General features: G+C 38.2%; 1 long non-coding RNA gene across 1 annotated transcript; it reads left to right on the forward strand.

Moving 5' to 3' along the window:
* The first annotated feature begins 35661 nt into the window (after window positions 1-35661).
* On the forward strand, window positions 35662-72558 carry LOC129731991 (uncharacterized). Its single transcript, XR_008729134.1, has 4 exons — window positions 35662-35814; window positions 35872-36330; window positions 72212-72332; window positions 72397-72558. It is a non-coding gene; the product is annotated as an uncharacterized LOC129731991 (long non-coding RNA).
* The last annotated feature ends 71621 nt before the right edge of the window (window positions 72559-144179 follow it).

The following is a 144179-nucleotide window of genomic DNA, read 5'->3' on the forward strand; positions in this document are numbered from 1 at the left end:
TTTCTGTTTCCTTCTGTTTCATTATTCATTTTCACTCGATTTAACTGTTTTATTTTTTCATGTTTTCGTTGATATCGCTACATATTTTCCTTATGTTTCTGTTTTTTAGTTCCTGTTTCTTTGTTTAAATATTCAACCTGTTTCATTTAAAGTTTCAACTTGTTTTTTTTTGCTATTGCTACTTATTCTCAGAATGTTTCCGCTTTTGGGTTTCTATGTTAATATTCGTTTTTTGATATTTTTTTTTACACTGAACTTCCACTGAAATTGATATTTAAACTCTTTTTATTTGTCATTTTTTGTTTGTCACAATTCTGTTTCGATATTTTCTTTACTTTTATTCAATTTTTTTTTCATTTTTTTAAGTTCGTATCCTTGAACTTTTATTTATTCTTTACTGAAGATTTTTTTCAGATATGTACAATTTTGTTTGGTTTCCTTCTTGTGTTACTTGCTGTTTTCCTTTTAATATTTTCTCCCATTTGCTCTGATTTCTTTCTATTCCCAAACTAAAACTTTTCCATATTCTCCAATAAGTTTGCTGTCATTTTTGTTGTGCTTATTTTTGTTCAATTTGTTAAACTGTTCCTGATCTGGGCAAAATCATTTCAAATCGCCTGGGAATACGCGAAAATTTAATCGACCATTTTTGATTTGAATTAAACTTTGCACACGTATTTGGCTTAGCAAACTGAGCATTTTTCACAAATGGAGAGATTTTTTACACTCATGAGTTACATTCTAAAAGGGCGTATGCCTTGTGGCATAGGTTTTATTCGAAGCATTGTGGCCCAGAAACCGTTGGTTGTATAGAAAAACTGTCTGAGAATGAGTTGTAGGGAATTAAAAATGCACCATAAAAAAATATACACTGTACAAAAAATTTTTTTTTGACAAAAAAAAATAAAAATAAACATTAAATTTCAATTTAAAAAAAAGAGTTGAATTTTTTTTCATTTTTCGCAATTTTAAAAAAAAGTCCAGGATGGAGAAATGAGAAATATTTTTTTTATGGTAGATTAACTTTTTTATGAAAATTCTAATTTAAACATTTTTCAAAATATTTGTATTCTGATGATTGCAGAGAGTCATTTTGAATCAAAAAGCTCTTGGTAGTAAACATTCTAAAGGCATCGATTTTCGAGTTATTTTGAATTTAAGCTCGAAAAATTATTATTATCTCGGAATTTACACGTTTTTCTTAATTTGTCCATGGTTCTCCAGCAAAAACCATACGTTCATTGGAATGCTTGATCAAAAATATACAATTCATTCTTTGACAACAAAACGATTGGGCGAACGGTTCTCAAGAAAAGAGTTAAATGATCTAAGTGATATAAATATATATAAGAATCAAATATTTATTTTCGAGTTTTATTATCTTAAAAAACATATTTTTTTATGTCATAGATACTTTACAGAACTAGTTTCACCTTATATTTTATATGCATCATAAGTAAATGATTCGTCATCTTCTGAAAACAGCTTCGTTTCTATCTTATTTTCCGAAATCGGAACAAGAGAGTAATACTTTTGTGTGGCAGCAATTATTATCGATTTTTGAAAATATTGCTCCATTCTGTTACTCCTTGTTCAAATTCGTCATATGATACCCAACTAAATGACATTTTTGATGAATTTTTATTACTTTTCTGATTAGACCAATCATACAATTCTTTTGCGCTTGTAAAGGGATGTTCATCGCTTGTAAAGGGATGTTACGTCGGATTTCGGATTTCGTCAGAGAAAGATTTCAAACGTTAATACTGATGTAACCACACGATGGATCACAATAATCAATATGTCGTTGGATTGATAAAATGATGGACAATTTTGTGATTCTTCAGTTATCATTATCATTTCATTGTTAAACAGTGAAAATTTCATAAAAGTTTCAAGGTCGAATTTTCACGAACAATGTTCCAATCACATCCGAACACGCCTGACACAGACTTCATGCATAGACACCAACTGCCTGTTATTGTATACTGTATAGCAGTGGCAAAAAAAATTGACAGAATCTCCCCGTCCCAATAGGTCAAATAATGTTTGCTTCCATGAGCCTAGACTATTTTGATGTCTTGAAGGTGAAGCTTTTTCGGAAAGTTCGTAACCACCTCCACTGTCGGGCAATTTTACGTCCTGCTGTAAGAATGTTATTAATACTGATGTCTTGAAGGGAAACATAGGTAAGGTAAGGTAAATTGAAAGGAAACATGCTGGCACAGGCAACACTACTGCACCTACCAATGTATGAATAGAGCGCTGGTCACTCGTTGTCTATCAGTGCAGAAGAACTCGATATTTATTTGTGTGCAGCCAAGCCAAGTGAAGACTACATTGCCGCTGTCGACGCACAGTGAGGCGTGTTGGGTTAATGCGTAGGTATCGTTTTGCGATCTGGAACATAATCGAATTATCATCTTTTTCTTTTTGTTTCGTATAGTAGCAAATATCAGAATTTAATATGATTATTCGGGTGCCGCAAAAGACGTTGCACCGCCGGGGACAACGAAATTCTGCATGTATCGATGGAGGCAGATAGCAGGGTACATAAATTTGGTGCATTGCACAGATAAAATGCGTTGTTTATTTTAGAACTCTACACTATGTTTTTCTCAGATTAATTAAAAAACTTAACCCTCTAGTGCCCAATGCCGCCTTTTGGCGGGCTTCAGTCAAACCTCTAAAAAGCTTCAATAAATACTTTAAAAGTGTTTATAATGATTCATAGTGATTTTACCGAAGCCCGTCTAGAAATTAATTTGGGCACTAGAGGGTTAATATAGGGTATTTAAAAGACAATAGAAAACCAAAATGCTCCGTATAGATCTTTGAATAGGTAGTTAAACGAGCTGTACTGATGATTATTTTTTGCTAGCTGAATGAATTTAGTTCAATATGACAATCCTAGTTGCAAATTCTTTTCATCTTTATATTAGAGTTCCGACATTTGTACTTGTATTTTTAAATTAATTTTTGCCTTTCTCCTAGAAAGGTATAGCAATCACTGGAAAAACCAAAGGTATAAAAGCGGTCCCAATGGCCAAATGTCATATACCACTCGACCCCTTTCGACGAACTGAGCATTTTCTGTATGTATGTATGTATGTGTGTATGTGTGTGTGTGTGTGTGTGTATGTATGTGCAACTTTTTTTTCTCACTCACTTTTCTCAGAGATGGCTGGACCGATTTTCATAAAATTAATTGCAAATGAAAGGTCTAGATGCGCCATAGGTTGCTATTGAATTTCATTGTAATCGGATTTTTAGTTTAGAGGTTATGTATCAAAATGTAAAAATCACGAAACATCAATATCTCAGAAACCACACAACCGATTTTAATAAAATTGGTTTCAAATGATTGGGCTGTTTCTAGAACTCTTAACTTTTAAATTTCGTTATGATTGAACATATGGTTAAAAAGTTATGTAAAGAAAAGTTATCCTGAGGTTGTTTAAACTCACTCATTTTTCTCAGAGATGGCTGAACCGATTTTCACAAAATTAGTGTCAAATGAAAGGTCTAGTTGCCCCATAGGTTGCTATTGAATTTCATTGCAATCGGATTGTAACTTTGTCCGTTGTTCATGAAAATGTGAAATCACATAATGAAAGTAAACATATTGACTTCCTCCTAACGATCACTGTCTAATTAAAAGGTAGAAAAGTGATCCAAATGGCCGAATGTCATATACTACTCGACTCAGTTAGACGAATCGAGCATTTTCTGCATATAAGCATGTACAGGTATATATGTTTGTGTGTGGGTGTGTACGTGTGTATGTGCACCTTTTTTCGCACTCACTATTCTCAGAGATGGTCTGACCGAACAGATTTCAATGAAATTAATTGCAAATGAAAGGTCTAGTTGCCCTATAAGACCCTATTGAATTTTCTTGTAATCTGATTTCTAGTTTAGAGGTTATGTATCAAAGTGTAAAAATCACGAAACATCAATATCTCAGAAACCACACATCTGATTGGATTAAAATTAGTTTCAAATGAACGGGCTACCTTAAAAACCCTTAACTTTTGAATTTTATGAAGATTGAACATGTGGTTCAGAAGTTATGGAAAGAAACGTGTTCTGGAGACTATTTAATCTCACTCATGTTTCTCAGAGATGGCTGGCCAGATTTTTATAAAATTAGTGTCATATGAAAGGTTTTGTTGCCCCATAAGACCCTAATGATTTTTTTTTTCAAACGGATTATTACTTTGCCTGTTATGTTTAAAAATGTGAAATCCAGCTATGAAAAGAAACATATTCCAAGACAACTTACTTGGACTCACTCATATTTCTCACAGATGGTTGACCCGATTTCCACAGAATTAGTATCAAATAAAAGGTCTACCTACCTCATAACACCCTATTGAATTTTGCAGTAATCGGACTGTAACTTCGTCTGTAATGTATCGAAATGTGAAAATCACGAAACTTCATTATCTTAGAAACTACACAACCGATTTGAACAATATTGATATCAGATGAACGGGCTAGTTAAGGGTTAACTGATGAATTATGATTGAACACGTGGTTTCAAAGTTTGGCTGCCCCATACGTTACCTTTTCATTTGATTGTAATCAAACTTAAGCAAGCGTTATGTTTTAATTTGTAAAACAACGAAAGTCTATTATCTCAAGTATTACACGACTTATTTGAACATAACTAGTGTCATACAAATGAGTCATCTCTCAAACTTACAAATAACAAACTTCATAACAATTTGATATGCTGTTTAAAAGTTTTAGAAAGAAAAGAAATTCAAAGACTATTCAACACTTTACCTGCTTCGATCAATATATATGGCCTCAACATGATTTAAATGTGGTATCGTACTATCTGAACGTTCCCGGCATCGCTCGTGATTAAATTGTTCGAAATTAAGAGTCATTGCTTTTATTTCGCTATTTCTTAAGTACTAACAAATTTCATATTTTATACTTTAATTACAACATCAATATTTTAGAACCCAAAGAGTGGATAAACATTTATTGGATTTAAGCATTCATGTAAATCTATTTTTACAAATAATAAGTTTGAATGAGAAAGGCTGAGTCTGACCGCTAGGTGGATTAATTTAGGTTTTTTTGTTTTGCATTAGCATCAACAAGAAAATATTACTTCACATAACCTTACTTGTAATTGAAAAACACTATGCAAATATCAATTGCTAAGGCTAATGTTGTGCATTACTCTAGCCCTGTTTATTTTTTAAGATAACAGGCATATGACTTTTAAATATGGTATCTTTGTTATTTTTTGGTATCTTGAAATCGATTAAATTTTTGCCTTTCTCCTAGAAAGGTATAGCAATCACTGGAAAAACCAAAGGTATAAAAGTGGTCCCAATGGCCGAATGTCATATACCACTCGACCCCTTTCGACGAACTGAGCATTTTCTGTATGTATGTATGTATGTGTGTATGTGTGTATGTGTGTGTGTATGTGCAACTTTTTTTTTCCACTCACTTTTCTCAGAGATGGCTGGACCGATTTTGATAAAATTAATTGCAAATGAAAGGTCTAGTTGTGTTATAGGTTGCTATTGAATTTCATTGTAATCGGATTTTAAGTTTATAGGTTATGTATCAAAATGTAAAAATCACGAAACATCAATATCTCAGAAACCACATAACCGATTTCAATAAAACTGGTTTCAAATGATTGGGCTGTTTCTAGAACTCTTAACTTTTAAATTTCGTTATGATTGAACATATGGTTAAAAAGTTATGTGAAGAAAAGTAATCCTGAGGTTGTTTAAACTCACTCATTTTTCTCAGAGATGGCTGAATCGATTTTCACAAAATAAGTGTCAAATGAAAAGTCTAGTTGCCCTATAGGTTGCTATCGAATTTCATTGTATTCGGATAGTAACTTTGTCCGTTGTTCATAAAAATGTGAAATCGCATAATAAGAGTAAACATATTGACTTTCTCCTAACGATCACTGGCTAATTAAAAGGTAGAAAAGTGATCCAATTGGTCGAATGCCATATACTACTCGACTCAGTTCGACGAAACCAGCATTTTCTGCACGTGTGCATGTATTGGTGTATATGTTTGTGTGTGGGTGTGTACGTGTTGTGGATATTTTCTAGAAACCGAAAGTTGTAAAATCGGGTTTCAAAGTGAAATATGGAGTTTACTCCCGGCTTTCGAGCCCGGGATAATGTTCCTGAAAAACATTGGTAATGTTTGTCCCTTTAAGGTTGTTTTCCAGAAATCGGAAGCTACTAAGTATCTAGAAATTTAAAATGGCGTCCTAAGTTGATTTCTGGCCTTTGGGTGTACCGCTTCCGCAATTTTCATAATAGATGAAGTCGGCATCTTCGCCATCGAAATACCCGGATTAGGCAAAATTTTTCCATTTTAGGAGTACATCCTAACCAGAAGTAGTCATCTGGATTTTTGCGTGATGTATTCGAAACATATTTATTTCATTATATTTGCATATATATATATATATATATATATATATATATATATATATATATATATATATATATATATATATATATATATATATATATATATATATATATATATATATATATATATATATATATATATATATATATATATATATATATATATATATATATATATATATATATATATATATATATATATATATATATATATATATATATATATATATATATATATATATATATATATATATATATATATATATGTTTTAATGTATGCTCATATATGTATGAATGTTAGGTTTTTAATTTTAATTCAATAATGGTATAGTATTTAATAATGGTAAAGTTGTGCTGAAACCAGCAGAAATTTTCAAGGAGTATTTTTTCTCTTAAATCGTGTAAATCTATTCTAACATATAATAAGTTTGAATGAGAAAGGCTGGGTCTGACCGCTAGGTGGATTAATTCAGGTTTTTCTAATTGATTCTGTATACGGATAAAATGTTTAAATTGACCTAAATTGAATGTTAACATGTTCATAAAATTCTATATCAATTTAAAATTTTTTGTGAATATACATTTTCTACTAAAAACTGTAATTCGTTATCGAAATTTTTTCCATGAGCGGGGAAAAAAAATAATGTGACATCTTTGCCGCTTTGTGCTCGGTGAGTGAGCCATCTTTCACAATATAATAAAATAGATATAGAAGGAAGTTTAATTTCTACTGAATCGTACTCAATTTATTATTTTATAGAAGGTTGCCTTATCGCGTATTAGGGAAAATCGACTGTATAGGAATGAAAGATAATAAGAATAATTAACTTATAAAAGAGAGTGCTGCAAATAAATAATCAAAATACAGACCCCATGAACTATTTTTAGTTCCAAGTCGTTTGAGGTGTCGCTTGATGAACTACGGCTGACGACCTAGATACTTGATATTACCACCCGAGTAGTTGAAAACATAGTACTGCTGTGCCTATATTATCTATACACTATTGTTTAAACACTATATTGCCGGAACATATTCCAGTCATATCTCAGGAACCGTTTTACCCATTCCGGTTATCCGCTCCGGCAACAAAAAGAACCAAAATATCTTTCTTTTGGAGCATGTTGAGATTGAATCATTTTTGGCACATGTGTGCCAAAATCGAACCGTGCCAAAACTAAAACGAACTCAAATTAATCAGAGCTTCAAAAGCAAATATAAAACTATTGTAGTCCTACGTCAACTATGCGGTCGTGTCTTGGATACCACCTTCCTACTAATTTTTTCTATTTTTATATTGTGAGGCAGCTCCAGCAGACATTAATATCGCTTTTTTCAACTCTATTGTTGTTTTCAAAAAACTCCTTAATTTGGCAATGAACACCTGAACCGCAACAGTATCATGATGGAGTACTTCCGATATTATGATGAAGCTGATATTTTTAAGTGTTCCAGATTCTGAATAGTAAACAACGAAGGGATGAATGGTGGCTGGACTATTATTCCAATAACTACACGAATCACAAATTGATAAAGACGTATTAAAATGAACTTGACTGTTCAATATTTTTAATTTTGCAATAACGTTTTCGTTTAATTTGCGTAAGCTTGATGAGCACCGATGATCAAGAAAGGGTTTACAGCATTTGGGCTTGGTGTATTCCATTTTCACTTTATTCATCTTCACAAAATGCAAACTGTTACTAACACATCTGGAGTAGTGCAATCGTATTTATATACGAAAACAGATATTATAGGTAACCCAGTAGTTATTGGTTGCGTACTTTACAAACAGTTATTATTAGTAAACAAGTAGGTAGTGTTGCACGACAAACATATTTTTTTACAAAACATTCGGCAAGGGGGAACGTGTAGGTAGGCTAAGGTTTAGCGCTTGAGTTATTTATCCAATCGTTTTGTTATCAAAGAATGAATTGTATATTTTTAATCAAGCATTCCAATGAACGTATGGTTTTTGCTGGAGAACCATGGACAAATTAAGAAAAACGTGTATTTTCCGAAATAATAATAATTTTCCGAGTTTAAATTCAAAATAACTCGAAAACCGATGCCTTTAGAATGTTTACTACTAAGAGCTTTTTGATTCAAAATTATTTTCTGCATCGTTTAAAATCATCAGAATACAAATATTTTGAAAAATGTTAAAATTAGAATTTTCATAAAAAAATAATCTCAATAAAGAAAATATTTTTCATTTCTCCATCCTGGACTTTTTTTTAAAAGTTGCGTATTAACGTCAAGTTTCTTTAAAAAAAATGAAAAAAAAAATTCAACTTTTATTTTTAAATTGAAATTTGATGTTAATTTTTAATTTTTTTTGGTCAAAAATATTTTTTTTGTACAGTGTATATTTTTTTATGGTGCATTTCCCTACAACTCATTCTCAGACAGTTTTTCTATAGAACCAACGGTTTCTGGGCTACAATGCTTCAAATAAAACCTATGCCAAAAGACATACGCCCTTTTAGAATGTAACTCATGAGTGTAAAAAATCTCTCCACATGTGATGTGAAAATACTCAGTTTGCTAAACCAAATACGTGTGCAAAGTTTCATTCAAATCAAAAATGGTCGATATTCGACCATAGGTCATTTGGCGCGATCTTGCTCATCTGATTTTTTTGAGTCATTTAACATTTGATTCTGCATCGTTTTCTATTTTTTACTGTTCCACACCTATTGTTTTCCTTATTATGTTTATTTATGGTGTATCATCGATACATCGATTCGGTGTCGGAATTAGATTCTCCATTTCTAATACTCGGACTTTGCTGTCATCTTTAGAGTACAAGATAATTTCGGGAGTACGAAGTAGTAAATTTAATCTTGACTCATGATTTTTTCATTTTGTTCCATATTGAGCTGTCGCGTTGTTGTTTTTAATATTTTTTTTAAAATTAATTCCGTTTACCTTTTTGTGTCTTGATTAATTTTTTGTTCAATTTACTCCTTTTACTTCAAGATCTTTGAAGCCCCACGTGATTTTATCTTTGGATTTGCTTTCTCATTTAACTTTCACATTCTTTTCTCAGTTTTTCCCTATTCTTGATTTCATTCGGTTATCGATGTCGTAGTTGTTTAAATATGTTTTTTTTATATATATTATACACCAGATTCTCAGCACTTCTTTTGTTTTGACTTGTTCTCGACCTACCCTACTTTTGCTCATTTTTTTCACTTTTTTAAATGTTTTGATGCCAACACCCTTTTGTTTTTTTTTTTGCAACAATTTTCTATTTTTTGCAGAGTTTTTTTCTATACTTTTTATTGTTTTTTTCTCAGTATCGTCAATTATTCTACCGTATAAGAATTTTTACTGTTTATTTTTTCAACTGTATCCATTGTTTTTTCTCTGTCTGTCTCGATTTTATTTTCCGATCTCACTTGTTGCCTTTTTACCTTTGTTTTATACTATTACCTTTGTTTTATACTAAACAAAGGTTATAAAATCGGTCGAAAAACGCGAAATAGATCCAAAATCCGGAGGGCCGAACCGTATATACCATTCGACTCAGCTCGATGAATTGAGCAATGCCTGTTCGTGTGTATGTGTGTGTGTATGTGTGTGTGTATGTGTGTGTGTGTGTGTATGTTGTCTGTATGTATGTGCCGCAAAATACTAACGCCCTTTCTTACAGAACGCAATATCCGATTTTAATGATTTTATACTCAAACGAAAGCTACTGTGCTCCCCCAGAACGCTACCGAGTGGATTTTTGATTAGTGGCTTAGATTTTGAAATATTGATCAAAGAGTATTTTTTATAAGAGAAATTTAACTTTTAAGGCAAAATTAATGGCACGGAGAGCCATGTGTTGTAATCCAATTTACTCAGATCGACGAATTGAACAATTTATGTATGTTTGTGTATGTGTGCCTATATGTATGTATTTGTAAATATGTTGTTTATAAATGTAGTATATCAAAATCGACCCAAAAAAAAAATAACAAAAAAAAACATTCTTTTTATAGAACGCTCATTCAGATTTTGATGTTCGCATGCTCAAATGAAAACCCCAGAGTACCTTGAAAATCATACTGAGTGTGATCTTTTATTTGTTGCTTGAACTGTAGAATTTTGACCAAAGTATATTTTAGACATGGGATATTTTACTTTCTGGATATTTTTTCTCTCTCACTGCTCTTTCTTCTTCTCTATCCCTCTTTTTTCGTATCGCTATTTATTTTTCAAAGGAAATCAACAATCATGGACAACTTTTCATAATCTTTACACTCTTCGTAGTGCGTCTTAACTGGTGTAAATAAATTACCCTTTAGCTTTTTCTTGAAAATTTGAACCAGATTTTAGAAGAAACTGTATTGCTTACTTAGCTCCTTTTCTCGCTTTCGAAGCTTCCGTTCTCACTTCTTATAAAATATATACTAAATTGTACGTTGAGCCTAGATTTGCGAAGAGTAAGACACATTTATTGCTTTCGGGAGCCAAGCATTGTAATAAAATCTGATACCACAGTGTGCAAATGTAAAACAATTAGCGATGCAGATATTTTGAAAAGCTTTACCGAAGATGTATAGACCAATTTACGTACGAATGTGTTAGTGCTACCCGTTGAGAAAAACACAAATAAATCACTGTTTTGTTTGCAATGCTACGTTCTGAACAGCTGGAAAATTTTTCGGGCGAACACTTATTTTATGTTTTAAATTTGTGACCAAGAATCTAAAGTAGCTGGTGAACTTAATCGGCATAATAAGGAAAAAGTGTTGGAGCAACTCTACATGGTTATACACGTTTACTAGTATGCGCAGGTGAAAAGTCACTTATCTCTATGAATGATACAATATGCTCATGTAAGATATATAATATATATATTGCTTTCTAATTTAAGACTAAGTGCAAACAGAGTATCCATGTTATTCCACGTCTCGTTATCGCAGCAAGATTTAAAAAGTCTTTATTCCGGAAATATAGCATTTCTTGTGTAAAATTGGCCAACAAATCGAATGGTGATGGTTTCATGTTAGGCAGGGCACGAGAAGTGATCTTTTTCGCCCCTTTTTGCGTATTTTAGAAATATAGAACCTTTTCCGTGCCCTGCACAGAATGAAAATATCACCAATCGATTCATTGACCAATTTTACATAAGAAACGCTATATTTCAGGTTGCCAACCCAGCAGCTTCTAATTAGTGAAAATTTGGGTTCATTTTTTCCCAGTGTGCGTCGGTTAAAGAAAGCAATTTTTAAGACTTCGGAGGTTTTTGATGTGTGTCAAAACCATTCTACCTAGTTGACACAAACTGGGCGGCCTCCGATTTGAAGAATCAGTGCCTCAGTTCAAATATAAATAGAACACCCACAATTTCGGTGGAATGGTCCCTCGTCCGGGTTTGCCTGGCCAGCAGCGATGAATCATCATCTCAGAAGGATGTTCCTCGTAAAATCGCCCACCTGCCTGGCAGTTGCTGCAACATATTGCTGCTTTTCTTTGCACAGCAGATCAATCAGATGGAGCGACAAATATTCGAAACGAACCGCATGAAGATGTGACCCCGGCGGGTGGCCTCCAGTGATGGGATTTGCACAAAGAAGCCAATATGTTACAAGAAGGTCGCAAAGTTTCAAAGCAATTTTATTCGATGGAATCTGAGAATTGTGACGGCTCTTTTATGCAACCGAAAAGAAGATAGGCAATACAATTCGATGTAGGTGGCATATGTCTAGTTATCAGCAGCACAATAGAGTTTATTTTTTTAAACGGTTGAAGAATGTTTTGTTCCAGCCAGACAGACAAAATATGAATTAATTTATGAATTGTTAATGAACTTTTTTTCAAAATGATAGATAGTTGCTTTCAAGGACACCAGGAACGGCACACACCTCCAATGCCGGATCTGACGTCGTAGGTCACTGAAGGGTGATAACGGTTGACAAAAAAAGCCAGAGCGAACAATCACAAATTAAAAAGGGTGCATAACATTATCCCACCCGCTAACAACCGCTACAACGCACTGCTGCACTTTGTGGGAAAGCTCAATTCGAATTTTGTAATTGCTTCCAGGTAAATCAACGAACGTAGGACAAAGCTACGGGGCAAACGGAACGCGATTGTGATTGGGTGAGGACTAACGAAATGGGTACACCATAAAACAGAGACAAAAAAAAGTAAAAACTGAATACTATTATCGTTAAAACAATTCAAATAGACCAATCCCATTTGCGTACAATTGATCGTTTGTCTCCGAAATGAGCGGTTGCAACGAGGAAAAGTTTGCTGAATATGCCAATCTGAAAATATATGCCGTGGGTTAACCCACTGCTGGCCATGAGAGGCAGTTATAAAATCAAATTGCAAACGATATCGATAACTCATTCGGGTAACATTTCGATCGCGGTCGCTCAAGAATCTGTTTAATTTTTGGAATTGAAAAAGAAGTCTACATTGTTTGTATTCTGCAACTTGCAATGGCGCACCAAGAGTTCAACCCGGCAGCTCCATCGCGCTCCGGCGATGGCGAAGACCCCCGCGGCAAGATGGATGGTTATTTTTATTACGGCACGTTGTTTTATTTGCGAACTTGGAATGAAACTACCGAAATTTGGTACGTGGTTATGTGGTTTTTAACGATTCGATTGTGGGTATTTTTTATAATGGAAAAACATTTAGTTGAACTGTTGTTTGTTTTTCCTAACTGGGGCTACAGTAGTTGAAGATGGGCACAAGTTTGATGATACGTTTCCAACAATGTGTGATCAACGCACAATCGAGAGATGAGTTTTTACACGTTCGAATTGTTATGACGCGCACATGACATAAAACAAAAGACGAAGGGAATTTACTAGCGCAAAAATGGTCATCCAGGGAAACCTTTGTGGAGCGCATTGTAAATGTGTGTGAAAACTGCTTAGTAAATTTTAAACATAAGGTTATTATGACTCAATAACACAAGCTGTTCTCGATTCGCCACGAATTACAAGATAATAAACTATCAGTTTCGTCAGAGACTCAGTTTTGCCGTAAGTGAACTGCATGAAAAAAATTAATGATTTCACATTTTGTGCATTCTAAGGAACACATATCAGATAGAATATTGACGGGGTTTGATTTTGAAATATTGAATGATACTATTCCCACGCGCATCGCAAAAAACCGATGCTGTACCCTTGCCAGTGGATGAAACAACTTTTTTGGAGATGGTTGTCTTTGTTCAGTCCATTGTTTCGTTTGTTCTTCCTTCTCGAAATAACAAAAGATCTATTCGTTTTAAGAGATTCGCTCTAAAAAGAAGGTTTACTAGGTGTTGTAGAAGTTAAGAATTTCACCCAACAATGTCTGATTTGTACTTTCAGACTTTTCTACCACTCCAAACTCAGTAGATCGATCAAAACCGTCGCCAAATAACCGTTACATCAAACACCTTTGAACCATCTCAAATTCATTGAAATCAAAAGCGATGATAAGATGTGTGTTTATTTTGTGAACATTTCACCGCGCCTTTATAGCCAATGAAAGAACCATTGCCATATACACAAACACACTTGAACCCCGCCACCAGGGAAGGGAAAACTTGAGCCATCCCAACTGACGTTACCGCAGTCATCAGTTGGACTGGAAATTTCGCTACGTGCTGTTTGAGACGAAAACTTTTCCTGGAAATCTCTTTGCCAACGATCATTTAATACACCTGCTCCTGTGTGGAGTGGTGGGCGGTGGATTTGTACCTTACTCGCAACAGTGACGGATGCTGTTGTGTTGCGGCAGCGGCGAACTACTCGAAACATACACAAACACATGCAAACGCATTCAGCGGAGTGGTAAAGCAAATTTGCGTTTTTCATCGGCTTCCGGAGAAATTCAAGCCAGTGCGAGCGATAGAATTGCAAACCTCTTGGCAAAGCACGCGACTGCATTTTGGATCTAGGTTGTTATACGTTTTCATTTTAAAGGGCCTCGTGGGAAAGGCGAAAATATAAAACTTCTCCGGCATCCGTAATTCATCGCGAAAGAACTTGCTCCCCTTTCCTTGGCCAGGACTTGAACTGAGCTTCAAGCTTTACGTTGTCATAGGTGTAGGTATTACGGGGTGTGTTAAAAGTGCGATTCGGAAGATATGGTTGATTTTTGGCGGACGACATCGTTTGCATTTTGCGGCGCGAGAACTTTCAGAATAATTAATGAGTTTCGTGTTTTTTTTTTTGTCGAAAGGCGTCGGTATCTGTGCGAGTTTTAACCCAGTTCCTGCATAATGTATTCATACATATGCGTAGGCACCCACTCATGCTGGCCGCAACAAGAAAACCGCTACAAGAGTATGCAAATATTAGATTAACAACGTGTAAATTTGTGAAATTAAATTAATGCTCTTTGTGGCATCAGGTGCCACTGCGGGAGGGGATTTCTGCAGTAAAAGGTACCCAAAGTCTGCTTACCTATTCATTGAGTTCACAAGATTTAATTCTACCGCTTCTAGTCGTTCATGCAATTATGAGATGATATAGGAAATTGCTCCATAAAGAGTTCTCAGTAGTGGGCACCAATCGGCGTCAATCACTTATTCACAAATTAGTGATACTAACTTTAAATGAGCGAATTGGTTAATTTTTTAACAAAAGAAAGATTTCACCCATTTAAATATTATAAATACCGCTTAGTGCTACGCGTCAAGTCTTTTAAACTGGAAATAGTCTCTCTGGTAAACACGAGAAGCACAATGAGTGTGAGCGTTGTCTTGGTGAAAGAGCACTTTTTTTCGCCATATGTGACCGTATCATCTTGCTATGTCCAACGCGTTTCTCTGAGATGCCTTGTATCTTAGTTATTTCACACAGTTTTACCTTGCGTTCATTAAGTGTAGTTTCATGATATTATCTAATTTATTTTCGACGGAACTGCCTCATCTGTTCTGCGACGAAATCAGATGGAAACAACAATTTATGTTCAGTAACACTAAAGAAACCACTACTCCACTTGAACAGTATTTTTTATTACACCAGGAAGCAGTGCCTATTCAAAACACAATTGCTAGATTGATTCCGGGAAACCAAAAACAGTTTAGAGGATTATTTTATAGTCTCTGTTTTCAATCGAGAAGTATCAGCAAAAAAATATAATCAAATATCATACACAAAGTGAAACGTCCAGAATCAATTCGATTGAATACCAAATATTGCTAACATCTGTCAAATCTGATTCATTTTACAGTTTATTGTTCAACGAATTTATATATATTTCCCATATAAATCAATCAATTGACCAAACACTGTTGGAATTCCTTTTATTATTGCTTTTAGTTTACCGTCCGTCGGTGATTGCCCACACGCATGAAACAATAGCCATTACCCTCAAGCTTCTGCAAATGGAATACCCGGCTCTCGCTCGCCATTCGCTAGAAAACCGATTCCCTTTGATCATTTTGCCAGCAGGCAACCGATTTGTTTCACAATTCAATTGTAATCCTCCTGCTCGCGCAGATCGACCCTACAACGGACCGACCGGTCCCGAACTTTCAATTGACCGTGTGGTAATTGCGAATTGCGAACTTTATTCCATGATCCCCACAAATACCTGTTTCCGTGGCCCAGCCGGCTTTGGTCTCGTTGTCACCCTGGACCATAAATGCCTCCGCAATATTGTCACCAGCAGAACCTCCGACGTAAACACCTAAATTGAATTCTAGCCTTGTTGTATTTCGCATGCTTGCCCGCACCACACAAATACTCAAATTCGCCATTCTGGTGCGTGTTGCGATTGTGCTAGCAATGGGCCGACCATTCCGAACAGACAAACGGGAGTTAATCGATTTGCGGTCACAGTTCAAACAGCTGGAATAATAAACATACGCCCACAGTATGGTGCAGTTCTGAATTGACAGGTAAACAAAACCTCCAAGGTATAACGTTTGAAGCAAGTATCACTGAGCTGAACGGAAACGGGACAACGGAACCCATCAACTTTCCTGTTATCAAATTTTGAATTGTGTGCAGTGAATAGTTTTTTCTATCTTTAACTGTTTAATAGAATAAAAATACAATATCGGAGTCTCATTTAAAAACTATTTTATCCCACAAGGCTATGATGAAAAAACATGCTGCAACACGATTTAGTGAACTGTAATCGGACTTGAATATGTAAGAAACATTATTTAGTCCTATTTCAAGACTTGGTGAACACGGAATGAATTAAAAATGAGTATCGGACTTTTTCGGGCTGTTTTCTGCAACATTCCAATGCAAAAGCCGCCGTAGAAAATCGCTGCTGTTAGTAGTCCGATTACATTAGTTGGAAATACTAATAGGCATTTGGAGGAGTATAAGAATCTGCTTGCTTGCCGGTTAAAAAATATACATACTCATCCGGCAATCCACGTGCTGCAACGATCTCCGACGGGGTAGTGCTTTCTTACTGCCCCTCTCCTTGGCACTAAGCCGAGGGTAGCGAGTGATTGTAAATACACACTAACCGGTGAACAATACACAACAGTAGCGCACGATTGACGGGCCAGCGGAACAACATTCGCTGGTTTTACACAAACAAGCTTTGCTTCTGAAGGACACAACCTGTAAAAACAAAACAGTTAATATACATTCACTTAGCGAACAAAAACAAACGACGCGTAGCTGTCATACCGTAATGGAGCCCAACATAAAATTCAGTACCGGTTTCCGACAGTTAGAGGAAAATCGCGACTTCTCACTTCTTAAGACCAATCCGACGCGAAAATATCCTTCACGAACGTAAAAACGAACGAAAAAAAAAACAAATTTACGTGAACGATATTCAGCGACTGTGGTGAGCAGTTGTCATATTGGGTACACACTTTTATAGCAGTACCCACAATCAGGGTAACTTTTTCACTCATTCGTGAAATTGTAACTACGCAGGTTACAAGATTAACGACTACAGATGAACCACTACAGATGTGAAGTTTTTATAGGCCCTTCGAATTGTTGTTCTGTTTTTGGTTTAACAACTTTTACAAAAAAACGGATAATAGTGCCAAGATTGTTATATGTACACTAAAGTCGCTTTTTACGCGGGGGATACGTGCCGCGTAAAAAAAACGCGTCAATTCCGGAATTAGCGTAAAAAAACCGTGTAAATTCCGGAATCCGCGTAAAAAATCACAGGAGGGTTGTGTGCTAAGCCACGACCGCAAGGTTGAAGTAGAATACTTTTACAAGAAAGCTAACTTGGCTGCTTGCGTGTCAGTCATTTCGAAATCGGATTTGTTTCGTATATACCGCTTGTTAAGCACAGTATCAACAAATCGTAATAAACATCACACTGCTGTGCATTTGCAGCAGCATCAAACTCCAGTTGCATGATATAACTGGAAAAATAGGTGTGGGTAAATTGTTTCCAGTTATACCATTCTACAACGTTCGAAAAATTTTATTTCCTATGGCGTAATAATCATGTACGAAAAATACATCTCATTCATTTCAGTTTATTTTCAGTTCCTACAGATTTTCTCAGTTTCGCAACACAGATATACAAAAACGATTTCTTGTGGACATTATTTCGAGCCGGACCGATAGAGCTCTCATTAAGGCAATTCATTAAGCTATGATATGTATTGTGTCGTTTTGTGCGGCTTGGAAGAAGAAAATGTTCCCGTCCCCGTGTCGTATGGAAGTAAATTGTTGCGTGTTTGATATTGCCGATGGTAGACATGAGTATAAAGGTCGAAATTCTGCTGCGATGTCTAACCATAACCGTCTTCTTCAAGGCGCTACATCCTTGTTAATGAAGTGTTGTGAATTTTCTAAAACAGACTCAGCCTCGTGAGCAGAACGTACCGAAATTTTCTGTTTGAAATCGGATCTGTTTCGTATATACCGCTTGTTATGCACAGTATCAACAAATCGTAATAAACATCACATTGTTGTGCATTTGCCAGCACCAAACCTCAGTTGCAGTTTATTAATAACCATTCACTATGCTCTTCCAAAAACATTTAGTAGCCTTGAAAAAGGCCGATTGCTGCAATTGCAATTTTCATTCAATTATTGCATAAATGCTTCATGGTCAGATATACCCGCTGCAACTGCTACGCTATTCGTAGCCATGCCACAGTTGTGGCCGCTATACGCTGCCATTGGTATCCGCTGTCCCTGCATCAGCTGGTCCAGCTGCTATCGATGCTGAGATCCGCTGCAACTAGTGCGGTATCCATTGCTACTCCACAGCTGTGCTGTGGTCGCTATCCGCCAACGCTGATATCCACTGCTCTGCTACTGCTGCTGCTAAGGGATGACTGCTGTTGTCGCTGTCTAGAACTATTATGAGCGGCTTCGGCTAAAACAGGCTCTTATATAGGCCAAATAGCATATTTTCAATTGGAAGGTATATGATTCTGTCGACCGTGCTTGGGAAACAATCATATGAGGACCAACCAGAGGTCGAATTTTTCGTTTAGACAAGGCTTGACTATTTCCAATAGTACAATAGTTTGAATAATAAAATTACAATTCCCTTCAGTTGGGAAGAATCTTGGAAGATTTTCCAATCTATTGCTGCCAGAACGAAGGAAATCCATCGAATACTAACCGATATATTAGCATTTGAAATTGGACATATTTTTCACTTTTTCCGGTTTTAGATTCTCATTTCACATCCCTATGTAGCCGAACTTCCTGAGAGAAGTATTCTACTTCAAAAATCTGAGAAGTCTTTAACAAATAGCTCTTCAAGGTGGCGTCTTTCCCCAACAAAATCAAGTAGTCAAAAGGTCCAACACAGAATGAAAAATTTTTTTTGCTGTTTGTGGTTAAAATCATACCAAAAAGCGGGAAGTACAAACCGGGTAGCTCCGTTCCGGTCCGGTTCGAAATAAAATCGAGACTCGAAGTTTCCGGTCCTATTTGACTTTTGACCGGATTCTCCCCGATGCGATGTCGAACACTATTCACAAGAAGTTTCAATACGCCTCCCGCGACGCTGATAACTTTTTGACTTCTTTGAAATCTGACAATATATGTTACGGAACAGTAAATTTATCCACCTGATCAAGCCTGATTTTATTTGACGCAGATCTTGCTGCGAAGCCGCTGTCGACTTTAACTGAAACCAACAACCAGCTTTCCCCTATCCGGCAGAATCATGCCAGTTAGGTAAACATAAAAAAACAGGGTCTCATGTTGACATTTCCTCAGAAACTGTTGAACAAATAAAGCGGCAGACATGAAGGAGGATGATTTTCCCGGCGTGAAGCCTAATTTCCCGGTTTTCCCGTATTTTTTTCCCGGTGATTTAAAATTCCCGGCTTTTTCCCGCTTTTCCCGTTTTTCCGGTAAAGTGGCCACCCTGAGTAAATGTATTTATCAAAAATTCAAATAATGATCTTAGCTATAGTATCGATACTTCTGGTATCGATACTTTTTGACCGATATTTTGAGTATCTCGATACTTTTGGTTCTTCGGGTATCGATACTGAAGTATCGATACTCTCCGTCCTATCGCCCAATGCTACTAGAACTATTATGAGCGGCTCCGGCTGAAACAGGCTCTTATATAGGGATGAAAATAGGAATGAATTATTTTTCGTAGGTGGTGGAATGACATAACTTGAAAAATATGTGTGACCTCATTCCGGCCCAGAGCGATCATTTGATAAACTCCACCTCTTTTTTCAGTTTCTAAAGTTTTTCTTCAGTTTCGTAGCACGGATGCACAAAAATGATTTCTTGTCGAGCCGGACCGATAGCACTCTCATTGAAGCAACAAAATAACATGTTTTATGTCGTGTTGCGCAGCTTCGTTGAAGAAAATGTTCCCGTCCCCGTGTCGCATGTAAGCAGATTATTGCGTTCAGTAGACAGTAGATAGTGTATCCAGCGAATAAACACCGATGGTGCTCTCACACACGCAACGGTTTTAACCCGTATCTTATTGCGGTTTGTAACATCAAGCGATTTCGTTTGCTCGCTGTTGCGTGTTGCATCATGTTGCAACTTGGCAGCTGGGAGACGACGAAATTCTGTTTATGATGATTGATTGAATCGACTTCATATTAGCTCTGCATAGTCGAACTAACTGCTTTTGTGAATGCGTTCTAACAGGGCAGTTAATTATTCAATGTCGGTTATGCTGATCGCAGCCTTTGCGCTGCCCCTACAGTGGGGAGTTTACTAAATAAAGTAAAAATTAGACAACTACAACACAATTTGATTGCATCCCGCACAGAATGTCTGCTTGTGTTGATGCCAGAAAATTATTAACCTTAAATTATTTTTTTATTTGCCTTGAAAAAAGCATGTTGCGGTTCAAAATCGGTTGCTGATTGCAACCTTTGAGCTGCCCTAAAATTGGTGGAATTAAGATACACGGACAACATGCACTGTAGAAGCTATTTCACATTCAGTAAATTAGACGGGTGCGACAAATTTGAATTGCTAGGATGCAACACAGAATGCTTGCTTGCGTTGACAAAAATTATTAACTTTCAATGACTTGTTTATTTGCCTTAAAAAAGGCATTTTGATTTCCGAAATTGGATTTCCTGATGGCAATTTTCATGCTGCCCCAACACGGAGGGAATAATGGCTGTCTGGCGACACACGCTGAGAATAACCGCGCTGCTCCTGAGACGTGGTGACCAACCACAGGCTAGTGCTGCTGCTAAGGAAGGACGACTGCTGTTGTCGCTGTACACACGCTGAGAAAAACCGCGCTGCTCCTGAGACGTGGTGACCAACCACAGGGCTAGTGCTGCTGCTAAGGAAGGACGACTGCTGTTGTCGCTGTCTAGAACTATTATGAGCGGCTCCGGCTAAAACAGGCTCTTATATAGGCCAAATAGCATGTTTTCAATTGCAAGGTATATGATCCTGTCGACCGTGCTTGGAAAGCAAGCATATAACGACCAATCAGAGGTCGAATTTTTCGTTTTGACAAGGCTTGACTATTTTCAATAGTACAATAGTGTGAATAATAAAATTACAATGATCTTATTTCGGAAAGAATCTTAGAAGATTTTACAATCTATTGCTGCAAGAACGAAGGAAATCCATCGAATACTAACCGATTTATTAGCATTTGAAATTGGACATATTTTTCACTTTTTTCGGTTTTAGATTTTCATTTCACATCCCTATGTAGCCGAACTTCCTGAGAGAAGTATTCTACTTCAAAAAACGCGTAAATTCCGGAATCCGCGTAAAAAAACCCGCATAAATTCCGGAATCCGAGTGAAAAAAACGCGTACCTTCCGGAATTCGCGTAAAAAAAACCAGCGTTAATTCTGCATTCCGAGTGAAGGGAAACCGAAATCCGTGCAAAAAAATACCGCGTAAATTCAGGAATCCGCGTAAAAAAACGCGTAAATTCCGGAATCTGCGTAAAAACAACCGCGTAAATTCCGGAATCCGCGTAAAAAACCGCATAAAAAGCCACCTTAGTGTAGTTTCATTACTGGGTAATTTCACAAGGGTAGGTAGGCGTGTTTTGCTTAGTTTTTTAATGATTTCGTGGAAATTTGATACCTGACCCGTACATTCTTCGCAAACATCGATTTTATGGCAAGAATATTGGAACAAATACCCTATCAAATGTCTTTTGCCGATGTTTTCTTCTAAAACAACCTGACAAACAAGATGGAAATAATTTTAATACGCATATCTATTCGCATGAACTGGAAGTTTTACATGGGGTTAATTACACGATTAATAATCGACTTCGGACTGGATATAGTCCGGAAAGTCCTTTCCAAAGTTTAGTCCGAGGTCCGATCGGCACGGAATGTTGAAAGGTTTATTTAAAAGCTAGAATCGGAAAGGAGAGTTCTGGAATGGTTATGCTTTTAGAACCTGTAAAATTCGGTTCTGTTTTGACAGTTAAATTCATCAGTATTTAGTTATACATTTATTCCTTCGAAACTATTTGTATTTCGTAAAGTTCAGTAAAACACAAGTGTTGTTTGATATATCCTTATAATTAGTATTATCAGCTAAGTATTACCACAGACAGACGTCCAAGCAAGAACAACATGAGTCGAAAATTCTGTGTAAATTTTAAAAGAGAATTGCGTTATAAATCACTTGTATACTAGCGCCGCCTGGTGACCTTATCGCTACAATACATTTTTTTTCGCTGGTGTACGAGGCTGGGCATCACTGGTAGGGCTATCTGGTTTTGAATTGCTACTACAAAAAACTTTACACAAGTTTGGAACTCAGCTTGGACGTCTGTCTGCGGTATTACTAACTCACATGCTATTCTTGACGTAGAGTTGCGTCTTATTGCAAACTGAAAACATCGAGAGCGTCACGAAAATTGTCCACTCTCAAATGCTTAAAACTCAGTCAGTTTTCAACGGATTTCTTTAGTCCTTAAAGTAATCGATTGGAAGATTAGTTATGCGTCCACCGGAATGCGGAATTTGCGACTTTATGATGCTAACTATTGTTTTATTGAAAAATGTAGAACCTTGTTGAAAGCATGTTTCGACCAATCAGAACTAAAACAATACCTTTTTCCCCATATAACGCTAAAGTATACAAACAATTTGAATTTGTAACTGATTTGTTGTTATTATTATTTATTTATTTGGCATTGCGTCATATTGACATGGCCTGATTTACAAAGTTTCTCCAATTCACTCGGTTATTAGCTGCCGCTCTCCAATCCCTGGGACACCGTGTACTCTCTGCCAGAGCTCCACCTGGTCTTACCATCTTGCCCGCTGCGCCCCTGGTCGTCTTCTTCCTCCGGCATTTTTGCAACATGCCTTGCCCAGCGTATCCGTCCAGCGTTAGCCACCTTCTGACTATGTACTGGGTACACCGTAGAGTTGCGCGAGCTCATGGTTCATTTTTCGCCTCCATATTCCGTTCTCCTGCACGCCGCCAAAGATCGTCCTTAGTACTCGTCGTTCGAAAACTCCGAGCACTCGCAGGTCCTCCTCGAGCATTGTCCACGTTTCATGCCCGTAGAGAACAACCGGTCTTATGAGCGTTTTGTACAGGTTACACTACGTACGGGGCTCAGTTTGTTCGACCGCAATTGCTTGTGGAGCCCATAGTAGGCACGATTTCCGCTGATAATACGCCTCCGGATCTCTCGGCTGGTATCATTGTCCTCAGTAACCAGTGAGCCAAGATAGACAAGTTCATCGACTACCTGGAACTCATCGCCGTCGATCGTAAAGCAACTGCCTAAGTGTTGTCGGTCGGCTTCGGTTCCGTGTATTGTTCTGCCACCGCCGCAGTTGTTCTGCCGACAATGTTCATATCATCAGCCAAGCAATCGAATTAACTGGATTTGTTGAAAATCGTACCCCGCTCGATTCATTACACCCTGTAGCGCAATGTTGAATGACAGGCGAGAGAGACCATCACCCTGTCGAAGCCCCTTGCGAGATTCAAATAGACCCGACAATCCACCCGAAATCCGCACACAGCACTGCGTCCCATCCACCGTAGCCTTTATCTCTAATCAGCTTCCTCGGAAAGCCGTTTTCGTCCATGACCTTCCATAGCTCTTTTCGGTTGATAGTGTCATACGCGACTTTACAGTCGAATAGGTGGTGCATGGGGTTTCTGTATTCACGGTATTTATGCCGTATGGTAAAGATTTGGTCCGTCGTATACCGTCCTTCCACGAAGCCGGCCTGATAACTTCCCACAAATCTGTTGGCTAGGGGTGAGAGGCGATTTATTGTTGTTGTTGTTTCATTCATTCTAGTCCATGAAGACGCGCTCACAGGAAGCTTAACTGTCAGTAGTCATGAATAAAATCTAGCATGCAGAAATTTAGTCTTTTTTGCCTAACTGATTACTGTAGCAAGAGGACGGTCGACTCTTACTGAGAATTGGCTCGAGCCGCAGCCACAGCAGACGAACAAACCGGCGGTTCATCTCACTGTAGCATTGCTGCATATGTCCGGACATGTTAGTAATTTTGGCCGGGTCTGTCACGTCGCGTTTACTTTCAGTCATTTAGTTACTGCTAACAGCTGTGAGTGAGACGGTAGCACGTCTTGATGACTTGCTTGCAGTGTTTGCGGAGCGAAAAGTTACAAAAGAACTTATCCCGTGTCATCGGTAAAGGGCAATCTCAAATTAACACTTCTCTTCAAGGTTTCTAATCAATTAATAAAAAAAGATAGTTGAAACAGAATTATCACCTCAATTTACCGCTTTACACCACAAAGTTGATTGACCACAAATGATATTTCGAATCCAATTGAAGAAAAAAAAATATATTTATTTTAGACAGGCACGTTAACCTGCGGCCATGTCTTATAAACAACCTCTTCAACTATTTTTTAGATTGTAGAAACTGAAGACAGAAGAAACTCGCGAGAATGGCGTTAGAAAATCCTTTTTAAAGATCGTACTGCTTGAACGCATCAAGCCCGAATAGGAGTAATTTAAAAGCTGTGACTTTTTGAAGTAGAATTACGTCCTACGACAATATATATAGGAAATGAGTGCAAATTGAAATATCGAAAACATCGATAGTGTCACGAAAAATGGCCAATTTCAAATACTTATAACTCACTCAGTTTTCAACGATTTTTTTGGTTCAAGGATTGTGCTTTTACGATTGGAACTATTGTACTGTTGAAACATGTTGACAGAAACATATCGATGCAAGATTATCTGTCGTAATCTTCTAAAAAAGAAGAAGTTTGCTTCGAACTTGTCATTTGCGATTACTTTCGAGTGTAACAATGTAACTATTGCAAGAAACACATTGACATAAGATATGTTGTCGTAACTCTTCGTTTTCCTTACAATCGTGTCTTGTTGAAACTTTCTACTTTTATGAATTTCTAAATTTAAATGGCAAAAATAACATTTGATTCCAGTTCAAAACTTGTTTACAGACATCTCTCTTCGTTTCATCATCAGAAAAAAATGTCAACTTGTATTATCAGTAACGTGAAAACAGTTTTGACAGTTGAATTTCGAATAAATTGTGTAGTCTTAGTTTTTTACTTGTGTTGTTTCCTAGTATTCCCTATTTTGACTGATAAAGTTAGTGAAATGTTGATTTCGATATCGAACTGGAACTGGGACGGTTGTCGGTATTGAATTTTTTAATGTCAAATGTTTTAAAAATGCAAAAATTTCAAGATCTGATCTGCCGGTACCTGGATAACTGTCCCATAATGAAAAACAACATGTTGAGAAAACGGCAATTCAATATTATCCGTAAGTTTTCTGATTTCCAGCTATTTTAAACAATTACATCCAAAACCAATGACCTGAACAGATTCATGGCAGCACAAGTTTAACGTTGAGAACAAAAAAACATGGGTAGAATTAGTTTTACGTTATATAACTTGAAAAAAAAAAAAAACAATATGGGATAAAATATGCGGGTAAATTTCAAAAGTACTCGCATATTTTGCCAGTGTTGAGAAGTCACCATTTGTGATTGGACACACATACTCATCATTTACTAATATTTAGCATAAATACTTAAGCTACTAACAAATCCCCCCCTTAAATAAATATAAAAAAAAAACTCGCATATTTTGTCCCATGACATATAATTTCAACCAGCAACCGGCAATATCACCGGCAACGTAGATTGTACTACAGAAAAACAATATTAGTCTAGTTGGTTGAATGACAGACTTCTATATACCTAAAATTATCCGATATACACTAATCTGGAGCAAAATTATATGCTAGCAGTTCGTACTACTATACAGTGGGACTGTAATGCGGGTACTTTCAATATGGGACAAACACAACTTGGTATATTTTCAATGTTTTCCATACAAAAGTATCAATTTTGTATTTTTTTTCCGAAAATATGATAACAATTAAGTCGATTCCCGATGATAACTCAAAAGTGACAAAAATGAATATGGGACAATTATTCAGGTACCGGCAGCTGATGTTATCCGAAAAATCGAAGAATTTGACTTCTTGGGCTTTTTTTGAGGAAATTTTTGGGCTGGAAAACTCTCCGTTAGCCCAGCTCAGGAATTTCTAAGTCCCAGGAAGTCGTTTTATCAGGATAACACCAGATCCCGACATTTCATGCATTTTCAAGACATTTGGCATTGAAAAATTCGATAACGACAACCGCCCCAGAGAAACTATGTGACATTTGGTGGTCCATTTTTTTTTGAAACCGCGGAGCTTTGCAAAAGCGAGCAGTACACTTCAGGTGAACGCGGAACATTTCGCGGGACGTTTTTCTGCGCGGGACATTTTGTTAAAACGCGGGACTGTCCCGCGAAATGCGTGACGTCTGGTCATTTTACTGAAAACCCATTGGATGTGAAAAAAAAAACAGCGAATTGCTTGAATTTTATTTTTGAAAAATATTATTATTCACCTTCGAGTCTGGTATAGTACACAGTTAGAGAAAAGTGCCAAAGTTTATGTCATAAAGAATTGCCTTCATCGCTTATGATAAAAAATTTCGTAATATTTCAAGCAAATTCAAATGTTATTGCACGTAATTTTCGAACAAAATTGTGGTTTACGTCAGAAGTAAATAAAATTTAAATGTAAAAATAGTGTACGTGACGTGTAATCTTAATAATTTTTTTTACTGCGTATATTTTTGTGAATAGAATGAGTGTTTTAACAAAATCAAACTGAAAGCAGCAGCCAATAGTTGCTTAACTGCAAGATATGCCCTTGTGAAAATATGCCAGGAAATAGATAAAAATAACAGGAGGATTGTACGCAAAGCCACGACCACAAGGTTGGCGTGTAACTACATAAGGTTGTTCAGATGCCAAGCAGAGTTCCGACAGGGACCGTCTATCCTATTACCCAATAATAAAATTATTTTAGCCGAAAACCGACACCGACGCAGCCGTTGCTGCTACCACTACCGTTGTTAAATTATGAATGACATATAATTAATGAACGAAAAAATAAGAACTTTTCAAATTATGTTTTCAATTTGTCCTCAAAAGGACAATACTTTGTTAATATCAGATATGATGTATCTCGGTGCTATCTACGACAATGGGAATCAGGTATTTCTGATAACACATTGCAGTGCTGTTTTTAGACTGAAAATTTACCGGGCGACAGATTTTGATTGCCAACATCCCCGTTTGTATGTTGCCAAAATACAATTTTCACCGGAGGAAGTGCTGGTCAATGCACAGCATCAGGCTGTCGCTACCGCACAAAGGCAGCTATTTACTAGAGGAAGTAGTGGCGCTGCACCTACCACTGGCGCTGCTCTCATTACCGCTGTTGGTATCCGCTGCAGCTACTTCTGATACCCGCTGCAACTTAGTTAGGACCGTCCTTATGGCCAACCACTAGCAAAATGATTGGTTTGAACATGAACAAGTTTTTTCTATAGTCCAAAGAGTGCATTAATGGTTGTAAGGAGGATCCTGGTAAGGCCTATAAATTCGTGATAATGCGCCAGACGACCAAAATCATCTGGATCCACTTCTCAAAAGTCCCGATTATTTCAAAACTCATCGACCCCAATTCGCAAAGCAGGAATGTGTTTAATAAAAATGTCCGGATGTACTTACAGCATGTCTCGATGCTACAGGTTACCTGGAGCGAGACAACAGTTCTTCTGTTGCGTCAGAGGTTTTTATTTGCTTAGGCTAGAATTCACTAATAAAATTTACTTTTATGGTTCACTAACTTTATTTTTAGAAATTTCTGACTTTTCTTAATTTCCTTTGATTTCCGTTTGTAAAAATTCTTGATGTGGGTTTCATACTATAGTTATTTTCGTTTACTGATCAGTGAAACCAACCTTTTTCCAGATTTCCAGAGGCACGCTCGTTTCATGGTTTACCTACTAGGTATATAATTCTGTGAACCGTGCTTGGGAAAGCAGACATTAATCTGCGTTTCAACAAGACAACAACAAGTTATAATAAAATTTCAGCTTCCTGCATTCAGGCGGATGCATAGATAATTTTCCAACAGACTTATTAGCATTTGCAATTGGATAATTTTTCCAGTTTCCATTTTAAATTTTCATTTTATACCCCTATATATCACCAAACTTCCTGAGAGACGTAGTTCTACATCCAAAGAGACATAAATCATCCACACTAAAAAAGCGATATACTTTCTTCCACGGAAATGTACCAATCAATATTAGTTCCGAATTTGTAGAACATTGGGATAACAGTAAAATTAGGATAAAAGAGCTGTTGCGTAAAAAACACATTTTAAGGAGGTTCTTCATCTCTATACCCTATAACTTCAAGAGATAGAATTTTTCGGTCTTCTACAAACCAGCTTAAAATAATTCTGCAATGTTTTCAAAGTAGGTTATCAATTTTATCAAAAAATGAAAAGTTCAACTTTTTCTTTTAGCACTGAAAGTTTTACCAAAGTATTTACAAAATAAATGAACTTTCTCGAAGATATCAATCATGCGTAACGTCACAAATACCGATGTTCCATTATTTTGATTTCGTCCTACTGGGCAGCGTCAAAAGTTCTTATAATATATATTCCGGTTTCTATCTATGTCAATGTATTCATTGTACAAATCTTGTGTTATGCATTCCACACATTTTCTATGCGAAATCAGAGAAAATCTGTGAAAATCTGTATCGCCAATGTTTTTGGAATAACCTTGTTTCAAAAAAGTCTAATTCCAACTTGATAGATTTTCCCCGGCGCTTCAAAAAGCCCGCATAACCCTTCAAGCCCAAGTTTACACAATTGTGTAGGTATAAGGTTACGTACAATAAAACTTTAATCGAATAATCGTTATATAAATAAAAATAATTCTTATATACCGATAAAACGAAGCTCAAAGAGAGCGAGAGCCGTTGATTACACTGGTCGACAAAATGAGTAAAAGTCCATTCCAAAAACTCGAACCGGTAAAAAGAAATGAAAGATTATAGCTATACAATCATTATTATGAATTGTGGTGCCCCTGGCCTAAAATACTGAAACGCGTCAACTTACGTGAGAGTGTCGTATAAAAATTGCTCGCCGGGTTCGTCATTTTAACGTTGTGTTTACAAGAAAACTCATTTAAGTTTCCGGAAAAAAACGGTAATGGCTAGGGGCACCAAAATTCACAGGAATGGTTGAACAGATATAATCTTCATTTTTTCCGGTTTGAGCTTCTGGAGTGCACCTGTGTTGACCAGTGTTATTCTTCTATTTTAACAGACAATCGATAAAAGTTACCTTGCGCGCATACCAGAAAATTGATGTTATAACAGCAACGAAGAGCCTCTTCCATGATGGTGTTAAATTGGTTAGTACATTATTCGTTGCAGTTGAATTTAAAGAATTATTTCTCATAACATTCATCTGATACATTTGCAAGAAAATCGTAAATGGTTTGAAAACCGAGTTCCTAAGATTGGATGAGGTTTCTAATTTTTTTCTAATGTGAAAAGCGCCTCACTTGTTTTAGATTGTTCGTAAAGTTTAATTTTATGCTTAGGACGTTCGACAATCGCATGATCTGATAATTATACTTTGAATTATAAATAAATAAACAGAAAAAATGCAATGTTCGAGCATTTATTGTTATCACAATCGCCTGTTATTCACTAAAAAAGTCATGAAAACGAACTGATAGATTTTTTTTCATAATCAAATTATTGATATCATATTAACTTCTTGAATATGAAAAAAATGGTTTGTTCGTTTGGTAATTTTTTTTTGGATAGATTTAATAAAAAAATCACTCGTTCCTATACAAACGCTGCTTGCGTCTGAAAAAAGAAAATGATTTATTGCTCACGAGTAGTGTCACAAAAACTTTTGCCTGACAGACTTATCTGCTCCGAAACAACAATACCGCTTATGGCGAATAAGCTCAGGCATCAGCGCAGAATCTGACAAACCAGTTAGACTACAAAGTAACATCCGAAGTGATTTCCCTATTTCACACCACGCAGGTACTGGTTGCGGTTCAATTTAGCATCCTGTCCAATTGCGACTACCTGCTCCAGAAACGGACTAAGCGTTCGCTTTAGTCGCACAGTTGCCAGCCGCGAATCAGAGCACACCAAAGTGTCTTGAGTAGAAGTGCCCGAAACCGTAACCAATTGCAAAGTGGTGTATCTAATTCAAGATGCCGCTTCGAGAGTTGCTCTTCGAAATAGAATACCAGAGGCACAGCCAGAGGTCCGATCTTGTCTGGTACGGCGCGCCGCTTCGAGCCAACAAAAGCCTGGAACAGGTTCCTTGTGCGGCTGGGCCGTGTCGTAACGTGGGACCAGGACCGATCGCAAAACCCGTAACATTGGAGCCCCAGCAGAGACAACCATTTTTGTTCAATTGTCGGAATCCAATTAAATTAATAATGAACCGATTCCGCTGACGGTGGTGAAGGCAATAAGCTGGGTGCCGGGAACGATGGCATATCGCAGCCGCAGCGAAAAAGCAAGATGTGCGGGAAGAACACTGCTGCTCTGTGAGAAGATTAATTTGGCCGGCTAGCCGACCTTTACATGGGAGCAACACATGTACCGGGAGCGGACGGACCGCGCGTCCTGCTGTGATTCTACAATGGCGGTAGAATTTTAATCAGATAAGCAGGGGGAACAAAAAAACGAAACAGAACAAGATCGAAACTCAGCCTTCTTAAGGAACGTATTAAGAGCGAAAAGCGTTACCGATTGCCAAGATAGCCGAAACACGAAACTGGATGGAATGCCGTCATCCGGGGGGATTCAGTGGGGCTGGAAAGATAGAGTTGTTGGTGTCACAATTGGAGTTAGTGGGCGGCGTCTTGTTGAAGTTGCTGTGTCGTGATGACTGTGGAAATGATAGAGCAAATCAGAAAATAATTACCGGATTGGTATTCTAATTATTAATATAAATGAAAAATAAAATACAGCGAATTTCTTTCAACCAATACATATAAAGTAACTTCTTAGTTTTAATCAAAATCAATTCAGTGTTTATTTTGATTTTACTATTGTAAAAACAAATTCTTTGTTTAGTGTATGTTTTGATTCAGTCATCTGCAAAGTATTTTTTTATGTTCGAATATAAAAGTTTTACATGTTTTCTTAGTGTTTTAATAATTATGCCGAATCTAGTTTTAGCTACCTTTCTATTATTCTGCATTCCGTGACATGGACTTTCCGTATAATTTAATTAGTTTGTAGTCATTTTAAAGTTGTTTTCAACACTTTAATTAAAAATCAAGTCAAAACTTGCTCTGAGACTGGAGATAACATTCTCTATGCTTGTACCGATAGTGTAATGATGCATGACATTATGCCTACATAACACAACCGAAACTTGTATCGTTTGGCAAATGGCAAATCATTTCCCGCACAATAGGTTAACTGCTTCCAAAAGAGTTTAGATTTTATCTGCCGCAGTGATAAACCGTTAAGTCGTGAAAGGTTTTTTTTTCTAGCGAAAAGGCAGCCTTCTCGCTAGGAGATGAAAAATAAGAAACCATCGCTTTTTCATTCCTAATAGCGAGATCTTCCTCCATTAAACTTTAGTTACATCAAAGGCACAGCAGGGAAAACGGATCGAACCCGCCTGGACGGCTCGGCTGTCTGCTGCGGTGATCGTGTTTCTTCGCAGCATCATCTGAGTGTGACTCGAACCTGTATCGCACCAGTCGACACGGTGGGGTTACCAGTTTAGGACATGTTTTGTTATTCTTATGAAATTTAGTTAATGGTTCGGTTATGTTTTTTTATGCAGGGCTATGTCTAACTTTTCGGGTTTTTCATTTTAACAGAGAGTCACAAAAATCATAGTTAAAAATTCAGGATGGATTGTTTTGTTCTCGCCCAACATTTAACATCGGGTCGCCCCACCGAGTATCTCGATGCCACAGGTCTTCTGCTGCTGCACCGTTTGTCACCACCTCTCCGGGGGCTACATGAACAATTACGTTCAATTTGCCGTACTCCCTTCCGGGCAATGTTGGTATGAAAATGAGACTTGAGCGCAGTAAGAATTGCAATAAAAAAAAACAATTTCGTTTCTGGTATGTCTTTCTTCGCTCCAGGTCAGTATGCTTCTCGCGCATATTAGATACGACCATTCCTTCCGCTTACTGCACTCCAATCTCTGCTACATGAGCAACGTTTTTCCTGTCTAGTCTCTGCGTGGTTCCAACATGGAATGGAAGATGTTCCGTTCAAGTTCAACCCAGCAATAGTCGCTGGGAAAACATGACACCCTTTAAACTGGCGATAAAAGCTTCATTTTTCGCTTCATCGGATCTCTATTGCTGCTGGCAACGAAGACATGCCTTCTGTTGCTTGCACTTATCCTAGGCTGCGAATCTACTTTCGTTTCGAGTGATTTTTCGTTTATTTTTGTTTACAGTGCACATTTTTAGATGCTTTACATTCTTTTGTTGTTTAGAATAAGAGGTAGCAAATGTTGCTGATGACTTTTTTTGCAACGATCATTGTTACTTTAGACACTTTGTATCGTAGAATAAACCATATTCAAAATATGTTATGAAAAAATTAAAAAGACGCTATTCAAAAGCGCTGTTTGTTAGTTGAATTGTGTATAACTAGCTAACCCTCCCAGCTGGTCTCGAAGCTGTTGCTAGGGTTTGCAATATTCCCGGGAATTGATTTCCCGGAAAACGGGAATGAGAAATCTTATTTCCCGGGAATTCCCGGGATCCGGGAATGGAAAAAATTTCTTAGCAAAAAGAGATTTCAAATAAACTTTATTGATAAAAGGTAACAACAAATTTTATTATCAATTCGCATGCAAAACAAATTAAAAAAATGGAACATAACAGAACATATTCAAAGTTAAACATAAATAATTCGCTGTCAATTTTTGATGGTTTTTATGTCGACGAACAATCATTTCAGATCCGCTGACAATTTTCCGTTAAGCCAAAATAATGTAATTTTCTTCTGTAAAACTTTACTCAAGTCCGCTGAATCACCGCTGGTTTATAAATACTTCCGAATCACCGATTCCAGCACCTGCTACATTTCATTAGAGACTGGAGTCTCCGATACTTTCAGTTTGTTGAAGAGAAAGCTGAGTGTTAGGCAGGCATTAGACGAGGCAAATATTTGCTATATTTGGTACGGACTTTTTTGGGCAACACTTTTATTCGGGCTATTATATGTGCCATACTATTACACTATAGCAAATATTTGCTCAAAATTCGAATTGCTTAAACGGTAGCAACGGTAGCCTAATTGTTCATTTTTTAATGTCTGTTTCATTTGGATGGGACCCCCTTGCGCCTTCCAGAGTAAAGCTTGATATCTTCGTTAAAAAAACTTGAGATTTCATTCTGCAGCAAATTTATTGACCTTTAAAGCAAAAATCATTCGTCTGAGTTTCGGATGAACTAAAGCTCTTTTCGTTTTATACCGCCCATCATCTTCTGCACAACTCGATCTGCCATTTTCTTCCACCATCTATGTAAATCAGGTGGTGTTTTTAATTTTTCGATCGCTTTGCCACTTTTCCTCAATTTCCTCGTGATTATCGTCCAACATTTTTCAATTGGACAAAAATCTGGGCAATAGCTTGATTTGATAGATTTTCGATGATATCAATTCCATTCTCCAATCCATGACTTCCTGGCTGTAGTGACAGCTGGCCTAGTCAGGCCAGAATTTCACCGGACCGTGATGTGATCTCCTGCCATACCATCAGCATCCGAGCGAACCTGTCAGTAAACACGAATTTAAACCACCTGGCGACTTCACCCTTGCGCTTGGACATACACGGTGACAAAAAAGTCCGGTCACACTTTTTGGGGTCGCCTGTAGCCTACACGCTGCATCTCTCTGGTGCCATCTATATGTCAAATGAAAGGGTCAACTTTGCTGCCCAAAGTAGCAGAGTTTCGTTTCTGTGCAGTTTGTTTACATTGAGTTGTGAGCCAGAGTTAAGAGCAGCTGTTTTTTTTTTGTTCATCTATAATTTATTTGACACGGCACAAATACAATTTAATGTTTAACGGCGCCAATTATATCTGGTAGCTTACTTTCTAAAGTATCTTAATAACTAAAAGCAAATTTTTTATCCTCGCTGCCGACTACGAGCTTAAACTAAATGTAACTTAAAGCTATAATATTTTGCAATAAAAGCACTGGTTTACTGTATGATGGTTTTCATTGCCATAGGTAAGCACATGTTCCGCTGCTGGGCCAAGATATTACGGACTGGCATATTGGGTTGTCTCCCTCGGGCCTTGAGAGTATCGTGCGGGTCTGACTGCTGTTTCCGGATCCGGGGTCTTAACGTGTTCTTGTCGTTAGGCTGGATGCAGGCGGAAGGGGGTAGGACTAAACTGGGGCGTGGTTGGATTCCAGGAAAACGTATATAAGGGACATGTAGGATAGGTCACGGCTTGCCAAGACATCACGAACAGGAACAGCCGACTGCCTACCTTCGGCCTGCAGGGAAGCTATTAATTTAGACCTGGCGTCACGGTGTACAGGGCATGACCAAATAACGTGCTCTATGTCTTTTTTTTTTTTTTTTTTTAAGGGGGGATTTGTTAGTAGCTTAAGTATTAATGATAAATATTAGTAAATAATGAGTATGTGTGTCCAATCACAAATGGTGACTTCTCAACACTGTTAGAAATTTGTAATTTTAATTGTTAGGATTTGTTTGCTTCCGCAATTAGGACTTATCATTCGTAGGGATTTAAACCTACTTGTCAGAAAAGGGGAAGTAAACTTACAACTAACTTAATTGCTAACTTATTGGCTATAAAGAGAGCTTATCGTAGCAATTGAGGATTGCAACGATTTTTGTCGAAAATTGTTAATAATTTTATTTGACATAGCTTCTAATGGTTCAACACCAGTAAGTCTATGTAATTCGAGTGTACCAAACCAAGGAGGACGCTTCAAAATCATTTTCAGAATTTTATTCTGAATCCTTTGGAGCGTTTTCTTCCTTGTTGAACAGCAACTTGACCAGATCGGTACAGCATAAAGCATTGCTGGTCTAAAAATTTGTTTGTAAATCAAAAGTTTGTTCTTTAAACAAAGTTTAGAATTCCTGTTAATGAGAGGATATAAACATTTCGTATATTTGATGCACTTGGCTTGTATACTCTCAATGTGCTCTTTGAAAATAAGTTTGTAGCATGGTCACTATTATACGAATTTAAATCATTCAATTTCACTTAGTTTCACTGTTCAATGTTGCATGATAGAATTGAAAATCAGACGCTTGTATACAATACTCCACTATATTGAATTCAGCAGTTTCAAATTCCCTTTTCTTAGTATTTTCCGTCTCACTAAATACCGAAGCGGGTGGGGAAGCAAATCTGCGATTGGAAGAACGGAGGAAAGAAGGAGACAAAATCATTCACGCTTAAGCCATAAATGATCGTGTTGAAGTGGTTCATTACTTCCGATCGCGGAAACCGAATACCGCGCAACTTATCTGAGGGTTTTCGGAACTACTACTCGTCCATTTCAATTCTGATCGTGAACGAGGCAGCAGTGTGATTAGTTTATTTCGCGTGCGTTTTATAGTAAGTCTTTTGTTAAATGTGAGTGTCCTTTTTAGTCAAGTTTTTCGGTTTCGTTAGGGTTTAGCTAGTGCGGTTAAGTTAGAAGTGCGGTCTACGGACGCTTTTTCGTGCGTTATTGTTACAAAAAGAAGGTAAGAGGTTTTAAATGTGTGTACGACAGAAAATGCTGAAAACCCAAATCAGCCGTTGTCGGCTTCTTTTTTGGGCTTTCTTTTCGCCCTTTACTAGCCGCTGCACCAGCGCGACGCTGCCACCCTCACGCTGCTGACCCACGACGGAATTGGAAGTTGCTGCTCTGGTTAAACGTCGGCCCTTGAGATCAGCCGGCAAACGACGCCGTCGATACCGTCCGATCGACGCCATCCCGTCCCATTGATCGACGCCATCGCTTATCATCGAGTGACGCCATCGCAGCTCATCGATCGACGCCAACGACGCCAAGCAGAACAGCAGTGGACGCAACAAGTCATCGACGGTAGGGCTATTAATAGCACCGACGGGACTTCTTTATCTACCGTGAGTAAAAATAGCTCTATGAGCCGGGCCCGATAAAGACACACAAAAAAACCCTTCTTGATAGAAAGCTTTCGCCGTCCAGCCGTCTGTTGGACGAGTTCTTTTAACCGCGCTGTAGGAGTAAAGTAGGGAAGCACACAGAAGCGAGGAAATAAAATGTGATAATTGACTGTACACGCCACTAACCCGTTAGACTTAAGTAAATCCCGCTTCATACAATAAATGTAAATCGTTGTAAATACTATATACTATGCTCGATTTTTTGCTTCCCAAACAGGTAAATCTTGTCTAGGAGAATTCTCACATTCGCGTACGTGTAGTTTTTTGTCGTTGTTCGTTCTTATTTTACTCCGGGTGGCTCTCGGGAAACAGCCCCACTATTGCCGCTGAATCGAACAGAAAGATTTGGCTTTGGTGTTCCGCCTGTGATGATAACGCTTATTTTTCGGACACTCGTGTTTTCCGTGTTTCGATAAGACGGTTGTTTTTGGCTAAGCGGAGTAGTGGTTTCATCGTACGCGCGGCGGAGTAATTCTTCATTCAACAATTGCTACCGTTTCTTTATGTCGTTTCGGGACAATTCTTCCACAACCTGCCCTGAGGTTTAGGTTTCGTGCTGGGCAAAATTTAACACGACGAGTAGCCCTCTCTGGAGGTGGCGCTTAAGCTACTCGTTTATACGTCCTGGAAGGTATTTAGTAGACGGAAACACATCGCGGCCTGTGGGCCAGCTACAAGTTTTTTATCATAAATTAGTCCCAAGTACTTAACCTTGTCGGACCAACTTAAAATAACCCCATTCATCTTGACAACGTGATAATTGTTTGGCTTAAGGAAAGAAGCCCTAGTCTTATGCGGAAAAATTATCATTTGAGTTTTAGAAGCATTGGGAGAGATTTTCCACTTTTGCAAGTAGGAAGAAAAAATATCTAAACTTTTCTGCAATCGACTGCATATGACACGAAGACTTTTTCCTTTTACGGAAATGCTTGTGTCATCGCAGAACAATGACTTTGTGCATCCTGGAGGCAAATCAGGAAGATCTGAAGTGAATATGTTGTACAGGACTGGACCCAATACTGAACCTTGAGGCACACCTGCTCTGACAGGAAATCTATCAGATTTTGAATTCTGATAGACAACCTGCAGAGTTCGATCAGTAAGATAATTTTTTAAAATTTTGATTAGGAAAATTGGAAAATTAAAAGTTTGCAATTTCGCAATCAAACCTTTATGCCAAACACTGTCGAATGCTTTTTCTATGTCTAAAAGAGCAGCTCCAGTGGAATAACCTTCAGATTTGTTAGCTCGTATCATATTAGTAACTCTGAGCAATTGACGAGTTGTGGATTGCCCATGGCGAAATCCAAACTGTTCATTTGCAAAAATTGAATTTTCGTTGATGTGTGACATCATTCTGTTAAGAATAACTCTCTCAAACAGTTTACTTATTGAAGAAAGCAAACTGATTGGTCGATAACTTGAAACTTCAGCTGGGTTCTTATCCGGTTTTAAAATGGGAGTAATTTTTGCATTTTTCCATAATTTGGGAAAATATGCAATTTTGAAGCAGCAATTGAAAATTTTCACTAAAAAATCCATTGTGCTCTCAGGGAGATGTTTGATTAGTATATTAAAGATTCCATCGTCACCAGGTGCTTTCATATTTTTGAAATTTTTAATAATTGATTTAATCTCATTCAAGTTAGTTTCAATTATTTCTGCAGGTAAAAAATTCTGGGAAGAAATTTAATCAAATTGACGTGTGACTTCATTTTCAATTGGACTCACAAAATTCAAATTTGAGTTATGAACACTCTCAAACTGCTGAGCAAGTCTTTGAGCCTTTTGTTCATTGGATACAAGAAAACGTTCACCATCTTTTAAAACTGGAATAGGCTTTGAAGGTTTCTTAAGAATCTTCGACAGCTTCCAAAATGGTTTTGAATATGGTTTCAATTTTTCAACTTTAGTCTCAAAATTTTGATTTCTCAGAAGAGTAAATCTATGTTTAATCTCTTTCTGTAAATCTTTATAAATAGTTTTAAAAACAGGGTCACGAGAACGTTGATATTGACGTCTGCGGACATTTTTCAAACGAATAAGAAGTTGAAGATTTTCGTCAATTATTGGTGAATCAAATTTCACTTGAGCCTTTGGAACAGAATAATTCCTGGCATCAACAATTGCACATTTTAATGCTTCCAAAGCGGAATCAATATTCACTTCGTTTTGCAAATCAAGCTCATTATTTAAATTTCTCTCAATATAATTTTTGTATCTTTCCCAATTAGCTTTGTTATAATTAAAAACAGAGCTCATAGGGTTTAAAACTGATTCATGTGATAAAGAAAAAGTTATTGGAAGATGGTCAGAATCAAAGTCAGCATGTGTGATCAAATCACTACATACATGACTTTGATCTGTCAGCACCAAATCAATTGTTGAAGGGTTTCTTACAGAAGAAAAGCATGTAGGACTATTCGGAGACAAAATAGAATAGTATCCTGAAGAACAATCATTGAATAAAATTTTGCCATTGAAATTACTTTGAGAATTATTCCATGAACGATGTTTAGCGTTAAAATCGCCGATTATGAAAAATTTCGAACGATTTCTGGTGAGTTTTTGTAAATCACCTTTAAAATAATTTTTGAGCTCGCGTGTGCATTGAAATGGTAAATATGCTGCGGCAATAAATAAAATCCCAAGTTCAGTTTGAACTTCAATTTCCAAAGTTTCAATAACTTTCGTCTCAAGATGGGGAAGAGCACGATGTTTGATTCGGCGATGAATAACAATTGCAACTCCACCGCCGGAACCCTGAATCCTATCATATCTATGAACCACGTAATTGGGATCATATTTTAATTTTATGTTAGGTTTCAAAAAGGTTTCAGTAATAATTGCAATATGCACATTATTTACTGTTAAAAAGTTAAAAAGCTCATTCTCGTTGGCCTTCAATGAGCGAGCATTCCAATTTAATATTTTAATTGTTTTATTTAAAATCATTGCTAAATTTTAAATTAGAAACAATTTTAATAGTAAAATTTGTGCCTATTTGAATGGCTTCAAACATTGATTTTGCCTGTAACATGGCGTTCATAAGATCGAACATTGCCTGTTGCAAAAAAGAAAGTTTACCTGCCGTAATAGGCCCCAGGCAGTTGACATTAGAAAAAATATTTTCGGCAGCAATATTAGCTGGAGTAATAGGTGTACAAATATTTTCTAGCGTGTTTTGCTTACCCATATTAACGGTCATTTTCGAACTACCAACACTAGGCGGTATAATGTTCGAACTACCTGTAACCTGTGCATAAGTTTAACGGGTATGCAAAGGAGTAGGTAAACTATGCGTCACTGGTACGCTTGGAGAATTTTGTTTTGAAGTTGGTTTTAATTGAGAAATTGAATTTTGTTTACCTTGCCTTGCCTTAACAATTGCTAAACGGACTGGGCATTGATAAAAATTTTACATATGGTTGCCGTTACAATTCGCACAGCGAAAATTTTTACTCTCTTTCACAGGACATGTGTCCTTTTTGTGAGAAGAGTCTCCACAATTAAGACATTTCTGGTCCATGTTACAGAATTTGGAACCATGGCCATAACGTTGGCAAGTACGGCATTGGGTGATATGCTTTTCACCTCCGCCATACTTCCTATAAATTTCCCACTTTACACGCACATTATACAAAGCATGTGCTTTTTCAAAAAATTTTAAGTTGTTAACCTCATTGCGGTTAAAATGAATTAAATAATTAACAAGGGAAATTCCAGTTCTCTGACTGTTTTCGCCTCGTGATTTTTGTTTCATTAGAATTACTTGGGTAGGGGCTATGCCAAGTAATTCTGTTAAAGTAAGTTTGATCTCATCAACGGTTTGATCGTTGGTGAGACCTTTCAAGACAACCTTGAACGGCTTGGCGTTCTTGGTGTCATATGTAAAAAATTTGTACATCTTGTCAGTTAAATACTGAACAAGACGATCACGACCCTTTACTGAGTCGGCTAATAAGCGGCATTCACCTCTACGGCCAATTTGATAGGTAACTTTAACGTCAGAAACAAACGTTGAAAGTTCCTTTTTGAATATAATTAATTCAGAAGAAATAGTTACCACAATAGGTGGAACTTTCTCCTTTTTTAAAGATTTTATATTTTGTATAGTTTCATTATTAATAACTTCCATTTCACCAGCTTCTTGCTCAGGCAAAATATCAAAAGGATTGTCACTACAGACACTCGATGTGTCAGAAAGAGATGCCTCTCTTTTCCTCCCCGCAGCGATGCGAGGTTTCTTTTTCCGTCCAGCCATTTCAGGTGATACGAAAAAAGTTAAAACAAATGTTAAATTCAAAAGTAGGTAGTCTTGAAAAAGACTGATGGGAAATAACTTTCAGGTAGTCTTTGAAAGACACACTGACAAAACACAAACTTTGAAGCTATAGGCAGTCAAAGACCAGCCCACAAGCAACCGAAAAAACGTCTGATCTGTAGGACAGTTCAAGACGCACTGCAACGTGCTCTATGTCGTGAAAACCTTCACCACAGGCACAGATACCACTTTCCCCGAGCCCAACACGACGGAGATGCGCGTCAAATCTATAGTGATTGGACATAAGCCGGGACATCACGCAAATGAAATCCCGGCCTACATCCAACCCCTTGAACCACGGGTTCGTCGACACCTTGGGGATTATGGAATGTAACCACCTTCCCAGTTCCCCTCTGGTCCAAGCATTTTGCCAACTGATGATCGTATTCTGACGTACAAATGAGAAAAATTCATTAAAGGCAATTGGTCTTTCATAAATTCCACCGTTTGTTGCGCCCACCTTAGCCAAAGAGTCCGCTTTCTCATTGCCCGGTATCGAGCAGTGAGAAGGGACCCACGCTAAGGTAATCTGATACGATTTTTCGGATAAAGCACTCAGATGTTCCCGTATTTTCCCCAGGAAATACGGAGAGTGCTTAACATCTTTCATCGATCGGAGAGCCTCAATGGAACTTAGACTGTCCGTAAAGATGAAATAATGGTCCGTGGGCATTTTTTCGATAATCCCTAGGGTGTACTAAGAGCAGCTGTTATCGCTGAATATGTGAAAGGGTACAAACCCGAACACATATTCAAACACCTAAAACCGCTCGGAATCAACCGGAAATTCGTGTACCGAACCATAAATCGGTACCTAGAGACCGGATGCACCAAGGACAAGGCACGATCTGGACGACCAAGGTCTGTGAGAACTCCAAGGCTGAAAAAGATTATACGAGACCGGATTCGCCGGAATCCCGCCCAATTTGCACGGAAGCTGGCCAGGAACCTTAAAATGAACCGAGAATCAATCCACCTGCTTCTGCGCAAGGATTTAAAACTTATACCGTACAAAAAACAGGTGGTTCATGGGGTTACCAAAGCTACAAAGGACAAGAGATACCAAAGGTCGCGGGAGTTGCTCGGTTGGCGCGTTTTGGAGCAAACAGTCAATCGCCAAAATAATCGAGTTTGGAGTGTGAGCCTCCAGCAAGCTGAACGTTTCCCGGTTCCAGAATAAGACGTCAGTGATGGTTTTGGGAGCCATTTGCAAGAGAGGTAAACTGCCTCTTATTTTTATCGATAAAGGAGTCAAAATCAACGCAGCGTACTACCTGGACACGGTTTTGAACAAAAATGTTCTGCCTCAAGCTGAACTATTATTTGAAGACGATTACTACTGCTTCCAGCAAGATGGCGCCGCAAAGGTTGTTCAGGCGTGGTGTGAAGAAAACTTGACCGATTTCATTTCGAAGAATGAATGGCCTCTGGCGTCTCCGGATCTGAATCCACTGGATTATTTTGTGTGGGGATACATGATGTTGAAGCTGAACGACTATAAAATAACAAATTTGGAGCAATTCAAGCGAGTAATCACGAAAATCTGGGACGAGATGCCGATGGAGCACGTGCGCGCCGCTTGCGACGACTTTCCGAGACGTCTGAAGCTGGTTTGATCAGAGAAAGGTGGTGTAATTCCGAGATATCGTCTGTGAAGTATCTTTATGAGTTACTGAAGAAAGCTATGAAAGCCAGATTCAGATTTTCTTCTTATTCTTTGAAATATTGAGATTTTCCTGTGTGACCGGACTTTTTTGTCACCCTGTATATAATTTTTGTCCTGGGAGAAGAAATTCAATTTTATTTATGTCTCATCGTTCATTAAAATGCAGCCGTCAAGTTTGGTCAAGACTTTCTTAAACAGCATTTTGGCGCTGTGTTTTGCAACGAGATTCTGCTTGAGGATCCTGTTGGGGTGATGACCAGCGTGGAACAACCGCATTCCTTCACACCGACAGATTCATCGAACAGTGCTGTACGGTGCCGAGAACTTCTTAGCCAAATCGCGCAGTTTGATGATAGTTGTCCGAATTGCTCTGCAGACATTCAATCGTAACTGCTTCTCAATCGTTGTATATCGTCTGTTGTATCGTCTTGTAGAAATTATATTAGCATCTCCCTCCTTGTGTTTTGTGGTCACTAACCTGTGCGAATTTACATATTTTTTTATGGGTGCAATCATGCTTGTCATTCTCCTCAGTATGTGGGAAGAGCGGAGGAAAAATTTACCGCGCACTTTCCTTTGAGTATGTGCCTGCGTGTAGCAAATGCCTTCACCACACTGCTTCTTCTTCCACTCCAAAGTGTCTCAACCAACTTACAGAGAGACAAACACACTTCCAACTCACCCGGCATCTGATAGAAACAAGAGGGGTGAATCACTCTACAGAGAAAACGCAGAATTACACCACAGTGTCCACTGGCGAGTAGTCCGGAAAGTGAAAAAAAAACCTATCGACAAAGGTGTAGTTCTCGTGTTGCTACACCGCGAAAACGAATTCGACCAGAGTGAACACGACCGGCACAGCAACGCAGTCTATTTTTTTCTCCCAAGCTCTTTTCCTCTTCCGCCATGCTCAAGAAACACACTGTGAAATGCACAGCAGATAACTCTGCTGTGTAATTATTGTGCGTGATGTTCTTACGTGTAAGAAAGTACACCATAGTTCATTGTCTCGCAAGAGAGAGATTTCAGATTTCACCGCGGTGCCCTCAGAAAACTCAGCAGATAAAAATCGTCTGTCGCTCTCTTCTAGCATGTGCGTTGATTTGCTCTCTAGTGTGAGAGCAGTTGTTTTCGCAGTGTAAGATGTTCTCCTGCACTTTAGAGGTTTTCTGAGGAGAGAAGACAAGCATGGGTGCAATAGATGGTGAAGCTTAGGTTGACGCCATGCACCGCCTAGAAATTTTCGGTTTTACTTGAGTAACAGATAGCTTTACGTGAAGGTCGGATCAACAGTATCTGACAGCTTTATCCAGTCCTCTGGCGTGCCCCAAGGAAGTAATTTGGCCCCACTGTTGTTTGAACTGTTTTTCTATGTGGTGACCAAGCATGGAAAAGTTCACTCACTAGCAATATTTCATGCAAATGTGTTCTTTGATTTATCAGTTATCGTTCAACTATTTCCACTCGCGTACAAGTTTTCCATAGAAACGCTGCTGATTGTTTTTCGCTTCTAAGAGTGTCGAATACCATAGAAGGAGACTGAATGATTCAAACACGATAGTGTTTATTGCATCCAAGTTCACTCACATTCAACTTTTTCGCGAGAAGCTTTGAGATATTATCGCCAGTGATACAAAATTATGAATCCAAATGAACGTTAGATTGCGTTCAATTGTTTGCTTGTCGGAGCAAATAGGTATCATCAATGCTTACGGAAATTGTAGCATGGTGCATTAGCATCTGATACTTGAAATCACTAAGAATCATCATGGTATATCACGGTGAAAGCACGACGTGGAGAAGCCGAATTACGCCTACAAGCAACCAACATTTGAAAGAATCATTGCGATCGCTTGAGTGCAATCGTTTACGATTCTTTCGTGAAACACTCGCTATATGTTGCTCGCTCCGCCTAAAGCAGGCAATACTGAAACAAAATCATCAAAGAAAGCTACCATATATTTCTTTGCTCTAAGTTGTCTCTTGCAAGCTTGAGAATGTATAACTTTTAATAGCGATGGTTTGCTAGGATTGAAAGCTTTCAAATAGCACGTTCAGAAATGATACCCAAATGATTGTTATGCGATACGAGTTTTTCCATCCTTGGTGGTGACGATACTTCTTGTTGATTATGAATGGAATACTCATTGTTCGGAATCTTTTAACTCCTTCAATGAAAAATCAGTGTTTTCCTAGAAACTGATCATCTCACAATAGATCTACGATTCTGGTCGCAGTGAGGAAGCCCATACAGGAAAAAAAAATGATCAACCTGATAACATACTTATATTTAACTTATTAATTTTTAATATAAATAGATTTTTAGTTTACAAATTTAGTTTTCCGATCCGTTTTTCCCTCGTGAAGATAAGATTCCTTCCCGTCAACACGATTACAATTATTCCAACTAAAACGTAAATTATCTAAGCAATTCAACTTGGATTTATGTTTTATATATGCCAATGACTTATTTTTGAGATATATTTGAGCCAATTCAACATTTTGCGTCTGATACAACCTGCCTGCATGTTTTCAATAATTAGAAGTTTCCATTTAGAAATATTTAATTTAACCTACATAGATGCCAAATAGCTTTAGGATAGAATAATTATTTTAACAAATTTAGTTTATGCTTAATCTAGCCACTTTTACATAGGATTTTTAAATTCACTTTCTGCTGAGCACGAGAGATATCGACCAATTGTCTTTCATCTGCAATCTTTTCAATCTGTCAGATCTGTTCTCTCGTGCTATCGCTGTGTTGCAAATCACACCGATCCTCTGCTGTATCAGTTTTGATGAGTACCGTGTTACTTGCTCAGCGACTTTGATCGCAACACTAATTTATGCTGAAGATTTGAAAATCTACCTGAGGAAAAAAATCCGAACTAACTATCAATTCCAAATTAGAATCTTGCGCAACTTATTTTTCTATACTTGTTTGTTTATTTAAGTAATGTAACTCAATAACAAACCCCATAGGAAAAACTCAGCTCCACATCGCGCTGATTTCCTGATCCTCTGGGGTACTTGCTTTATAGCTTCCTGAATTCCGGATGTTTCAATTGTTTTGAGCTCCTTCTTGATTTTTTTATCAAACAATCGACGTTTTTTATGAGCGGGGGCCTAGTGTGGTTGGTAACCTCTCCACCAACCACGCTCGACGCCTGGGTTCGAATCCCACCGCCGACATAGGTGTCGATGGTTGTGAGGTGGCGTGATCCACTCACAACCAACCAAACTGGTCTAGATTCAATCCTAGCCGACACCGGGAGATTTTCTGAGGCGAAAAATCTCTGGGATCACGCCTTCCATCGCATGAGGAAGTAAAGCCGTTGGCGCCGGTCCGTTAATAAACGGGTCATGAGTTAGGGTACTGGGTGGAGTCGCCTCCCTGGGCGTCGGTGATTGGCACAACAACAGTGGCGGAACTAGACCGACGGAAAACAAGCGAGAATAAAAAAAATCGACGTTTTTTGCTCTGAAACCTTTATGGTAGACCATTCGCTTGTGCAAATGCTCAGAAAGATTCAATAGACTGCAGCTGTGGCACATTTTGAGAATTGTATCGTTTCGGAATAAACCCGATATTGCCTTGCCGCAAATTCGCTAAAGTTGCATTAGCATAGTTCGACAATACAAGGTCTGGCCAAAGCACTACTTTGTCATTTTTATGGTGCTTATATTAAAAGTTTTAACCCCATTTCATGCAGATATTTGTTCACCGTTTTGAATCAATCGGATTTTTATTGCCCAGCTCACGATATGATTACGCCGACCGACCAGGCGTTTCCGCTCTCAACTTCGCTCGAACTTTTCTCTCTTTCTTCTCTCGTCCGGAACCAGATTTTCTTTTGAAGGTATTTCCATTCTCGAAGAGTTTGTCAATAATGTATATGAATGTTTTTTATATATCCAATATCTTTAGAATAGTGGAACACTTCGTTTTGAGATTTTTCTTTATTTTGCTTACAAAAATTGCAAATCAATTTACGACGATTTTCTTTCGACCACGCTTTTTTCCCAACTAAGCGTCACTTGACAGAATCGACTAGTCGTGTTACCAGTTATATAAAAGTGGATCTTCATTTTGTAGAAAAGGATTTTTTTCATTTGTGCAGCACTTCGGAATCGTAGACCAATTTGAAAGTTGTTCGGATTTTTTTCCTCACACGTTATAACACGAAATGCAGCCGATTGCAGGGAAGTCCAAAAGCCAATGGACAACTTCGTTCATTGGTGCAAGTCAAACTTCCTGAAGTTCAGCGTGTCGAAGTGTTGCGTGAGTTCATTTTGGCGGCTCAAAAGACCAATTCTCTACAACTACGTCATAGATGATTAGGTGCTTGAACGATGCGATGAAGTAAGAGATCTTGGCGTGTTGTTGGACTACCAATTTTCGTTGAAGCTACATTACCCTACTGTCATCGACAAAGCCAATCGAACGCTGTAATAAGTTTTGAAAATGGCAATCGGCTTCAGTGATCCAACCTGCTTACGTGACCTTTATTGCTCCCTATTTCGATCAATATAAAATTATATTAAATTGTATAGAAATCCAGAATTGGATCCATGCAGCACACAGGTTAATCCATCATGCGTTAAAAAGACATCAATGGCGTAATCCTCACGACCCGCCACCCTACGAATATTGATGTGTCCTGCGAGGAATAGAGTCGCTGGAGAATCGTTGAGAAATTATTTAAGCGAGACATTATCAAACTGTACCTATATGGTGTTAAAGTTTTGCGTTAAGAAATAGATAGTCCCAGCTTGCTAAAGCGCTTGGGATTTATGCCCTTGAACGAGTTTTGCGTCCACGACAACTTATTCTGTCAGAACAGAGGCACGCCGCTGAGCTGAAAACGAGCATCGAGCAATCGGTATTTGATGCTCGACTTCGGCTCGGCACGCAACGAATAAAGAACAGCACCATTCAGTGAAGAGATGGTAGACTAGAGAGACACGGTGCTTATCCTTACGGTAAATGTCACATCAAAATGGAGAGCACCCACGCAAAAGCATACGGCACTTACTTTCATCAGCTTATTTTCTTTAACTGTTCAAAAGCATTTGGTCATTTTAATTGAGAAAAGGCTCACAGAGCGCAAACGCATCACAATTGTATGTGTTTATCAAATGAGAGGTGCAATTCCATTACCATGATACAGTAACAAAATTTCTAACTCTTTCGACGTATCAGTCATCGACAGATATGAAATGACGAAATGACGGGCCAAGTTAATGCAAGTGATTCTAAAAAGGTTTTCACTCTAGGGAGAAGGTAAAGTAAAATGTTTTGAAGGGGATCTGGTATGATGAATGTTTTAAGTATCCGGTTCACAATACCATAGTATTGTTTAAACCCTGTTTTTTATCTTCTGATCGAGAAATGGATGCACGGAGGGTTTTTGGTGCTCCAGAAAGCGGTGGATACTTCTTGCTGAATTTAAAATAAAACCGGAGAGTACATACTTCGGTTGTCCTTCACCGCTTCCTATTTGTGTTGGCTTATTGATCATTCCGCTATAGCTTATTTTACGACCTTTGCGAGAAAGATCAAGAGAGCTCATCATGTTCCTCTTCCTAGATCCTTATGGCAAGACAAAAGAATATTCTTTGACGGGATTGTCCGTTGTATCCTCATTGGTTAGCAAAAAGAAAAAGATATTTACTGTCGAGGGTGGCTCAGCCCTATCAGGCATTTCTTCGAAAGAGCGCTTTGATCGCGGGACATGCCGTGTTCCTCGCAGTAGAGACACTTTTCAGTGTCCACAGCAAGCGTTTTCTGCATTATTTTCTCTGGGCATTTACTGCAGCGTGCTTAGTTGTAGCAGTAGGTGGCTGTGTGACCTAACTGCTTACAGTTTTGGCAGTGCATGACCCACGGCAGAAACAGTTTGGCAGTGCAGACCGGGCAAATGTTACCCGGAAGGAATCCGAAGGGACGAATTTCTTCTTCTCTCTATCGATGGATACTGAATGCAATAGTTTGCAATCCAGTATATTTACTTTTTGCATCACGGGGTACTTGAAACAGCCCACCCCATAACGCAAACTGTCATCGACTTTAAGATTCCTTTCGGCAACCATTCCGTTGATTTCTACTATTTTGCAGGGATGTACACGCGACAATTTTTCTCGAAGAGCTCGTAGCTAGTAATTGCGTTTGCTTGCTTCAAGCTACTTGTTGGCTATGACGGACTATGCGCACCTTCTATAAGGGACATAGGTCGTATTACAGAATGATGACATGGCAAGAGAATGACAAGTTTGTCAAAGAAAACCAATAATAGAAGGAGGACTACGATGATTTTTCATGCGACTAATTGAATAATCAGCTTGAAGTTATATCTATTATTAACTATTATATTATTATTCTTTTTTTTCCTGTGTGTGTACTCATCACTGCGACCAGAGACATTTTGATCTATTGTGATGTTGCCCAGGTGTTTTCTGTACTCCGAACTTCATATTATTGGCTTTTTTTTATTTATATCCGTGCTTGTGTGTGAGAGTTTACCCTTTCATTTCAAGCTACTGCTCTACTATACCGCTGAGCCGCTTTCTATCCTACCAATATCGCCAAATTACAATTCCCTGAACTGTGGCTACACCTAACGTTCCTCTATGGCAGGATTATTCTAAGAGGGACTTATTATGTCAAGAGGAAAGAGTCTTATCGAAACCTCGTTCCTCGTGCCAATATCGCCAATTACAATTCCCTGTAGAGGGTAGATATTTCTGAAATCAGTTTTATTATAAGAAGGACTTATTTTGTCAAAAGGAAGGAGTCTTATCGAACCTAGTTCCTCCTACCAACACCGCGTCACAATCACAATTCCCTGAAGAGGCACTCAATGCTACACCTCTGGTCAGGTTTGTTATAAGTAGGACTTATATTTTTGTCAAGAGGAAGGAGTCTTATCGAAACCTCGTTCCTCCAGCCAAGACCGCGTCATAATTACAATTCCCTGAAGAGAACTATTATACGTTACTCAGAACAGTTTTATTATAAGATGGACTTTTTTGTTAGGATGAAAGTCAGCAAGGGTACTATAGAATTCAGCTTGAAGGAAGGGTATGTAGTAGAGAGCCTGAGAATGAACCCATGTTAAATTCCTTTGACAACCAAATGGCCTGATTCTACTAAGATTTGAACCCACGACCACTCGCTTACCAAAGCGGACTCTTTAACCTTGCGGCTACGAAGCTCTCTGTTATTATTCTATACTAAGTGAAGTAAAGTTTGGTGAAGGAGAATTGTTTGTAGGCTACAGAAATACAATTAATAAATAAGCTTTATGCTAAATTAAAATCAATTATAAAAGCAATTCTTAAAACTAGGTTAGCATCACATTTAGTCAGCTCGCTGGTCCAACGGTAATTATTACTTAAGTTAAAGCACTTTACAGTCGATAGACTTACGCATTTTGGATTGTTTTCAGTTCTTAAATTTAGCCTAAACTCAATCATTCTAGCATATATTAAAGCTAACCTTAGAAGCAAATACTCACCTAGAATCAATACGAAAGAAAACAAAATGTTAGTGAAATTTACTTTAGTAAGAAAAAACTTGTATTAAAGTAAATTTCACTGTTATCTTATGATACAAAATATATATTTTAGGAAAATTATTTTCGCTTATAATCGGAGACAGCGTTCTATTCACTACCGGCTGAAAATATAATTATTGGAGTTGCTCTTCGTTTCAATCTAGTTTAGATTTTCAACAACTCACGACAACTCGCAATTTGTTCGGCCTCACCTTCGTAATCTCGGTTACGGCCGAAAACTGTTTAGCCAGGTGTTTGCCAATTTGTATAATATTCAATGGCTTATTTTTGGACCGGAATAAAATAACGTAGGGACCCTTCGAGGTATTCGGGTAAGCTTTTAGCGCCAAGCAACAGGAAAAATACTCCGGCGGCTGGCTGAAAAGATCGTAGTGCAGGGAATTTGCTCCGTCTGCTAAACAACTTCTATTGTCACGTTACTGGTACTGAAACACAAGTGGCACAAAGTAGTACGATGAGTCACCGGATATATGTTCAACAAGCTATATTGCGTTTTTTATAAGAGGATATATCCAGTGCATACAGTTTTATGCAGATTTTTATACAGATTTTTTAAACTTTCACCTGTTACACTGGATTCTTTTTTTACGCGATTGATGCGTCCGCGCAAAAAAGGAATCGCGAAAAGAGTCGCGTAATTTTTAACAAATTGTGTAAAATAAAATCGCGTCGTTCCGATAAAATTATCCGCCACGTGTGAAAGAAATCGTGTATAATAAAATCACGTAAAAAACAATCGCGTAAAAGAAGAATTCAGTGTATTGTGTGTTTGCAGAACATACACTATAGGCCCTGTTACAGAAGTTTTTCTCTTCTGTTGATTTAAAATTAAATACATTTTAAGATTTTTCTAGCATTGGCAACAAGGATTTTACTTGGAAGCAGTCATTTACCCACTAAACTCCGGTTTTATTTTGAAATAACACAAATTTAGCCTGTTATTGTCTTGATGACAGTCGAGTAAAGATTTCGAGTGGTTTACTCAAAATATTGTTAATTTTGGACTTACCGTTTTATTTGTATTGATTTTTCTACTCAATACATGATTGTTTGGGAAAGTTTCTGAAGGGTACAAATTGAAATCTAAAATCAGAACTTGTAATAAAATTCGTTCAATTTCAAATGCTTTTAATTCGGTTAGTTTTCAACGGAACGAAGAAAAGTTCTCGTTCTCGCAGCAACCGATTGGAAAATTAGCTACGCGTTCAGTAAAAAGTGGAAAATTGAAATTTAATGATGCTCACCATTATAGGATTGTTCAAAGAAGTGTCGAACCATGTTATGAACGCACATTTCAACCAATCAGATTACTTCATTAGGATCCATAAATATTGTCAGTTGTAGAGCAGCGTCCCTGGTGGTTGGGTTCGAAATGTTTTGACAGCTATGTATGGAAAATTTATGCCTTTCAGATCCATCTCGACGGGTGAAGTTTAAAAAACGTTGAGCTAAATCAAAGACGACGACTGATGGAATAGTTATCCTACATATTTCTTTGCAACAATAAAATATTTTCATTTTGACTACTTAACATGTTTCCTAGGTCAAAGCTACCCCGAGATGGAGCCAATTCATATGCTCTAGATCCAAGATGCCATTTTGAAATACAAGGTGGTGACTCTCGGTTTCCAAATACAGCTTTAAATGACCAGATACCACTCAATATGAATAATTTCTGAACCGAGATGACATCCAGCAGCCGTGAAATTTTAAATTTAAGATAGCGACTTTCGGTTTTCGGAAGACAGCCTAAATAGATCCTATTTTTGAAATTGAATCATACAGTGATAAAAACTCGAATCCAGATGCCATTTTGAAATCCAAGTGGCAACTTCAAGATGGCCAGATACAATTTTAAATGAGTATTTCCGGAATTGGGATGATGTCCAGAGGCCTGAAATCGACACAAGACGCAATTTTAAAATCAAAGGAGTAAGCTTCCGGTTCCTGGAAAACAGCTCAAACTGGCTAATGAACTAATTGTTATAGGTATATTTTCGGAATCATAATGACGTCCAGAAAACAAGCTAAAATGACCTGATACCACCCAGTATAAGAATTTTTTGAATCGAAATGATGTTCAGGGATCGGTTCGAACAGATACAAATCATAATGACGTCCAGAAAACAAGCTAAAATGACCTGATACCACCCAATATAAGAATTTTTTGAATCGAAATGATGTTCAGGGATCGGTTCGAACAGATACAAAACAGCAAAGTATGATACGTAAAACTTTTAAAACTTGTTCACATATTTTACGTGTTACGCAAGGGTTTTTGTAATTTGTTCCTACTTTAGTTCTTAGTTTCACTCTACATCTATCAAATAATGAAGCGGTTCAGGTCTTTCTGGATTAAAAATTGATGTATATATTTTACAACAATTTTTAAAATGACGGAATTGTTTCAAACGTTCGAGTTAGTGAGTAGCTGTTGCTCAGTATATACCAGAATTCATTTTAAAATTTGACAAAATGTGATAGTCTACCCCATTGTACCATTTGTTTCTAAATTGAATCTCTTCAAATGGAAAGATACATTCCACTGATTAATTTAAAGTCTCAAACAAATGTTATTATTACTTTGCGAACCCTCATTAAACGGGTAGCGAAATTTAATTTTATTACCGCACATGTACTATTACACCAGGTATTCCTTTGTGCAATACAACGATCCTAAAAGGTTTGCTCATCAGCTCAAACAGCATCCCGAAATAATTTGTGTGTTGCTTTCCTTGTACGACTGACAATGTTGCTTCATAACTTAAGTAATAGCAGCCGAAACCACTTAACCTTTCGATGTAATTCAATACGTTCTTACTCCCAAGCAATTCATTAGAGAAGGATGAAAGGTGCTTCGGTTCGGTTGGTCTATCTTCTGCTTTTCGGTCGGTGTTTCCACTCGCCCGCCGTCCGGTTGCCCCGGCGACAGGAACGCCAAGACCGGTTGTTATCTGAAAAGGGATTTGACAGTGGTTTCGGGGAGTTTACCTATCATCAGTGCAATATTCGCGGCGGAAATTATACACCTCATGCGTGGTGCTCTGAAATTATATTAAAAGCAGCTACCGGATCTTAGGAAAACAAACAGACCGTGGCTCTTCTGAGCTGGCAATTTGTACTCCCGCGCTCGCTGGGGTATTTCCCGTGTGTTCTTTTTTTCCCAGCATTTCTCCTCGCCGTTAAGTGGTTTCTGTCTGTGCTTTATGCTTGTCTGGTAAGATCTCAGCGACTCTGACTGACTGCACGCACCGGCTTCAAAGCAGTGTAGAAAGTTGCTCTGGCACTTTCGAGGATTAATTCTAGTGAATAAATATCTGATTTTAATGCGCGCTGAAGTAACTATTGCACCGAGTATTCTCGTGAAGTTGCGCCAAGGGCAGCCGGAGCCGAAGCGATGTACGGTTGAAGCGGAAGTCGAACCTACCACATTGCTTTCAACGCACGTTTGGCGGTTGAGAATCCAGCTTGGGTGTTGATTATAGGGCGATTATCAATGTTGGGCCTTCAACATCGTAGTCACGGAGATTAAAGTTTTTTAACGTCTGGATTTGACCTCTGATTGGATAGGCATTGAACCCAGCTGAACAGAAAAGTTATTGGAGTAGATTGCTTGCTCTTTAAAAAAGGAAAGAAGCTATTTTGCTTTCTTTGCAGCAGTTCACAATTGGCCTATTGCAAATGACGAGAAAACGCTGCTCAAAACAAAAAGCAAATTTCAACGATTATGATCAAAAACTATTAGTTATAAGCATCAGAACGATCTGATTCGTTTCTGCTTGAAGACTAGTCCAAACTTGGATCCATAGTTTGAGATCAAAAGTGAGAAATTATTTGCGAACTAATGACAAAATTATAAACGGATGTTGTTGGAAATGTTGGAATATGCCATGGGAATGCTAAGTAAATGATATAGATAAATTTGTTCTATGATATAGTTGAAAGTTGCATTAGTTAAATATCACTCAAATCAAGCTATTATTCTACAAAATATTGGGCTGACATTGACAAAGCATCAAAGTATCTTACAATGCAATAAAAAAGTTTCAGAATCCTTCTCCAATAATGACTTGCTAATTGATTAAGTGTTATACCAGACATCTAGCACAGCAAGTCGCAATCATTCGTGCCATCAAACGATGGAATAAAACCCTGGGGCTATCAGAGCCTACCAGCTGGCCACTTTTCTCTTAGTGTTCGATGTGCTTTTTTAAGTTCCTACAGCTGATATAGAATGAGATTTCTCGAAATGAAAGTTTTCTGTTTCGTTGAATTTCATTACAAGTAACCAGATAGACAATCTAAAAGTTGTTCGACGACAAACTTTGACTACGGGAGGAAAGATCGGCACAATTAACACAATCATACCGTTTCTGGCAATACCCGCAGACTGTTATTCAAGAAATTGCGCAATTATACTTTACACGGAATATCGTTATGGTTCAAAACTAAGTAACATATATTCGGTAAAATAATCTATGAATATATTGAAGCTGCCGAAGTTATATTTTTTTAAAGATGTTGTTCAAAATTAATCAAATAATCAAAAATAGTGTATATATTACTCAGTTGAGAGATACGTTTAAGCGTGCAATATTGTATCACTGCGAGAGTGATAATATCCCCGCCGGCAATTTGGCAAACTAATTGGCGTTTCTACCCGTAGTGTCGGCAGTTGGCAATCATCAATAGAGACTGCGTTCGAATGAATTACTTCAGCAAATTTGCTGTTCTAAAGTTTCAATTTTAAACTGATAGAAAAGCAGAAAACCCGCTATTGAACCCATCGTTTGAACTTTCCTCTACTAGACGTTTTTGTGCTACACAATCACGAAATTTTCTGGTACCAATTAAAACTTTATTTAGAAATATTTTCAGCGGTTTAAAATTGTTCATTGGAAATGATGGAACTTTCTATAAAAATATATTTTTTAAATATTTTGTAAGCAATGCTTTACAAAACTTGTTGAACACAGCCTAGGCAAGATACGATCATTGTCTTTGTAAACGGATTCCCATTCCAATTTCCTTCCGAATGCAAATAACACGTTTGGACTTCGAATTCAGATCCCACATTTCGAACCCGATTCACGGTGCTCCTACAGACCGTTATCATAAAAAATGCACCAAGAATCTTAGTACACCATTCGATTCGTTATGACGTCCAGAATCTCTGGTCAAAATTTCAAAATCATCGTACGGTACATTGACCATTACAGACAAAATTATAGACAAAAAAACTTATTTTAAGGAGAGGTGTTCCACAAAAAACTCTACTTTGTCGTGTCCAACGTACAGATAGGACATCGCAGTATCCAGCAATTGCTTTTCCTTTAAATTTCTCCACAACTTTGCTGAAGGAAGCAATCTAGTATATTGAAAATTACAAAAAATATTATTTTGGTAATATTTCAGGTGGATTGTTCGAAAAACCGAAAACGCCAAAAGCAAGGCCTTGTTTTATGAAACAATTGTGCTGAAGACCAATGTCTACATAAAATCAATTATACACAGTCAAATCTAAAGCGATGACGATTTTTCGAATTTAGACCTCTCTGCACTGTGGGATTTTCAAATAATTCTTTTCACCAATATTCATTGTCTTGAAATATAATACTTGGAATGTGTAAAAACTATTTTGGAAGTTATTTCATAAAATGGTGGTGGAAAAACGTGCTTTACAATAAGTATTAGGTCGTTTCTATATCACTTTTTTGTACTTCACGACCTTCAAAAAAGCATTACTCAAAAATGTACCGTGTGATGATTTTTAACTTTTGACGAGAGATTCTGGACGTTATAACGAATCGAATGGTGTACTCAGATTCTTTGGTGCATTTTTTATGATAACGGTCTGTGGGAGCACCGTGGATTACGACATACACACCAAACGAAAAAAAAGGCACCTCAACAGAAATCGCCACTTGCTAAACTAATTGGAATGCATCAGACTGAATTATGTAGTAGAAAACTGGATCCTATGTCAAATAAAGTTATTGTTAAAAAACATGACTGATTTTTAAAAGGAAAGCAAAGCCTTGGCGCTTCGTTACGTATCGGAATTCGACCATCTGTTTTACTGTAGACAGACTTTGCAGTCGACTGTTAAGTGTACAGGACAATTGCGGGGCTAGCGCTACGATCCTACTGACACTGACAGTCTCTCCCGAGTCGAGACTCGAACCTACGACGACTGGCTTGTTAGGCCAGCATCGTGCCTCGAGACCAGCTGGGAAGACTGATTCTTATACAATTTCTAAAAAATACTGACTCTACAGCATGCTTCACATCTACTTCCGATCATATTTGGTGAATTCCATTAACGAAAATGTTAACTAACATGACAAAAGCAGCCTGTCTTGTTATTTTATTATACCACTAGCTGTGAACCCTATCTTGCTCGGAATTCAATATTAGCTCTTGTTGTTATGGGGGCTCAAAAGTTACTGAGGATTGGTTGGTGTTCCTATTGAATCCATAAATATTCACCTGCTTGCCATACCATGCCATTTCATTTAATATAAATCTGATATGATGATGAAATAATTCTAACACGTTTTTTAAGGGGGATTTGTTAGTAGCTTAAGTATTTATGATAAATATTTGTAAGTAATGATTATGTGTGTCCAATCACAAATGGTGACTTCTCAACACTGTTAGTAATTTGTAATTTTTATTGTTAGGATTTGTTTGCTTTTGCAATTAGGACTTATCATTCGTAGGGATTCAAACCTACTTGTCAAGAAAGGAAAGTAAACTTACAACTAAATTAAATGATAACTTATTGGCTATAAAGAGAGCTTATCGTAGCAATTGAGGATTGCAACGATTTTTGTCGAAAATTGTTAATAATTTTATTTGACATAGCTTCTAATAGTTCAACACCAGTAAGTCTATGTAATTCGAGTGTACCAAACAAAGGAGGACGCTTCAAAAACATTTTTAGAATTTTATTATGAATCCTTTGGAGCGTTTTCTTCCTAGTTGAACAGCAACTTGACCAGATTGGTACAGCATAGAGCATTGCTGGTCTAAAAATTTGTTTGTAAATCAAAAGTTCTTTAAACAAAGTTTAGAATTCCTGTTAATGAGAGGATATAAACATCTCGTATATTTGATGCACTTGGCTTGTCAATGTGCTCACTCTCAATGAGCTACTCTCAATGTGCTCTTTGAAAATAAGTTTTTTATCGTAAATTAGTCCCAAGTACATAACCTTGTCAGACCAACCTAAAATAACCCCATTCACCTTGACAACGTGATTATTGTTTGACTTGAGGAAAGAAGCCCTAGTCTTATGAGGAAAGATTATCATTTGAGTTTTAGAAGCATTGGGAGAGATTTTCCACTTTTGCAAGTAGGAAGAAAATATATCTAAACTTTTCTGCAATCGACTGTAAGGCTGTGCGAGATTTCGAATGCTTTCGTATAATTTCGCAAAACTCGAAATTTCCCGAAATTTCGCGAAATTTCGGTTTCGCGAAATTGCCGAAAATTTTTTGTTGAATTTCGCTAAATTCCGCCTAAAATTTCGCGAAACTAAACTTCCAATTTCGACGATTACGAAATTACGCGAAATTTCGGACCAAATTTCCGATGCACATTATTACATTATTTTGGTTTGTGCTATTGCGACTATAAATTAAATTGAATATATCTTAACAGATATCTGGTATACTAAGTCAGACATAGAAGAATAAACTCTCAGCTGGTAATTTTTGTTATTAAAGACAAAACCGTAACATCATGCGGGAGGTATTTTTTATTCACGCAGAGCATAAAATCAAAATCCCACGAAAAATCACGCGGGGGGTGTGGGGGTTAACGAATAGACCACGTAGTCTTTTTTCTGACTTATAATTTATTATTGCCACTCAGTCAAGACGAAGCTTTCGCAATTTTTTAATTAATAAATTTATTTGACACGACTTGATAATTAATAAGTGTCACGGAAAGTTTGAGAGTTGTCAGCAATTAACTGTAATCAAATTTTTGAAACATATTTCAAATTTATCCGAACGAAGAAATTTTTTTTTAACAGGCTTTGTCTTATTTGGTATTTACTTCTTTAGAATAATAGTTCTATTTTGCAATGCGTCGGGATTTATGACATTTTTCCTGAAAGTATATTTCAATACTCAACGACCGTGAAAAAAATCAACGTTTTGGTTCTCAAAACAATATATAAGACCTGGATGTTCGTGAACTGAAGGAAGAAAGAAAGATGTTTATATATTGTTCGACATTCAAAAACTTTGTAATTTATTAAAAAAAACTAAGTTAAGATCAAACTGCTTAAACAAATTTTATTTATTTTGATACTCAACAACAAATTAAAAATCATTTTGAATATACTCAATACTAAATTACTTTCAGGTAAGGAAATTGTTATATTTGTTTAAGACAATTAAATACTATTAAAAATTAAACAACCATTATCTATTTGTTATTTTGGTTTTGATAAAATGATATTACTGAAAATTCTATTTACAATTTGCGCAATAACTAATAATCCGTTTTCTTAAACCTTCATTTTTTTATAAATTTTTCATACTTTATTGTACATGTATTTGCAGAATAAGATCACAAAACAAAAGACCATGAAAGACCACGGGGGAGTAGGAGGGTAGAAAAGGGATCAAAATATGACCACGTAGTTTAGGAATGGTCCCAAATGCATTTTATTATTTTTTGGTGTCGCAGAAACTCACAGGGCATATTTTTTTAGGACAAAATTATTTTCTACAACCTCACCGGAGACACTAGTTATGCCAGTCAAACAAACCGATTTAGCTGAAAAAATAATTTAATCTCCAATTGGGCACTCTGTGGGTAATTAAAATATATTTTTATAATCGAAACAGTTGGTTTGATTGGCATAGTGCCTTTGGCAAAGTTGTAGATAAAAATATTGTCCCTCCAAAAATAAACATGTTGTATTTTTTTTTTTTTTTTTTGAAAAAATATAACTTTTTTTTGATTGAAGACATCGCTTCGGTAGTTTTTTTTGTAATTTTTATACAAAAAAAAAAGATTTTTGGAAATTAGCTTTTTTATATTAATTTTAATGTTTCTCTTACATTAAAAAAATGAAATTTTTGATTTTTTTTTTATCGGAAACATAAAATTACTATCTAAAACTTTTCCAGAGACGTCACACTGATCAAAAAACTTTTGGCTCTGAAACTATTTATAATCACAATAATCCTCCCAAAATAGCATTTTAAATAGCTTCTCAGCCTATAGAAACGTTTATGCAAAGTTTAAACCAAATCTAAAATGACAAAAAATATTGAAACTGGGGCTCGTTTCAAGATGGCTTGACAAAGTTTTTTTTTTTAATTCTTTTAGCACCAATATTTAGTGGTTAATTTGTGGTTTCGAAATCCAATTTGTAGTAATTTGTGGTTGAGTAATTTCTGAGAAATTTTCTGAAAACTGAGTCAAGCCATCTCTGAAAATGATTTCGCTTCAAATGAATCGGACAACGATGATATATACATCAATCGAAAGCTCTTAATTTGTGGTTCACGAAAATGTAGTTTTTGTAGGCATACTTCATGATAAAATAATTAAAAAACTATTATTTAAATTTTTGAACATTGTTTACCTCTTGTTGTCAACACCGACCGTACGCGGCGCTGGTAGACCATCAAGAGCTAAGAGATCTAGAGCATATCGCAGGGCTAGTAGCGAGTCACTTTTTAGTGACTTTGTCACTATTTTGAGCTTAGTCACTAAAAAGTCACTATTTACGCTAAAAAGTCACTAAAGTTACTAATTTACGACAAAATGGTCACTAAAGTCACTTTTTTAGCTTTAAATGTATAAATCAACTATTGTTGTATTGCAACATACACTAAAGTCGCTTTTTACGCGGGGGATACGTGCCGCGTAAAAAAAGCTGCGTAAATTCCGGAATCCGCGTAAAAAACCGCGTAAATTCCGGAATCCGCGTAAAAAAACCGCGTAAATTCCGGGGTCCGCGTAAAAAACCCGCGTAAAAACCGACCCTAGTGTACTTTAGAAAGCCTGCTTCTCATTTACAGAATATTTGGACAGTTCGGTTTGTAAGGCATTTTTGTTCACTTATCCTGCATAGAAGTTTCATGCCAGGCAATGCTTTCAAATTTCTCATCGAAGTGCACATTGCAGAATAGTTACGAACGAATTGTCTAAGAGCTGCAAAGGAATGTAAAGGTTTATTCTACAAGCTACTCGCGTCTCTAATCAGTGTTGTGCGTGAAATTACGTTTGTAGTTTGATTTGCTTGTCTCAAATCAACTGTTCCTCTTGGTTGAAGTGGATTCAAAAATTTCGAGCTTATATTGTGCATAGTCGTGTTTAGGTCTCAGGATTTTGCTTTCAATCGTCCGAACCCACCGGTGTTTACCAGATACCATTTCGAAATTCCATAATGATAACCCGTTCTACGCATATTTGTCCCATGCTCCAGATCAAGCAAACGAGTGTTTAGTGGGACGAATTTGATTAGAAAATGTCAGGTGGGTAAAATATGCGGGGAAAATCATTGATGGGACAAACAGTCTTAGTATTGTTTTTGCAGATTTTCGGAGCGAACAATGCTATTTTTAATATATTTTGAAAAACCCCTCCCTTAGTTAGCTTAACCAACTCCAAACGCTTTTCGAAGCTGTCACAGGCGGCACGGATTCCCAGATTTCATCCCAGATTTTCTGGATAACCGCTCTAACCGCTATACAAGTTGGAGATTTTGTAAAAAAAAGTTTATTGAGTTGAGATCAGGTGAACTTAACGGCAGTTTATTTCTATTCAAAAAGTCCCTCGAATTGTCCCTATACCAACCTTGAGTCAAGTTCGCAGTATGCGCTGATGCACCGTCTTGCTGGAACATATAGTAATTAGCTCTGAAGAGTTTTCGAAGACACGGGGTAACGTTTTTTTCCAAAACCACCGTTTTATATTAAACAGCATTAAATTCGGCGTCTTTGTAAATGAAAATCAGAGAAAGTTTACTCGCTTGCAAATTGCTCCCGAGACCATCGCTAAAGCTGTACTCTGCAATCGAGGAACACTCCTTTAGAACTCTGAAATTCGATTCGATTGTTTTGTGTAACCAGTCACACTCCAGGACAAATAGTTTCTCATCAGAAACAATGAACTCGCGAACAGCGAGTTGTGAAAGTATCATTTTCACTCTATCGAGCCTCTTTTTCTAAAAGAATCGGCCAAAATATTGTGGACCGATTCAATAGATATAAATAGATATTGCGGCATCCTTGCAGATCTTGGCCGACAGAATATTCAACGATCCCCCAAAGAGAATGTCTTCTTGTGTTTTTCGATGGTTTAATAAACGAAATCTCGCCTAGCTTCACACGATTTGAGATGTTTGAATATTGTGCAAGGGCAGTCACTGACCAAAAATCGTTTTACTACGACTTTCCGGATTTGTTACATCGCACATCAAGAACTAAATACAACTGACAGACCACCAAAACACCAATGCGTATTCGAGAGTGCATACATTCGTTCACGTACTTTCATTAACACTTATTACTCGAAAACTTGTATTCGAATATATTGAACAAGGTGTTATTGCAACCATTTCAACGTGAAATTATGATACGGATTTTAGTTCGACTTTTTTTCTACGAGAACAAATCATTGCACATCCTATGTTCTAAAGACATAAATTTCAGATAAAATTTAATTCATTTATGGTTCAACAATAAATTTCAAAACCCTCTTTTATATATTTTTGGTCACTATTTGGTCACTATTTAGTCTCTATTCGGTCATTATTTTAATGCAAAAAGTCACTAAAGTCACTATTATTTTACTCCAAGTTCGCTACTAGCCCTGATATCGAAAACCGGTAAATCTTTGTTTGAATTCTATCATCTACCTGCGCCATCTGCACGTAACGTTTTCCAATTCGCCATTCTCGTGTAGTGCGTATTGTTCGAGTAACGTAAAACAGATGATTTTTTCTCAGAAAGCTTTCGTGTAGCGATGAGTATGGTGAAACTAGAGATACTCAGAGGGAAAGATATGCGGTGAGCCAAACAAACTGTCAAATTGGAGCCAAACGAACAAGAAAGGTAACACCACATTGAGAGGTATTGCAATCAGGTACGAAAAAGAACGTGTTTATTTCTATACGATTTTTTGTTCTATTGCTAATGAATGAATTAAGAATGCTGTGAGTGATTTTTACTCGGAGTTCAACAAACCTAGTGTATAGGTAACAAAATATGTGAAGGTGTATAAAATTAAACATAAAACCTTAACAGTTTTTGCGAAGCTTTCACTATTCTTAAGGACTTTCACTGTCACCACCGATTATACAAGTCGAATGTTAGTCAACATTGCGCTTTGAGAAGAGATCTGGCACCTCTGACATATGAAACCCAGTTGCCGAATTGGCGATTTTTTCACCGCGAATCGAATGTCCTCTGAGTATTTCTAGGTGAAACAGTATGTAAACAGCAGAGATACTATATGTGCAGATTTACTGCGAAATGCAAATGTTGATCAATTAGCAGATATTTGTAGTTGACAAGCCTCCGTGTGTTTTATGTAAATTTCCTCAAAATAAGTGAAGTTTTACGTAGAAATGCGAGCGTAATTTTCTCGATCTTCGGTCGAATCATTTCCGGAAATGTAGTTTTGCCGTTTACCGATTGTTTGAAAAAAAAAACCTAAATTAATACACCTAGGGGTGTGATCTGGTCTTTTTCATACAAAATCTATTATATGTTAAAATCTATTAGCACATACGTTTTAACTCTTGGAATACATTACAGCCTGATAATAATAAAGAACAATTTTTTGTTTCGATAGATATAATAAGATTTTGGTAACCAACTACGCAACTGTATTCGACTGTTGGGTATTTTAGAAACCGGAATGATGCCTGAAGGTCGGGAATGGGCCTTAGAACTGTAGGGAACTGTTGAAACGCATGGTAAATGCCCAAAGGTGTGTCCCTGACTAGAATTAAAATTCGATATTTTCTCGTCTCAGGAATATGCTACTACAACTACCCCCTGAATAATAATGTCCGATTCATTTGAAGCGAAATCATTTTCAGAGATGGCTTGACTCAATTTTCTGAAAATTTCTCAGAAATTACTCAACCACAAATTACCACAAATTGGATTTCGAAACCACAAATTAACCACTAAATATTGGTGTTAAAAGAATTAAAAAAAATACTTTGTCAAGCCATCTTGAAATGAGCGAAACTGGGACATTTTTTGTGGAACTGCTCAGTTAAAAAGTAATTTTAAATTATATTAAAAATGTGCAAACATATTGAAAACTTCAAAGTTTACAGAATAGTTAACTTAAATTTTGTTTTCCTCGAATTGATGAAGATGTCACTTAGTCTAGTCTGACTAAACGGTATTAAAAACAATTCAATAACACTGGTCGACAAAAGCGAAAAAAAGTTGCCCTAAAGCTCGAAATGGTTGCCCCCAAAGGTTTTACTGCTTTTTAACCATTCCTGTTAATTTTGCTGCTTTTAGAGAATGCAGGAATGCATCAGAAGGCCGCGGAGGAATTGCTTTTCGGATTAGTCGCTTTTACGTTTGCATAGGGAAACACTCTTTGGAAAAGTTATCTTTGCTAGGGACACCAAAACTCACAGGAATGGTTGAAAACCTACCTACCATCTCTCATGTTTTCCAGTTCGAGCTCTAGGACAAAACTTGGATTTTGAATGATGAAAGTGCTATGAAAGAAGGATTACTATTTTAAACATAGTTGCATTCAAACCAAAAGAATCAGTTCAGAAGTTTATTAAATTATTATTTACAAAGACATTTCGAGTTTGACCTTTATATCATTTGTATCTATCGCGCTACTATTGCCTGCAATATAATCTGTATAAATGAATGCATCAAGATTTTAGTTTTTAACATTTTCGATTTTCTCGTCATTGTCGTTTTATCGATATCTGAATACCTACGTTACTCTCCGTCGACCAGGTAAGCACCTTGCAGATCAGCTGCTGAAGGGTACTTCGTTGGCGTACGTTCCAACGTTACAAATCATTGTAATGCTATGTTTCATTTAGAGACCAATTTCGTTTCGTCTCGAGAACTCGAAATCCACCTTGATTCCGTTTCGACTAATTTGGCGAAACCGAAATTAAGGGTTAATTTCGTTTCGTTTCGTTTCGACACCAGAAAAGCCAGTTTCGCACACCCCTATACCTGCCATACCCAACACAACACATACCACACATACGCGTACCATGCACTATATTATACAAATACACGTACCATACACACCTGAACGAATAACGTAAAAATAATTTAACTCCATCTACCATGAAAATATCACAACAAAACATACATATTGTATCATAAACCATACCATACAAATACCATTACGCACATGAACTGCTCATAAATGCATAACAATCCCATGAAATTTCCCATCACTTCCATGCCTGTGCTGTGCTCTTGAAAATTCACATGAAAAATCTATGCTTGCAGCTAAATTGATGAAAAATACAGAAATTTTGGTCAGTTCCCTGTTATAAATAAACGCAAAACAAGCTCAAAGCTGAAAATAACTAGTATAAAATTATAGTCACTATCATTTATAAGCCTTTACTTCGGATGAATGCATTTTTTTATTTTCGGTTTTTGATTGAATCAATAGGAAGAAAAAATTGCAATGGGCTACCTGCGTCTTCTGCGTTTTACTCAGTTTATATTAACATACACATGCTGCACGCGCGCATTATACACACACACGCGCTATGTATCAAACACTATAGCTACACAAATTACTATCGACAGCATCCAAACGGCTTTCAAGTCTTCCAATGGTCCTTTCCAGCGGCTTCCAGTGGTCCCTAGTGCCGGTCACGTCCAGTTTCGGGTTGTATTCCCACAACGATATCTGAATTAGATATCCACTGGTGGGGTCCATTTCAGACCGAAGGAAAGCCGAACTTTTCGCCTTGACGGTCGACCAGGGAATGAGCTTCTCCCCATGCTTAATGTCCTTTGATAGCGTCAGTATGGAAAACGCGGGTGATTGGGGGAAGAACCAATTACATGGAAGCATCTCTGCTTGCTTTCCACGACGCTTACGTCGGATGATAAATGTGATGCCAATTGGCTGATAACTGCTGAATGCGTGAAACCATTTCGTCTATGTTTTTGAAGTCTGCGTTAGCGAATGGAAAATGTATGTGGATATTATATCTTGGAACTTTTCTGAAATTTTCACGAAGTAGTAAGAAAATGGTAAGTAAAATTATCATTTTATACAAATCTTGTATATTTTAGCTAAAGACAGTTTTTACTTTGAGAAATTAGAGGAAATATTCTCCTTAAAATATTTAATGAAATACGATTTGATATATGTATTTATCTGTTTTTATTATCTTAAATATTGCGAAAAATGGAGGTGTTAAATATACAGACCCTGTTCGATTTTGACAACACCCATGATTTCTTTGCGATTTATTGAGTGACCTCTAGCGACCAAAACGCTCGGTAATGGGCCACTTTGTGGATTTCAAGTCGTTATTGGTTTCGCCTGATGAGAATAAGCCAGGAGTATCCGGAACACAACCGGGACAAACCTGCTTGTGGTTCTAAGTATTGCATTGATCATGGCCATTATATTACAAGAATATGTTCTGGCCATAAATCCGAAACTGGTTGACCAATAGCGGTTATCCTCATCGGCAACAAAAAACCATAATACCTTGCTTTTAGACAAGACAAAAAAACTGCAAAAAACGAACTGCCTAACCAGGACGGGGCTTGTATCGTTACAATTTTCAACAACCCCGAACCTCCCATTGACCCAGAAGACAAAAGTACGTTATGAAAATACAGGAAAAAAACTTCGGATAATCGAGCCCCAGATAATCGAGTCCGACCTGTATTTCCATATAATTTTGGAATTTTGACATTGTATCCGAATTTATTGAACACGGTGTAGTTGATTTCCGATTCTTCGCAATCGCAAATGAAACTGCTTAAAAGTTATTGAATGACAGTTCGCCCATGTACCAACTGTAGTTTGACACTAGAGAAATTTTTCGAAACTTACAAGCAATCTGTTTCAATTTTCATTACCAATCAACGCAACATCCATTCGGATATACTAGAGTTTTACCCTTGTAACGAGCTGTCATATTCTGACGAATATTTCACGCGCATCGTGCACTATCGAGCTGTAAAATTTGCCGAGATTCCAACCAAAATTATTGCCACAGTTCCTTTGGTGACAATGAGGTATATACAGGTAGACAGGTAGAGTAGACATTTGTCTGTATTGGCAGCTAAAAAAAGGCAAAAAACACGTGCTTTTGGGTGTGGCGTAGATCTCGGTTAACGAGCAAATGCCATTTGTAACGGTATTCTGCATTGTTTAATAGCGCAGGAAGGCATTTAAATCTCCGTACCATTGCATATTCCATTGCTTTGATAAAGCGAAAATGAAAATCAAACTGTAAGCGTTGTCAAAATTAAACGCCCAAATTGATCCAGGAGCGGACTTTCTAGAGTCGGTTTTCTCGGGGTAGTATTTTTACAATCCATCACTAGTGGCGTAATGCCATTGTGCAGTTTTCAAACCGGATTTCTGAAATTATAAATCCATTTTGTTCACAGAACAAAACTCAGAGTAATAAATTTTTAGATAATTAGAAACAGTGAAAATCAGCAAACACGTTTTTACTGTGACTGACGGATGACTTGACTTTCTCTTTGTTTACGAATAATGAAAAACGAAGGAAGAGAGAATGAACATTGCATGGAAGTGAACTAATCTCTTGTCATGGTTACACTCAAAGTATATTAAAAATATATGGTATTATACTTATACGTTGAGCTCCTAGCCCTCCCTGGTAGCTCAACATTTTCGAAACAAAACAATGAAACTGTTTATTCCGCACTGTCACTTCGATTCGAACAGTTTCATTTTTACTTGATTCCTTCCGGCTGCTGTCGTCGAATCACTTCTTTCTCTTTTTTCTGTCTCTTGTTCATCGGATCGTTTCAAAACTGATGACTATTTTAATTGACGGAGAGAGTGACGAAAAGAGAGACTCTCTCCTTTCCTTCAGCATCTCAATTGAAACTAGCACCGCATCGCGTCGTTTGATGATAGTTTTCTAATACCGCAAGCCGCAGTTAAAACGGCAATTGCATCCAATACAAATGTGACGCAAATTACGATTAAAATTTCGGAATTTTTTTCGCTGTTGATCACTGGCGCTGCGTACCACTTCGGATTGTTAAACTGGTTTTGGTGTTCTCCGTTTTATATCGTCACGTTTTTTTTCTCCCTCGCCCATATATTGGCGCGATGTACTTTGTGGAAGCCCCATTGTCACTTTCGATTGAGAATCGTCATGTGAGAGTGACAGTGATAATCTTTTCTTTCAATTGAATCGCATTTGTATCAGTTTCTAGCCCTTCAGTTGTCAAACTCAAAGCAAGAGCTTCCGAGTAGTTTTCATGTGACTCACGAATAGCTTGAGAATGATACAAATACTTTTCAATTGAAAGCAACGGGTCCAAGCGTCACTACAACCTGATAATTGTCAATTGAAAATGAGTTTGTCAGGCTCTGCTTGCTACAATGTTCCTGTGGTAGCAAGAAAAAGACAAAAGCTAAAAAAAAATCATGCAGTTCTTCTAGATATTTATGGAATTTGAACATCTATGATTTAAAAGTGAATCACGATCATCTCGAATCGTGACAGCTACGCTGAGCAGGGACTGACCACCAGACTGTATAAACATAATGGATTTCGATGAGAATTATCGGAATGAAAACTTGAACAACGAGCTAAGTAATGTCAACATGGAATGTTGGCCTGTCACCCCGGACGAACACATACGATTCGCATAGATTCTCTAGGATTCCTCACATTGGATTCGTGAGCGTCCTTGAAAAGGATTCCTGAAAAAAGGATCCTCAGGAATGCCCTGTATATGGCTCTAGGATTCTTGAATAAGAATCGTGAGTGGGAATCCTCCGGATCGTGTTTGCGATTCCTTTCATGATTCCGTCACCGTGTTAATCGGTATCCTAGGGATTCTTACTCAGGATTCTCTGCGTGTTAGTAATGGACTGTTCTTTCTAGCTGTTCCGATTTACTTGAGATAAAGAAAGTTGTTCCTAAAGAGTTGGTACTATAAAAATCTAAGAAATATTCTCTATTACTTTAGACTACTTTCTATTCATTGTTTAATAAAGTTAGCAAATCGTGAGTCGTTCATTCACGTTACGATTTTCCTCATCTTCTTCTGGCACCGTTCCAATGATTTGTTTGCTGTTTTTCTCAGACGTGCCGATTGTGAATGGGAACATTTTTTGTGTTTATATGTACACCTTGTCCAAAAAACTCAAACCATTTCGTTTCAGCTTTCAGATTACTAGGAAGCGATGAAAACTAGCTTGGTTACCCCAAGAGGTCTACTCTAGTCTGTCTACTTCTGCATAGTACTTCGATATGGTTCTACAATTAAACAAGCTAGTGAGCTCAAATCAAAATCATACCAACAATTACAAACTTCACCACTAGTTGATGTACTGGTACGTTATTCTTATTCTCATTGTTGTTTTAAGAAAATCAACACAGAGTATCAACTCAAAATAAAATAAAGTTTTAATAACTCAAAAAAAAATTGAAGAAATTCCTTATCTAACATGATAGAGTTTGTGAGAATAATCTGACAGGTGAAAATGTACTTTTTGTATACTTTGGGCTACATTAACATTTATGGTGGCTGTTTTTCAGTTTTATGCAAAAGCCATGGAGAATATTCGTACTGTTTTGATACGTGTAGCTTTGAAAAAATCAAGAAAACCAACCTTTTTTGATACAACAAAAGTACTGTAAACAATAGTAATTTTCAAAGAAATAGTTATTAGGTATCACATTTAATAATGATTTATTAAAATTGATCACTCGGTTTTTAAGATTCTGTTCATCATTTCGATACGTCTACCACTGTGACTGCGACACCCATTCATAAATTTCTGAAGTTGTAATTAAATATAAGTGTGATTTCTCACTTCTCCGTTTTCTCGTTTTCGACAAACGAATGCAACAGACCAGATAATAACACCCGCACCGGAACCCACATAAGGGGGTATCATCTTAAGAACGTATTTGTTTTTCGATTTTTATTCCAAACAATCTGTTTCGAACAAATGTTTCTGGCGGTGAATATAACCCATTCAAGAAAGTTATGAAAGAAGATAGCTAGATTTGATTGTGTCCCAAGGACAAGGCACCTGTTTTATCTGTGTTATTATTCTTCAACTATTCCAACATTGAAATCCCTTTCAGCGGGCACCCCTTCTAATAAACAAAGATAAGACGACATCAACCGTTTGTACTATTCCAACCACTGTGTGATATGATTCCAAGATTAGGAATAAGTCAAAAGCAGAGGATCATGAAGCACGGAAGTTGATGCCGACTTCAGTGTCTCATTCATGCCATTCCCGAGTCGCCTTATACGGCCGGAGCCGGTGGTTGTTTATGACCCGTGCCCGCCTTCGCTTCCCCCGTGCCCGGCCAGAGGGCTATACCGACTCTTTCTCTAGCGGACCGTATTGTTTTATGGCACTCCAATTGCGATGGAGAAGCCGGCAGCGGATGTTGCATTTTTTACAAGCCATTTGAATTGTCAAGGATGCGCTTTGCATTCAACTGCAGCACTTGCTGTGAATTGGATATGCATCCTATTCGCGTGTCCATAGCACCCCGTCGGCAAAGTCACACGAAGCTCTGGGAAGGGTGTTTATTAGCTGCACCGTTTGATGAGAGTAATCCATTTGGTTGGCTCCAGCAGTAGAAGGTGCCTCCGCAACCGGCGGCGCCGGTGTTCTTTTAAGTGGCATTCTTAGTTTTCCGTAGAGTCCAAGTACGGGAAACAGAGTCGCTTTTAAGCAATTGGAAATTCGACTCTTGCTTTTCATTGTACCTAGCAGTTTTGGCCATCAGTTTTCGTGTCGAATATTTAATGAACTAGGATGAACCATAGTCTAGGAAACAAAAACATCTGAAGTGCTTTTTTACCGAATTGCAACTTTGTTTCATGCATAGCAAAACATCAAACAATGTCGTGTCGGCGGATATAAATCAGACGAAATAATCCCTGCCTCCCAACACAACACAACAATTGGTCTGGTAGTGCAAGGATTGCCAATTATGCATTCGCTTTTTGAAATCCACAGAAGCCCGATACTTTGATGGACCATTTTCCTTTTCCGTTCTACAGGCACCGCATGCACCGGGAAACAATTACACAGTACGATCGCCGCTTCACAAAGCCAAATGACACAAGCGTTTCCGGTTGTTTGCTATTCACCACATGCTTTCCCATTCACTAAAGTGTGGCTCCCGAAAAACTCTAGCAAGGCAATCGTCGTCGTCGTCATCTCGAACCACAGGTTCTAATTGGCACCCATTAAGAGACTTGCATTATGACAGATTGCCATCCGTTTCCCGGCTCGACAGAGCTCTCGGAGGGTGATGAATTTGTCCTCAAGCATGGGCTGAAGACTTTCCATGTGCACCGGCCAAATGTGACCCAGAGTCACCAAAGCATTCACTTTTCGTTTTCCGGGAGCAAGTGTTGACTCTGCTTAAATCTCCTTTAAAAATTCATCGTTTCCACCTACTTTTCACCATTTATCATTATAGTAGTCCGCATTCTACAGCATCGTTGTGTATGGTGCCAGCAAGATCTTTTTTCTTCTGCATCCAGGATGTGATGCTGTTTATCCTTTCGCTCAGCTTGCGTGCATATCTTTTACGTCGAGTGCAATCCATAGCAGCATTCCGTTTTGTCAAGGTGTACGAAGAGTGTGTTCATCATCAGCAGCAACGCCATCAACCTCGTCATGTGGCAATGCTATTGCCATCCTATCACCATGTAGGTACGCTATACAGGAAATATTTGCCTGCCGTCCAACACTCTCACCGATATTGGACAGGTGCAGTCGACGATGTGTTGCTCAGCAGAAGACGGAAGAACATGTCCAATTTTCCCGGCACTCTTCAACGATGATGACGGTGACGGAAAAGACGTTTTCGTTGTGGGGCTTTTCATCCGATCGGTAGCCAGATTATTTTCAGGGAACACAGTTATTACCTTCCCCCGTTGGCTGATGTGAAACCTTTGACAGGGCAAAGCGTAACCAGACTTGGGAGAAAAAGTTGCGGCTTTAAGCCGTACTCCAGATGAAACTTTGGGGCACCGCAAAACAGTGACAGCAGCGTAGCGGCCGCATTGAGAGTGATTGCCTCGTCATTCGTCTGAATTTTCGTGATTTATAGCATGATGAAGGTTACTGTGGGCTGCTGCTGTATGTCATCTGGGTGGGAGGTTCTTTACATAGAATGACTTTGACGAGCAGACAATTTGTAGAATTCATTGGTAAAATTAGGCTGGTAGTAAGCACGGAGGACTAATGGAAAACCTTGTCGAAGAAATTGAAGTTGAAAATTTCATTAATTTTCAGAAATTATTATTCAGCAATGGAAAGAAAATATGTTATAACCAGTATGAATATTGCATCGACAACACAGTCATGTATGAAAGATAGAGATTATAAAAGGATAAAAACCATAGGAACGATGAAAATAATAACAGAGACAAAATGATAATAATGGATAAAATATGAAAAAAAAAATGAAAATAACATGAAATACTAAACATGACTCTAAATCTCTCAGATGGTCTCGAGGTACGACGATGGGCTAACAAGCCAGTCGTCGTAGGTTCGTGTCTCAACTCGGGGGAAACTGTTAGTGTCAGTAGATTCGCAGTGCTAGCCTCGCAATTGTCTAGTTCACTAAACAGTTGGCTGCGAAGTCTATGTATTGATAAACAAAAGATCGAGTTCCGAATCGGAATGTAGCACCAAGGCTTTGTTTTCACTAAACATGACAGAAATGATAAAAATGATACAAACGAAACGAAAAATCGCATTCAATCCAATGGCTACGCAATGTATACCCTTCAAATAACCACAGACGAATAAATGATATTGAAGTGTCCTCGCTGGTTTAGCACGACTGAACGACACAGGCTTACTAATGTGGAAACATTAGAAAATATGTCAAACAATATTAGCGATAAGTTCCGACAAAAATCGTTGCAATTCTCAATTACAACGATTAGCTCACTTTATAGTCGATAAGATAGAAGTAATATAAGGTTAAGGTTTAATTTCAAATTCATTTATTTTTTTCTTCTCCTATAGTTATATTCACCTAACTCTTCGAGACTTACCTTGGCGACAACCTGACAATCTTCCAGCGTATGCAGACCGTTGTCGTTTACTCAATCTGGATACCTTGGAACGCCGTCGCAAGATACAACAGGTATTATTTGTGGCAAAGTTGTTGAATAATGAGGTAGACTCTACAAAACTCTTGTCGTTGATAGATTTTCGTGCGCCGCAAAGAGCCCTTCAATCATCCGCACTATTGATAAATCACTCTCATCGTACGAACATTGGTCACAATGAACCCGTTGCCTCGTGTATTAATATGTTTAGTCGTATAGAAGGACATTTTGAATTTGGTGAGCCTTCGCAAAAATTGAAGAAAATGCTAGATAGGATAAGTTTTTAATATTATATACATATATACCTTAGTTCATTAAAACTTCGAGTAAAGTATATGTAATAGTATAAGTGTATAGTAAAAGTATATGTAATAGTGTTGACATGTCACCGTTTGTGGCAGAACACACAATATAAATTCTGAATAAATATTAGTAAAAAACTAATTCATCACAAAACATCCCCCCTATTAAAAAAAATCACAGACGAAGTGCGTTTACTTTCTCAATGGTATTCGGGATTGGTAATAAACAAATGTTTAAGTACTTGAAGGTTTAGATTGGTGGATGGTTTTCGCACGCACCGTTCGCATAAATTTGCGATGTTCAACAAGAAAAACACTCGTCGCTCACCTTAGTAATGAGTTTACTTCGCGCGCAACGTTGTTCGATTTTGTCACTCACCACGATGACAAAATCCTTCCTTTCCGTCGCAGTCGTGGAGATGCAGAGGAAAACTCGGTCTCCGACAACAACGACCTTCTCCCTTACAATCTCCTTCCTTACCCTTATGACCGTAGGGCTTGGCCGGCGCAATTATCGATATATACAAAGCGGAAGCTACTGAATTGTTGTTCATTGAAGACGGTAAACTAATCCCAAGTGGCCATACCAGAGCTCCGAAATCTCACATTCAATGCTTGTAATTCACCTGAAATGAAGCTAACTGTACACTCAATCTCAGCCTCCGCAGTGATACTGAATTGAGTCTAGTTACCCTTACCCTAAATTTAACGTTTTACTGATTCGGCTGGTGTTACTTTTTATCATGCTTTGCCATTCATTCGTTCAAGAATGTAATGTATGATATCAAACTTATAGCGCCTATTTAGTTTCGTCAGGCTACAGCAAGCATTGGGTGCTGTACAGGATGAAGCATGATTCTTTAAATTAGTGTTACTATAGAACCATTTAACAAGAAACCAATGGCTAATATTTATTTCAGCACCAGGAACTAGAAAATAACTATAAATCCAGCGAATTGATAGAATTTTGAACAGAGACTTCAGTCAAGCAAGCGCCAAGTAGTTGATATTTAAACGAACGAGAGATTCACACCACTATCGGCACGGTAAAAGGTTTTTGTCAGAGCATGCTGTATGAGGGATAGAATAGTATGAAATAACTGGAAATATTGTACTCTGAATGCTCTTATTATTCGCCTTCACACAGTTCTGTCACTTTTTCCGAACTCTGGGCCATACACGTGGTTCTCTGTGCAACTTCTTCAGCTCAGATCGATCACGAGGGAGCAACTTCGAAATGTGCGGTCGTCAAGCTCAAGCCCAAATACAGGCCATGTTCGATTTTGGCAACACATCCAAAATTTAAATTTTTTATGATGCCTACCAGACTGAATTGAAAATTCCATTCAACGCTTGGATGGTTGCTGGTGGCAACACTTCCAAGGTTTTTATGTTGCCAAAATTGAACTGTACCAAAACGAAAATCGAACAATAATAATAATGATAAAAAAAAAATAAAAATTCTAGTAATGATGAAAAATTACATAACTATGGCAATGATTCAAATGACAAATATAATTTAAATGGAAACAATGATAGAATCAAAAATGGAAAAAATGATATGAACGACAAATTTGAAAGGTATACAAAATATTAAAAATAAATAGAAAACTCAACAATGACAAAAATTACACAATGACAAAAATAATAAGAATGGTATATATTGCATTAATGACATATATGCGCAAAATTCTAATGAAATGATTATAATGACAGGAAAGAAACAGCAATTGAACAAAAATGAAGCAAATATACAACCAAAAATAAAACAAAAATGACTGCATCGACCAAAATGAAAACAATGAGAAATAAAAATGAAACGAAACTGCAACAAAAATAATTAAAAATGGAATAAAGATGTAAAAAAATGTGAATAAAAATAAAACGAAAAGAAAGAACTTCAATGAAACATTATGAAACTAAACATAAAACAATTATAAAACAGATAAGACCGAAAATTAACACAAAAAACAGGAAAAAGGTAATATAAAAATGACAGATATTCCAAAACTGAAACAAAAGATGAGGGAAAAAGGAAAAATAAAAGAAACATAAACAAAACTAAAATAACTCACGAAAAAGAAACAAAACTAAATAGAAAAAGTAACAAGGAAACAAACAAAACATAAAAATGTTACAATTATGGAACAAAAATTTAAAAAGAATGAACCTAACATGAAACAAATGTAAAACAAAAATGAAACAAATAAAAAAAAAGATAAGTGAAAAAAAAATTAAATTAAAGTGAACTCTATACAAAAAAAAAATAAAACAAGCTAAAACAAAAATGACTGAAATGATACGAAAAAAATTAGGTGAAACAAAAGTGTGTAAATATTACAAAAATTAAACGAAAAAAACGAGAACAATTCATAAAATAAGAAGCAAAAATAAAACATAAATGACCTAAATGGTAAAAATGAAACAGAGATAAAACCGAACTAAAAATAAAAATTGTTTTATTTTTATTTAGGTTTTGTTTCACGAATATTATAAAAATTTATTTAGTTAATATTTTGACACGAATATTATAAAAATATGACACGAATGTTATAATATAATGACAAAAACTACAAAAACAAACCAAATCAAACAAAAAAAAACTTAATCAAATATGAAGCAAACATAAAACAAAAATTACTTAAACGATAAAAAGAAACCAATATGAATTTGAAATGGAACAAAAAAGAATTAAAAATGAAAAAAATTGAAACCAAACGAAACGAAAGAGAAACATAAATGAAAAGAAATGTTTAAAATAAAGGACTAAAAATTAAATAAAACACGTATACTAAATTTTGACGAAATTCAAGCAAAAAAATAAAAAATAAACAAATATGCAATAAAAATAAAATACATATGAAAGAAAATAAAAAAAATGAAACTAACACGGAAGGCAATTGACTAAAATAATAAAAATAATAAAATTGAAACAGAATTAAAAAAAAAATGAAGTCATAATGAATAAAATTATACATAAAAATAAACAGAATGAAACAAAAAGAAAAATAATATAAAAACTACAAAAATGACACAAAAGAGGAACAAAAATTTACCAAATTTCGGGCAAAAATGAAACAAAGATGAAACAAAACTGACCAAAATGAAAAAATGGAACCGAAAGTTGAAACGAAAATCAATTAAAAAAAAAAACAAAAGTTACATAAAAATGAAACTAAGTTGAAACGAAAATAGAAAAAATATGTAAACAAGATGTTTTAAAAATAAACTGAACATTGTTTCATGTGAATGCAACAGAAATGTGAATGTAACAGAAGCGAAACAAAAATTAAATGAAAAAGGAACAAAAATAAAACAAAAATGAATAAAAGAAACGAAAAGGTAGAACATTAATGGAACATTGATGAACTAAACATGAAACAAATATAAAACAGATAGAAACAAAAACGAAACCAAAAAATAAAAAAAAGTAATATAAAAATGACATACATGTAGTTGTGAAACAAAAAAAAGGGGGAGGAAAGAAACAAATAAGAAACACAAAACAACACTAGATAATTAATTAATTAATATTAAACAACAAATGTATTGAACAGGAGTTTAATTAATATTGAACAAAATTGAATAGAAAAAATAGGAAAAATGGAACCAAAAAGAAACAAAAATTATTTGAAAATGGAACAAATATGAAACAAAATTGAATAAAAATGGAGCAACAATAAAACAAAAATGTAACAGGAATGAGCTAAACAAAATTTAAAATAATCAAAAATGATAGAAATTATATACATGAACCATAAATGACTAGCAAAACCGATAGACCTGAAATGAAGATCAACAAGGTTGTAACAAAGAGGAAAGATAATTGAAACAAAAATAAAAATGGAACGAACAAGGAGCACAAACGAAACAAAAATTTATTAAAAATTTACTGAGAATGAATTATTAATGAGCTAATTACAAAATAAATATAAAACAAAAACGAACAAAAATATCAAAAATATGTCAACAAAGAAGCAAAAATGAAACAAAAGTAAAACATATATCGAACACATATGAAACGAAAACAAAACAAAACTGAACCAAAATAAAAAAAAAATAAACAAAAATAAAGCATGAATGACATAACATTAAAATAAAAGTACTAGGAAAAGGAAAAATATAAACAAAAGTGAAATGAAAATAATCAATTATCCCAAATGTGACAAAATATTTTAAAATGAAACCAGAATAAAACGGAAACGGAGAAAAAATGAAAAAAAAAACATTGAGAAAAATAAACGAAAAGGGGGAAAAACGAAACCCAAACGAAAAACGAACAGAAATGAAGAAAAGTGTTAAGAAATGGATTAAAAATGAATAAAACATGAAACAAAACTGTAGCGAGAATAATAAAAATGCAACGTAAAACAACCAAATTTGGGCGAAGTTAAAGAAAAATGAAAAAAAATATGCAATAAAAAATATAATATTTCTGAATGAAAAACTAAACAAAATTTGAAACCAAAAATAAAAGCAACTGACTAAAATAACAGCTAATGAAAAATAATTAAAGAAAACTAAATATAATAAAAATGAACTCAATACGAAACAAAATGAATCAAAAATGATACGGAAAAAAAAGATTGTAATATAAAATTGAGGAAAATCTTGTATTATTTTCCTCAAACTTAAAAAGTGAAATGCAAAAAAAGAGAAGAAATATTTATTTAATATGAGGCAAAAATGAAATAAAAATGACTTTAATCGTAAAAATTCAACAAATTGTTCCGTAAAACTGAAATAAAAATTGTTCATTGCTTTAATTTTTGATTCATATTTATTTCATCAAAACAAAAATAAATCAAAAATTAAACGAAAATGAAACCGAAACAAAACGAAAAAAAAAACAGAAATGGCGAGAAATGTTGACAAAATGGAATAAACATGAAACAGAAATGAAGCGAATATGATAAAAATGAAACATTTGAAACAATATGAAATAAAAATGAGAAACACATAAAAAATGACAGAAACTACAAAAATGAAACAAGAAAAGGGGAAAAATCTTTATCAGATATGAAGCAAATATGAAACAAAAATGAGTTAGACGATAAAAAGAAACAAAAATAAATCAGAACTGAAACAAAAATGAAACTAAACTGAATTAAAAATGTAACAAAAAATAAAACCAAAACGAAACAAAAGAAGAACATAAACGAAGAAAAAATATTTTAAAATAGGAACTACAAATTAAACTAAACATAAACATGAAACAAAAATGATAAAAATTGAAAAAATGTAAAGCAAAAATGAAAAAAAATAAATGAAACAATCACGCAATGAGAATAAACTAATTCTGAAAGAGAACTTGAACAAAAATTAAACCGAAACGAAAATCAATTGACTTAAATAACAAAAATGGTAAAAATGAAACAAAATTGAGAGCAATAATATAAGAATTACATAACTGAAACGAAATTAGAAACAAAAGTTAATCAAATATGGAGCTAAAATGAAACAAAGATGAAACAAAACTGACCAAAATTATAACAACGAAAACAAAATGAAACAAGATTGAAACAAAAATTGATTGAAAATAGAGCAAAAACGAAATAAAAATGAAACTAAGTTGAAACAAAAAAGGACCAAAGATAAAAAAAAATGTAAACAAGATATTCTTAAAATAAATAAAACATCGTTTCAGGTAAATGTAACAGATCTTAAACAAAAATTAAATAAAAATGAAGCAAAAATAAAATAAAATGAAAACGAAACAAAACAGAGCAAAAAAGGACAAAAAATGCAACCAAAATATACCTAAAATAAACTAAACATTGTTTCATGTAAATGTAACAAAAATTAATCAATAATGTAGCAAAAATGGGTCTTATACGATGTAACAAAATGATAGAACGAATCAAGAATGGAGTAAATATGAAAGAAAAATTAAGGTAACAAGATAAACCTTTATTTAAACGAACATGACACACAAATTAAGCAAAATAAAATAAAATAAAACAAAAATAAAATAACGACTAATAAATAAAAAGGAAACGAAAATGAAGCAGAACTGAAACGAAAATGAAGCAAAACTAAACAAAATGAAACAAGAACGACTGAAATGACGAAATAATAAAAATAGAACACGTATATGTTAAGCATAACAGAAGTAACAATACTATAACAGTAGAAGCAAAAACAACCAAAAAATATCACAAATTCACAAAAAACGACAAATGAAACACAAATGATAATTGGAAGAATGAATTTCAGGAAACTGATTAAGCCTTGTGAAAAATGTCAAACAATAGTGTCTTCTTAAAACTACTTGAAATTTTTTTTGCCTACGAAAAAATGCGAAATAAACACCTATTTTTTGTAATACAGTAATATAAACATAAAGTTATACCAAATATTTTGATAAAAAGTCCAGGAAGAAGTAATGAAACAACAACATTTTTTTGGCAGGTTTCAGAGCATATTTTAAATACCAACACTTTTAAGAACAATCATTGGACTATGTTACATGATTTCATCTGTTATTTAGATAAAAAAAGCTAACAATGATTAACTTCCTCAATGCATCGAGTTATTTGGTATTAATGTTTAAAAAGTTAGAAAATAATAGAAGAGAGCAAAACTGTCTCTTGAAATTTATTCTTTGTTGAAACTTGACATTATTCCAAAACTTTTAGTCAAATAACTAAAATAGAGAGAAGTAAGACAAATTTTGACTCAAAAGTTGAGTTCCATTCAAATCAATAATAGTCGATTGATTTATTGCGTACTTTCAGATCATTTGGCATGGATCTGCTCTTAATCATTTTTGTGAGGGTAGTTGAGAGTATCGATTCTCAATAGTATGTTCGTATTTCCCTTCTCTTCTATTATTTGATGGTTGATGGTGATGAAGAGGTTCATGAAGTTGACTGTGACTGTGTGGGTCATACACTTCTGATTGTCATGTATTACTTTCATGATGCACGAAGTTGTTGATACAAGACACAAATAGTTTAGATAGCGATAAACAGTGAAAAGTAAAGTAAATGCTGCGAAGTTTCAATAATTTTCAAAAAAATGTATGGTTAATAGTAAACCAGCACCTAATTCTTAAAACAAAAATATTGTGCTAAAAGCAGATACTTCTGGACCAATTTAAGGCCGCCATGCTGATTGCAGAATAAAATCCATCATGGTGTCTACCCACAGCTGACAAGTTTTTGATACAATAAACATATAATGTTCTTGCTCTTTTTATTGATAAGAAGTAAGTTAATCATTCTTTTGCTATTTTTTTGCTATCAAATTCGTAATCAACAAACTGAAACCGCAACAACAAAGAAACACGATTGCCATTTATTGCCGGGTTTCTGTCAAATCAACGACAAGGAGAACCTTGTCTGGGCTTTTGTGCCTATAGTCAGTCATATTTTGTGATTCATAACGAACGAGAATGAACAAATGCCAAATATGCTCCGTCCCGTTTGTCACCGCGTTTCCACGGCCAGCGAATTGCTGGTATGGCTGCACAATGCCGTACTGCTGAAAGATTGATTTCATGAGAAAATGTATGTATACCTATACAAACATATTATATCGTTTGTACGCAATCTAATTGTGGTTACTTTCGGGTCGTGGCTGTCGTCCTCATAATCGCGCCACAACAAAGATCGAAAAAGCTACAGCTATTATCTGAAACCGGAGCGAAAAAGGAAGCGAAGATAAAAAAAACTATTGCGGTCAAAGTGTTCTCTACGGTATGTTTGTTATTGTTATCCACTGGCCGTCGAAGCGTTTCTTTTTGGGTGTTTTGTTCTTCCTTCTACCTTGCGCTACGATCCCAGCGGGCCGAAATCCATTTTGGGAGATTAAGAAGAAACTCTTATCCTTTGACGGGTCTTTTTTACACGACAAATGTACGGCCTGCGGTTACGACCGGCAAGCATTAACACCCTTTTCAGGTAAGCGGTCGCCTCGGTTGCATGAAGTTTTGGCTAAGATAAATTGTTTTCTCAGCCCTTCGATCTCGGCTCGAGTCGAGAGACAAAAACCGCAAACAGTTGATTAATATTCATTGATTCAAAAATGATGGTAAGGTTTTCTCTAAGTTTCAGTACAAATCGATGCTGTCGTACTGCGACGACGCCGACGCATGGCCGCTCAATTGGATGAATTATTTTCGTTTATTGTGGCACCTAAAACGGTCGGTAATATTTCACTCGAACGGAAGAAGAAAAATGGAACCCACAACGATGGCGCTAGTGCGGGTCCGGCCATTTCTCTGATCCAGCAAATTTCTTCACTGGTGGACTCTAGGCAGCTTGGAGTAAATCGAAATGGGAAACAATAATGTTTACGATGATTTATCGCTTTCATCCGGCAGTGTTCCAAATCCGGGCAGCGTAGGTGCTGTTCCATGTTTATGTTACACCTTATGCTTTTTGTGTGTCTTTCAATAAGCCGTATAAACATTCTGTAAAGTCCTATTTGTTCTGCTGTGTACTATGCTATGCTCGGGCGGGACGAGGAAAACGGAAATGGAGCGAAGGGAAGTGATTATTAGCACCCGCTTTTCTTGTTTATTTGTTTGAACGAGTGCTGATTATTGTTGTCGACATCTGTCAGTCAATGAAGGCGGTAAGATAAATTGGACCGGGCGCTGAACACTAACAAACCGGAGTTATTTTTCTAGTGTTATGTTTCTGCCGCTAGTAAAGACATTTAATTGATGCAACAGTAGATTAACACTGCAACAAATAATTCAGAAGCATTTATTTCACGATTTATATCCTATAAGTTTTATAACCATTTCCTGTGCAAATGCTGCACCTCAATGGCTAAATAGAAAATTTGAAATCGTAAATCCACGGTTTAGTAGAATAAAACAAATGAAGGTGTTGAAACATCTCTAGAAAAACTTCAAGTTCAATGAAGTTAATATAACATGTTAGGGTTCACCACGACTGTTGCATAGTGTCATTGAAAAACCTAATTTGCAACGAAAAAATCATTCTTATTTCAAAACAAATTATGTCAACAGTATTGTGGAAAATGATTATTTGTCTGGAAATTCATTAATTGCTAAGTCACACAAAAATTCAAATGGAAACAAGATAATGTATATCATTCTGTGCCGAACACGCATCAGTACTGGACGTGTTTGGTGATCGGTCCGATAGAGTATAAAACAAAAGACGTGTGAACAAGTGTTGGCATTGTTTGCCTGGTCAAGTGAAATAAATCCGGGTTCAAGGTCGTGCCTTTGTGCAACTGTTTCGCATCGTGACTGCCAGCTGGTGCGTAAGCCGATTTGGCTGCTGGCTGGATTGTGCTACAGCAGTGGACGAGACACAAACGAGGAAAAAGAAGAAGCCATCAGTGTCAGCGAGTTGTATCGCTGTGTGGAGTGATCTCACACCTGGCTCGCTGCTGGTGGCTGTTTGGTGCTGCTGTATTGGTGCTGCTGGCTGTAACGGCTGCTACTTCGAACGATCGGACAACCAATCTACTGGAAGGGAGAAATAAAAAGGTACGTGTTCTTGTCAGCGCTAGTGTGCTAGACTTAGCGCGATGGATGTAGATCCCTCGCCTCCCGCGCCACCATCCCCGAACCCCTCTGACCCTGACCCTTCTGTTACCCCCTCCCCTGTACATTCTTCAGTCCCCCCTCGCCCCAGGCTTTACCCAGACGGAGCCCAGGGCAGCTATACTGTTTATTTTCGGCCAAAGGCAGGACCGAAATCGAAAAAGTTGAACCTCTTGCAGATTTCTAAAGACCTGACGAAGGAGTACAAGGGCGTGACCGAAATTTCCAAGGTCCGGCCTAACAAGCTCCGTGTCGTGGTCGGTAACCTGAAAGAGGCCAACGATATAGCTTGCTCTGAGCTCTTCACACGCGAGTATCGCGTTTACATACCCGCACGAGACGTGGAGATCGACGGTGTCATAACCGATTCGAGTCTGTCCGTCGAGTGTATACTGCAAAGTGCCAAAGGGTGCTTTAAGAACAAAACGTGTCCCGAAGTAAAGGTGCTCGACTGCAAGCAATTGCGGTCAGCATCGATCATCGGTGGCAAAACAGTATACACTCCGTCAGACTCGTTTCGAGTTACGTTCGCCGGGTCTGCACTACCAAGCCACGTCTCGATCCACCGGGTTCGTCTCCCTGTGAGGCTCTACGTGCCCCGCGTCATGAACTGCCTGAATTGCAAGCAGTTAGGCCATACAGCCGCCTACTGCTGCAATAAGGCACGTTGTGGCAAGTGTGGGGAGTCTCATGCGGAAGATTCTTGCAGTGTTAACGCTGAAAAGTGTATTCACTGCGGAGAAAATCTGCATGAGCTCTCGACATGTGCGGTGTACATGCAGCGCAGGGATAAAATAAAACGGTCTCTCAAAGAGCGTTCAAAGCGTTCCTACGCTGACATGCTGAAGAAGACCGTTACCACTTCTCCCGTTACTTCGAATCCCTTCGATCTGTTGTCCTCTGATGAAACCGATTCTGACGATTCACCAGCGGGAGCATCTTACGCCAATCCTGGGGAGTCTAGAAAGAGGAAAAATATTTCCTCTCCTAAACTTCCCAGAAAAGGTCCTAAGATTTCTCAAAGTGAAATGAAAGTTACAAACAAACCAAACAGTGCTGCGGAAAAACCGAAGCAAACTCCTCCTGGGCTGGCAAATTTAAAGTCCCAGAAGGAGTTCCCAGCACTGCCAGGAACATCTAAAACCCCAGTTGCTCCTTTTACACTCCCAGTTGATGAAACAAACTCTGGATTAGTGAAATTTTCTGACATTGTGGACTGGATTTTTGAAACTTTCAATGTACCCGATCCAATTAAAATTTTTCTTACAGCATTCCTCCCAACAGTTAGATCATTTTTGAAGCAGTTGACTGCCCAATGGCCTCTCCTTGCAGCGATTGTATCCTTCGATGCCTAATTCAACTGCGTATATGAAGGATTCTATCTCTGTCTTACAGTGGAATTGTAGAAGTATTTTACCAAAAATTGATTCGTTTAAAGTTTTGATAAATAAAAACAAATGCGATGCATTTTCCCTTTGTGAAACTTGGCTTACTTCAAATATTGATCTCAACTTCCATGATTTTAATATTATTCGCCTTGATCGAGACACCCCATATGGAGGAGTACTTTTAGGGATTAAAAAGTGCTATTCTTTCTATCGTATTAACCTCCCCTCGATTCCAGGCATCGAAGTTGTCGCATGTCAAATGACAATACAAGGTAAAGAGCTTTGTATTGCCTCAATATATATTCCCCCCAGAGCACAGGTTGGGCAACGGCTGCTCTTTGATTTAATAGAACTTCTTCCCTCGCCACGTTTGATTTTGGGAGACTTCAACTCTCATGGCGTGGCTTGGGGTTCCCCATACAATGATAACCGCTCCTCTTTAATCTATAACCTTTGCGATGACTTCGACATGACTATTTTAAACAACGGTGAAATGACACGTATCCCGAAACCTCCAGCGCGCCCAAGCGCTTTGGATCTATCCTTATGTTCGACGTCGCTACGGTTGGATTGCACATGGAAGGTAATCCTCGATCCTCACGGTAGCCTATCTGCCTATTCTTATTTCAATTACTAACGGGTCAACTCGCATGCGACCAATTGACATTCCGTATGACCTCACACGAAATGTCGATTGGAAGTTATACGAGGAAATGATTTCAAAAGCGGTCGAGTCGATTCAACATCATTCACCACTTGAAGAATACAACCTCCTCGTGGGCTTGATTCTCGACGCCGCGTTGCAAGCCCAAACGAAGAAATACCCCGGCGTAACGATCAAAGAACGGCCTCCCACTCCGTGGTGGGACCAAGAGTGCTCCGATGTCTACACGCAAAGATCCGACGCGTTTAAGGCCTACCAGACGGGAGGTATACCTGGCGACTATTTACGGTATTCGGAGCTTGATACCAAGCTTAAAAGCTTGGCTAAAGCAAAGAAACGTGGATATTGGCGTCGGTTCGTGAACGAGACGTCGAGGGAGACATCGATGAGCTCTCTTTGGAACACATTCCGAAGAATGCGGAATCGCGTAACGGTCAACGAAAGCGAGGAGTCTTCAAGTAGGTTTGATTTTGCCAGGAAAGTATGTCCGGACTCTGTTCCTGAGCAAAATATTGTTCGCGATGCGTCTCCGGGCCACGACGCGATAGAATCACCTTTTACGATGGCAGAATTTTCAGTTGCCCTCCTGTCCTGTAACAATAACGCGCCTGGATTAGATAGAATCAAATTCAACTTGTTGAAGAATCTACCCGGCAATGCCAAGAGGCGCTTGTTGAACTTGTTCAATAAGTTCCTGGAGCAAAACATTGTACCGCAGGATTGGAGGCAAGTGAAGGTGATCGCCATCCAAAAACCAGGGAAACCAGCTTCTAATCACAACTCTTATAGGCCGATTGCAATGCTATCCTGTATCCGGAAATTGATGGAAAAAATGATACTCCGTCGTTTAGACCACTGGGTCGAATCAAATGGTCTACTATCAGAAACTCAATTTGGCTTCCGCCGTGCCAAAGGGACGAATGATTGTCTTGCGTTGCTTTCAACAGATATTCATTTGGCGTATGCTCGTAAAGAACAAATGGCGTCTGCGTTCTTGGACATTAAGGGGACTTTTGATTCCGTTTCTATTGACATTCTTTCGGGTAAACTTCACCGACAAGGATTTTCTCCAATTTTGAACAATTTTTTGCACAATTTGTTGTCCGAAAAGCACATGCATTTTACGCATGGCGATTTGGCAACTTTTCGCATTAGCTACATGGGTCTTCCCCAGGGCTCATGTTTAAGCCCCCTTCTTTACAACTTTTATGTAAATGACATCGACGAATGTCTGGCAAATTCATGCACGATAAGACAACTTGCAGACGACAGTGTAATCTCTGTTACAGGAGCCAAAGCTGCCGATTTGCAAGGACCATTGCAAGATACCTTGGACAATTTGTCTGCTTGGGCTTTACAGCTAGGTATCGAATTCTCTCCGGAGAAGACTGAGATAGTAGTTTTTTCTAGGAAGCATGAACCTGCTCAGCTTCAAACACAATTAATGGGTAAAACGATTTCTCAGGTTTTGGTACACAAATATCTTGGTGTCTGGTTCGACTCTAAAGGCACCTGGGGTTGTCACGTGAGGTATCTGATGAAAAAATGTCAACAAAGAGTGAATTTTCTTCGTACAATAACCGGACAATGGTGGGGAGCCCATCCAGGAGACCTTATAAGGCTTTACCAAACAACGATATTGTCTGTTATTGAATACGGGTGTTTCTGCTTCCGCTCCGCAGCAAACACACATTTGATCAAACTGGAGCGAATACAATATCGTTGTTTGCGTATCGCCTTAGGTTGCATGCAGTCGACCCATACGATGAGTTTGGAGGATTTAGCTGGAGTACTACCATTGAAAAACCGCTTCTGGAGCCTGTCTTCTCGTATTCTAATCAAATGTGAGGTCTTGAACCGTCCCGTGATTGAAAATTTTGAAAGGTTAATCGAACTTCATTCTCAAACCCGTTTTATGACATTGTATTTCAATCACATGTCCCAAAATATTAACCCTTCTTCGAATATTCCAAATCGTGTCGACTTATCAAATACTTCTGATTCTACTGTGTTTTTCGATACATCCATGATAGAAGAAACTCGTGGAATCCCGGATCATTTACGCGTGCAGCAGATCCCTAAAATTTTTTCCAATAAATATCGAAACATCAACTGCGACAATATGTACTACACTGACGGATCACTTCTTGATGGGTCCACTGGCTTCGGTATCTTCAATAACAATTTAACCGTCTCCCATAAGCTCGATAATCCTGCTTCTGTTTACGTCGCAGAATTAGCTGCAATTCAGTACACCCTAGGGATTATCGAAAAAATGCCCACGGACCATTATTTCATCTTTACGGACAGTCTCAGTTCCATTGAGGCTCTCCGATCGATGAAAGATGTTAAGCACTCTCCGTATTTCCTGGGGAAAATACGGGAACATCTGAGTGCTTTATCCGAAAAATCTACTCAGATTACCTTAGCGTGGGTCCCTTCTCACTGCTCGATACCGGGTAATGAGAAAGCGGACTCTTTGGCTAAGGTGGGCGCAACAAACGGTGATATTTATGAAAGACCAATTGCCTTTAATGAATTTTTCGCACTTGTACGTCAGAATACGATCATCAGTTGGCAAAATGCTTGGACCAGAGGGGAATTGGGAAGGTGGTTACATTCCATAATCCCCAAAGTATCGACGAACCCGTGGTTCAAGGGGTTGGATGTAGGTCGGGATTTCATTTGCGTGATGTCCCGGCTTATGTCCAATCACTATAGATTTGACGCGCTCCTCCGTCGTGTTGGGCTCGGGGAAAGTGGTATCTGTGCCTGTGGTGAAGGTTATCACGACATAGAGCATGTGGTTTGGTCATGCCCTGTACACCGTGACGCCAGGTCTAAATTAATAGCTTCCCTGCAGGCCGAGGGTAGACAGCCGGCTGTTCCTGTTCGTGATGTCTTGGCGAGCCGTGACCTATCCTACATGTCCCTTATATACGTTTTCCTGGAATCCAACCACGCCCCAGTCTAGTCCCGTTCCCCTCCGTCTACACCCAACAAAACGACAAGAACACGTTTGAACCTTAAGCACAAAACCAGCAACCAGACCCCGCACAATAGAACCAGGACCCAAGGACTACGAGCCTCTGTCCCAACTCACGACATCGTGGCTCAGCAGAACGAATCCATACATGCCATTCGACGATTGATTATCAGACGACCATTGAACAACAAAACACTGATTGGAAATCCCATGCTAGTTTTAAGTTAGACTTAATTTCAGCTCGTAGTCGGCAGCGAGGATAAAAAATTTGCTTTAGTTTTTAAGTCATCAGATATAATTGGCGCCGTTAAACATTAAATTGTATTTGTGCCGTGTCAAATAAATGTTATGTGAAGAAAAAAAAAAAAAGATAATGTATATGGTGTCGCGCTGTATAACCTTTTCCAGTTCTATTCGGTTGAGAATTTAATTATGTCAATTTTGTTGTTATTGTCATTTTCAACTTTTCGGTCTCCTTTATTTAATTATTCTTTTCGAAATTTGGTTGACAGAATAATATAGAATATAAACCGGAAATGCACTCTTTGGGCTGTATATAGGGGAAAGGGGGGCAGTTTCGGACAAGAGCTTAAAAAACAAATGGTGCAATTTTCAACCAAACAAAAAATATAAGTGAGTTAGCAGCCCTTCCACCAGCAGCTACCATATAGTTTGACAGCTCTTGGTTGTTTATTACTTACGAAAACAACACAGTGCCATTTTTCATTCATGTTTTCAACCGTTTGAGCTTGAAGTTGTAAAGATTTCTCTAATTTCTTTGTGAGAGATTTAGAAACTCAAGTACACCAGCTTAGTTCGATACTAAAAGGTAATGAAAAGACGTGATAACAACGGGGAAACAAATATCTTATTTATTAGATAAAATTAAGATTTATCTTCGGATGGTAGTGGGGCACATTCGGACATCGTTCATGGAGCACATTCAGACACCTACCAAATTTGTATTTGATTGTTGCAAGCATCAACGAAGATGAGCTGGGAAGAGTATCTAACGGAACAATGTCTTTGAGACACGCTTCTGATACCTGCAGAATTAAAAAAGGTACCTTGGTCTGTCGTCTGAAAAAACTAAAAAAACGGAAAAATCAGAGAACTTCTCGTCTAAAAACTCAGATCAACAAGTATTTACGAACGTGGAAGAAACATTTCTAGAGAAATATTTGATCGAAAGTTCCCATATGTATTATGGAATGACGTACCGTATACCAAGGCGATTGGAAAATTGTTTCACAGTGTTCTGGAATACTTGAATAAGGTTCCAAAGCAGCGTAAGTGAACCAATTTGTAATTGTTTGACAATCACGAATGCCATTGCACTTTGAACCAATCAAATATTGCAAAGAAAATGGCATAGTTCTTGTATCCTTTCCTTCTCATTGCCAGTTTGCTCGGTTTTTATTTTATTAATTAAATTTGAAATAAAAGGATGAGTTTAGAGATTGGTGAAGCATCTGATCTCAGTCTCTGCTTATATGGAAGAAAGAGTTGAAAAACACAAAATTTTTATTAATCTAGAAAAGTTTTTCAACACTGTCCGAATGTGCCCCAGGACTGTTCTAAACTACCTCACACCCCCCCCCCCCCCCCCACAAAGCAATTTTGAAAAATTCAAATTAATCAATCGCAATCGCACCAACGCACACTACTAACACGTTTATATGATGCTACGATGTTCAAGTAACAGCCAGGATGAATTCAGATTTTTTCAAAAGTTAACAAAAAAAAAATCAAGATAGAAAAAGTCTCCGAAACTGCCCCCTAAGGCTGGTTCGGCTCTTGCATCACAAAAAAAGATTTGGTGAATTCCACTCATCCAACCAATTGCCTTCTAACTTTCAGGTAGTAAAATAAAACATATTATTTAGTTTATTCACTGTTCGTTTTATTCAGTTTCATTCACTTATCCACGAACTTTCCTCTTACCACTGCTCAAAGGGTCTTGTTCAACATTTGGACCCACTGTTTCTTTGTGTGAAAACCCCTTTTCTCTTCATATCCTCCTTCGATTTTACCTTCTTGGGATGTTTACAAAGTGCCCGCTTCATGATGGCTCAGTACTTCTCATCAGTACCACTCCAGAACATCTTTCGACTATAGACACGAAACTAAATCCGGCCAGAAAGTTGTAGGACTATGGTGTGACCTCAGAAGTGGAAGTAAACGCCTTTGGAGGCAATGTTTCAAGTAAGCCCATTGATCGTCCGGGTGTCACGAATGGGGTGCTCCGCTTTCCACACGAGTGAATTGCTTGTCAAACCACGTTCTGCTTTCTAACGTCCTCAGGAACTTCTAATTTATGATGAGCGGTGAAGTACTGGAGCCCAGGAAGTCTGCTTCTACATAAGTATCGTCATCCATAACGAAGCAATGTGGTTTCGTCAACGTCTGGGTGTAGAGTTTCGAGCACGTGTTTTCGCCTCTGTATTCGATGCCTTCTGAACTTTGTACGTTACGAATCTTGAATGAGAGTTATACTCAAATACAGTTTTTTAGCCACATCTTTAACTGACCTGTTCGGATTCCTCTTAAAAGTTTGAATTACTCGCTTGTGATCTTTTACACTGTACGGAGATCCAATTTGGCCACTTTTTTCTTTCAGTCGGTGGTCAAATGCTCGTTTTACCGATTTAAAACGCGAGTTGCCGTAGATTGAACCATTTCCAGCTTCCTGCTGATTGCACGATGAGAAAGACTCGGATTTTCAAAATATGTGCGCGAAGTTTCTTTACGCCTCTTCTGTTCTTCCGACTCCATCTTTGCAACGATTGCACTAGCAGCTGAGCGTAGCTTACATATTTTCAACAATACACATTGAACAAATTCCACCCACATGTTCAATAGAGAATACCCAATGAGTAAAAAGTTACAGCTTTTTGAAAATGTTGAAATTCGATTCCGTACACCCTTTCTGCACTATAGAAGATTTTCATACAAGCAAGCGGACAAAAATATTTTCATCATTTCTTCAACACTTTTGGTGTTTTCTCTAGTTGATCGAAAACAAGTTGCTTAAGATCTTTTGATTTTATAAGAGGCGGCTTTTTTAAATAAAAAAGGTTAATTACGCATGGTTTGTTCGGAGTTTAGCCCCTCCTCCCCTTTCAACGTTGCCATTCCATTTCTCATACACTTTGGCCACCTCTAATGTGTAAAGAACAAGTATGTCAAGTTTGGTGAATATCGGTCAAGGTGCCTCAGAGATATGATAGAAAATGTATATACTATCTGGTTTTTCACGTTGATTTTTTTACGAGTTTTTTAACGCGGATTTTTGAAATCACCCGGTTTTTATGCGATACCACGCTAGTTCAAAAAAAAAAAAAAAGGACGGATTTTCGAATTACCGCGGGTTGGGAACCAAAACCGTCTAAGTGTTTATCCAGTAAAAGACTTTTTTACCGCCCTCCTAAAGACCCGAAATGACCGTTAAAAAGGACAATTCGCGGATTTTTTCATTAACGCGGTTTCTCGAATCAAAGTGGTATTTTACGAGGTATGTATCCCCCGCCTTGAAAAACCTGACTATTCATACAGTGATTCTAAGACAAAAAAAAGCATTTTTTTTAAATGCTTCAATTTTGCTCAAAATTTGCAGAGAACAGCGACAGTCTTTTGTTGACGTAGGACTACGTCTAACCGCACTATATCGAGATACATTCTGTGGAAACTAAACCCAAGGTGTAACGTCGGAATGAAAGATTCCAAACGTTAAAACTAATGTAACCACATGATGGATCACAATAATCAATATGTCGTTGGATTGATAAAATGATGGACAATTTTGTGATTCTTCAGTTATCATTATCATTTCATTGTTAAACAGTGAAAATTTCATAAAAGTTTCAAGGTCGAATTTTCACAAACAATGTACCAATCACATTCAAGCACGCCTGACACAGACTTCATGCGTAGACACCAACTGCCTGCTATGATATACTGTATAGCAGTGGCAGAAAAAAAATGACAGAATCTCCCCGTCCCAATAGGTCAACTAATGTTTGCTTCAATGAGCCTAGACTATTTTGATGTCTTGAAGGTGAAGCTTTTTCGGAAAGTTCGTAACCACCTCCACTATCAGACAGTTTTGCGTTCTGCTGTAAGCGTGTTATTAAAACCTATGTCTTGGAGGGAAACATGCTAGCTGGGCAACAGTACTGCACCGAGCAATGTATGAATAGAGCGCTGGTCACGCGTCGCAGATGAACTCGACATTCATTTGTGTGCAGCGAGGCCAAGTGAAGACTACATTGCCTCTGTCGACGCACAGTGAGGCGTGTTGGGTTAATGCGTAGGTATCGTTTTGCGATCTGAAACATAATCGAATTGCCGTTTGAATTGTCATCTTCTTCTTTATGTTTCGTATAGTAGCAAATATCAGAATTTAATATGATTATTCGGGTGCCGCAAAATACGTTGCGCCGCCGGGGACAATAAAATTCTGTACGTGTCAGTAGAGGCAGATAACAGGGTATATAAATTTGGTGCATTTCTACTTGTAATTGAACAACACTATACAAATTTTATTTGCTGAGGCTAATGCTGTGCATTACTCTAGCCCGTTGTAGTTCGTTGTTCTTTGGTATCTTGAAACTGATTAAATTTTTTTCTGATTGATTCTGTATACTGATAAAATGTTTAAATTTGACCTAAATTGAATGTTAACATGTTCATAAAATTCTATTTAAATTTTAAATTTTCTGTGAATATAAATTTTCTTCTAAAAACTGTAATTCGTTATCGATATTTTTTCCATGAGTTTGTAACTGCAGGAAAAAAATAATGTGACATCTTTGCCGCTTTGTGATCGGTGAGTGAGCCATCTTTCACAATATATAATAAAATAGATATAGAAAGAAGTTTAATTTCTACTAAATCGTACTCAATTTATTATTTTATATGCCTTTTCGCGTATTAGGAAAAATTGACTGTATTAGAATGAAAGATATTCATCAATATTAAATAGAATAATTCCTGTCGGCAGCGAGGATAGAAAATTAGCTTTTAGTTATTAAGATATTCTAGAAAGTAAGCTACCAGATATAATTGGCGCCGTTAAACATTAAATTGTATTTGTGCCGTGTCAAATAAATTATAGATGAAGAAAAAAAAAGAGAATAATTTTTCTTCTAAAAGAGAGTGCTGCAAATAAATGATCAAAATACAGACCCAATGAACTAGTTTTAGTTCCAAGCCGTTTGAGGTGTCGCTTGATGAATTTAGACCCGAGTTATTAAAAACATAGTACTGCTTTGCCTATGTTGCCTATACACTATATTGCCGGAACATATTCATATTTTGGAGGAGCTTAAATTGGTTGAAATAAATCAAGAAAACTACAAAATGTGATTAAACGTAACCGCTCATTTTTGGCACATGTGTTTTTTTACTTGATTAATGCAACCCAGTGTTTAAAGTGATTGAAAAAACTCCCAAACAAGTTTTGATGTGCATGTTGCAGACTTCAGAGCATGTGACGCTGTTGACTGTCGGACATGATTCAAATGTTTGAGTGTCTGTATTTCCTGCGTGAGCATTTAACAGAACATTCTAGTATAGCTTGGACTTTGGCTTAGAAGACGGTTGACCATCGGCCCATCAGAATTGATAGATCTACTCCTAGGCTTGTTACTCCTGTTCCCACTCGATCGTTCATTTTGAACCATCTGTGTGAAGAACAATTGATCCCGGACGGAGATCGGGACCCCGAGTTCTCAAACATCGCGCCTCAACTCAACTATTCGAAATCTGTTTTCAAAGTTGTATCTTTTCTCCATCACATTTACCTTAGGCTACCATACGAGAGTTGCGTAGGTTATACGTGGCTTAGAAATGGTGACCTAAGACTAGAGCATTTGCAAGCCCAGATCACTGGAGTTACCTTCTTTATAGCGAAGTCTAGTAGAGCAGTCATCTTCTTATGCAGAATGATTCCAAGTTTTTAGTTTCCTTGCTGAAACTCAATCCTACCCCATTCAATAGCGGCGGAGTGGTTGAATACATGGCAAGATTGTTAATCGATAACTTATCGTAAACGCCGGCGACGATGCTGTCTGTTATCGTTATCGACGATGACGCTAACGTCTTCAGACATTGGCGTCATTGTCAAGGACGATAACGGTATCGAATCAATAACGTCTGATAAACGAATTCGCCTTTTAAATTCACTTTATCTGCTGTCTTGTATAGCAACACAAACAAAGCAGCATTTGGTCCAATAGCAACGGATCGGTTCGTTGGTATTGCATTGTCAAACTTATGAATTCGTTGCTACTCGAGAATTTAAACTTCCTTGAATTGTTATTTTTCCTCAGCGAATAGCAACGCTCGGTGCGGTTATTTCGTTGATTGTCAAGCCAGCTTTAGCAACCGAAATATAGCCACTGGTGCACTTGCTCTGGCATAACAAAAGACGTTAGTGAGCTGATAACGTCAGATAAATATCGTTATCGTCGATAACGTTAATGTTTGAAGACGTAATCGTCAAGGTTAATAACGATAGCAGACGTTATCGGTATCGGCGATGACGATTATCGTTATTATCGTTATAATTATCGACTATATTCTATCGTATTAACAAGCCTGAATACATGCTTCGTTTGGTAAAGGGTATAATGACTGTTCCAGTGGGGTTAATGCTCAGCTTTCTTCTGAGCAGCCAGCACTGCGAAGTTGTGATAAGGGCCGTTTGTATGCGACTCGATAGAACTTCGTCATCAGCATGACCAATGACTTCGTAGCCTAGCTGCGATAGATTGGTAAGGGGAACGTCTACCACCAGTGACCATAACAGTGAAGAGAGAACTTCCCTCTTAGGACACCCCTTCACTGCTGCTACTGTGACAGACGTATCTCCCAGTGCAGCATTGATCTTCCTGCTCGAAAGCATTGTTTGGATCGAGCTTATTGTTTATTTTGTAAAGCAGTGTAAATTGATGCAACGAACGAATCGGAAGCTCCCTCAATGTCAAGAAAACCGCAGACCGCTATCTTTTTACATCTCAGTGACTTCTCAATCTTTGTCACTAGGCAATGCAAAGCGGTAAGTTTACCCTGTGAATAATCATATTGATACTTATGTAAAAGTAAGTCTATCAGGAACTCGCTGCGAATGTAGTTTTCCGTAATTTTTTCCATCAAATTGAGAAGAGTTGACGTCGGATATACAGGTCGGGAAGCTTTGGGCAATGTTTTGTCTTTTTTGCCCGGTTTTGTTATGAACACACTTCGGCGTTCCTCCAGCTGACCGGGATATGTTTCAAAGTAAAGCCGGCTAGAAAAAGGCTGATGACTTCGGACATGATGACTCTGTTTGATTTTTGCAGAAAGATTGGTAGAGTGCCATCCGGTCCTGGTGACTTAATAGGCTCAGAAGTTGATAGAAGCCTCCGTGAATAGTCGACGAGCGAGCACTGCGGAGTCACGTCTAGATCCGTGTATCTGTAGCTCTTCAATGTTCGACCCGGAGGTGACTGTCTTTGCTGAAATCTTTCCAGGAAAGTAAATGTTCATAAGAAGATTCAGCGTTTATTTGGTAGTGACAGTCATTTTTTTTCCTGTATGGACTTCCTCACTGCGACCAGAATCGTAGATCTATTGTGAGATATGCCCGGGTGTCTGCTGTATCCCGCACTTCTGTAAATAGCAGTACCGCTATTGAGAAGTGGCATGCTTATTATTATTGTTCATCAGTGCTTGTGTGTAATGTGCTACTCTTCCTTACACACTTACTGTTCTACTATACCGATACTCGTTCCTCTTGCCAAATTATAACCAATTATAATTCCCTGGAGAAGTTTCGTCGTGCGTCCTTCTGGCCAGTTTTGTTGATAAGAGGGACTTATTTTTTGTTAAGAGGAAGTCATGCAAAGATATTGTAGATTTCAGCGTAAAGGAAGGGTAACTGGTGGGGAGCCTGGGAATAAACCCATGCCTAAGTCCTATTTGACATCGGATGGCCTGGTTCTATTAAGATTCGAACCCATGACCATCCGCTTGACAAAGCGGACTCTGTAACCTTGCGGCTGCACAGCTCCAGTAGTGACAGTCATACTTCCATCTTCCTAGTTCAATTGCCCAAGACTATTCGTATGATCTTTGGATATCGCTTTTTGCAGTAGCGTTGCCTCTGGCAGAGTCTGAATTTGCTCACACAATCGAGCTCTGAATCTCTGTTTGGTTTTGCGCAATCCAGTTGGACGTGATTTCAACTGCCCTGTTGAACAAGCGTTCAGTTTTCCGACGAAGGTTGCTGAGAGCGTCGTTTCACCCATGGTGAGTAGAACATGGTGTAACGGTTTGACCAAAAAGTAGGCGCGGGGTGAGGAAGCGTTTTTTTCACTTTGCAGAATTGTAGACGAAGTATCACTATGCGACAACGAATAACTTTTTCGTGTTTGTTGATTTATCCTTACTAACTAGACAATTGAATACAGCGAATTCAGGTGTTTTGAGTTGGAAATTGTTTCTTAAATTAATGAATATTGGTAGCAAGGTATGTAGCATTGCCATATTTATAATTTAAATGCATCCAAATGATATCTTATGAGATGCGATAATTTTTATGCCCTAGTTGTATATAAACGAACCTACTTGCTGGCAATTTTTTTTTTCCAATATAGCCGATTCTGCTTTTGACATACCGTTACACTATGTCTTTATACATCATGGTTCCACCAATGCACATCACGGTATACTGTTTGTTTCGTTAACGAGCAGTTTGAAGTGAAAGATTTCGTGATCATGTGTTGTAGGCAGCGCTGAAAAATTCCAGCGTTTCTGCATGAAAGTGAAAAATAACGACCATCAGCCTCAGTGCTTTTTTCACAAGGAAATATTTCGCTGTCATGCAACCTTCTTCCTCTATCCCTACGTTTTTTCAGTATTCGTGAAAAAATGAAAGTCCGTCAGGCGCAGTGAAAGCGTGTTCATATGTTATTCACTGTTTAAAATCTTCTGAAAATTTAATATTTTGAGGCTCATTATGTGAACTGTAATGTTGTAAACTCGGTTTGTTTACTGTACAGTAACGTTACGCAACTAGTGGTGAATAAGAAAAATGCTGCCACGAAAGAAGTTTTAGCGTTTTATTATTATAACGATGGCCAGTGCCACGTTGATAACATCATTTTCGTTTTACCAAAGGAACGGTGAATATCATTTGTTTGGATTTTCAGAAGATTTTTTCTCGTGATGGGAACGATGCGCGTGAAATATTTCATCGGAGTGTGACAGCTCGTTTCAAGAGTGAAATTCTAGTATGTTAAAAGAACGCTGCGTTCATTGGAAGTGAAGATTGAAAAATATTGGCTGTGATTTTCACAGAATTCCGGTTGTGAAAACTATTTTTATCAGCCCTGGCTGTAGGTCTCTTGCTGTGATGTCTCGTCCAACTGAAGTTCGAATATTTGTACAGCAGGATGTCCTCGAATCAACCAAATGTTTCTCAAAAGATGGAGTCCTGAAGTGTTGAAGTGTTATCAAAGCGCTACATAGAGCGTGATCTGATACCTCTTGTCTAACAGTGTTAGTAAAAGTTGGTTCGCTCCCTACATTGCATACATTAACGTTGTTAGAAGTATGATATTCAAGCATGTACTCACCTCGTGCGTTGTTATTCGAGCTGCCCTATTTCCTGTGTGCCGTTAGACGTTCGGGCTTCCACCGCTATGACAACAAAATCTTGATGAATGAATTCTGTAATGGAAACAAATTTATTGTTTTTGTTCAACAGAATTGCAGTCCTAGGATTTGACTGTTGGCTGCAATAGATCAACTTATCGTTTGGGTTGGCTGAGCCAAGCATCCTGGTGTCGTAGACTCTTGGATCAGCGTGACGGATAGCTGATCTTTGTTCAACCTCCGACAAAGAACACTGAAATCGTTTTTTGCATGATAGAGATTCATCAGCAGTGACGCTCATAATAATTTAAAAAATTATTTTTTTCTGTCGTCCTTGGGGGAATCCACATTTCACGTGGACAGAGTTGTGACGATTTCTATCTCTTCACCGCCACCACCGTAAATATAAATTCTATAATTGTTATACGGAACATAAGCTGCCTACGTGGAATGTGGATGGTCCCATTCCCCACAACATTTAATGTTAAATTCAAAACTTTTAAATTCTAAACATAGGCTGATGGAAATGTTTCATATTTTTGCTCATTATTTATATAGCTTATTTTTATGATGCTGCAGGTCCTTTTTATGAAATCGTTTTCGTTGAAAAGTAATATGTAATTGGTTTGCCATCTCAATTTCTTCTGATTATTTCGAGAGCTTCCCCACTATGGGTACGAAGGGTTCAAGTGTTTTTGTTCCGAATTCGTTCTTGGAAATAATATCAAATAAGAAGACAGCATTGGCCTACGCTTTATTTATTTAGAGTAATTGAATTGAAATAAATTTATCATTTCTTATTAAAACAAAATTGGTGAAATATGTTCTCAAAAGCGCAATCCCTAGACGGGTGCACATGAGCGAAACGGCACCACGATCGGAGCGAGTTCCTCGTTTATCAACCGAGAGGAGGAAAGATTTAAAATCGAAAAGCACATAATCGTCTTAGCGGAACTTGGCTTCACTTTCTCGGTGGAGAATGGTCCTCAGTAGGACGCGCAACTTTGTGCGGAAACTGGGAAGGGTTTCGGCAGCACGTCGCTTTCTCTCTCTCTCTGTTATCGACTTGTTTGAGTCGGGAAATCACTGCAAGTGCGATGTAAAATGAACGCAACAAAAAAAAAGTTCTTAGAAATCACAGATGAAAAAAGAGAAGCAAAAAAATCGGTGCCAAGTGGAATCGAGATGAGATTGTGGAAAGAAATCATAAGCAAGCAGAAATTGTTATTCGCAAGAGCATAAAGTGGAAGCGTTCTTTGATTGCGATCCATTGTGAGGTGTGTTTGTGTATAAGTGCAAAGTAGTGAGTGGTCCCTAGCACATCAGGGTACGGTGCCGACGGAGAACAGGTCCTTCGAATCTGGCAACCGACCTGGAATGGGAAACTCGTTTTCCCTTTGCCGGTCGCAGCCAGTGCTGAATTGTCCACGCTGCAGCATAACCATAAACCAGCGTCATTCCATATTCCATTGTGACGAGTCGGAGGAAAGACTTCCTGTTGTATATATGCTTCGCTGCAAGGCTTGCTGGAAAGAAGGAATGAAAATGCACTGTGCAAATCCTCCACCGAATAAGGAATTGAATTTGCTGCATGTGCTTCGCTCTACAGGCCAAACTCGCAGCTCGTATGATTTTTCTGGCCGGATATTCTGGTTTCGAGAGGTTTACTTTCTTTGGGAACTTGTCGAATTATGCATGCATTCTGTGCGCTCCTTTGCCGCTGGTGGATTTTCTTTTTTTTCTGTACGGCCGTCAGTTCGTTTGGTCTGTGTACAAAATGCCCATGAAGCTGCCGAGGTTGAGCCTTGCGGGCTTCGAGCGAGAACCACCCGACCGACCCGGACAAATTCGTGCTGTGTTTGGTTTTGCTAAGATACCGTCATCCGGTGTGATTGATTGGATGGGAAAAATGGTGAGTAAGTGAGATCCTTGTCCATATTTCGCAGGGATTGAGTAATACCTTACTGACAGGTGAATCTTCATTGGAATGATAATAAACTTATGGGATTTCAGATGTTTTGGCAGCAGTTGATAAATATTTTGACATAGAAAAAAAAACCTTTTCACCTTTCTGGTTCGGAAATTGAATTGACCAAATATTCGCGAGTACCGTTAGCCTTTTAGGTATTGACAGTAGAGCATATTAAAGTGGTTAGAATTTGCCCGTTCAGCTTTTACTTCTCGGTCTGATTGCTGCCCACATGTTTCCAGCTCAAACTTTGCACAAACATGAGTATGGGACGCTGCTAACTGTCGAAGATATTCATCAGCAAGGGAGCACAACTCATGCTCGCCGGAAAATTATAAAACTTGCTGGGAATATACATTCAGAACAACCTAACTAGATCTGAGTCGGTAGGTACAAAGTTTTCGGCTATGGTCCTCCGGGGACCCGTTCGAGGCTGCTACTACTAGAAGTGAAAACTTTGTCTTACGATTTCCCCTCAGACACGCAAGTTATACGTTGCAAAAATTGACACGAATTGGAATTAATGTTCCGGGGGAGGAACGCCCTCTGTTTCGGCTGGACCTAATGCAGTAGCGTTGCTGTATCCAATTAGAAGAACACGTTCAAGGTCATCAGGCAGGATATGATTGTTTTTGTCACTCTCGAAGGGACCGACATCCTTTATTTGATAAAAATTCGATTCACCGTGTGCGTGATGAAACTGACGATTTGAATCATCCGCACAGCAGGCCATGTTCGCAAACGAAAAAGTTGTCAAACAAAATCTCAACATGACAGCAACCACTAGAGAACCGAAAACTTCCCCGATTAATTATAAATGCCTCACGTTAATGAAGCTGTCAGCGGCAGACTGGCAGCTGGGTTGCATATCATTTTATGTGGTTTTCAGTGAGAGAAAAAAAGTTAATTTAAACCCTGGTGAGAGAAATTTCACCTTTTTATTGAACTATTACGAAGAAAATTAATAAAGACAACGATGATGAAATTGTTGAGCTTCTCTTTCAAGACCATTTTGTAAAGTATTTTTTTGTGGTAAAAAATCTCAACCATGTTCCCCGCTGGTATAGGCCAACAATGTGTGAATTATATTATTCTTAAATTAATGAGCAACCCTCTTTGGGCTAAAAAGTATTTACATTTTTTCATTTTTCTGACGCAGGACTACGTCTCACTCTGGTAGGGTGAAATATTGAGAAAAATGAAACGAAGTAGTGCCATTTTCAAATGGTTGCAGGTTTCGAACACCGCAAATTCAGATCGATAGTCATGGTCTGATCGCATACAGTATTCAATTTAAAACAATATTACGTCGCACCGCTATGATTATTCTACCCAGCTTTCCACGAGCGGTAATGGCGGATGGGTTTGACATTCAAAGTAGGTTGTCAAACTATAGTTCTTTTGATGTTTTGATAGAACTAGTACTAAATAGATGGATTTGACATGAGTGGTTTTCTAATTTTCCTACTTTCAATCATTTAAACACAAAAATATTCTTTTTGAAAGACCTCGTGTCACCAGTGGGTCGGTTACAGCTCAATACAAATTATTCTGTCTTTCGTATGTATTTTGATTCCCTCGGTTAATTTTTCCGTAGAAAAGCAAATAAGCAGGCTTCAAGGTTCTAAAATTTCGCAGAGAAATAGCCAGCAAAACCTATGTGAATCTGCAAAATTGGTTAGGACATAAACTAGATTAAAATATTCACACACATCTTACTAGAAAACATATTTACACTGAAAACTTCAAAGGATAGCAAACAGAATCGAATGAAACGTAATCAACAGCCACATATTTACGTAACCTTCGAACTTCATGCCGCAAGGTACGATTTGTGAGAACAGCTGTTTATATATAGGGGACAAAAACTCATATCTTTCACGATGCCGCATTTTCTCTACATTTCGTAACGGCACATCCGTTGTAGGTATTTTCTGCATTCCGATTGATGGCAAAAACCCAACGCAAACAAGTTGGCCAGTAGACACCCAGTTTGTGGTTGCATGGAAATGTGCTCTAGTAAAATTAAAGCAACCGTAGAATGCTCTGCTAATGCGTAACAGAAATGTAAAAATGCATCCCGAATGTGGCGAAGGAAACTTGGTTACAAGTAGAGCTGTGCGCCGATTGCAGCGGCTAATTGCATTGAGTAAAACTTTGCCGCTCGATTGAAAACAATCCACTTTTGAAGCAAAGGTTCTTGAATTCTTGAAAGAAAAATAATCAATTTTCAATAAAAGACTATTGATGATATTGGTGAAAACAAGCATTGGGTAAACGAAGGAAAAGAGAATGAACATTGCATGAAAGTAAATAGTAGGATGGTGGTGTCAAAGACACGACCGCATGACGTAGGACTACGGTATTTTTCTTTTTTTTTATCTAACAGTGCATTTCTATTTGCTGAGACATTAGAGCGCTTTGGATTAATATAAATAAAATATATGAATGAAACCTTATTTATATTGGCATCTCCACTTCGCAGACATTCAAATTAGAAAAGCATTTGTTCGTAGCTTGTATTGACAAGATAAACATTTGAATTAGCGAATTCGGTTTATTCTCCCTTTCTCAGTAGGTAGCAAATACGAACCTATTTGGTATTTGAGACCAGAACAGCCGCCAGCATTGCGGGTGAAACCTGGCACGAGATGACCGGTACTATTTTGCCTTTCCTCCTTTCAACGGCTAGCACCTAGCGTTCGTAAGACACTGGTACGGTTTTGGGATGAAAATGATGGAGTGAAATGTTCGAATGGTACCTTATATATTAAGGTTTCGTCAGTTATTAGGAAAGAGAGAGGAGGTACGAAGAATAGGGAATGGTAAGGAAAGTAAAAACAGAAACAGATAGTGACCTCGAGTAAAACAACAACAATAATAACAAATTGTTTTCACAGTCAGATCGGTTGTATCCGTTAGAGTTGGCTGTGCTTGGGGAGAGAGGCAGTGATTGGCTGCTCGGCATGATTTAGACAATCGATGTTATTTACCAATTTTTCAATAGTTTTTCTCAAACAATAGGTTGTTTTTGTTACATAAATATAACCGTAAAAGAATTTTTGATAGGTTGAGGCTAAAACCGTCCCCGTGGTTCTGTGGTTAGCGATGTCGGTCGGCAAGCACTCCCACACGGTTGTGATATCGGGTTCGATTCCCGATCGAGTCGAGGATCTTTTCGATCTGGAAATTTTCTCGACTCAGCACTGGGGCACGGTGTATCGTTGTACTTATCCTACACATGCAAAATGTGCCAAAAACAATATCGATAACGAATTCTCTCAACTAATCTAGTTGATCGAGACCGCATAAGCCCCCCAGGCTTGCGTGCGATATTGTTGTTTAGGCTAAAACCTCGATAACCTGATTATAAATGACTGAAACATTAGCGATCAAAACCTGACCACTTTTCCCTGGTTTTTCATGGTGGAATTACTAGATTTTCAAATTCAGGTACCTACCTAACCTAACCTACCTACGTCAAAAGAAGTACAACATTTATGGTGGTTATTTTTTACGTTCATGCAAAAACGCAGAAAAATACTAGATCAACTTGTGGACCACCATGATTTCATCACAACCAAACAAAACTCGAGATGGAATGTCGGTGCTACTAGTTCTATTAGATTTGACCTTTTAAACGGTGTATTCTTCACAGATTCGAGCCACGATATCATTGCCATTAGTGAAACCGAAAAACTGAATGTACCTCCGGAATATCATTCCGCTCGGCTTGTATCTGCAAACACGACAGACAATCACTTTGCTACAATACTCTTCAATATTCAAAGTGGTTCGAGAGTGGGGTACTTTGTAATTCCTTCCGAGTGTCATTTTTTGAATATTTTTGCAAAGAAAGAACGTCTTTCGGAACACCCTACCAAAGGGGCTGCGAAGTTTACACTCTGCTGGCCGTTATCATTTAATGTGGCGTGCTATCTTTTTGGCCTCCACGTGTCGTAGTGATTCTCACAGTGTTCCATGTGGATGTCGTAGTGATTCTCACAGGGTTCAACAGGCCTCTCACATCTTCAATGTGAGCTCCAACATGCACAGCCTAGCTGCAAGGAATCGTACGGGTTGCAGGTTGTGGAAAGTGAAACGGACTCCAGACATGGAGGTTGGGTGCGAATATAATTAATAAGTACCCCCGAACAAGCAGCAGGAGTTAGTTAGGGCTCTACACAATCTCCCCTAACGACACCTAAAAGGCGAGTCAACGCCGCCATAAGCGTCTTACTCGGTACGCCTGTGCTTCAGGAGGAGCAGCCCAAACAGTGTCTGTACTCCAGAGGAGCCGCTGAAGTAAGAAATGCGTTGTCTCGTCAGAGACACACAAAACGGCAGCCCAGTCACGAGACTACTCATCGCCCCCTTTACTCTACATTTACTCTACATTTTGTAACGGCACATCCGTTGTAGGTATTTACTGCATTCCGATTGAAACCCAACGCAAACAAGTTGGCCAGTAGACATCCAGTTTGTGGTTGCATGACAAAACAAACACTTTACTACGAATATTCGAGAAAAAGAAACGGATCGGAACGATCGGCAACGACTTAGGCAACGAATAAAGGACACTGATTTGAAGCTCTGAACATGGAGCTGTAGATCGCTAAACATCCCGGGTGGCGCCAGGATCCTAGGACGCAGGATGTGTGGCCGCAGGGCCTAGTACTACCAGAGCGGCGACACATTGAATGAGCGTGGTACCGGCTTTATTGTGTTGGGATGCAGAGTTATGTGATCAAGTGGCAGGTGATTAGCGACAGGATGTGTGTGTTGAGAATTCAAGGCCATTCATCATCAATGTGCCCACATGAAGGAAGGCCCGATGTAGAAAAGAAAGCCTTCTACGCACAGTTGAAGGACGTCTACGACAGCTGCTCGCCGCGGGACATCAAGATCGTCATCGGGGATATGGACGCTCGAATCAGAAGGGAAGACCTGTATAAACCGGTGATTGGACTCGAATGTCTGCTCACCGAGACGAACAATAACGGTCCAGGATTCGTAAACTTTGCAGCTTCCCGAGGATTGGTAGTCTGAAGTACATTCTTCCCCCGCAAGGACATCCACAAAGCCACTTGGAAATCACCTGACCAACGAACAACAAACCAAATTTACTATGTGGTCTTCGAAGGATGGTTTTTCTCGGACATCAACAACATACGCTCCTATCGAGGTGCGGACATTGACTAGGACTACTACTTGTGGCGGTTTGTATGCGCTCTGAACTGTCGACTGTCTATCAGTCACGACAGAGCCGATCCCCGCGGCTCAACATCAAGCAGCTTCGGAAGCCGCAAGCTGCTGAAGTCTTCGTCTACGGCGCGGCTTCTCTCGAGGATGGCTGGATCATGATCCGCACGGCCATCAGGGAATCCGCGACGCCGGATATCGAAGAATCCGCGAGGCAAGGGTGGCAGAAACAACGGAAATGATGGGGGATGCGAGGTAGCGGTGACAGAGCAAAGCAGGACCTGGGTAAATTATCTAAGGATAAGGATGAGACGGGCAAGGAATGACATGAACACCATCGAGAAGTAATAGCGCCAGCAGGAGGATCGTGACTTTTCTCAGAGTTGGACCGATTTTCATGAAATAAGTTGCAATAGAAAGGTCTAGTTGCCTGATAAGACCATATGAAATTTTATTGTAATTGGACTGTAACTTTGTCTGTTTTGTATCAAAATGTAAAAGTTATGAAACTTAATTATCTCAGAAACTACACGAACGATTTGAACAAAATAGCTATCAAATGAATGGAATGTCTTAAAAACCCCTAACTAACGAATGTTATGATGATTGAACATGTAGTTCAAAGGTTATGAAAAGAAACGTGTTCAGAAACTTTTTTTTTTAATTTACTCTTTTTGGACTGATTTCAACAATCTTAGTTTTAAATTGAAGGTTTAGTTGCTTTATTGGTAAGCGTTTTGCCTTTCTCTTAGAAAGGTATAGCAATCACTGGCAAAACAGAAAGCATAAAAGTGCTCCAAAGGGCCGAACAGCTTATATCACTCGACTCAGCTCGACGAGCTGAGCATGTTCTGTATGTGTATGTGTGTGTATATGTGGAACTTTTTATTCTCACTCACTTTTCTCATAGATAACTGGACCGATTTTCATGAAATTAATTGCAAATGAAAGGTCTTGTTGTCCCATAAGACCCTATTCAATTTTATTGTAATCTGATTTATAGTTTAGAGGATATGTATCAAAAAGTAAAAATTATGAAACATGATTATTTAAAAAACTACACAACTGTTTTGAACCAAATTTGTTTTCAAATGAACGGGCTACCTGAAATACCCTCAACTTTTGAATTTTATAAAGATTGAACTTGTGGTTCACAAGTTATGAAAAGAAATGTGTTCTGAAAACTGTTTAGTCTCACTCATGTTTCTCAGAGATGGCTGAACCGATTATAAAAAAATCAGTGTCAAATGGAAGGTCTAGTTGCCCAATAAGACCTTATTGATTTATTTCGCAATCGGACTATTCCTTTGCCTGTTATGTTTAAAAATTTGAAATCCAGCTATAAAAAGGAACATATTCCGAAGACTACTTGAACTCACTTACTTTTCTCAGAGATGGCTGACTCGATTTTCACAAAATAAGTGTCAAATGAAAATTCTAGTAACCTCATAACACCCTATTGAATTTTACTGTAATCGACCTGTAGCTTCGTCTTCAATGTACCAAAATGTGAAAATCACGAAACTTCATTATCTCAGAAATTACACAACCGATTTGAACAATATTGATATCAGATGGCTATTTAAGGGTTACCTGATGAATTTTAATAGAACACGTGGTTTCAAAATTAGACTGCTTTATACGGTTCCATTTCATTTGAGCATTATAAGCATGAGCATGATTGACCTCCCGCGGTTGCTACTCCTTATTGCCAGATCAGCTGTAATTACACAGAGAACCAATGGATGATGCTTGGGATTAACATTCATCCTCAATGTGTAAAAACTGGTGACTTTTATCTTTATATTAGGCAATACCAGCGCCAGCCGCATCCGAATGCAAGTCAAAGAAGGAGTGTGTATAGGAATATGTTGACGTGATACTCGCTTTATTGGAAGCCGAGAACACCTCTGCACTTCCACGAGAAATCACTGGGATGTTGGCGAAAAGGGTAAGGTTTGCAGCAGGTTTCGTTTTGGTAAACGATGCGCTGAGTTCTAGTACCGGGTTCATAATAACAAATATCGCGCGTACGAGTTCATTATATCTTATACGGAAATCATAACGCGATCCGAACTCATTCCGGTTGATGATGTTACACCGCAAATAAAGCGCACGCGAGGATACCGGACCTATGACTCAATCAAGACAGACTCAAAGATTCGAAAATCTGTTTATGAAGTCATTATGCAACTACCGAAACATATCTTTCATTGATTTATCTCAGCTGACTACACAATGCAATGTTACGAAAGCTACGAGAGTTGAGTCTACGTAAACGCCTCGCCACTCCTATCACTTCTTCGAAAATTATAACACGGTTATAACCAATCTGTAAAAAATACGACCTCATGAAAGGTACCGACGCGAAGTCTCTAGATATTCGGTGACCCGGGGTTTTGAGCTTAACAGGTTGACTAACGACGTTTCTTGTAAATTGTTCGTCTGTTCTTGAAAAGCGATTTCCTGATTTGAGGCCGATTTAAAGCAGGAATAAACAATAGAGTGTTATTAGGACCACGCACAGGTGTGTGTGGTATATTCTAGTGGAAGGCAAAATGTTATACTACATTATGTGGACGATTTGAACTAACATATTATAGAGTTGGGTCACTATATTTCGAAAACATTTATGTGAGCAGAACTCTTCCGGGCCGGAGACGCGTTATGCACGACCGCTCAATCCACGCCTACCGACGGAGACGCTCGGGAGCACGATATTTCACGCCGATTCTTTATTAGCTGTTAATGCGAGTGTTGCCTATCAAATAGAAAAATTGGCAAAATTCATGCATCCAAAGCCCCAACAGTTGAAAAAATGCACATATGCAAATTGACCGAAATATATATGGGTCATTCCATGTCAAGTGTCCGAGGAAATGCATCGACCATCTCCGATTTTGATCAAAATTTGTAAAATATCTTAATTTTGTTGACAAAATGCCAAACTAGTCATAATCGGGACATAGCATACAAAAACCTCTGCTCAAAAACTAGGAAAACCGAAAAAATGAATCATAAGATTTCGACTTCGACTAGCAGTCTCGTCGTATTGTTCACTACGTGCACTACACCAGGTGTTGTTGGTGGGGGCTCCATACCAATTTCAAGAATAACTAACAAAAATCAAAAGCTGCAAAAAAATCCATCAAACAGTATCAATGATCAACTAATATTGCTCGCTGTGTGCTATTTCTAATGCACAAAATGAAAAAAATACATGTGACTCACTCTACCATAAGTTAACTCTGAAAATTAATGAGTGCTGCGAACGAACGAACGAATAAAACAGACCAAAAACCTCTCTGCGCAGTGCACTTATCAATGTACACAATATTGTTATGTATCTACATACATAGCGTGTACGCGTATGGCCAGTGGACTTGGTTTGCAAGACCGATGTGTTAGTGTTGACTCCGTGCCCTCCCGTCAGTGAACTTGAAGAGATGAGAACAAACACGGAGAGCGTTGAAATTTGACAACGTTGTACACTCTCCGCAAATCGCATGCTGCTTCATTCAAGCATTGAATGCAGCTTCATTAGAGAAGGGGTAGGTGGGAAACTGAGTGGGGCGAGGTCATACAGGAAACGATGCGGCACGAACATCATCTTTCCCCACTTGAAGGAATAACTTCAACAGTGAAAACTGACGCGCGTCCGAACACATCCCGAACCGTTTCAATGCTATTCGCGCCGCATAACCCTTGGCCCCAGCATCGAGGCAAAAAAACCGATCAAAGCTAAAGATGACAAAGCTGCTCTCTCTCGCCCTATTCCTCTTGCCATTCAAATAATAAAAACAAAACACGAGCAGAATACTAATACTTATCGTGCGTCTGTTCTCTGAACTATGGTGTTACTCGAGGATCGTCGCATGGGTGTGACACAATCTTCCTGTACACGCGCTCTTCTTGCTACCTAAGTTCACATTTCACTCACACAAACCCACGGTAAGCGCTCACGAGAAACGCGTTCCGCCACCGAGAACATGAGGTTTTTAGCAATGGCTTCACTTTCACCGGCAAAACGAAACAGCCTAATTTCGTATAACCTTTTGCTCCACCCCTTACAATTAATAAAATCGTGATTACATCACCGAAGTGAGTTGCGATTATGGCACTTTTCGCAACAAGAACTCAATTGATCGGCGCGTACAAGAGCTTAATTGATCGGCGTGGAGCAATCGGAAAAAAAACGAACCGCACAGGTCGAGCGCTCGCACCGAACTCTTTATACGGTTCCATTCCATTTGATCTTCGAACTCAAGCAACCGTTATGTATTAAATTGTTAAAACCACGAAAGTCTATTATCTCAAAGATTATACGACTTATTTGAACATAACTAGTGTCATACGAATGAGTTATCTCTCAAACATACAAATAACAAACTTTATAACAATTTGATATGTGGCTCAAAAGTTATGGAAAGAAAAGAAATTCAAAAACTATTTAGAACTATATCTGCTTTGATCAATATATGTGGCCTTAACATAATTATATATGGTATCGTTCTATTTGAACGTTTCCGGTATCGCTCCTGATTAAATTGTTCGAAATTAAGAGTCATTTCTTTTTTTTCGCCATTCTTAAGCACTTACATTACGTCAAATTTCACATTTTATACTTCAATTGCAACAGCAATATTTTAGAACACAAAGAGTTCATTCACTGGATTGAAGCGTCCATGTAAATCTATTTTTACAAAAAATTAGTTTGAATGAGAAAGGCTTGGTCGCTAGGTAGATTAATTTAGGTTTTTTTTCAAAATGTGAGAAGAAAACGATATATTTCTCTTACATCGATGTTGCGAAAAAAATCTATTCTTTGCAAAAATCCATCCCGATTATAATACCAAGCTGCTTCGACATATCTACAAAACCAACTACCTTAGTGTGTTGTGGAAATCAAAAGCGTACGGACTTTGGTGGGGACGCGAGCCGAACGTTTCGCATGTGCCAAAGGAGAAACGTGGTTAACTCTTGGACAGGTCAAAGGAAATATCGTTGGTAACATCCCAGCAAACAATTTTGTTGATTTACAACTTAATGAGCTATTGTTCAATGGATTTCGGCTGAACTATAGCTTAACAAGCCGTTGTCCAACAAATTTGTTTTTTGGGAATTTCCCGCGCTCACATGGTCTACAGGCTCATCGATATGGCAACTAACAAGCCGGTGGTTTAGTCGGGACGTTAGTTTCTTAGAGGAGCAGCAACCCAGTATCGACATGCGGGAAGAGAAATCGTAATCGACCTTCTACAGCCGTTACCGGCTATGCAATCGCTATCAGTCAGCTGCAAATCTCGAAGCCTAATGATAATGAAAAAGTAGAAAATGACAGTGGAGGTGAAGAAACCAGTTAATGAACATCACACCAACATCAAACAAAGGGGTGACACTACAAATATTCTACGAAATAGGCAACTGAGCTGTAGTAGCTGAATCAAGTGCCTACGACGGAGAGTTAAGGGGACCTGAAGGTGCATTCTGGAAAGCAGCCATAGAGAAGAAATTCAATTGCTTTAAGAAAACCTTACTTGGACTATCCAGAGGGACCGAAAGCCATTCGTTGTAAGTGTTGTTCAAACGAAAATCAAACGGCTGCAGGCTCAAGGTTTCAGTCAAAAATTTGAAACTGTTAGCTGTCGTGGCAAAATAAATCGCTGAAGTCGTGGATTGCACGTGGACATAAAGACGACCTACCTGTACAACGGGATTTTAAGTCCGTTAAATGTCGAAATGTGTCAAACAAAAGGACACGAAAGTGGATCATCCGGAGAAGTATGTCTCTGAAAGAGAGATTCTACAATTTGAAGCAGTTCGAACGGTTTTGAAACCAGACGATTGATGACTTCCAGTACCGTCCGGCGTGACAAGACGCTGCAAAGTGCGCGCAACCGTGGGCAACTCGGAAATGCGATGCTCTTGCTTGATCAATTTCGCGTCCACTGGAAGCCGGATTCAAATACTAATTCCTAACCAGTTGGCAAATCTCACACCGGGCTGGAGTTGGTTACCGAAAGTAAATGCCCGAAAAACTAAACCGGCAAACAGTTTCGCACACAAGCGGAAGAAACCGAGCCGTAAAATGAAATCCGCTATGGTCGAGAAAATTTAATAAATTTCCCTGTTGCGTTTCCCCGCAGTACGACGGGTGCAGTCGTTGCTACGGCGCCAAGAGATGATAGTAGGACGTATTTTTGTTGCTTTTGTTTTTATTTGCGCTGCGACATATTCGCAGTGCGAAGCAACCGAAATCCAGAGACAAACGGACGAAACTGTTGTGGGGTAGCTACATTCATATTTTGTGTTTGTTATTTTTAACTAGATACATTAATATGCTGAACCTGTTGTTGTAGTTGAAATGGTTTTAAACACATCCGCCTGTCTGTGCCCAGTTGAACCTGCGTTTTCTGCAATGACTCTGATCGTTTACCTCAGTCAAAATGGTTCAAGTGTACGGCGAACCGTCCGTTGGGACATTTCCCTCTTCTTGCATACTGCGCGTCAAGTGCAAGGGAATGAAAATTATTACCGAAGGGATTTCGACTCACCCTTCTGCTTACGGTAGGCGAATGTGTTTACGGTTGGTGGTACGGCATACCTCTGAATGGAAAACTCGAAAACTGTGGTGAATAAATGGGACTCGTTCCAGCGCAGTCGGTAGGGTGAGATCATGAAGGGGATATAAAATAATCGAATATCTCGGCACGATACTGGGTTCACCTCACGCTCCATGGAAAATAAAAGGACGGGGATAAGGGGGAACTGTCTCGTTTACCCACTCCTGCTGTTGCAGTCTTCATTCATTATTCACTGATTTCCTGCTTAATTCACATCATTTACAGCACATCAAGGCGTAGATATTGCCCATATTTCAACTCCGGATTTGCCAGGGTGGAAGATTTAAGGGATGGCTGCTGATGAAAGTGAAAGTATCAATGTGCCACAGATGTGATCTGAAATTGATACTGCGTCGTCGTCGTCGCTCTTGCAGGCAATGTGGAAAATTGATTATTCTGGCGTGATTGTGTTTCTAGGGCCAAAAATGTTGATCCTTGGGGTGTGTTAAGGCAGTTGTTTTCATCCTGGGTGGCAACCAAGATGGAAACAACTGCCTAAATGCCTGAAGCGACGGCGATTAATATTTACCGAAGAAACTGAACGCCACACGAAAAAGCCTTAGCGGTTGTGTGAAAGCTGCTCATGACACAGAAGTTCAGGTGTGAAAAATTTCCCGCTTCTTTTTCCCAATGAGTACGGCTTATTATGTGTGACCACGAAATAGAGAAGCATTACAGTATTTTTACATTTGGGGGAGGAAGGTATATTTTTCGTCAATTTTCGATAGGAAAAACTTTTATTTGCAACACGTTTCTAATCAGAAGCTCGTTCATTAAGTTTGCTTCTTCTCGATATTAAAACAAAAGAAAACAAAATTATTTCTTTGAAGCATTTTTGGTGTTTCAACAAAGTTCTTCAGAACTGAAATATTCTAAACTGCCTTTTAAATGATTGTGAACTTGAAGTAGTAATTTTGTGATTTAGGCCGACGTAATAATTGATTCGAAGCCAATGGAACAACTAAGAAACACAAAAAAAATATCTCAACCGTTTGATTAGTGGTCATTCTATCACCCAATCTAGTATAATATATGTAATCCTTTATTTCAATGCATCGAAACCGGCTGTTCCGAAATGTGTCACCAGTTCCAGCCTTCTAGCGATATCTAGGTTTCGACGAATCTTTCATCGTTTTCAGTGTGGCTTTCGGTTCGGTAATGTCGCAGAACGGTTGATTCAACTAGCGAATGTAGAACATATTCCCCCGAACGTCCATTCTTCTTCCGATGATTGACATATCAGTCGGTAGTGAAACGTACCACCGGATCCCCAACCACTCTGCAGCTATTCATCAACGAGGTTAGCAGATAGGAACGTCCATCGCGCAGGACTTTGCGGGCCGGCGCAGCATCACTACCAGCTACCAGGACGAAATTGAATGAATACCAGTTTAGCAGAAAAAAATTGCACAATTCAATAAACTTTGCTGGTCGATGCTTTCGCATCAGCGTTCTCCAATCAGGAAAAACATTCGCAAATGTGACATAAAATCCTCGTTCATTTTGACTGTTTGACGTCCCACACGGAACCGCTTTCGGCGCGTGGTGCAGTTCTAGTGGAGTACCAATTGAACAGCTACATGACGCAATACATATGTTGTACGTGGACAGACAGACAGACAGACAGACAGGATCTCATCTCCCAGGGCTTGCCGCCGGATGCTCTGCTTATGCGGCTATCGTTACATAGTGATATGATTCGGGTCCCAGCGCTACAAATTTTTTTTTCGGGTGGCATGTTGAGGCTCGAAATGCGATGCTAGAAATGTTACGTTTATTCCTAACATCGCGTCGAAATCGCATGATGGCTCAGATAGTTTTAATTTACTCTGTTGAATGTGATTTGTGCTAACAAATTTCCAATAACTAAAATGCATGCTAAATGATCTACAGGGGTATTATTCGCGTGGTCAATCATATCAACAGACAACGTTGACGTACGAAAAGCTGTTTCTCATAGAGGATCTGATACGTCGGCAATAATAAATACGTCGAAGCGAAGCAAATATAGGAAAATATCAATTTATCCTTCATGCTTGGGTGATAGGAACTGCTGCCCTGCTAGATTGCGGGTTTAATATTTGTTTCCGATTATGCTCCTCCGTCCTCTTCGAATTTTCTTGTGCGCTTCCAGAGAAAAATGCAATTGTGTACACTGAATCATACGCTATCATGGTACATCTCGAGCATGTAATGAGAATTCCTTGTCGAATTTTCATCCGTGATGGAAGGAAAAAAATCACAAATAATGCTATTTATTCTTTTTTCCCCTCGGTTCGACTGGCTCGCACTTGATTCTCGGTTATATTTATGAGGATTGCAAGCATTGCATGAACATACCTATGCGTTATTGTCGTACTCTCAGAGTGGAATTTATGTTTTTCTTTCTATTCAAACTAGATGTTAGATACCGCATGCTTTCGAGAAGATTGCAAATCTCGCCTGGATATGTTTTTTTCTATTCAAGACGGATGGCTTAGGAGATTAGGTAAGTGTATTTCAGCGATTCCCAACTTCCAAAGGATACGCAATAAAAATCAGTAGGGGTCTTCACATCGAGCTCGTATACGAATACCCAGCCGTAAACTGTGTATCTTCCATTACTCCTCAATGGAGGTGAGTATTTTTACGGCTGGGTATTTGTTTACGAGCTCGACATGAATACCCATAGTAACGTTGTTTAATTGGAGAGTACTACAAACATTATTGTAGATTATTTCAGTTACTTTTACAAAATTTTGTATGAAAAATCATGTGAATCAATAATATGTAGGGGGTACAGTTTTTTTAAAGTAATTTATATGAATTTTAACTGCAGAGGCAGTCTTTCATCCCTGGGTACAGTTGATTTTCGAAATATCATCAAGAGGAACATGAACGAAACAAGATGGAGAACCGCTCATATATGTGGATGAAAACTAATCTGTGTAACTATAGTTTTTGGGAAAAAACTGAGCCAGCTTGGCAAAGGAATGACCATGATAACTAATCTAATAATAATTAATTAATTTATTTATTTTTAATTTCTCTCTAATATTCATCCCACACAGGATCTTAATGCATAGGTCGCGTCGAAAAGCTGCCTTGAAAAAATAGAAGTTCAAGTTTATTGGTAACTGAGGAATTACTTTACTTTACTTCTGCGGCAACACAGTGCAACAAAAATTTACTTTTTCTTCTGCCTTGGCTTCTATGTATGACCTTAAGGAGCAATTTTGGCCCAATTCCCCTACAATAAAAAAACAGGTTTATCTCGGCCTCAGATTGACTTTTTTAAAATTTGCTAAATGTAATATCAAAAGTGTACCTAATACAATAAGTGTCCTAATACAGTAACAATATGTCTCCACATGATCCTCCCCCTTATGCGAGGAGTGGAAGTGGGTCGTATTTTTGGCGTATGAAAATCTCGCTTCGGCTATGAGAAAGAATCATCGCGTCTTCGATAAAGTTCTTGATCGCAATCCTCCAGTCGCCTCTAACACCTGTTTCGCGGCCATCTCCGCCGACAGGACACATCCAACGAGTGCGGGGTCTACCCCAAAATCGTCGGCTTCTATTGGGATTCCTGGTCAATATAGTTTTCGCCGATCGTTCCTCCGGCATTCTAGCTGTAGCCAACGTTTCTCCATTTTTCTCGGACCCGAATCTTCTCAGTACCGCCCTTAGGCATTGCTTAAGGAAGAAGGGGGAGTGTGCTTTTAATGCACCCCTAGTTATTATACTGAATTTGCTGCTTACGTGAAGGCAAGATATAAGCAGCCGTGATGACTGCTCTCCAGGTATCCTCGTCTTCGCACATCCTTTCCACCATGTTTTCCGGAGTAGTATCCGGCCCGATTACTGCCAACATTTCACTCCTTACCTTCAAATAGCACAAGTTCAGCGGTTTCTTCCGCATCCGCACATTGTGGGCACATCGGTGACTCCGCGTGCCCAAACTTGTGCAGGTACTGCCTGAAGCAGCCATGGCCTGACAGTATTTGTGTCAGGTGGAAGTTAACTCTCCCATGGCTCCTCTCGATCCATCCGGCTATCTCCGGGATGAGCTACTGCCACCTGGTCATCGAAGTTGACCTCCTGGTGGTTCGTATACCTCTCGTGTCGCGTTGGTCGAAGCACTCTACGTCATCTTTGACAATGATGCTGATAGGCATCATGCCAGCCAGGACGCATATTGTCTCGTATGACATGGGTCGATACGCGCATACGATCCTCAGGCACATGAGCCTGTAGCTGCTTTCCAGTTTACCGCGGTAACTGGAAGTACGCAACGCTTTCGACCACGCAGGACCGCCATACCTGAGTATGGACGTTGCCACGCTAGCTAGCAGTTGCGCCTGCTGCACGCAAAAGTTAGAGTGTGCGTAACCAGATCATTTATGAGCGGATTAGCGCTTTCACTGATTAAATTTGGAACCAGTACAACGCATGTGCGTTGGGCATAACGCATTTGATGCTCTAGCGTATTTTGAATGTATTGCGTAGCTCCTAACCACTACACTTATAAAGCATCAACCGATGTTCAGTAGGCTGGCATCGTTAAAGCAGTGCAACCAACAAGCAATACTGATAAGTTGGGTACTGACTAAATTAAAAAAATTATCGTCTGATCTATTCACTTTCATAAATCAGGTAATTTGAAAACATCATTCAATCATTAACAATAAACAAAACATTTTGCATTAAATTATGACTTCTGCGGCAACAAAGCTCGCTATTGGCTGTTTCGGTTGCTGATGATTTTTAGGGATGCACGAGCCGTTGATACGCACCGGCTCACGAAAGTAAAACGGTTTTTTGAGCGCCTCGAAGCTGATCGTTCGCCTGAAGCCGAAGTTTACCGAGACATTACGAGTTTTGTGTATATGATACATATTCTGATTTTGATCTCTGTCAATGTATTTCTTGTACAACGTTTATGGTGTGTTCCGGGAAAAGGGACGCCAAACACTTTATGGGAGGCCCCAGGTACCCAGCCGGCAAGCCGGCTACGAAACCACGGGCGTAAGGGTGAGGCAACTGAACCTGAACCACTGCTACGCAGCTCAGCAGCTGCTATATTAAGCAGCCACTGAGTCGCTGTCGGACATCGCCATTGTATCGGACCCTTACCGCATACCTCCCGGAAACGGTAACTGGGTTGCGGATAGGTCCAGCATGGCGGCCATATGGACGACGGGCAGGTTTCCGGTTCAGGAGGTTGTTTCAACCTCAGAAAAAGGGTACGCGGTTGCCAAGGTGAACGGAGTGTTCTACTGCAGTTGCTATGCTCCGCCGCGTTGGTCTACCGAAAGGTTCGCACAGATGGTCGACCTGTTATCCATGGAGCTAACGGGCCTAACACCGTTGGTGGTGGCAGGCGACTTCAACGCTTGGGCTGTCGAGTGGGGGAGTCGCTCCACGAACCAGAGAGGCCAAATCTTGCTGGAAGCTTTGAAAAAGCTCAACATAGATCTGGCCAACGTTGGGTCCGAAAGTACATACAGCAGAAATTGCGCGGAGTCGATCATCGAAGTGACGTTCTCCAGCCCAGGACTGATCATGAACTGGAGGGTAGACGATGGCTACACCAATAGCGACCACCAGACGGTCTGCTATAGTGTAGACAACAACGAGAGGCGGCAAGCGACGAGTAGGGCCGCGGGTGGAAGACATCGCATTTCGATACCGAGGTATTCGAAGAGGCAATGAGACGAGAGTGCGAGGAGGGCAGTCGGCTTCGCCCGACGCCTGACCAACTAGTTGCTATGCTATCTCGGGCGTGCGACGCCACCATGCCTAGGACCCGCCAACCTAGGAATGGGAAGCCACCGGTCTACTGGTGGACTGATGAGATAGCGGACCTCCGCAGTGCGTGCCTCCGTGCGAGACGGACGAACAGAGGACAGAGTGCCGCGCAGCATTCAGTTCTGCCAGATCGACGCTGAAGAGTGCGATTAAGGCCAGCAAGAGGGCCTGTTTCGATAGGCTATGCGCGAGTGCCAATACGAACCCGTGGGGTGACGCCTACAGGATCGTAATGGCCAAGACCAAAGGCGCGCTGGCGCCTACAGAGCGATCACCAGCGATGCTGTAGCGAATCATCGAGGGACTCTTTCCGCGCCACGAGCCAAGTCCTTGGCCTCCGGCGGTCGAGTCCCACGTCCGCATTCCAGTATCTCAGACACAGACCAGGGATGGTCGGCCAACCTGCCGAGCATCCAATCCGTGGGCGACGACAGCCGTGTCGAGGTTCAGGAGGAGGCAAGGGTTACGAATGAGGAACTCATCGTGATCGCCAACTCTCTAAAGGTGAGCAAGTCACCGGGACCGGATGATATCCCTAACCTGGCAATCAGGCTGGCGATAAAAACGGCCCTCGGGCAGTTTCGAGTAGTCATGCAAAGGTGCCTGGATGACTGTCTCTTTCCGGATAGGTGGAAGCGGCAGAGACTGGTCCTACTGCCGAAGGCTGGGAAACCACCAGGTGACCCATCGGCATATAGGCCTATCTGCCTGCTAGACACGGCGGGCAAGGTACTTGAGAGGATTATCCTCAACAGACTGGTGAGGTACACAGAGGGTGTAAACGGTCTGGCAAGCAACCAGTTCGGCTTCCGGAAGGGCAGGTCACGCTGGATGCTATCGCCTCCGTCACCAAGACGGCGGAGATAGTACTCCAGCGCAAGAGAAGGGGAATACGCTATTGCGCAATCCTCACGCTCGACGTGAAGAATGCGTTCAATAGCGCCAGTTGGGACTCCATAGCGCTCGCGCTCAGGAGCATCCATGTACCGGTGTCGCTGTACAAGATTCTGGAAAATACTTCCAGAATCGAGTACTGGTTCACAACATAGAGGAGGTTAGAAGTGCGTTCCAATCACCGCAGAGGTTCCGCAAGGTTCCATCCTGGGTCCGGTGTTGTGGAACGTCATGTATGACGGGGTGTTGAAACTAAAGTTTCCTGTAGGGGTTGTGATCGTCGGCTTTGCAGACGACATAACGCTAGAGGTTTACGGCGAGTCGATCGAAAAGGTCGAGTTGACGGCTGCGCACTGCATACGCGAGGTCGAGGATTGGATGCGCTCCAGGAAACCGGAGCTCGCGCACCATAAGACGGAGGTCACAGTTGTTAACAACCGTAAATCGGAGCAACAGGCGGTGGTCAGAGTCGGTGACTGCACCATCACCTCAAAGCGATCGTTGAAGCTCTTGGGGGTTATGGTCGACGACAAGCTCACGTTCGGGAGCCACGTCGATTATGCCTGTAAGAGGGCCTCATCGGCTATTGCAGCACTATCTCGTATGATGTCCAATAGCTCAGCGGTTTATGGCAGCAAGCGAAGACTTCTTGCCAGTGTGGTTTCGTCCATACTTAGGTATGGTGGGCCAGTGTGGTCCAGAGCGCTAGGTACTAACAGTTACCGTCGTAAACTGTAAAGTACCTACAGACTCATGTGCCTGAGAGTTGCGAGTGTGTATCGTACGCTGTCATACGATGCAATCTGTGTCTTGTCCGGCATGATGCCTATCAGCATCGCCATCAAGGAGGACAGAGAGTGCTTCGACCAACATGACACAAGGGGCATACGAGGTACCAAAAGGTTATTCTCGATGCTCCGCTGGCAGCGAGAATGGTCCAACTCCACAAAGGGCAGATGGACGCACCGACTTATACCGGAGATATCCGGCTGGGTCGGGAGACGACATGGTGAAGTGAACTTTCACCTGACACAAATCCTGTCAGGCCATGGTTGTTTCAGGCAATATCTGCACAGGTTCGGACACGCGGGGTCTCCCATGTGTCCCGAGTGCGTGGAGGAGGAGGAGACTGCTGAGCATGTCTTCTTCGTATGCCCCCGTTTCGTTAGAGCGAGGAGCGACGTGATGGCTGTGAGCGGGCCTTGCACTACTCCGGACAATTTAGTCCGGAGGATGTGCGACGACCCGGACATCTGGAACGCGGTTTGTGCGACCGCCTCTCAGAATGTCCTGGAGTTGCAACGGGTGTGGCGGGTCAACCACCTACACGCCAGTGGTAGCTAACTACCAGTCTCCAGGTAGTTAGGTAGGAGGTTATAAGAGTAAAGAGGGTGCATTACGCACCAAAGCCACTTCCCGACGTAATACTTAACCGGCGTTCTGGGAAGACCAGGGCTGGAGACTGGAGGGGTTTTAGTGGGTCGGGACAGGGATCAGTAGGTGTCTGGGGGAGTGTAACTACCCCAGCATCTCTCCCCTAGTCTCATCCCCACACCCTGAGTTCTCTTCTCAGGTGTCTGTTTGCAGATTTCCCCGCCACCTCAAAAAAAAAAAACACCAGCCAGCGAAAAAGTCAATCAGCTCTTGGGGTCTGGTGTATTCGTCATGAACTAGAATGAGCTTGTAGATGTTAGTATCGTTTGTGTACAGCAGTTTGGCAATGTCGTTAATAAATAAATAAAATAGTAGAGGCCCCGAAATACTACCTTGGGGTACTGCGGAGTTGCTACGGAACCAGCTACAGGGGGTGAACAAAATGATTGAGACAGGCAAAATTTTGTCAGTTTTCAAATGGCCAGAACTTCACGAAATATGAATCAAATTTGACGAATCCGGTTTCATTTCACTGGAAAACTATCCTAGTTTCCTAGTATTGTTTGAGAACTTGACATGATGAACGAACACAGGAGATGCTGTGAATTTGGGAGTGTGTGTCAAAATGTACGTTTTTGCAAATCGTGCAACAAACCAAAAAAGAACATTATCATTTAAGACATTTCGTTCCATACAAACACAAACATTAGCTGCCTGACAGAAACTTACCATTCCCAATATTTATGCAAAAAATAATGAAATATAAAGAATCTGATGGCAGAATTAAAGAAAGGAATAGTTTTTTGATAAAGGGGCCACTAAAAACAATGATTTTGGAAGAGAAGTTTCAGCAGCTATAAGTCGTTTTCGCATGGCGACTAAAGCCTGATCGTGTTCTGACAAGCACGGACGAGTAATTTTTGAAAACGGATCATGCAATACGATGCAAAATACACTGGTTTTTCACCTAAACTACTAAAAACATGATAAAACTAAAGTATTCAAAGACGCCCCGCAGGTACACTAGATTTTCATTCTTGTAAAGAACTGTTAAACTCTGATGAAATATTTCACGCGCATCGTTCACGGTCGAGCAATAAAATTCGTTGAAAATCCATCCAAACGGTCTTGCCCGTTCCTCTGCGGTCAAGCTAAACTGAAATGGACCGGTTTCTTTTGAGGTAGTATTATTTTCTATCCATGACTAGTTGTGTAATGCCACCATAACTACACAAACCGAATCTACAAAATTATAATTCACACAACAAGCGAAGTAACTTTGAAACGATGAAAATCAAACGAACACGTTATCACTGTGACTGATGAATGACTCGACTTCATTTTTTGTACAAACAACGAAGAAAGAAGAAAGAGAGATTGAACATCGCTGATAATGAAATATTTTCTTGTTATGGTAACAGTAACAAAAAACATCATGACATGAAGACTATGTTATTAATTACTCGGGAGGAAGAAACGAATTCTACACTCAAAATTGGTCCAAACAGAGAACGGGCACATTCATCGTTTCTTGATAGCGTGTAACTATCTTTCTCCTGTAACCTGAGCATAACTCGAACAAAGTTTTTAGGAATATCAGGAATACTGACTGTGCAAATTTTTCAGTAAAACACAGATTTTTCTACAGATTTTTAAGTTAAAAAAATGTTAAATGACTGAATACAAACAATATTTGCGTTGAATATTTTTTCATGTAACGCGATACTTTTGAGTTATTACAATACTTATACATAAAAAATGCTTTTTTCCTTCTGGTTTAAAATGACAGCTCATCCTGGTTCATTTTGACACTCCTGCAGCTTTGTGTCCGTTTCTTCCACATAGGTACCGTGAGGCGCCGACTCTTAATTCTGCGCACTTCGTATCAAAATGTTGATGCCGTTTATGAAAAAAAGGAAATATAAGCAGGCAGTAGACAGTTGATTTATAGGAAATCTATTCCAAACACCATTTTTGACAATCTGCTTTTAATTACTATTTTTTAACATTTTTATATGAAATGGGCATAATTAAGAGCCGCGCAGAATTAAGGCACCTCACTCACAGTAATTAAATTACCATCACTTTCAAAGAAAGCCTCTACCTTTCATAAACGGAGTGTGCTGTTCGATTCGACGCTTGCCATTTCTATGGGATCGATCCAAAGTTGCCAGTCTTCGTGAAACGATTATTTTGCATTTACGTTTGTGATGGGTATTTTTTACTCTCGTGCAAAAGCGCTGAAAAATATTTGCCTTGGTACAGGTATCTTGTCTTTAGGAAAACTTGTTAGTTCTAGTATTACGTTCAAAAAACATTAAAGTGTTTTATTTTAAAATCTTCTCGTTTCCAATGAAAGTGTCCATTTTTTGGTGTATTGATAATGTTTATTACAGTATTTTTTCTATAAAATTATAAACCATTTTCTAAAATGTCTAGGATTTGCAACAGTCAGAAATTTGTCATCCGTAAAAAGGCGTATTCGTGCGAACTCGGCTTATTTCCAATGTTTTCGCATAACGAATATCGGAAAACTGTTTGAAATTGAAACAGCCCGTTAGAGGTTGCTGCGGAGCTTTCTGTCCCCACTGTGCGGTGGTTTCTTCCTCCAGCTGGTTACTGTGGTGATTTATCATTATTGCATCAAGCTTCTTCGACTGCAGCCATTGAAAAGACCGGATTCAGGATAAAAATGTTACAAAACTAGTGCCGAGAGCGGCCGCAAATCTTCACAAGCCCATATCCTTTACCGTCTCCATTGGGGGAAGGAGATAAATTGGAATTACATCCGACAGTCGGTTTACCTAATGGGGGTTGACATTGCCTTATCTCTTCGAGCGCTTTATTTCCTTTGGCGCATTTTCTTTCCGTCCCTTCGGCCCGGTACTTCAGATAATCTTCCAAACGCAATTAATTGAAGGGCCACCTATTAGGTCCACATTACAACATACTACAACCAAAGCCGATTTTGGAAAATTGTACTCAAAGAGGATCAAAAGTGGATCAAAAAAATGTATTTAATTTCAGACGTATGCCTCAAGTGGTTCTTTGTGCACGAATTTCATCGATTACCGTGTGTGTGCAGAACTGTCATCTCCGGCATTGCCATGCCACCCTGCTGTTTACTGTCAACCGTTGTGGAAGTAACAGCTTCTGAAGTCACACTGCATCCATTCAAGTTCCAGCCCCATCAAATCCATGCGCTCATCTGCGCACCCTGTAATTATTTATGATTACTTCTTCTGGTCGCCGCCGCTATCTGCTGCTAGCTTAGAGCTCCGAGTTCAACCCAGGAATGCCTGCTGGTTTCCACTTAGGGAAACTCGCTGGCAAATAATTCAACGTAAAGCGCTAACGAAACGGAACAGAACATGTCAACTCCCGGAAGTAGAAACAGAGCGCCCACAGTGGAACGAGCAGGGTTGTGCAAAAAAAAAGACTCTGCCAACAAAACTGATGTACTTCTCATTGATCGACAGGTGCTATTCTTTTTCGTTAAAGTGAAAAAAGAAGTCAGATAACACGAAACCGCAGAATTCATCCTAAACCATGGATAACCCTGTTTGATGTGATGATGCGATGAAAATGATGATAATGAGTAAGTAAGATGAGCAGTGTGTGGCTTTCTAAGAGGACACTCTTGCGGTGTAAAGTGAAGAAAAGGACTGAGGACCTTTTCGTTTGAAGTGTCCCTGATATGATGACTACCTTCGAACGGAGCTGTCGTTCGTTCGGTGCCAGGGGATGGTTCGTTGGATACATGATAATTAAAAGTAGGTTCACAGGGAAGTTGTACTAGAGGATTCTGTGCAACAAGAAATGTATCTTAATTATGCACTGAATTGTGGTTTACATTTCGACACATACCGGAACAAGAGGAAAATCATTGACGGAAGGTCTATTGATGTCATTATTTGCCAATTTGGACTGTTGTGCAATGAGACTCTTATTCTTGACAAGAAATGGCATTTTTTATTATTATTTTAATAATAAAGAAATAATACACTTATCCACCAAACTCTTTGTTTGTATTCTTTGGATTAGTATTTTATATTCATAGGTTTAATTTGAAAAAATAAATCATGTAGATTTCAGGATCAATTCCACACATACAACTCAATCCACTTTAAGTTGGCAAAATAGCACTTCTGGCAAGTTATAAAAACGGAGGTTTTTTTATTAAACTTAATCATTGTTGTACTGTTTAAAAAATGTGTTCATTTGAACCGACCAAACTCAGTGGTAGCCAAGATTATAATTATTCCTCTCTTTGATTATGAGGTTAGCTTGCACACTTCTGTTTTGAACAATAAAATTCAAATTAGCATATGAGACAGTTATTACATGTCCTCCTTCGCTCCATCATATCACGGAATAAAACACAAAAATGTCATAAATATCATACATGCCATGAATGTCATAAATGTCATAAATGTCACAAGTATCACACATGTCATATATGTAATAAATATCACAAATGTCATAAATGTCATAAATGTCGAAAATGTCATAAATTTCATAAATGCCATAAATGTCATAAATGTCATAAATGTCATAAATGTCATAGATGTCATAAATGTCATAAATGTCATAAATTTCATATATGTCATAAATGTCATAAATGTCATAAATGTCATAAATGTCATAAATGTCATAAATTTCATAAATGTCATAAATGTCATTAATATCATAAATGTCATAAATGTCATAAATGTCATAAATGTCATAAATGTCATAAATGTCATAAATGTCATAAAGGTCACAAATGTCATAAATGTCATAAATGTCATAAATGTCATAAATGTCATAAATGTCATAAATGTCATAAATGTCATAAATGTCATAAATGTCATAAATGTCATAAATGTCAAAAATATCATAAATGTCAAAACTATCATAAATGCCATAAATGTCATAAATGTCATAAATGTCATAAATGTCATAAATGTCATAAATGTCATAAATGTCATAAATGTCATAAATGTCATAAATGTCATAAATGTCATAAATGTCATAAATGTTATAAATGTCATAAATGTCATAAATGTCATAAATGTCATAAATGTCATAAATGTCATAAATGTCATAAATGTCATAAATGTCATAAATATCATAAATGTCATAAATGTCATAAAATTCATAAATGTCATAAAATTCATAAATGTCATAAATGTCATAAATGTCATAAATGTCATAAATGTCATAAATGTCATAAATGTCATAAATGTCATAAATGTCATAAATGTCATAAATGTCATAAATGTCATAAATGTCATAAATGTCATAAATGTCATAAATGTCATAAATGTCTTAGATTTCATAAATGTCATAAATTTCATAAATGTCATAAATGCCATAAATGCCATATATGGCATAAATGTCGTCAAAATCGTAAATGTCATAAATGTCATAAATGTCATAAATGTCATAAATGTCATAAATGTTATAAATGTCATAAATGTCATAAATGTCATAGATTTCATAAATGTCAAAAATGTCATTAATGTCATAAATGTCATAGATGTCATAAATGTCATTAATATCATAAATGTCATACATGTCATAAATGTCTTATATGTCATAAATGTCTTATATGTCATAAATGTCTTATATGTCATAAATGTCATACATGTCATTAATGTCATAAATGTCATAAATGTCATAAATGTCATAAAAGTCATAAATGTCATAAATGTCATAAATGTCATAAATGTCATAAATGTCATAAATGTCATAAATGTCATAAATGTCATAAATATCATGATGTCATTAATGTCATACATGTCATAGATGTCATAAATGTCATAAATATCATAAATGTCATACATGTCATAAATGTCTTATATGTCATGAATGTCTTATATGTCATAAATGTCATGAATGTCATACATGTCATTAATGTCATAAATGTCATAAATGTCATAAATGTCATAAATGTCATAAATGTCGTAAATGTCATAAATGTCGTAAATGTCGTATATGTCATAATTGTCATAAATGTCATAATTGTCATAAATGTCATAATTGTCATAAATGTCATTAAAGTCGTAAATGTCATAAGTTTCATAAATATCTCAAAAGTCATAAATATCATAAATGTCATAAATATCATAGCAAAGCAAAGCTCTAGTGCTACCTTCGAATTCTTTTTTATTTACACAGACTTTGCAGCCAACTGTTTTAGTGCACAGGACATTTGGGGAGCTAGCACCCCGATCCTACTGAAACTATCAGTCTCTTCCGAGCCGGGATTCGAACCTTCGACGACAGGTTTGTTAGGCCAAGACTAGCTAGAAGGGTCTTAAATGTGTCATAAATTTCATAAATAAATGTTATAAATGCCAAAAAATGTCGGAAATAAGAATATTTCGTTTTATGCTTTCAAAAGCCACAGGACAAGTAACAAAATTACAATTTGTAAGTAGGCAATGTTCGTAAAATGCAAAATCTTGGTAAAACATGTGAATAAATGAACTATTATAGAATCCCTGAGAAAGCCACCAACCGTTGGCGAAACCTTGCACAAAATTGGATAATTTTTTTTCTAAAATTGCGAGCCCGATATTTTAGCTTCATATTTACAACTCATGAGATTCGGTGATGCTTAGAAATGATGAGCTTAAGGTGAAAGAAGGTGTGAAAGCGGCAGTGAAATAAAACTTATTGTGATTTTTTATACTGTTACCGAAATGTATAGTCACGTTTATACTCAGTTATACTGCCGGTAACCGCAAGTCAGTCAGTTATCACTTATTCAAGATAAATTATTTTGACAATATTCATGCTAAAATATAGTTAGCATACTAGCCTGCACTAATTACGTTGTAAAAACCATCGATATAATTGATTCTATGATAAAAACTTTGAGTGTGACTGACTTGCCGTTACATTCTATACCGAAGAGAGAAGTAACCGCAAGTCAGGCACAAGTTAAGTTATCACTTATTTAAGATGAATTATTTTGACAATATTCATGCTAAAATATAGTTAGCATACTAGCCTGCACTAGTTACGTTGTAAAAACCATCGATATAATTGATTTTATGATAAAAACTTTGAGTGTGCCGTTGCCGTTACATTCTACACCGAAGAGAAAAGTAACCGCAAGTCAGTCCCATTGCCATGTTGAAACTATAGTGCGTGTTGACGTGTTGTTATTCGTTGCCGTGGAAAACTGTCAACCCTTCGCTGTTAGGAAGTGTATGTCCATGAGAACCTTTTGAGAAATGTCGACGTTAGAAAACCTCATGATGTACGGAACCTATGAAAGCTTATCCGGTGAGGACTCGGATAAAGAAACCGAAGCCGGGACTGCAGTTGGTTCATCCGACAACAAATGTCAAGATGATGCAAATCCATTTGAGGTTCGAGCATCACCTTTGGAGATTTCTTGGAACGGTTCCCTGGATTCTGATGGAAGTTTTCTCGATACTCAAGATTTTGCGGATAGATCCACGAAGAAGCCAACCAAGAAAAAAAAATTGACTTGAATTCGTATAAGCAGAAAATTGCTCCACATAAATTCATCACCAATTCAAACTAAAAAATAATCCCAGTAATTGATAATCATTACTAGATAACTTATTTTCATCTAAACGGTCGTATCGCTCTCTTTTTTACTCCCCATTCATTTTACTGTAGTATTATGCATGTTTTTTTTAATAAATCGGGACTGACTTTCGGTTATTTTTCTTCTGGGACTGACTTGCGGTTACTTTGCCTAATGTTACAATTCGACTTGGTGTTGATTTCCACTTTTGTTGAACAAACCACTATTTTTTATCGGTATATCTGAAAATAAACTCAAAGCTAGGCCAAAATACGATGCTAACTCAAAATTGACAAAATTACAGATGGGACTGACTTGCGGTTACCGGCAGTATACTTAGTTACAAATTAATCAGTTTTCCCTTCGCATCCCTTTTTCAAAAAACATCAATGCAATTTTGTCGAGCATTTCTGAAATTATTTAATCGAAGCATTGCTGCGAGCGAGAATGACTGTTCCGGTACTTATCTGTTCATTTTGCCTTAGCCATCTTCATTAATAATGACCCACAATGTTCCCTACATAAACTGATCACGGGTGAAAACATCAGCTCTGCAAGCCACGCCTTTGAACTTTGAGCTGCTCGAATAATCTGCTTAAATACCATATCCCCAACTCCCACGTACGCGGCAAAAAATATCTTTTCGCTTATAATACACAGCGGGCGGCTGCTCGCTAGTAACCGTACTAAATCATGCTCGTCGTTCTATAATGAATGAGTACGACAACATTTTCGAGTGAATCGCATCCACCACTCCTCATAGGAGTCCAACTGTGAGTGCCAGAAGAGTATCATGAAAAATTACACTCATTAAGCGCCGAGGGCTCGATGTCGCCTTCATGCCGTACCGTACGAGAGCCAACCCGGACCATCAAAGTTTCTCGCTAAACTTATTTCCTAATCCGCGTAAAACCCGCCGCTAGTAGTACTGTACTCGCGCAGTCTGTAGCAATGTTTTCTGTTCGTAAGGACGCTTTGCTGGAAACCTCACGGAGTCCTGAATACGACCAAATGCGTGGGGAAGGGCAGCAACTGGTTCCGCCCGTTTAGTCTTTGTCGTACCATCGACTCGTTCAGCATTCGTGTTTTGTGTACGAAGTGCTAGACAAACATCGGTTCCAGATCCGCGCGCGGTCGGGAACAGCGTGGACCACATTCTTCACGGCATAATAATTAATCTAATATGCAAACCGAACCTCCAAGCTCATTAAAATTGGTTGTCAGAATTTTACGCTGGTAATGGGTCTCGCATTATGGCGTGACGCTTTATATCTTCCATATGTAGCGCGACCCGCCACGCCACGGTGGCTGTGCCCTCAGCTCTAAGGCAGCCTCCAAGTGAGATAGCAAATGGACCGATAGTCGGTACGGAATGTGTTGTACGTGATGCGATTAAGCTTTGCTCTGCCACTAGCTCTAACTTTTCCATTATTGTAATCTAACTAGGATATAGCGTTTCTAACCCACATTTGCTCGATATCGAAAGTTTTCTGTCGTCTGGTGTCAGGTGAGAACATCAAAGCCATCTACAGGCAACTCCCATGCTGAGACAATGTTACCGATTATGATGTGAGTCTGGATAATAACTTGTGAATCAGTACGAGCAAAGAATGGACACTGAGATCGAACACAGCAGGGACTCTTCATCTCCAGCTTTTCTACTATTTGACAGCGATATAAGCTGCGAAGAAAAAAAAGTTCAAAACTCACCTGACAGGTTCTACTCATGTTTTGTAGTTTACTGCCCGTTCGATTCACGTTTTCCGAACTGCTCCGGATATAATGGTATCACATTTTTCGGTAAATCTCCAAGCCCTCGGGAAGATTCGATCAAAACATGCTGCGAAGATTGACGAAATCTCCACATGGTGTAAAACTGGCCAGATTCTTACTGGGGAGAACCGTTCGGTATACCAGTTTATCTTTTTAAATTATGATTTGTTTATGGGAGACTCTTATAATGAAGTATAATTGGCGACTTGCTGCGCCAATAGCCATGGCGAAAGGAAGGAAGATCTGAGGCTCACTCCGGCTTTTTTCTCTCTTCTACACTCCTTTGAGGAGTTTCATGCTCATTCGCTTAGTCGTTTTTCAACCAGGAAAAAAAGTCGATTTCAAATTTTTGTTGCATTTTTCTCAAAAAACTGTTTTTTTTTTTAGTTTTAGAAAATAAGATGGATAGTAAAAAGGCAACAAAGTTTTCGAGTGTGTGACCAACCTTATACACGAGTTTGCGTGAAATCGCTGTCTCGTTTCTACTTTGGAATGCTCTTCCCGCTGACCAGTCGCGATTACCACTGCTGGGGCTGTGACACACGCGCTCCGCCGCGATACAAAATTTATAGCCAATAAAGATTATTACTACAATTAATTCATCTATGTTAACGCCTTTCGCTTTATGGTTTGCCTCAAGTTTTGTGCACGATATGCTAATAAGAGCGGCTTTGACGGAATCGGATCGGCAGAGCAGTAAAAATAATCTAAAGCTGTGCTGCAGTTAATATTTATTCAGCTGATTGGGGTATGATTTACGACTCGCACGTCACGCCGCTAGAAGCTGGGCAGAGGCTGACGACTTCGACCGGTGAGCTGCCGGGTGGATGGTGTGGATTTGGCCGAGATGAGACTAATTTACGACGTGATGTTTCCAGTTTGGCTCCAGCGACTTAAGATGAACATTTTATTTCACTATATAATAGGAGAAACAATTGATTCAAAGCCTGGGCAGAATTTTATGTCACACAAATGCGAGCGATAGGGAAAAATCTTGTAAACACGTTGCTTATAAAGCTTTGAAAATTGGAATGCCTCGAAACTGGTTTTCGGCATACAATAGCTATTGAGTTCACAACTTTGTCAAAAAAATATTTTTATGGCAAATCATAGTTGTCTGAACATTCTTCAAGACAAAAGAGAGTATCGAAAAAATTTAGAAAAGTTTGAGTGCACAAATAAAAGCATGATGTTGGACTAAGGACAGTATTCTTTAGGCTATAAACCTCATACCATATTCATAATTTCAAATTTCTAATCTCTGGTCGAATGCCTTTCCGTTACACCACCGAAGAACGTTGAAGACGTAGTTCTTATATGGGTCATTCCATACGAAGTGTACATGCCACTTGGACAAGACCATCACGGATTTGGCTCGAAGCTGGGGAAATTATTCATCTAGGTTCACTATGAAAAAATCCCAATATTGGTGTCGATTGGAATACCCCCCGCTCTGTGGGACCCCCCTCTTTGTGACAAAGTCAAGCAATTTTTGTTCAAAATTCCGTTTTTCTTTTTCTTACAATTCATAGATGTAGGACGTCCGCAAAATACTGGTAGATGATTTTTAAATAAAATAAACCTAGGAATCGAAAAAACAACCGAAAAACTAATTACGAAATTTAAAACCATTTTTGTAAAAATGCTATATCTCGAGATTGGCTCATATTACCACAGGGTGATAAGTGTTTCTTATGTAAAATTTTCCGAAAAACACGATGAAACCTTCAAATTTAAAATAAACTCAGTTACATTTGCCGAAAAATGCAAATTTAGTTTTAAAATAGAAAAATAATCTATCTGGCAACACTTCCGATCAAAAATAATATTTTTTTCTGGATTCCTTGATTTATTGTTTTCACAATTCACTCATCACTATTTTTCGGGTGTCTTACGGCTATAAACTATACAATAAATTAATTACGAAATACACAACTATTTTCGTAAAAATGTTATATTTCGAGATTGGCTCATATTACCTCGGGATGATAGTTGTTTCTTACGTGAAATTTTCGAAGGAACACGATGTAATTATCAAATTAAAATACAAAAATAACCTATCCGGCAACACTTCCAGTCAAAAATTTTATTTTTTTGGATTCCTTGGTTTATTTTCTTTAAAAATCATCTATCAGTATTTTGCGGACGTCCTACATCTATGAATTGTAAGAAAAAGAAAAACGGAATTTTGAACAAAAATTGCCTGACTTTGTCACAAAGAGGGGGGTCCCACAGAGCGGGGGATATTCCAATCGACACCAAAATTGGGATTTTTTCTTAGTGAACTTAGATGAATAATTCCCCCAGCTTTGAGTCAAATCCGTGATGGTCGTGTCCAAGTTTATTCTTTTCCGTGGTCTCTTCGTATGGAATGACCCATGTGTTGTGCAAATGTGTTTGATCAACACACAATCGCTACACGCGTGATTAGAAGATGAGCATAATTTCGTACCTCTGTGTGTACTGTGATTATTATAATTTTTCAATAACCAATAATGCGCCTGAGATGTTTAGCAATGGCGAAATTAGATTATATCCATTTCTTAGTTGTTCTATAATAGTTATTCACGATAAAATTCGTCATAAAGACATTGAACATTCATCAAAATGTGATTGAAAATAGTTAAGTAACCCAGAAACGGCAAAAAACAATAAAAAATAAAATCAAATAATAATAATATACACTAAGGTCGCTTTTCACGCGTTTTTTTAACGCGACTTCTTTTACGCGGATTCCGGAATTTAGGCGGTTTTTTACGCGGATTCCGGAATTTACGCGGTTTTTTTTACGCGGCACGTATCCCCCGCGTAGAAAGCGACTTTAGTGTATTGACAAAAAATGGTTGTAAATATATTAAACCAACGCGCGTATACATGCTTCAAATGTGATCAAAAGTAAAAATTAGAAAAAAGGTTAACTTTGTTTTGTAGTCTTTCATTTTAAGGTGTGATATTTGCTTGATTATTTGACAGTTTGTTAAGATCTAAAAGTTGTGTTTACTATTGTGACGAGAGGTTTACACCGATCGTAAATTAATGATTTTTTTAGTGGATGATAGTGACGTTTTGATATCATGAACTAAAGTATATCCTTTCGAAGAAAGTGATATACATCTATCATCTGAAACAACGATGTAATTTATAAAAATGGTTTGTGTTATCAAGTAAAAATGATTATACAAAAATACTGCCAATTAATCTATTGAAAGAGCAGCGTTGGTTTTGATAAATTTGAGCCAATTGAATTGAAATTTAATTGTGAGAAATGCCATCTATCATTTTTGAGTAAGTTATTCCATGCAAAAATTACCCAAATCCACTCGCTATATGTCAATACACGATACATTCCTCAATTTAAATACCATTAAAATAATTGTGATCAGGTTAGATGTTCTAAGTATTTCACTGTACCCGGTAACCATGAAAAAAATTAACACTTCATAAATCATGGAAAACATCATCTCCAATAATCATAGATGAGAAAAGAAAGATCTCCAAGAATGACCGAAAACCTCAGAATATCAATACTTTATTGATTTAAGTCAGTGATTTCCCCTCCCCTCTTCAGAGATCCCCTCCCCTATCAGGGATCAGGGATTCCACGACTTCCAATGTATCTGGCCACTTTTTTTTGTATAAGGAACACGTAAAAATCGGTCTAGGCATTCCAGTGTTATAGCCGCAAGCGTACAGAGTCCGTTTTAACAAGCGAGTGGTCGTGGATTCGAATTTTAGTAGAATCCGTGCCATTCGATGTCAACGGATTCAAGCATGGGTTTATTCTCAGGCTCTTCACTAACCCTCTTTTCACGTTGAGTTCTTCTTGACAATAATTAATTCCTCTTACAATAGTTATAATTGGCGAAGCGTTGGCAGTAGCAGCGAGGCTTGAAGCAATAAGCATGAAAAGGAAGGGTGAAAAAACCTGCACACAAGCACGGATTATAATATAAGCATTTAACTTACTCTCAATAGTATAATTACTAATAATAGAAGTTAGATTTGAGAAAAATGGTTCACTATAGTAAGCGGATCAGAGCGGTTCCGCTAACTAACTGACTGGTCACTCGCTCTATTCGTTCTACATTTTTTTCTGATCAGTATAATTTATTATCAGTCACCGCTTGCGAGAGCCATGTGAAAGCTTCACACCCCTTGTATCGAACGCGAAGCTGCAATAGAACTCCAAGCAACCAGCTACCACCGGTTGTTTGCTCTGCTATGCATAACCCATACACCAGCCACGAAAGCACGCAAAAATTAACTTGCTTCAGTTCACCTACAGCACAGGATTTGGCTCGTTTGATCAGCTCGCAGGCAATTTGTTCGCGGCGAGCCAGTGTTTTTCTGAGAGTGATCAAAAGATTTCGTTCTTTCAAAGAACTGAATCTTCTGATCAGCTCGCGAGCGCATTGCCTGCATCTACCAGTTCTTTCGTTCTTTTCGTTCCACTTCTGCTGTCCATCTGTGTGCGTACTCGGCGTAAACCAGCCCCTGTGTCTGTGGGTGAACTGGGGCAAGTTAATTTTTGCGTGCTCTCGCGGCTGGTGTATAGGTTATGCAGAGCAGATCAGACATCCAGTGGCAGCTGGTTGTTGGGAGTTTTATTGCAGTTTTGCGCGCGGCTTTGCGCTTGATAGAAGAGATGTAAAGCTTTCTCATGTAAGGATGTAAGGAGTGAGTTGGTGCTCTTTAAAAAAACCTAAATCAATCCACCTAGCGGTCAGACCCAGCCTTTCTCATTCAAACTTATATTTGTAAAAATAGAATATATATTCACTCTTTAGGTTCTTGAATATTGATGTTGTAAACTATACATATAATAGGTTCTAAAATATTGATGTTGTAATCTATACATATAAATATGCAGTCCGGTCTGTCTGCTTGTCTGTCTGATCCAAATAGGCTCGAAAATTACCGAGTCGATCGACGTGAAAATTTGTTTAGGGGTTTTTGGTGCCAATAAAGATTCCTATGATAGTTTGAGACCCCTCCCTCTTTTGGAAGGGAGGGGTCCCATACAAATGAAACATAAATGTCTGCACAACTTAAGAACAAACCAAGCAAATTAAACCGAAATTGGCATGTGGATGTTTTAAGGGGTAACAAATATGTCCATAATAGTTGGACGCCACTCCCTTTTCTGGAAGGGAACCGAGTAAATGGAACCAAATTTAGCAAGTGGATGTTTTAAAAGGTAACAAATATGTTCCATAATCGACCTTAGGCAACATTTTAGATTGTAAGAAGGCAACTTCCGGTTTCTGGAAATCAGCCAAAATGGCCGATTTCCACCCAATATAACATCCGGATCTAGCATGATACACAGGAGCTGAAATCGACCACAGATACCGTTTTGAATTCTAAGATGGCGACTTCCGGTATTGGGTGTTATTCGATCATTTGCGGCTGTTTCCCAGGAACATGTGATTCTAGTATATATATAGAATTCAGGCGATGTACAGAAGCAAAAAGTCGAGGATGTTGTCATTTCGATAAAACCAATCATTTCAAACGATTTGTTATTCGACTTTGATCATATCATATGACCGATTCGTCGTGCATTTTCAGATTTTCAGATCGCAAGGAATCGATGAATTTGGAACGTTCAAATAGTACTATACTGCCGGTAACCGCATGTCAGTCCCATCTGTATTTTTGTCAATTTAGAGTTAGCATCGGATTTTGGCCTATCATTGAGTGTATTTTCAGATGTACCGATAAAAAATAGTGGTTTGTTCAACAAAAGTGGAAAACAATACCAAGTCGAATTGTCCCATTATGAAAAGTAACCGCAAGTCAGTCCCAGAGGCAAAATAACCTAAAGTCAGTCCCAATTAAAAAAAATAAAATGGATGGGGAGTGGAGAAGAGAAGTTCGATATGACCGTTTATATGAAAATAAGTTATCTAGTAACAATTATCAACTATCGGGATTATTTTAAAGTTTGAAATGGTGATGAATTTACGTGCAGCAATTTCCTGCTAATATGAGTTCAAGTCCAACTTTTTTTCTTGGTTCGCTTCTTCATAGATCTATCCGGAAAATCTTCAGTATCGAAAAAGCTTTCATCAGAATCCAGGAAATCGTTCCAAAAAATCGCCAAAGGTGATACTCGAACCTCAAACGGATTTCGATCATCTTGACATTTGTTGTCGAATAAACCAACTGCAGTCCCGACTGCAGTTTCTTCATCCGAATCCTCACCGGATGAGCTTTCATCGGTTACGTAGGTACATCATGAGATTTTCCAACATCGACATTTTTGGAACTGTTCACATGAATATATACTTTCGAACTGCGAAGGATTGACGGATTTCCACGACAACGAATAACAACACGTCGACAAGCACTATAGCATCAACATGGCAATGTCACTGACTTGTGGTTATTTTCTCTTCGATGTAGAATGTAACGGCAAGCCAGTCACACTCAAGGTTTTTATCATTAATTCATGAATTCAGTGGTTTTTACAACGTAATAAGTGCAGGCTAGTATGCTAACTATATTTTAGCATGAATATTGTCAAAATATTTCATGTTAAATAAGTAATAACTGAGCGTGAATAAAATATCTTACGAAGCTGTTTTCCCGTTTTCTTATTTTTACAGATGGGACTGACTTGCGGTTACCGGCAGTATACCACATTTAAAATATGTTGAGGCCACATATATCGATCAAAGCAGGTGTAGTTTTAAATATTTCAATTTCTTTTCTTTCCATAACTTTTGAGCCACATCAAATTGTAATGAAGCTTGTTATCTGTAAGTTCGAGAGATGACTCGTTCGTATGACACTAGTTATGCTCAAATAAGTCATGTAATCTTTGAGATAATAGACTTTCGTTGTTTTATTAACAATTTAATACATAACGGTTGCTTAAGTTCGATTATAATCAAATGAAAATAGGGCAGCCTAACTTTGAAACCACGTGTTCAATCATAATTCATCAGTTAACCTTAAACTAGCCCGCTTATCTGATCATAATATTGATCAAATCCGTTGTGTAGTTTCTGAGATAATGAAGTTTCGTGATTTTCACATTCCGGTACATTACAGACGAAGTTACAGTTCGATTACAGCAAAATTCAATAGGGTGTCATGAGGCAGCTAGACCTTTCATTTGACATTAATTTTGTGGAAATCGGGTCAGCCATCTCTGAGAAAAGTGAGTGAGTTCAAGTAGTCTTCGGAATATGTTCCTTTTCATAGCTGGATTTCACATTTTTAAACATAATAGGCAAAGTAATAGTCTGATTGCCAAACAAATCAATAGGGTCTTATGGGGCAACTAGACCTTCCATTTGACATTGATTTTATGAAAATCGGTCCAGCCATCTCTGAGAAACATGAGTGAGATTAAGTAGTCGCGTTTCTTGTCATAACTTTTGAACTACAAATTCAATCTTCATGGAATTCAAAAGTTAAGAGTATTTTAGGTAGCCCATTCACTTGAAACCTATTTTGTTCAAATCGGTTGTGTAGTTTTTGAGATAATGATGTTTCATGATTTTTACATTTTGATACATAACCTCTGAACCAAGAATCCGATTACAATGAAATTTAATAGGGTCTTATGGGACAACGAGACCTTTCATTAGCAATTAATTTCATGAAAAACAGAAAATGCTCAGCTCGTCGAGCTGAGTCGAGTGATATATGCCATTCGGCCCTTTGGAGCACTTTTTTACTTTTGGTTTTGCAAGTGATTGCTATACCTTTCTAGGAGAAAGGCAAAAAATATATAAAATATCCTGTTTTATTTTGCTACCTGAAAGTTAGAAGGCGATTGGTTGAATGAGTGGAAAATACCAATTTTTTGTGATGCAATTTGGTTCCGGACACTCTTTACCCAATCCAACGAATCTGCTTCAGAACAGTCCTGTCGAAGATTTCTGTATGATTTCATGTTCCTTGGTGTGCAAAAACAACTGGAGAGCAACAAAATTTCAGTTGTCACCCGTTAGCTAATAACTGCACTGGTTACCTCGCACAAACTACTACGATAGATCATTACCATGACCAATGTAAATGTATCATCGCATAACGTTGATTTGCGAAATTCTTGCGATGAATCTTCTGCTTCTTTTTCTATATCTATAAAATAGATGATACCCAGCCCGCGTTGCTGCGCCTCTTAGTTTGTAACGACAATTATGTATTTCTGGAATGTGCCATAATTTCAAACATGTATCACCATGCAATAAAAACCAAAATTAATCCACCTAGCGGTCAGACTTATAATTTGTAAAAATAGATTTACATGAATGCTTCAATCCAATAAATGTTTATCCACTCTTTGGGTTCTAAAATATTCATGTTGTAATTAAAGTATAAAATATGAAATTTGACGTAATGTTAGTACTTAAGAAATAGCGAAATAAAAGCAATGACTCTTAATTTCGAACCGGGAACGTTCCGAGCGATGCCGGGAACGTTCAGGTAGTACGATACCACATTTAAATCATGTTGAGGCCATATATATTGATCGAAGTAGGTAAAGTGTTGAATAGTCTTTGAATTTTTTTTCTTTCTAAGACTTTTAAACAGCATATCAAATTGTTATGAAGTTTGTTATTTGTAAGTTTGAGAGATGACTCATTTGTATGACACTAGTTGTGTTCAAATAAGTCGTGTAATACTTGAGATAATAGACTTTCGTTGTTTTACAAATTAAAACATAACGCTTGCTTAAGTTTGATTACAATCAAATGAAATGGTAACGTATGGGGCAGCCAAACTTTGAAACCACGTGTTCAATCATAATTTATCAGTTAACCCTTAACTATCCCGTTCATTCGATATCAATATTGTTCAAATCGGTTGTGTAGTTTCTAAGATAATGAAGTTTAGTGATTTTCACATTTCGATACATTACAGACGAAGTTACTGTCCGATTACAGCAAAATTCAATAGGGTGTTATGAGGTAGGTAGACCTTTTATTTGATACTAATTCTGTGGAAATCGGGTCAACCATCTCTGAGAAATATGAGTGAGTCCAAGTAAGTTGTCTTGGAATATGTTTCTTTTCATAGCTGGATTTCACATTTTAAACATAACAGGCAAAGTAATAATCCGTTTGTAAAAACAATCATTAAGGTCTTATTGGGCAACTAGACCTTACATATGACACCAATTTTATAAAAATCGGGCCAGCCATCTCTGAGAAACATGAGTGAGATTAAATAGTCTCCAGAACACGTTTCTTTCCATAACTTCTGAACCACATGTTCAATCTTCATAAAATTCGAAAGTTAAGGGTTTTTAAGGTAGCCCGTTCATTTGAAACTAATTTTAATCCAATCAGATGTGTGGTTTCTGAGATATTGATGTTTCGTGATTTTTACACTTTGATACATAACCTCTAAACTAGAAATCAGATTACAATGAAATTCAATAGGGTCTTATAGGGCAACTAGACCTTTCATTTGCAATTAATTTTATTGGAATCTGTTCGGTCAGACCATCTCTGAGAATAGTGAGTGCGTAAAAAGGTGCACATACACACGTACACACCCACACACAAACATATACACATATACATGCTTATATGCAAAAAATGCTCGATTCGTGTAACTGAGTCGAGTAGTATATGACATTCGGCTATTTGGATCACTTTTCTACCTTTTAATTAGCCAGTGATCGTTGTGAGAAAGTTAATGTGTTTACTTTCATTATGTGTTTTCACATTTTCATGAACAACGGACAAAGTTACAATCCGATTGTAATGAAATTCAATAGCAACCTATTGGGCAACTAGACCTTTAATTTGACACTAATTTTGTGAAAATCGGTTCAGCCATCTCTGAGAAAAATGAGTGAGTTTAAACAACCTCAGGATAACTTTTCTTTACATAACTTTTGAACCATATGTTTAATCATCACGAAATTCAAAAGTTAAGGGTTCTGAAGACAGCCCGACCATTTGAAATCAATTTCATTAAAATCGGTTGTGTGGTTTCTGAGATATTGATGTTTCGTGATTTTTAAATTTTGATACATAACCTCTAAACTAACAATCCGATTACAATGAAATTCAATAGCAACCTATGGCACAGCTGGACCTTTCATTTGCAATTAATTTTATGAAAATCGGTCCAGCCATCTCTGAGAAAAGTGAGTGAGAAAAAAAAGTTGCACAAACATACACACACACACACATACACACATACATACATACATACAGAAAATGCTCAGTTCGTCGGAAGGGGTCGAGTGGTATATGACATTCGGCCTTTGGGACCACTTTTATACCTTTGGTTTTTCCAGTGATTGCTATACCTTTCTAGGAGAAAGGCAAAAACGGTAAATCACACACTCACCTTAAAAAACCATCTCTTTAGATCAGTTCGTGAGCGGATTGCCCACTTTTAATAAAAGTGCAGAATACAGTAGACACTAACGTTCAGTGTTTCCCAGCGCAGTGAGTGATCCTTACAAGTGCTCCAAATTTTTGAAACAATAAAATGAAACTGAATATTTCGCGCTGTCATTTCGAATTGAACAGTTTAATTTTTATTCTATTCCTTTCGGCTACTATCATCGAATTACGAAAAACATTTTTGCACACAAATAGGCTCAATCACAATTTTTTTTTCTGTCTGGTACTCATTGGTTCAGTTCAAATAAAACTTAGGCGTGCTTCAATTAACAGAGCGGTGCAAATGCTGACTCTTTTCCTTGTTTTCTGCATGTTAAATAATATGACCAGAAAAACGCACGCGAATTTGCTTGAATAAGGTTGAATTAAGTGACTGTTCTATAATTTTGAAATTAACTATCGAAGGAAAGCATGATCGCCGCTCACTGGTAGAGACACTCTATCTTTATAATCTTTCTGAACAGTGTAATGTTAAAATTGCTATAGTGCCATGGCCAGAGTTGTTTTATTTTCATAAGTACCAAAATAGCTCAGCCTGATTTTTACGTTGTACCTATGGCAATTTAAACAATAGAATGTTTGGACAAATTGTAGAGATGGAGTATCTCTACAAGTGCTTTATATGTGACTTGTTCGAATTTTGCCTCTTTAACAAAATATAGCCGAATCAGCATTCAAAAAGCAAAAGAGCGAAACCAAGCATGATCGTCGGTAGGGAGCTGCGTAATCGCAAAATTATATGGTCCGCTTTGTCAAGCGGATGTTCGTGGGTTCGAATCTTGGTAGAATCATTACCAGGCATCCCACCATTTACCCTTCCTTTACGCTGAAACCAACCTTGTTGGGACTTCCTCTTGCTTGAGCTTGAGCTTGACCTTGAGTTTAAACGACCATATATTTCGTACGATTCAGTAGCTTTCGCTTTGTAAAGATCGATTACGTCCCCGTCCTTATGATCCGTTAGGAAAGACCTCTAAAGACTATAATGGTAAAGGAAGGTATTTTTACCACCGTGATGAGTAACAGGTTTTTATACTTTTACCTTTCCCTCTACACACCTTTTTTATAGACTCTACTGCTCTTTTTTACCAAGCTCGTTTAAGTTACCTTGCAAAGTCTATCGGCAATTATAACTGCCTGGAGAGGTATTAATTCAACTTTGTTCGAGTTTTTTCTGGAATAGTCGTGAGAGAAGGGTCAAATAGGGGGATGAGAGGGAGCCTCTACTTAGATTTGTACTCATGACCATTCGCTTGTCAAAACGGACTCTGTAACCTTGAAGCTACGAGCTGACTTCCTCCTAACAAAATTAGACCCTCTTATGAATAAAACTGGCTGGAAACGCACAACGCACTGCCGTAATCTCACAGACTGACGTATGTGACAGCGAGTAAAATTTTCAGTACGAAACTTTTTCCAAAAACGTTTGTAGAATCAGTGTTAGGACGAATTTCAACAATCTGATCTGTACATAATGCATTAATCTAATCACAAAACATTGCCGAACATATGTTTTGTGGAAAACGGTTTATTAACTGAAGTTAATAACATCATTTTGTTATAGAAACAGCGATTTGTATTTCACTGTTTCTACAACTAATTGACGTACATCCATCGTAGTATGCGACAAGTCGCTCTTCCTTCGTATAAAAATCAAGTGCGCTTTAGTTGTCCACGAGCATGGACCAAGCTTCGAGCTTTTTATTCGAGCAGTGCATCCTCCGGAGTCCAAAAAAGGAACGATTTTCCGCCATTGGACCTCGACGAATTTCTCTGCTAATGTCGTTCTCGGTAATCACTAGTTAGCCTAGGTGCACGACCTTGCCAACTACTTCAATTTCATCCCCGCTAAGCTGAATCCGTGTTCAGATATTAACACGGTCTTCTCTGGGGTCAATTGTAGGCTTCTGTTCATCATCCTGTTTAAGGAAATATCCATGTTGAGTGATATCCGATAATTTTGGGATGTTTTCCAGAGAGCAGAAGTCGTCACTTTGGATTTCAAAAAGGCTTAATTTCTGACCTCTGGGTATCATTCTGGTTCCGGAAATTCTCACATTGGGTGGTATTTGGCAATTTTGTTCTGCTATCAAGAAACCAGAATTTGCCATCTTAGAATTCAAAATAGTTTCTTGGGGCAATTTTTGGCTCCTGGGCATCATTTCGATCATTTTAAGCTATTTTCCGGAAATATTGTTTCAAATATGTGTTTTACTTGGACGGAACCCTTCTCTTGCAGAGAAGAGAGAGAGAGATGTTGTGCCACCATAGAAATATTTCCTGCTCCCAAAAGCATCTACATGCCAAATTTGGTTTATTTGCGAGTCATTGAATGCATCACAAACGTAGTTGGGTTGGATTTACGTCATTGCGTTTTCGTGAAATAATGACGCTATTTTTTGCACTTTCGATAAAATTTCGGTGCCTATAGGTCCGGTCTGGTGTGTTCTATCGTTTAATCGCAAAAAAACACAAATCGGCCATCTTGGCGCTTACGTCAGTCTGCGAGATTACGGCAGCGCAGTAATCGCGTAAAAAGAAGGATGAAAATCATATTTCACATAAGCATGAATAAAATAATATAATATTCTCAATAACGGTATTGCTATTGCTAATAACAGAAGTGCGGGATACAGAAAACATTCGGGCATAATCCCGCAATAGATCAACGGCATTTTTGAGTTAGAATTATTGAGTTTATTTTCAAATTTATTGGCTCATTTGTGGGTATTGTGGTACATTGAGCTCGTAAACAAATACCCAGCCGTAAAAATACTCACCTCCATTGACGAGTAATGGAAGATACACAGTTTACGGCTGGGTATTCGTATACGAGCTCGATGTGGAGACCCCTATTATGTCATATGAGATACCTTTGCTATAACTGGCGTAGTCAGGGGGCGGGGGGACGTTTTTCTAGCTCGAAAACTTTCTGACTCTTAAAAAGTAAATTCTCTAAAATTTTTTTTAGAGAGAGCATCTTCCGGGAGTTCCATTATAAAGGCTACGTGAATCTTCAAGACCTTTAGAGACTTGACATAGATAAGCTCCCATACGTGCAGAGAAAACAACGACCGCCCGGAATCAAGTTTGTTGCTAGATTAATTTTATTAAACAAGTACTACTTAAATCTGGCCCTCTCAAACCCCGGAGAGAGACAATTCCCTTTTTCGATTTTTCCTCCTGTACTCCTCTTGTTTTTCAATTTTTGATTCTGTTTTTTTCTCCTTCAGTTACTAAGAAAGAAAACTTTATCGCTACTCTTTTTTGCACCTACTTAATTCGCTACCATGGGGCCGTCATTGTCTCTGCCACGGGAAAACAAGGTGCCTAGTATCAGAAATGAGGGAATATCGAGAAAATATACAATTACTGAATACGCAACAGAAGGCTGCTTCGAATGTTTGTTTGTCTGTGGGAATGAAATTTCGTGATTATACCTGGTCTTGGGAAGGAAGTTGCTGAACGGTGGAATTTTCATGAGGACTTTTTTCCAGACGACAAAACATTCGATACCTACTGCTAAACGAAATTCGAAAAATCGATTTTCATTAGCATCCTATTGTTTATGTCATGCGGTAAAACCCATTTTGAATATTGTCCTCGAATTGGTCGTTGACTGAACTAGTTACACAACGGTTTATTTGAACAGCGCGTTGTTGGTAAGCAGTATCTCTGAAAATAGCAAGAAAACACTTCATCTTTTGTGTTGTTCTCTTTTCTCTCTTTACTATCTTCTCTGAATGATGTGAGCTCGCCAAACCACTGTTGCTCTAATCCCGTTCTGCTACATGATAGTAAAAGATTTTGGGTTACGCTTCATGATGATATTTTTTATTATCATGTTCTATAATTTCAAAAATTTTACAGATTGGGAGCTATAGTTGTGTCAAAATACAATGTATTTAATACTTGTTCTGTTGTTTGTTGAGGAAAATTTTCATCACAAAGTGAAACAAAAGAGATTCGCTGTTAAAAACATTCGTCTGATCTGGTAATCATATTTAAATACCAACCCATATAGCAACGAAGCTTCAATTACAATCTTTAAAAGTATTAGTACACATTCACACACGACGATTGCCAATCAGTTTAAATCTTTCCACTTCATCCGGCTCGGGACGGCGTTCCCCTAACAGAACTTTCCCGCTGGAGCGCCATTTTCGTCCTAACTTTTTCGTTGCTCCCGACGAGGGTGACATTTACTTAAGATAATTTAATTTTGATTACACATTCCGTATGGCAATCGATGTTTTGTTGACTTTTTACACTAGCATTCCGACGCCGTCCCCTCGTTATTTGTTATTATTCGCTGATCCCTACAGTCAACAATGACACGCTCTTAGCTTTTGGCTTGACACTGGCAACCCCCCTTGTTCAGGCGTACGGCAACGATGTGTACTATTCTTATCCTTCAAACCCAGCCCAGTGCAAAACCGAAAGGAGATGAAAAACCCTGGGAGGAAAAGGGGGCAGCCAGGAGTAACATAGCCTTTTTAATTTCCTTGATCTTTTAAGCTGATTTGCTTCCGTTTGACACCGGAAAGTCTTCTCGTTGGGATTCCGGAGATGGAACATTTCCATTTTTCTAAATCGCATTACACTCCGATACCGCTGCTGGTGTTGCCAACTGGAAGCGTTAAATTTATGCACCCCTTTGAATCGTGCATTCGGCAGGGAGAGATGCTGAAATGTTGACGTTTGCTGATTATGGTTGGCTAGATAACGTAACGCAGGTCATACTCGTACTCGAAAGAGCACTTTCGATCAATATTTTGATTTGAATTACGCTTGTTTGTTCTTTAGTCAATTATAAGTGTCCCAACAATTTTTGCTGATGTTGATTGAAAACAGCGATTCCATTAAGAGTGTAAAAGTTTTGTCTGGCGAATCAAATGATGAACGAGTAAATCCACATCAAGTGACCGAACGTCCGATTGAATGAAACTTTGCACATGAGTTGGCTTACATGACATAGTCATGTAGACGTTTTCCAATGGTGGAGAAAATTTCTCTCTCTCTCTCTTTTACCGGTTCGCCTTAAAAAAACCGCCTTAAGCAAATGCTTATATTTTGCTGAATCAAATACTTGCGTAAAGTTTCATTTAAATAGAAAATTTCGCATATTATCGGCAGGTAATTTTAGCTGGAAACGCTCTATTGACAGTTATTCTTCTATCAGTCCGCTCCAATCAAAGTCATAGTACTTCGAACTAATCATAACGGAACTTTGTCCGACAGTTGGAGTGTCACCGGAGTTGTCACGCAACCAGCAACATGGTACGGTTCCAGTGTCAGTAATGGAATTTTGTGGAGAGAAACTTTATCCTAAAACCATTTCATTCGGTGGTTTCGTTATTAATATGGCGACCCTAGTTCGCCATAGTATTTTATTTGCGTCTCCGTTGGAGTCCGCTCTTGCACTTGAACGTGAACTAAACAACTTTCAAACAAACTCACAACCAATCGAATTTGGAGGGAATTTCATTCAATATTTTGTGATAGTTGCAATTATGTTTTTGATACAAACAGAATATCGGAAACCAATGTTTCCTTCAATGTTTTGAATATTAATTTTCATGTGTAACTGTCTGCCTAGGTCTTAATTAGAAAACTTCCAGAGTTGAATTGCTGCCTTTTCCAATGAAAAAAACAGGCACAGCACAAATAGATTAGGGCAGCATGCAGAGAAAAAACTTCCTAATGAAATAGTCAATCAAACTTTTCTCTGAGAGTTTCCCCGAGCTTCAAGTCCCCATGAGAACCGCAATTGCGAGGTGAATGGCAATGTTTTCACTATATTTGACAAATGATGTAA

The sequence above is a fragment of the Wyeomyia smithii genome, chromosome 1 (genome assembly GCF_029784165.1).
Source record: "Wyeomyia smithii strain HCP4-BCI-WySm-NY-G18 chromosome 1, ASM2978416v1, whole genome shotgun sequence".
Taxonomy (NCBI): domain Eukaryota; kingdom Metazoa; phylum Arthropoda; class Insecta; order Diptera; family Culicidae; genus Wyeomyia; species Wyeomyia smithii.